Source organism: Cololabis saira, chromosome 3 (assembly GCF_033807715.1).
Source record: "Cololabis saira isolate AMF1-May2022 chromosome 3, fColSai1.1, whole genome shotgun sequence".
Lineage (NCBI taxonomy): Eukaryota > Metazoa > Chordata > Actinopteri > Beloniformes > Belonidae > Cololabis > Cololabis saira.
The window spans coordinates 366,546-507,500 of NC_084589.1; the positions used below are offsets into that span (position 1 = coordinate 366,546).

Consider the following 140,955-nt stretch of genomic DNA (forward strand, 5'->3'; position numbering starts at 1 on the left):
TGTTACACAGATACACCACCTGCCACCATAGCAGGCAGGTGGAAGCAGCAACGGGATGACCGGGGGTGGGTTGGGGGGGACCACAGGCCAGCACGCAGCTCCCAAAGCTCCGGCCTGCAAACATGCTCAAAAGAGAAAAAAGGGGGCCAGCACAAGAAACTACAGGAACGATGTGAAGGAAGTACATGAAGCACATGTTGCATAGGCTTCATGCTGGTGAGAGCGCGCGGCGCGAGGCCTCTTCAGTCAGCAGAACCTGATCTGTGCGCGGTGCCGCCCTGAGACTTCCCCACGCCTGCTGCTAATCTGCTGCCTGACCTCTGCAGCCGTCTCTGCGGCCACAAACTAAATCCCTGAAAAATGAAGCGGAAGGAAGGCTACAATCTTTTTCACGCCATCTCCAATTTGGCAGCTTTTTTTAAAATCAGAGCCTTTTTTATTGTATCGAATGTCCTTTTAATCTGTCCGGCTTCTTGTTCGGTTGGTGCAGTTTAAAAGCTCAGGGAAAGCTTGTGCTGTGATAGATCATTTGTAGAGGCATGTACTTGGAACGCATGTTTAGTATAAAGGAGGGTCTGGAAAACACACAAAATTGACTAAAGACGAGTTCTCACAAAAGTCTGATTTGATTTGTGCTTTTTTACTGTCTACTTTCCTGGTTAAATGATTCATGATAGACTCTGTGAGTCTCTGTAGGTTTTTTTGTGTTTGTTTTTGTTTCTTGTGCCTTCAAAAAACGAACAGCATCCAAGTGCTGCAATGAGCCACACAGAGCTTACTGTAATGACAGAGTGGACGTCTTTTTTCTTTCCACATAACACCGCAGCGCATAAAACACAACATATCATTTTTTTGATCTTTGTGACAAACCACAAATCAAAGGATAAAGCAAAATGACTCTGTACTTGTCTTACTGGCTACGAATCCCGTCACGTTTCAGACAACAGCACTGACATTAAATGTTTCTGAAAAGCCTCAAATTAATGATAAAGGAAAGAGCACAGTTTGAAAAACGTTAGCTGTAAATGACAGACACAAAGTCAGAGCCTGCGGATGCTGGCTGTGTTTGTTGTCTTTGGCTCTCACACATATTCCCCCCCCCCTTCAGATTACTTCCCACTTGGATCTCAAATGCATTCTTGAAACAGGCCAGATTTATGATGAACTAAAGGAAATACAACTTAAAAAAAAAAATAAAATAAAAATGAATCTTTCCATTATCGATGCTCACTTCTTCCTGCTCAGGGTGACGGGGATCTGCTGGCCAATCCCAGCTCTCCTCCTGTGAAAGACGGACCTGGACAGGTCACCAGGCCATCGCAGGGGGATACATTCACTCTTTTCAGACCTATTAACTAACGATAAACTCATTACCTGGACAAAACCTGCGTTAAGCACAGGAATAAAATACAAATTCCTCCTGGGACTCAAACCAGAAACCTTCCTTGCCTGGACATTTAGCAGATGACACCAGCCATGACTCTCTATACCAAACCATTCAAAAGTTATGGCAGAAAGTAGGAACTATCAGATATCGACCAATCAGATGAAGGGGCTGGGCTAATTTGCACTAATTATGTTCAAGGGCTCAAAACCCAGTCCGATGACACCACCCACGAGTCTTTATATCAAACCATTCAAAAGTTCAGATATCGACCAATCAGATGAAGGGTGGGGCGCGCTTTTTGGCATCTATCGCCACCACGGTAATGCTTTTGACTGAGAAACGTAATGCGCATCGTCGCAGGATGGAGACGCATATTTTGATGTATAACACACCTGGGTGCACATTACGGTTCGGGCGAAGAAGCGGCCGAAGAAATGGCATGAATTGCGACAAAATTACACAATTAATTCAAAATGGCCGACTTCCTGTTTGGTTTCGGCCATGGCGCCAAGAGACTTTTCTTTAAGTTGTGACATGATACAGGTGTGTACCAATTTTCGTGCATGTACGTCAAACCGTATTGTGGGGCTTGAGGCAAAAAGTTTTCTAGGGGGCGCTGTTGAGCCATTAGACCATGCACATTAATACAAACCATTAAATATCAAATGTATCGCCAGGCCTGGCTTGGTGCAAAATTTGGTGACTTTTGGGGCACGTTTAGGGGGGCAAAAAGGCCTTCATTTCGTTGGAAAAATTTAAAAAAAAAATAAATTCCTACAGATACAATAGGGCCTTCGCACTGTAAGTGCTCGGGCCCTAACTATTATGTTCAGGGTTTATTCCCTCTGTCCTCTGATGACCCTGAAAGGGGCTCCATGGGAAATGAATCAATAATTGGATGAAATAATGATTAAATAAGATTAACAAAGCAAAGGCCCAATATAGCAATAAAGCATGTTATTTAAGAGGTGGCAGCTTTAGATATAAATCTGGTAAAGATTTAAGGGTTAACCAGTAAACCTTGGACTGACCTTCTTTAATGAGATTAAGATGATGGTCTAGAATTGAATGAGACGGAATTGGACTGTATTTAATAGCTGAACGGAACTGGATCTAATTGGACACAAAGTGAGCAAAGTCTTCCATCTCTCTAAAGAGCCCTAAAAGGACTAGAAGAAACAGAAAAGAAGTGAATTAAACTCCTTCACACTCTGTGTCTGCATGTCTGAACACATGATTGTACTTGGCGTGTGGTTTGTTTGTGTCCCGATGAAACATAAACGTTCCAGCGGTACCACATGACTAATTATAACAACAATAAAACAACATGAAGAAAGAGCTTGAAACAGACAGATCTTAAAAACCAGAGTGATCAAGACAGCATGCCGGCCAGTCAAGCACACCTAATCTGTGTCTACAAAGCCTTGCTGTGAACTGTTTTGTTTGAGGTCTGGCATTGTCCTGCAGAAATAACCACAGCGCTCATGAGGGAAAAAAAGGCTTAACTTTGATATTATCATGTGTCTCTTTGACACATGTGCACCTCACCCATGCACTGAGCAGTGGTGCTTCTGACCCCACAGATGCTGGCCAAGGCATACTTTCTTTACACCTCTACAGGAGATCTTCAGACCTCTACAGGAGATCCTTCAGACCTCTACAGGAGATCCTTCAGACCTCTACAGGAGACCCTTCAGACCTCTACAGGAGATCCTTCAGACCTCTACAGATCCTTCAGACCTCTACAGGAGATCCGTCAGACCTACAGGAGACCCTTCAGACCTCTACAGGAGATCCTTCAGACCTCTACAGGAGACCCTTCAGACCTCTACAGGAGATCCTTCAGACCTCTACAGATCCTTCAGACCTCTACAGGAGATCCTTCAGACCTCTACAGATCCTTCAGACCTCTACAGGAGACCCTTCAGACCTCTACAGGAGATCCCTCAGACCTACAGGAGATCCCTCAGACCTACAGGAGATCCTTCAGACCTCTACAGGAGATCCTTCAGACCTCTACAGGATCCATCACCCTTTTTATTCCCACCGCTCGTTTATTAAAACGTCTTTTAAAAGCAAAACATTACCTGGGTGCCATAATTCAGAGTGATATAACAATTCATAGAAAAGGTATAAGTCTATTTTGGAGTTTGTTGAGTCCTTTGGAGACATCTCTTCATCAGATATTCCTAATAAACATGTCTCTCCAGTTATAATGGGAACTCAGTTGTCTGCAGCACATTTTTGTCCATGTAGAGACATTTGTTTTTCTTTCTTCGCATCCATAGTTATATTAATCCATTTTCACATCACCTCTTGAATGCTTCGTTAGACAGAAGACAAGGCATTACCTGCATTAGTCACCTTTTTCCAGTTTCTTCTCCAGTCCCTGTCACACTCCTGGCCTACTATCAGAGGAAGATAACATCTCCATGTTGTTTGTTTTAAGTTGATTCGTTGATTTGTTTTATGTGATTTGTTTAAGCGTAGAAAATTTCTTTCACTGTCTCTCTGTCAGCATTTGGTATGTGTGCGACATTATAACATGTGGCAGGTAATGATACTAACTAAAGCTGCAAGCAGCGATGAACGGGCCCTCGCACCCTTGTGCACGTTCAGGCTGCAGTGGAAGCTTGTATGACTTGCATGTAGATTCTTCAGGCCTGGACATTTAGCGGATGACACCACCCACGACTCTCTATATCAAACCATTCAAAAGTTATTGCAGAAAATCAGAACTATCACATATCGACCAATCAGAAAAAGGGACGGGGCTAATTTGCACCAATGAAGGTCAAGTACTCAAAACCGAGTCAGATGACACCACCCATGACTCTTTATATCACACCATTCAAAAGTTATGGAAGAAAGTAGGAACTATCAAATATGGACCAACCAGATGAAGGGGGGGCACACTTTTTGGTGTCTATCGTCGCCACGGTAACGCGTTTTTACTGAGAAAAGTAATGCGCGTCTTCGCAGGATGGAGACGCACATTTTTTATGTATAACACACCTGGGTGCACGTTACGGTTCGGGCCAAATTAACGGCCGAAGAAATGTCATAAAATGCGCCAAAATTACACGATTAAATCAAAATGGCCGACTTCCTGTTTGGTTTCGGCCATGGCACCAAGAGACTTTTCTTTAAGTTGCGACATGATACAGGTGTGTACCGATTTTCGTGCATATACGTCAAACCGTATTGTGGGGCTTGAGGCACAAAGTTTTCCGGGGGGCGCTGTTGAGCCATTAGGCCACGCCCATTAATGCAAACCATTAAATATCAAATTTTTTCGCCAGGCCTTGCTTGCGTGCAAAATTTGGTGACTTTTGGGGCACGTTTAGGGGGAAAAAAGGCCCTCCTTTCGTCAGAAGGATAAAGAAAAAAAATTCCTACAGATACAATGGGGCCTTCGCACTGTCAGTGCTCGGGCCCTAATAATATGTATTTGAGGTTGAGGATGACACGACCTGATTGTGTTCACCAGCATTCATAAACGTACACACATATTTACAATAAAATCTGAGTTTCATAGGTTTTTATGTACAAATCTACGGACAGATTTACAAAAGTCTCACGAATGAGGCCAAATGTCTTTCTTCTTTTTTCATCTTTATATTTTAAGCAAGCTGAAACCTAGACTCATCTGACCGTAGAGAACATGTTCATCGTGTGTCTGAGCATCTGAGATGAGCTCACGGTCAGAGAACTTGGCTTTTTACCACGTCTGTTTAGCAATACACTCTTAGGCCTAAGAATGCACATTACAAAATATCCCTCTTTGGAAAACCTGATTACCATCTGTGTTTCTGGGAAATTGAAACTAAGTTTAAACTTGTCAAACGTCTGCTAAGACCCTTCAGACTGAGTTCAAGATAAATTATATCGAGGCATCTTGCAGTAAGTCTCCTTTATAGTTCTGAGGAATTACAATCATTTGAATCAGGCGCCTACTCTCTGTCTCCCTCAAATGTGCACTGATGCAGTGTTAACTTCTAATGGAACAATTAGGCCTATCAACACAAGAAAAGTCCATAAAACTCCCTAGGAAGGACCCACTCAACAAGTAAATTCAACTCTATCTGTAACAATGACTGTGTTTCTGTAGGAAGACAAAGATGCAGCTGATGCTCTGATAGGAAGAGCATATAAAGCTATGCATGTACAATGAAGATTACCATACAGTACAAAGCTCACTATTGGTCAAAATGACCTAATTCTCCTGTCCTTCTTTCCTCCTACTCTCTCCTTCCTTCCTTCCTTCCTTCCTTCCTTCCTTCCTTCCTTCCTTCCTTCCTTCCTTCCTTCCTTCCTTCCTTCCTTCCTTCCTTCCTTCCTTCCTTCCTGCCTTCCTGCCTTCCTTCCTCCTGCTCTCTCCTTCCTTCTTTCCTTGTTTTCTCCCTTCCTTACTTCCTTCTTTCCTCCTTCCTTCCTTCCTTCCTTCCTTCCTTCCTTCCTTCCTTCCTTCCTTCCTTCCTTCCTTCCTTCCTTCCTTCCTTCCTTCCTTCCTTCCTTCCTTCTTTTCTCCCTTCCTTTTCTCCCATCCTCCCTTATTTTCTCCCTTCCTTCCTTCCTTCCTTCCTTCCTTCCTTCCTTCCTTCCTTCCTTCCTTCCTTCCTTCCTTCCTTCCTTCCTTCCTTCCTTCCTTCCTTCCTTCCTTCCTTCCATCCTTCCTTCCTTCCTTCCTTCCTTCCTTCTTTCCTTGTTTTCTCCCTTCCTTCCTTCCTTCCTTCCTTCCTTCCTTCCTTCCTTCCTTCCTTCCTTCCTTCCTTCCTTCCTTCCTTCCTTCCTTCCTTCCTTCCTTCTTTCCTTCCTTCCTTCCTTCCTTTCTTCCTTCCTTCCTCCTGCTCTCTCCTTCCTTCCTTCCTTCCTTCCTTCCTTCCTTCCTTCCTTCCTTCCTTCCTTCCTTCCTTCCTGCCTTCCTTCCTCCTGCTCTCTCCTTCCTTCTTTCCTTGTTTTCTCCCTTCCTTACTTCCTTCTTTCCTCCTGCTCTCTCCTTCCTTCCTTCCTTCCTTCCTTCCTTCCTTCCTTCCTTCCTTCCTTCCTTCCTTCCTTCCTTTCTTCCTTCCTTCCTTCCTTCCTTCCTTCCTTCCTTCTTTTCTCCCTTCCTTTTCTCCCATCCTCCCTTATTTTCTCCCTTCCTTCCATCCTTCCTTCCTTCCTTCCTTCCTTCCTTCCTTCCTTCCTTCCTTCCTTCCTTCCTTCTTTCCTTCCTTTCTTCCTTTCTTCCTTCCTTCCTCCTGCTCTCTCCTTCCTTCCTTCCTTCCTTCCTTCCTTCCTTCCTTCCTTCCTTCCTTCCTTCCTTCCTTCCTTCCTTCCTTCCTTCCTTCCTTCTTCCTTCCTTCTTTTTTCCCTTCCTTCCTTCTTTCCTCCTGCTCTCTCCTTCCTTCTTCCCTTCCTCTTTTCTCCCTTCCTCTTTTCTCCCTTCCTTCCTTCTTTCCTTGTTTTCTCCCTTCCTTCCTTCCTTCCTTCCTTCCTTCCTTCCTTCCTTCCTTCCTTCCTTCCTTCCTTCCTTCCTTCCTTCCTTCCTTCCTTCCTTCCTTCCTTCCTTCCTTCCTTCCTTCCTTCCTTTTCTCCCATCCTCCCTTCCTTCTTTTTTCCCTTCCTTCCTTCTTTCCTTCTTTTCATTCTTCTTTCCTCCCTTCTTTCCTCCCTTCTTCTCTTCCTCCTTCCTTGACCCGAAGACAGCACAAGGGTTAAGTGAAAAGAAAGATTACTCAATTTTTACGAGGACTTTAATGAGGTTTAATCAAGTAAAAATGATTATCGTGATCTGTGTTATCTCCATCTGAAAAAAAGGAAAAGCTGTAAGCATTAAAACGCTTGGAGATCATCTACTTACTTCGCTGACTCCACCTTCGGTTCGCAACACATTTTCCAGTACTGTGTGTTTCATCATGAACAGATGATCCACCCAAAACAAACATTTTCCCCAGCTTAGGAAATACATGTTCCCTTTCCTGTCGGGAGAGCCTTTCCGCCACAGGAAAATTGCAGCCCTACCACAGAAAGACTGCACGACATGAACAGAGTTGCTGTGATAAAGTGAATTAGATACTGAAACTTTCAGTATCAGTACTTACTTTCCTTTGAGTCAACTTCATTTTTCATGGTTTAAACTAATTTAAAATATTTGAAAACACGGATAAAAAAAAGGGACAAAAAAATCAGATCAGATAGATTTAAGCAATCATTTAAACTAATTTATGATAAAGCTCTTTCATGTTAAATCATTAACTCAGTTATATATCTTGTTGACGCCTGTTTTTGCCTGAAGTTAGTTGTCTTATAAGTCAGTTCATAAGGTTGTTAACATTGTTTATAAATGACGTAGCTTTGCCAACTTTGAAGGGCGTTCTAACTGAATTCCAATATGAGAAAAGACTAGTATTATGATATGCACTTGGACAGTTATTATTTAGGTCCTCTCCATCCAGAAGGATAGACTGGTCTTTTTTCATTTTTTCTCCTGGATGGATTCATCTTAAGTTATATTAACATTTCAATCAGCTTTGAAGCCTGAGACAACCGTAAATATACTTAATGACCATGTGATGGCGCAACAGGAAGGAATCATACCACAAAAAGGATGGAGGAAGTTAGAGAACAAGCTCCAGCAGAGCAACGACCTGTCTTCTTGATCCTGTTCTTACCGACATCCTGCAGAGCATTTTACCTTCCATCAAACCTGCAATAATCCACATGATCAACTCCTCTCTTAAATCTGGTGTCTTTCCCTCTGCCTTCAAAAAAAGCTCGGGTCACCCCACTGCTGATAAAAACCACACTCAACCCTGCCCATGTTGAAAACTACCGAAAAAAACGGTCTCACTGCTCCGATTCACGTCTAAACTTCTAGAATGAGTCAGGTCTTCAGTCAGGTCTCACAGTTCCTTCACGACAACTGCCTGTACGATCAGTCTGGCTTTAGGCCACTCAACCAAAACTGCTCTTCTGTCCGTTACTGAGTCACTAAGGGTTGCCAGATCTGCTGGTCTGTCCCTTCTATAATACATCCACGGTCTGTCCTCAGTCCTCATAGTGCTGAGTCACTACAGGTTGCCAGGTCTGCTGGTCTGTCCTCAGTCCTCATACTGCTGAGTCACTATGGGCTGCCAGATCTGCTGGTCTGTCCTCAGTCCTCATACTGCTTGACCTGTCTGCTGCCTTCCACACGGTCAACCACCACATCCTCTTCTCCTCATTGTCAACGCTTGGCATTTCAGGATCTGTCCTCCTGTTGTTCATGTCTTACTCACAGGAAGATCCTTCAGAGTATCATGGCAAGGACGAATGTCCAGATCACATGAGCTGGCAACAGGGGTGCCACAGAGATCGGTGCTTGGCCCTCTTCTCTTTTCACTATACACTATACACTATGTGGACCCCAGGAAGATTAGTAGCTGCTGTGCAGCTGCTAATGGGGATCCAATCAAATAAACAAATAAACAAATAAACACCTCTTCACTAGGTGAAATCATCAGCTCCCATGGCTTCTTCTACCACTGCTATGCCGATGGCACACAGCCGTCGTGACTTCCCCGTCACTCCATTTCTCCGCGGTGCAATACCCCCCCAGAGCGCTAGTTGATACTTTGTTTAGCTTCCGGCTTTTCCGGTCAGAGTGAATCAAAGAGATAAGGACAATTATTGTGCAAAAAACCAAAACAACCCAAAAAAATAAAAAATAAATCACACACACACAAAGTAAAGAGAGTCTGAAAGTTCACCACTGCTTCAAGAACAGGAACCGGAAATGCATTGCTACCAAGCAAACCAAATCAGCTTTCTCGGTCTCCGTTGGGTCGTTACATTTTTTGGGAGGTGCAGGTCAGGCTATGCCGTAGGCTACGGAGAGACTCCCGCTTAGCCGCGTACCCTACGGCGTAGGTTTAACGCAGAACCATAATTCAGCCAATTACTACGGCTGTGGACGTGTACCAAGGCTCTGGTGCAGGACAAGGACGAAGACACTCTGGCACAAGACAAGGGGAACACAGACTATTTAAACACATGGAGGGAAATAGGGGACAGGTGGAAACACTTAGGGACATCAGAATGAGACACATGAGGAAGGACAAGGGACCTGAAACCAGAGGGGAATTACTTTTCAAAATAAAACAGGAAATGACAGGACAAAACAAACCCAAGACAAGACAACCTCATCCTGGTGTGACAGAAACAAGGTTTCCGATGCTCAGTTCTGAAAGTACCACCAGATCAAGAAGAAACCAAATATCTTTCCAAAATGTTGTTTATTGATTTCAATGACAGATGAAAACAATGTCTACATTGACGGGACATGCTGAACACATGGATTTGCATAGAGTGAAATGTTTTGCATCAGTGGTGACCACGCCTCTTCACTGTCCATGGAAAATTAATTTGATACATGAAGTATGATCGATCTATTTTGCTCAGTGAACGGCTGTCAGTCTTGTGTTTGTCTGCTTTCCCTGACTTTGGCATTTAAAGGTTTTTCAAAGCTAAAGTTAACTGTAAAGTATGTCAAAACAAGATGAAGGGAAAAGGCCAGCACTGACTGGTATCTTTATTATGTTTCCTGATTTCAACAGATATATGTGGATGGTACCTTATAAAGTTGTTTAAAAAAAAAAACTCATCCCATTAATACACTAAGAAAAATAAAGCGCAGGTGGTCCCTCTGGTTCAGATGACTAGGAGCCTCCATCGTGTTTGCAACGAAGCGTGACAGTTAAGTAAGAAGCTTACTGAAGATCAAACACTTGCTTTAACCTGAAAAGACAAACCAAAGCTCAATTAGCCCTCTGTACATAACCATCAGCTGACTTCAGTCACAGCACAAAGCCTTTCTACCAGAGGAAGACTGGATTAAGACAATCCTTCTCTTCTCTTCTCTTCTTTTCTCTTTTCTTCTCTTCTCTTGCAGGACGTATTTTTTGGCCGTTGGAGAGAGCATGCAGAACATGGCGATTAAAAAAACTGTTGTGTGTTTCTGAAGAGGTAAAATCACATGATAGTTTCTTGCATCCTATCTTTCACATCCGGTGACCTGTTGAAGGTTGTGAAAGTTTAGGACATTTCCAAGTTGGTTTAGGATTTTAGCTTAAGACCCACATTTAAGACTGTCCAAACACTCAAGAGGCAGGTGCTCATATTTGTAGCCCAACTCAAACCGAGGAGGTATCCCCCATCTTTGTCAGGTAAGTCAGTGACTGCACTGGGGGCTTATTCATCCATGGATGAAGGGTCAGACACGGGTGCAGAGGTAACAGGCTGCCCTCTGTTGTCATTTGTTAAGTGTGAAGGGGAGTGTAGGTGTGGGTGTGAGGGTCTTATGGCGCTTTTCCACTAGTACCTAATCAGCCCGACTCGACTCGCCTTGCCCTCGTTTCTTTTCAATACCCAGATGAGAAGTAGGAGGTTGGAGTGAAACTGCTATGACGTACTTGATTGTGTGATCTGAACGAAGAAGACTAAAGATTAACACTAAAAATATAGAACCTGGAGGAGATGATAGATGTGCTGCTGGATCTGTGGCTTGTATTCGATATCAAGTTAAAAAATGAGAGTGAGAGAAGCTTCAAGCAGCAACGCTTTTTTGTTTGTTTGTTTGTCTCGGTGCTGTTAAAAAGATCGTTGGGAGCCGTGAGCAGCTATGAAGTGACAGAGCTCCTGGTGGATCTGTTCGTTCCTTATCACCCGTCTAGATCCCTTTTTAATTCTCTCCTCAGAACCAGGTTTATGAACATCTGCACCTCAGAGTTGGATCACCAAACAGACTTCTGCTGCCATTGCTGGTTGAAAAAAAATAACAAGAATCCGTCAGAGTCTCTCTTTCGTTGATGTCACATCCTGACTCAGACGTCTGACTCCAACCCCCTGACCAATCGGTGGCCTGTAGTGTGATGATGTCAGATACAGCCAACTCAGCAGCTTAGAACCTCAGCGGAGTAGTTACAGAAAAAGTAGCTAGAAAGCAAGCAGTTGCCGAAAGCAAATTCTGCCGACTTGTTGTGCAGTCCTTAATAAATGAATTGAATTGAATTGAATTACTCGTTACGTTAGACCCCTAGTGGAAAAGAACCAAACCGAGGCGAGTCGAGCTGAGTAGGTACTAGTGGAAAAGGGTCATTAAACAAAGGTTTTGGTTTCAACTGATGAGCAATTGATGCTCCCAGGCTATTTTACAACGATTGTTTAAGGAAGGCATGGAAATAGTTGTCAAGGGCACCATGTGGAGGAGGTTTTGCAACCAAGGTACTGAAGGTACTAAGAAGCAAATCAAGATGGTTCACTGATGAGGGCTATCAGACGAACGCACCACCATGAGGAAAAGCATTTGTTCTAAAAGCTTTGTTTTGGCTCCCTCTGTGTGTTATTGTCCAATCAGCATACAGCCATGGCACCATTGGTCCAGCCCCTTCTGGGGAGATTTCAGCCAGGTCCAAAATTGCACAAACCCTTTCCCATAGACTCTTATGTATTATCAGTATTTTTCATGACTCAGGTGCTTCATTGCAGTCTCTAAAGGTCCAGCAGGACTCGCCAGTCGTCTCAGGGAGCTTTCAGACCTGTGGCTCATTTCGTTTTTCGTTTGTGGCGTTTGTGTTCACAAGGCAACCATCTGTAGCGGTTCAAAGCTGTTAACAAATGACCATGCGAGAACCAACTGTTCTCTCATTGGTCAGAAATGAACGCGGAAGGAGTTTCCTCTTCCGTACCCCGGGAAAAACAACAATGGTTATCAAGCCCCTTCCACATAGAGGGCGCAAAGCGCAGACCTCCGCCGGCGATCCCATTCATTGTGTATGTGCTACCGCGGCGCCCTCTTGCGCGCCACCTGTTAGGGTTTGGCACACCCTTCCTCCACCAGAGGGCGCCAAAGCCTGGTCAGGCTTGGCCAGAGCACCACAGCTGATCCCAATCATCGTCCCCAGACCTGACACCACTCAGTCTCGTCACCCAGTCTGCTCTTAAGCTTGCCTCCCTCAAGCTGTGGTGTCGGATGATTCTCTCCAGCTCAGAGCCCCGTACTCTGCCCGTTTCCCTGGTCTTCCATAGTTTCCTGTTCGTGGACCTTCCCTTCCTGGGTCCTTTGGATTACTTTTTCCAGCCGCTAGTTTCCCTCCGGTCTGCGCCCTTTGTTGGATTTTCCAGCCTTGAGTTTCCCTCCAGTCTGCGCCTTTTGTTGGATTTTCCATCCGTGAGTTTCCCTCCGGTCTGCGCCCTTTGCTGGATTTTCCAGCCGTGAGTTTCCCTCCGGTCTACGCTTTTAGTTGGACTTTCCAATTTTTCAGTCTGTGATTTTGTGTTTGTCTTCCTTCCCTCTTGTGGAGCGCCTTTTGTTAAATAAACTTTGTTATACCTGAACCTTGCTCGTATTGTCCTGCATTTGGGTCCGCCCTCCTTCCCACGAGCCTAACACCGCCGAGCTCGGTGGCGCGCAAGAGGGCGCCTGCCGCGGCGTTGCACCGCGCCTGCCTGCCCAATTGAACATTTTTTAATTTCACCGTGCCGCGCTGTGACGACATCTCGGCACATCCAATAGGAGAGAAAGGAGAAGAGAGAGAAGGGAGAAGAGAGAAAGTTGTGTCCAATAGGAGAGAAGGTGGTGGAGGCTTAGCCGACTCTGTGCCGACTCTGCGCCCTACCCAGCGGTGGGCGCGGTGCAAACCGCGCTCTATGTGAAAGCAGCTTATGAGTGAGTTGTGTGGGTTGCTGTGTGGATTATGTTCTCACTGCAAACGAACTGCTCCAGGTCTGGAATGGAAGCGAGCCGAGACCACTCCAAAAGTGAGTCAATCTCAATTTCACTCAGCTGATTGAAGGACTTCTCTAGGCTGATAAATGGATATGAATAATACACCGTAGTCCGTCCCCGTTGCTGACATCCAGACACAGATAAAGGTAGGTCTGAGGTGGGTCCGGTTTTTATTGTTATTTATCATGAAATATTATCAAACTTTTATGAAAATGAATTACTGTAATGTATTTAAACATATAAGTCACACTGTACAACATAAGGATTAGTTGATCATTTTCCCTGATGAAGAACAGGTGGGTTAGAAAGAGCAAGGAATCTAGAGTTGCACAGTGTGAGCAAATTGGTTGGTGCCTTTCAAGTAAAGAGAAACCCACAGCGGCCACAGAAATAACTTAAAACTGACCAAAGTAATAATGTATACTAATTAACTGAACAATTAATAACAATGTGTCTTCTCCTTCTCCTTTGACAAATTCCAGTGAGGCTTTCTTATGAACCCCCCCATTAAAAATTATTGTGATGTGGTTGTTTGGCGCTGTTGCTAGATGGCTTCACTGCAGACGAGGTGTCTCCCCTTGTATTTAAATGATCCACGACTGTTTCATCCTCGTTTTGGTGAGGCTGCTGAGCTGCATGTGAAAATGCTTCAGTGTTCTTTGTGTAGCAGGGTAAGCGTCTTTCCCCTATAGCTCTGCTCTTCACATAACAGCATTCACTTTAGTAACATCGGGTATAAAAGGGAGGAACCCTTACCCTGGATTCACACTGAAAGCGTCACAGGCGTCATAGGCGTCCAGTTGCCATTCAATGTCTATGAAAGCGCTGCGAGAGATGTCGGAGGCTACGGAGGCGTTGGAGGCCACGGAGGTGTTGGAGGCCACGGAGGTGTTGGAGGCGTCCAGAGCGTTAATTTGAAGTTGAAAAATCTCAACTTTATGTAAATGAGCAGCAGCGACGCCGAGGCAGTGTCCAATCACAGACCGGGATTCCTGAAGCAAGAAGCCTCAATGCAGATTGTACTTTCATGTTCACACAAACGTACACTCATTCACATGCACACATGAGCAGAGCTATGCACTAACAAACTTATTTTATCAGGAATTAATATATTTAATCCAGCAAACTGACATTTTTGCTGATTTGACTGCCGTTTTTACCTGAACTGCTCATGTGAAACACGTAACTGATGGGTGAGGAGCTGGATGGTCCGAACGGTTTTATTTGCTACATCGATACAACGCAAAATATCTATATGTGGTCAGACTGCAGCTTCACCGGGACCAACGATGATGGTTGATGTTGATCCAGGACCAACCTGGTTAAGGAGCATCAAACTCTCTCTTATCTACGTGGAAATAACACAGAAATATAAAGAAGCTTCCCAAAGTGTGATCCATGGTGAAATAGGAAACTGAAGATGTGCCGCTATACATAGATATGTGTAGGCTATATGCAATTTTTTCCCTCCAGTTCTGCAGTGCAGCTTGAAAGCCCCGCCCACTGCAGGCGTCGACAGACTTTGGCAAGCAGTAATGCAGGAGTCCTGAGCCTCCACAGGCGATTTTTGACACTTTCAGTGTGAATCCAGGGTTAGAGTTGCGTCGCAGTGGCAATTGGCGCATACTTTTATCTGGTCATCTGGCTGTAGGTCGTGCAGACACTCCACACCCCTCTGTATTCGGTCGTGCAGATGTTGGCCGGCATAAGGCCTGTGTTGGCTCCCTGTCCTGCTCTGGGTGTCTGAGCCACACCAGCGCTGAGACGCTGCGGCCCGAGCGTCCAGCCCCCAGGAGCCACACCAGCGCTGCGTTCAAGCAGGGACTCAGCAAGCTTTTTTGTTTAGTAGTTAGTACGCGGTTGTGAGTGCACAACTGTTTCTTTGGGTTTATGATTGTAACAAGTATGATTTAAAGTGTTTGTTTTGTATTTCAGTTCTGGGATTTATTGTATTTTATTTTAAGTTTACTACTTATCTTTTAGTGGGATTTTATAACTTAATGAATGACTGGGAATGTTTCATCATCATCATGTAGGCAGAGATATATGGACGCGGATGTGGATTTTCCCACTAAACCAGTTGTGTGGAATGGGCCGCTGTAAGATATAACTCAGAGCTGGGTGAACATTACTCCCCCTGTGGTAAACAACTGTGTCTCAATCCATCTATACCTACTAACCCCTGCTCAGGATGCCAGATTTCTAGGTAAAAGGCAAGGATACGCCCTGGACAGGTTGCCAGTCCATTGCAGGACCACATATAGATAGCCACCCTTTTCACACCTATGCACAATTGAGATTCATCAATCAACCACATACAGGACATACATACATACTAGTGCTGTCAGGCGATTAAAAAAAAAAATCTAACTAATTACAGGATTTATAATTAATCACATTTTAATCTCATATCTGCTAAAGGTCCCCAAATAAATAATTTGAATTCTAGGACATTGCAAAATTGCAGTGCATGACTGATCAATTGAACGCACTAAGAAGAGAAGATTTGAAATCCACATTTTTGAAGTCTGTTTCATAAATGAAATTCAAAAGAAAAAGCTCAAGCCCATCAACAAACCAATTAGGCCAGGTGCATTATTCAAAAATGCAATACAAATACAGTTAAATAAATAAAATTCAGACATAAAATACAGCTGAGTCTCAAATAGGCACTTAAGCAGACTCTCAATTCAAAATTAAAACTAAAGCTGACTCAATACAGCGATTCAAGTACTAGTATCTGTAACGTTTACAATGGAACTTGTCCGGACATGTTTAGTGTTTAAATGATAATTCAGGTTGGATCAGCTCTGGTGATAGGAACATTATTTTTTACAAAATGTACAAATCACCGCGTTCTTGTTGATAGTCCCGTCTTCTTTCTTTTTATACATAAACTTGCCGTTCAAAGGCCCAGCAAAGATTTGCTGAGTCTCCCCTGAGTCGTCCATGTCTGTCACCTGCTTTGTTAGTTTGACTAGCAGCAGGAGGGAAGTGACCTGCCACTGCCAAGTGAACTACGGGTCCCTCAATGGGACACATATAAGATGCTCGCGCATTTTGACACACATAATTAATTGCATTAATTTTCATATAGCAATAGCAGTTCAATAACATGAACATACATGATTGAGCTGTGGGATGACAATGGGAGATTGTCCCAACTCCACACGGTGAGGCCCCTGCTGGGAGTCAAACCAGGAACCTTCTTGTTGTGAGGCAACAGTGCAAACCACTAAGGCACCATACTGCCCCACATGTGTCTCAACTGATATGTTACGCTCAACAAGCTATTGTTTCAGCAGCTGTTGATTCATTCATTTTCCATGCCTTCCTTAATCCTATTCATGGTTTCCAGTTCATCGCCGGGTCACACAGAAACATACAACCTACAAACTCATTCCTGCGTGGGTGACTCAGAATCACAGATTAACCTAACATGGTGGTTTTTGCACTGTTGAAGAAAAAACTGTCTCATTGTATCATTTATGTATGTGTAAGGGATTCTGTATGATTTATAACCCAATACCAGGGAACCAACTTCCAGTGTGGGTTCAGGAGGCTGACCCCACCTCCACCATTAAAACCAAACTAAAACCTTTCTGTTTAGTAAACCTCTAGTTAGTGTTAGTAAACCTCTAGTTAGTGTTAGTAAACATATAGTTAGTGTTCAGTAAACCTCTAGTTAGTGTTAGTAAACCTCTAGTCGAGGCCGGTTCTAGGGGGGGGGCAGGGGTGGGCTGTGCCCACCCAAACGTGCGTCCTGCCCACCCAATCAAAGTTATGGGGATCATTTATTTTTTTATAATTTTTTTTTTTTTTATATATACATATATATAAAAATATCACAGAATATCTGTACCGTTTCTGATTCGGTGGGCACTGCGCATCATTTTTAGACACAACAATGAACGCATACCGCAAAAGTTGTGTCTCGGAGACGTGAGACGTGTTCAGAACAGCAGACACACTGAAGGCTGATTTATGGTTCCGCGTTACACCAACGCAGAGCCCCCGGCGTAGGGTACGCGGCGACGCGCACCGTTCGTTGCGCGTCACAGCGTAACCTACGCCGTAAGGCTGATTTACGGTCCGCCTCACACCAACGCAGAGCGGTGCGCGTCGCCGCGTACCCCGAGACGCCTCTCTCCATCCCGGCGAGGGCGGAGAGCGCCGGTGCGGTTGGCGGTGCTGCGGTGCCGTGCAGGCTCTGGAGCCGCCAGCCTGCCGCGGGACCTTTTAAAGCGACACTACGTAACTTTTCCACCTTAATATCATATTTCCAGAGTCATTGTGATGGTACATCAACTTCCAACAGGTTTAATGAACATCTGTCATGGTCTGAGGGAGTCTGTATCACCTTCACTGGCACTATGTAACTTTGAGGAGCATGGTAGGAACCCTGCCACACTAAAAAACTACAAATCGTTGCGACTTTGACTGCTTTACGGCATACGTCACTTCCCCCTCCTTCCCGATTCGCAGTCGAGACGAAAATGGGCGGGGCTTGGAGCGCAGCTCCGCAGAAGCTGGTAACCCGTTGCTGCGTTGCAGCTGCAGCAGCTCCACATAACAGACGTGGGGAAAAGATCCTAATGGTTTAACTTTTCAACGGTTTCCTGCTCGGAGGCAGAACCACGCAGGCCAAGTATCTGATATAACAAAGTAAAAGAGTGAAAGAGTCGTCGGCTCGCTTTGGATCGCGGCTGTAACGACCAAACACCGGCTTCCACACAGTAAAGCCTGAATTATGGTTCTGCGTTAAATCGACGCACACCTACGGCGTAGGGTACGTGGCGACGCGCAACGTACGGTGCGTGTCGCCGCGGAGCCTCTTCACCATAATATAGCAGTCAAAAAAAAGAAAAGAGAAGTAAGAGGGATACAAAACATGTACTGTATGTTGTATTATACAAATTTATTGAAACACATGGCTCTTCAGTAGCGATTTCCCTGGCTTCCTTGTTTAAGGTATCCCGGTAAATTCGAGTTCCTTTCCAGCAGTTTAACATCTTTTTTTTTGCGTTCCGTCTGTTCACTTGGTGAAACAGAAAAGCGTTCCGTCTCCTCTCATCAAAACAAATGCACGGGACAGGGGTTTTCCGGCAGTACGCGCTGGTGCTCATGGGAAACGTAGTGTTCTTTCTGGTAAAGCACTACCGCTTTTGTCCAGAAGATGCCGCCAAACTCAGAAAAGCTGAAAGTTACGTTGTGCTGCTTTAAATAGACGCAGAGCCTAAAATACATAAAATAAATGCAGCCTCAACAGGGCACAAGCCAGTGTCCTGTTTGTGCCTCGCACAACAGGTGTTGTGCCAAAAAGTGATTTCCTGCCAGAATCTGATTTCTCCCCTGAAAATGGGTCTTTTTTACCTGCCAAAAATGGATTGAAGGCCAAATACAATTAATAAAAGGTTGTTTCTACCTAAATATGATTTGATCTCATTCTTGAGCTTCATAATCATAATAGACTAGACTCAACTAGAGCTCACAGGATTGCTTTTAACTCTTTTAAAGGACCATTACAACACAAAATAGGAATTTTCACCTGCCAAAAATGGATTGAAGGCAAAATACAGTTAATGAAAAGTTGTTTCTGCCTAAATATGACTTGGTCTCATTCTTGAGCTTCATAATCTGAAAATCTGACGTTTTAGCGCTATCGCTCAACGGGCTGCTGTGTGCGCTCCCGCGGCCAGAAATCAGAAGAAATCAGATTATGGCAGGCAATCACTTTTTGGCACAATACCTTGGCACAACACTGGTGTTCTGCCATTTTTTGCTGCTTTGCCAAAAAAATTCTACCTAATGGTTTTCTACCTTTGTAGAGCTACAATTTTACTTTGTTTTACTCCCTAAACCACTTCCTTTCCCCCCAAGTGATCCTTGTCTCTTGCCAGGCCGTCATTGTAAATAAGAATGTTCTTAATGACCTGCCTGGTTAAATAAAGGGGAATGACTGAATGAATAGAAAATAAAGCAATAGAATTGGGGTTTTTTTCTCTTTATTGTATTCACAAAGTGTAATGCAATTCATGTCATGGGTAGTGTATTTTGAAGGATCAAATACTCAACATCCCATATTATCAATGTTACATCGTGCAAGAAATGATTGGCGGGGCAATCAAACTTTGAAAATTGACTGTGCGCATGTGCAGAACCACAAAGTAGCATTTCTCTGCAGGTACCAAGGATTGGCAGAACACCGGTCCCAAGCCCGAGTAAATGCAGAGGGAAGTGTCAGGAAGAGCAATTGGGTTAGCATACTGTGGAGAAGATAGATGAACTAATACGATGATAGCATAGTTTTCAATGCATTTCAGGGGTTTGACCCCCCAAAATGTTTTCGCCCGCGCCGCGTTGCAGCACAGGCAGCATCGCCCACCCTACATTTCAGTCTGCCCACCTTAGTGGGCCTCGCTAAATCCGGCCCTGCCTCTAGTTAGTGTTAGTAAACCTCTAGTTAGTGTCAGTAAACCTCTAGTTAGTGTTAGTAAACCTCTAGTTAGTGTTAATAAACCTCTAGTTAGTGTTAGTAAACCTCTAGTTAGTGTTAATAAACCTCTAGTTAGTGTTAGTAAACCTCTAGTTAGTGTTAGTAAACCTCTAGTTAGTGTTCAGTAAACCTCTAGTTAGTGTTAGTAAACCTCTAGTTAGTGGTAAGGTTTTTCTCCCACTAGGGGAGTTTTTACCTGCCATTGTTTATGTAATAATTTATGTTCTGGTCTCTGGAAAGATCCTAGAGACAACTTGTGTCTTAATAGAAGCTATATAAATAAAATTTGATTTAACTGCAATTAATTCTCTCTTTACCTGCTCTTTAAGTCACATTCAGTGAATACTGAATGTGCATAATGTGATACTAATCTTGATACTTAATGTGATACTAATCTTTTGAGTACACTGTAAAAAAAAAACAGTCTTTGTACACAGCCCTTCCTCTGTGAAGTGGAAGAAAACAGAGCAAGCAGCCTCCTCCTCAGAGCCAGCAAACATTTCTCCAGCCAATCACTGACAGATGGTGGGTTTGTGCTCATGCACATTTGGTGGGCAAGGGGAAGACCGGCTGGGGAGAATTCATGATGGGATGAGTTTTGTAGGGAGTGCTGGAAGGGGAGGGGGGGAGAGCTAACCCTCTATGTGTTTCTGCAGCTCAGTTGCCTTTGAACTAAAAAACACTAACAGCAAATAATGACCGACCGCCAATGACAACACCCAGGATAACACTGTTCAGAAAGGATTGATTTCACCTTTCCTGTATGTATTTCATATCTTATTCCACACAGCAAGTAGCACCGTTATGGTACCACATAACCTCAGATCTACTAGCAGCTGTCTAGCACCAGATCTGGACTTATGAAGATGATACCGCGAGCTACCTAGGACTAGTTTTAAAATGATGACTTTGCTTACAGTTTTTGGCAGATCCATAACATGAGGTAAACTCACAACACTAGTGCCAATTAACTTTAGCTAACTAATTTACTTATCCAAGGCAAAGGCTGTGTTGGTGCGTAACGATTGCAGTTCAATAACTCTTGGTAACATTAGAAAAGCATTGTTGCTTTGATTTACCTCAGAACAAATGCATACATCCTTGTTGATCTTGTGGATATTAGGCATCCATTGCACATCATCTAGGAATACCTGGAATCAATATTTTTTTATGGAGCTGAAAGGTACAGATGTGTAAGCTCTGATACCCAATATAGAGCTACGCTGCAGGGGGACACCAACATGATCCACTGAGCGGTGTCCATCACCCCTCCTTCTCTGCTCTTCTTCTCTTTCCTTTCTCAGTTATTAATTATAAGTATTTCATAACCATCATTGTTGTCCATTTTTTTGTAGTTTGTTGTGCTGGTCTGCCCCCTTCCATTTCTCTTTTGTGCATGTTTGCAGGCCAGAGCTTCAGGAGCTGCATGCTGCCCTGCAGTCCCCCCTCTGATCATCCCACTGCTGCTTCCACCTGTCTGTGTGGATATCTGCTATATGCTTGCTGACATCCTGGCCTGCATCATCATCATCATCATCATCATCATCATCATCATCATCATCATCACCATCGCCACAACTATATTAATATAGAACTTTTCTAAGCAATGTTACAAAATGCTAAACAAAATAGATAATTAATTTCAATTCAGCCTTAAAGGCAATCAAAACTATAATTCAACTCCATACTAGTCCTATTGATATAAAGTTTTTCAATCCCTCCCTACTGATCCAGCACCAGGCGACTGTCAAAAGGAAACTCCCTTTAACAGGAAAAACCTCCGGCAGAACCAGACTCAGGAAGGGCGGCCGTCCGCCTTGGCAGGTTGGGGGTTAAGAGGACGGGAAAGAGGATTCATCAATCAAGTTAGAATAAAACGCTCCAATTTATACAATAAATATGACATATTCACCAGAGAATACCAAAGGATTTCCTTAAAAGTAAAGTTTTAAGTAAAGATTTAAAAAATATCAAGTGGTGTTGTGTGTCCGAGTGCAGCAGGCAAAGACTTCTAGGAGGTGGGGGGTTTTACGGGCGTCTACTGCTTTGAATTTGATTCTTTAGGGAACTGTGTGCGTTTTCACACTATTTGACAATAGTCATTATACAATTGCAATAGTGCCTGTGATCCAAGTGGTTCATAGAAGTCTCAATGATCAAGAATTTTCTACAATGATCTGATCTGACGTTTACAAGGCCAACAGTTTTTGACATGGGCACAGAGGAACCGGAGCTTATAGAAAACAAGAAACAAACCTCCTTGTATCAGCTTTGTGGTTGATAATGTCTGAATGTGGAGATTACCTGGTGAACAGACAGCTGAGGCCAGTAGAGGGAGATCAATTGGATGCAGTCATTGACTACGTTTACATGCAGTCAAAATTGGGGTTAAGGTCAATATTCTGGTTACTGAAACATTGGGAATAATCTGTTTCCATGCGTGAGCAAACAGGGTTATCCCTGTTTACATGGTAATTAATCATTTGAGATATCTGGATCAAACCAACGACGCACGTAGAACGTCATGACGTAATTCCTGTCATTTCTGCTTCTTCTTCCTGTATCCAAATCCTAAACAACAACAATAACAGCAGCACGGAGGATAATCACCAGCCCAGTAGAAGTGGTTTTGTTTCTTAAAACTTAAACTTAAACTTTATTTATTTATATAGCACCAAATCATACAATATAAATGCAACACATGGTGCTTTACATGCAAAAATAACAATAAAGAGTAAAATAACAATAAAAAACACAATTTAAAACATTCCATACGACCCCACCCCCCACCCCCCACGCGTACACACACACTCACTCACACTCATATACATGTGCACACACTCACACGCCCACACACACACACACACACAGTAAGTGGACTGGTGACATGGCTTAGCACTAACGATCCAGGTGAGGAAAACACTACCTATGGGTGGCCGTCCACACCGAGAGGCTCCACCGACCATGACCACAAGGAGCATCGCCACAGAGACCCACCCAACCCGGACAGACCGGGACAGACCCCACACAGAAGGTGGAGCCCCCCCCCCCAGCCACAGAGACCCCCCCAACCCGGACAGACCGGGGCAGACCCCACACAGAAGGTGGAGTCCCACCCCCAGCTACCCAGGCCTGAGGGACCCCCATGACGACACCCCCATGGGCGGAGCAGGCACACCTCCCAGTGTGGAGGACCCCCCTGAGGAAACACTGGAGCTAAAAACTAAAAGATTAAAAGAAAGTAAGAAATGCCTAAAAGTGTAAAAGTGTAAAAGTGTTTCTTGTCCCTGTGGTTCTCCTTTTCCAGCGGAGCTTGATCTGGTCTGGCGTTCGTACAAATCCTGCTTTGCGCATCTTTTCGCTCACCTTTTTGTAAATCTTCTATCCCGGTACTTTCTACCGTCTACAAATACAGAAATGTTCATATCCTTCATTACATTTATGAAGTGATTAGTCTCCTCCTGGTCTTGTGTTTCTCCGTGTTTATAAGAACTTCCTGGACTCAAAAGACCAGGATTCCTTGTGAAAAGAACATGTGCAGAAAACAAATTCATGTTCTGTTTGATGGGGAAATCCCGTTAGGCGTTTACATGACCCAATATTCAGTTAGAAAAGGAATAACCCAGGGGTCATTTTCGGGTTTTTAAAAAACCTGAATATGAGCAAAAGGGGTTATTGGTGTTTACATGGCCGTTAGAAAAGAGTTATTGACTGCATGTAAACATACTGTAGTCATTGTCATCAAATCTATCCAAAGATCATCATTTTAAGAGGCGCTGCCAATTTGACATCTAAGAGAAGAGCTAAAACAACAAATAGCAGAGTCACTGTTACTGCTGTTATTCCTGTGTTTTACCAAATTATTATGAATTATAGTATTTTAATTGTAATCAAGTTTTTGACATTTATTCCCTGGCCCCTCAATGCAGAAAACACAATTTCTTTCATGTTTTTTTTTTTTATTATTATTCTTGAGTGTTTATTCCAGACAAATACTTTCAAACAGAGGAAAAGGCAAAAGTATTGTTAATGTTGTAGAAAGTATTGGCAGAAGATTGTATTAATCACAGTCCAGAAGCAGTACAGTATGTGCACACAAAGTCCAGAACAAGAATGCCAGAGGAGTAATGTTCCCCCAGGGATTACTTCAATTCCGGGGGATTTCTCTGGTTAAATCATCCGCGTGAATTTAAAGTAACTTCTATGAGCACATCTGCAGGATTGTGTCTCTGGCTCTGAGGATGGGTTAGTTGGGATTAATTAATAAATAACAAAATCAGGAGTCAGACTTTGAAACGTGACTGAATACGTCACATACACGTCTGTTTACATGGACCATGAGACGAGCTGTAACTTTACCCAACTTGATCATCACATCACCTACATTTCAAACTGGTAAATGTTTATTTACTGCAGAGAACACGTTGTATTTCTGCTGGATGTAAAACATCTGCTTTCATTTTAAAATGTTACGGTTTAACTGCTTACAGCTACTGTAGCGTAGCCACACGTGACCTGTACAACTGCAATAACACCATGTTTTATTCTCTATAACTGTTTTTTTGTTATTTTGTTGATGCATACAATTAAATAGAACAATTATGGACGCAATTGTATAGCAAAAACATTTAAATCCCCCGTCCCCTCACCCACCCTGTAGCCATCCAACAAGACAACAATAACACAACAACAGGACAAAACAACCCAGATGAGAAAGCAAAAAAAAAGTATAAATGTTCAGTCAATGTTCAGTTCTTTCAGTTTTTAAAACGGCATGTGTCCATATTTTTAATGTCCTGGGTCCAGCACCATCAACACAACCTTTTCTTTGTAATGTAAATTTAGTCATCATTAATCAGGACCCTGGGAGAGCATGGGATTGTCTTTCCAGTGACATTGGATATATATATACTGACTTTTTGCCAGAATAATAATACAGGCCAAAACATATGAAGGAATGATCCTGTGGTGTTACTTGAACAAAAACTGCAAAGAGGAGAATTGATTTTTTTCATTGCATGTTGTTTTTTTGGCGTTAAATAAGTTCTATGCAGAAAGTTAAAATGAATAAACTGGTCATTAGGATTTATTGAGGTAAGTTTTAAGTTTGTTAAAAATGTGTTTCCAGGGTAATTTATCACAGATTAGATCGGTCTGTCAACGTGACTGAAGAGTAAGGTTTTTATATGTCGACTTGAGAAGTAATTCATACAGTGATGAAGCTAAGCCGGTGGATTTATTGGTCTTGACCAATAAAACCAAGTGAAAGGCAGTGAGTCCAGTTTTCTGTCCGGGGGTTCTCCATACGCTTTCATCCTGGATCTCAGTCTCAGATAAAAGAAGAAAGAAGTACCAGGTAGATTATACTGCTGTTTGATGTCGAGAAATGTATGCAGACCTTCATCTGCATAAAGATCTTTAAAAGTATGGACTCCTCTGCAGAGGTGGTAGTAACGAGTTACATTTACTCTGTTACATTTACTTGAGTAAGTTTTGGGAAATGTTGTACTTTTAGGAGTAGTTTTGGATCACTATGCTTTTTACTTTTACTTGAGTAGATTTGTGAAGAAGAAACTGTTCCTCTTACTCCGCTACATTAGGCTACGTTGAGCTGTTACTTTTCTTTTATCCCTTTTATCCACGTACGCGTCAATCTCATGACATCACTGGGTGATTCTTTGGGGAAAATGTTTGTTTTTGCATGTTTTGTCACATTTACACAGACTCAAACACACACAGAGTTTCTATGAGTTCATGCAGCCCCGCCCCTTCCTATACGCAGAGTACGCACATTGCGTAAGGCCCCCGACGGCCAGGGGCCCCCAATTGCCTGAGCGAATTTGCGGAGTTTAGGCAAAGAACGTACTATAGGATCCTCCCACTATCTGAGTACTACAGACAGACCCCTCGCCACAGCTGCTGCTACGGTATTTGCGCAGTGGTGCGTTGTGAATCCAAAAACGTAACTTGATGTTCAATCTCATGCGTGCACGGTGCAGCAGCCAGCAGCTGTTTGTTTACGTTTACGAGCCGGCGACCGAGCCGGCGCTAAAAAGAAAACCTAGTTCAGAGTTACAGTAGTAACAGTAACACCAACACTGCAGACTGCAAAATGAAAAGGATATATCCTTCAGGGTGCGAAAAAAAGAAAAAGCAGCAACGGAATGATGAGCTGCGTCAACAACAGTCAGGAACCAGCCAACGTGACTTCCATGCAACTTTCAGTGTTGCAGACTAGTAACGTCAATGTCGTGTTTTTGTTTTTAAAGAGGAATTCCACCATTTTTTTATATTTTACTATGTCATCATGTAATTAAGATACGGTAGATATTGGCTTAGAGAATGATGTTGTGTGGTGGTGTGGAACTTTGGAAGTTGAATTGTGGAAATAATAAAACAGTGACATACCTCCAATCTGTGGGGGGACACCATGGAGGTATGAATGAAAATGGGTGGAATTCCCCATTGTTGTGGTGAACTTGCCACAGTGTTGTACACAAGAAAATCATGCACAATCTACAGCATGATTTTTTGTCGTTTTGCTGTAACTTTGTTAGTTTAACTGTTTTTAAGGTGAGAGAAACCCTGCAAAAACACTGGCCAAAATCAGTCCAAATCGGCCCAAATCGTGCCCAAATTGGCCCAAATCGCCGCGGCCGCCGGCAAAGCCGACGGCCACAGGATGGGCAGCCACGATTCCTGCTTAGGGCCCCCTGGGAGCCAGGATCGGCACTGAGTTCATGGGCTTGTTCTAGTTCTGCCTGGTTAAAAAAGAAAAGGCTTGAAATTTTGTGCTACTTGTGCTTAATTCATTTATTGTTATTATTTTATTTATTCTATTATTTATTAAAGTACTTGAATTTACTTTAAAATTATTTTAATTTAAGCAATTTTTTTTTAATTTTAATTTATTTTATTATTTTATTGATTTAATTTGCCTGAAGATGATTATTTTGTACTTTTGTCTGTTTGAATGGTTGTAAAAAATAAATCAGACGTTACTCAACAGTTACTCAGTACTTGAGTAGTTTTTTCACCAAGTACTTTTTTACTTTTACTCAAGTCATTATTTGGATGACTACTTTTTACTTCTACTTGAGTCATATTATTCTGAAGTAACAGTACTTTTACTTGAGTACAATCTTTGGCTCCTCTACCCACCTCTGCTCCTCTGTCTGTCCAAGGAGGGAAGATAAATGGACGAGAGTCAGAAAGCAGAGAATGGTTGTGAAAAATTGGAGATTCCAAGCGCCATTTTTGTGTTGTTTTTGTGATCTTCTGCTTCGTGCCAACTCAGTAAGAGTTGTGTTTTATTCTTATTTTCTCCATCCAGCTCCAAGCCTCGCACTATTATCACAAGTAAGATTTTAATGTTTTCACTACCTCCAAGAAACAGCTTTCTTCAAGGTAGTGTTTTTAAAAGAACATAATTTAAGGTTATATTCAACATTCATCTTCCCATCACACAACCGTGCATCAACTGTACCCTTGTGCTGTCTTCAGGTCAAGGAAGGAAGGAAGGGAGGAAGGGGGGAAAGAAGGAAGGAAGGAAGGAAGGAAGGAAGGAAGGAAGGAAGGAAGGAAGGAAGGAAGGAAGGAAGGAAGGAAGGAAGGAAGGGAGAAAAGAGGAAGAGAAGAAGGAAGGAGAGAGCAGGAAGAAGGAAGGAAGGAAGGAAGGAAGAAAAGATGGATGGAAGGAAGGAAGGAAAGAAGGAAGGAGAGAGCAGGAGGAAAGAAGGAAGGAAACAAGGAAAGAAGGAAGGAAGGAAGGAAGGAGAGAGCAGGAGGAATGAAGGAAGGAAGGGAAAAAAGAAGGAAGGAAGGAAGGAAGGAAGGAAGGAAGGAAGGAAGGAAGGAAGGAAGGGAGAAAAGAGGAAGAGAAGAAGGAAGGAGAGAGCAGGAAGAAGGAAGGAAGGAAGGAAGGAAGAAAAGATGGATGGAAGGAAGGAAGGAAAGAAGGAAGGAGAGAGCAGGAGGAAAGAAGGAAGGAAGGAAGGAAACAAGGAAAGAAGGAAGGAAGGAAGGAAGGAGAGAGCAGGAGGAATGAAGGAAGGAAGGGAAAAAAGAAGGAAGGAAGGAAGGAAGGAAGGGAGAAAAGAAGGAAGATAGGAAGAAAGGAAGGAAGGAAGGAAAATGGAAGAGAGAGAAGAGGAAGGGAGAAGGAAGGAGAGAGCAGGAGGAAAGAAGGAAGGAAGGGAGAAAAGAAGGAAGGAAGGAAGGAAGGAAGGAAGGAAGGAAGGAAGGAAGGAAGGAAGGAAGGAAGGAAGGAAGGAAGGAAGGAAGGAAGGAAGGAAGGAAGGAAGGAAAGATGGAAGAGAAGAAGGAAGGAGAGAGCAGGAAGAAGGAAGGAAGGGAGAAAAGAAGGAAGGAAGGAAGGAAGGAAGGGAGAAAAGAGGAAGAGAAGAAGGAAGGAGAGAGCAGGAAGAAGGAAGGAAGGAAGGAAGGAAGGAAGAAAAGATGTATGGAAGGAAGGAAGGAAAGAAGGAAAGAAGGAAGGAGAGAGCAGGAGGAAAGAAGGAAGGAAGGAAACAAGGAAAGAAGGAAGGAAGGAAGGAAGGAAGGAAGGAAGGAAGGAAGGAAGGAAGGAAGGAAGGAAGGAAGGAAGGAAGGAAGGAGAGAGCAGGAGGAATGAAGGAAGGAAGGGAAAAAAGAAGGAAGGAAGGAAGGGAGAAAAGAAGGAAGATAGGAAGAAAGGAAGGAAGGAAGGAAAATGGAAGAGAGAAAAGAGGAAGGGAGAAGGAAGGAGAGAGCAGGAGGAAAGAAGGAAGGAAGGGAGAAAAGAAGGAAGGAAGGAGGAAGGAAGGAAGGAAGGAAGGAAGGAAGAAAGGAAGGAAGGAGGAAGGAGAGAGCAGGAGGAAAGAAGGAAGGAGAATGAGGTCACTTTGACCCAAAGACAGTACCAGGGTTAAACAGATACTTGATGCTCATCTTCTGTCCCTTCCTTGTTTCCCTTTTACCTCCGTTTTATTCCATCTCACCTTGTTCTCCGTCACTGCTCTCCTCACATCTCTGTTTACTCCTGTTGTCAGGTCTGTCCCCATGGCAACCGGGCTTACCAACGTCTGGGCTCGTGAACATATCTGGAGGGGACGAGTGGAAAGTAAAAGGAGTATGAGAGAGTGAGAGGGGAGACGGAGAGAGAAAAAGGGAGAGAGAGAAACTGAAAAGAGAGCGATGCGAAGGAGAGAGAGCCCAAAAAGAGAAAAAAGAAAGAAAAAAAGAAAGAAAAAAAAGAGCCAATCCAAAACACTCTCCAGACATAGCAGAGAAAAATAACATCTTTCTGGAAAAGTGAGTCCAGCTTTCCAGCTTTAATTACTTTTTAAGATACACATGGGGAACAAAAGATTCCAGGATGAAAAAGACAAGGAGAGAGAGACCAGTGAACTTCACGCTGCACATTCTTTCTCCCTCTTTGTGACAAAAAACACTTCACAAGGAGAGAGAAAAAAAAAGACAATGTTAATACCGGTAAAACAAAAACAGGCATTTCTTTTCAAGATTCTCCTTCACCAGTTAAATTAAAGAGTTAAACAACATCTAGCACGTTGAATGTGACTGATCTGTCCTCCCACCGTCCAGGACACGGTACCGTCATGTCCGAGTTACAGTCCACATTTGCCTTTTCTGTATGTGCATCCCATTTCCTTGTACACAGTGTTTCAGCGACACCTGTTTCTGCTCGCTTTTCTTTCCTTTATTTTGCTGTGTGTGTTTTTAAGCCGCACTGTTTTGACATTTCTGTCCTGACACTTGTTTTTCTTGGTTAACCTGTTGGTTTCCCTTTTACAACCGTCCCACTTTGTATTTACTCTGTATTTCAGGTGCTACTAGTAGCAACTAGCTGTTAAGGTTGGGTTGTGTTCTGAACTCAAATGCAACACTCAGGAGAAAGGAACGAATTAATGCCCTGCTAGGCGTTTTTAATTGTTCAGGAAAAGTAATTATAATCCAGGCTTGTGTAGGTCTGTGGCCAAACAACAATCCAGCCCAGAGGAGGTGGTGAGAGGTAGCGCTGCAGCTCTGGAGAGAGGCAGAAAATAAACAGAATAACGGACAAAAAATGCTGAAAACTACTCCAAAATACCTGAATGGCGCATCTACGCCTCTCCTGATACCTGCCAGGTGATTCTATGGGATGATCTGGTGGAGTGGAAGGAAGGCAGGTTACTTGAAGACTCTGGTGTTGGTTGGTAAATGGATACAGGTGTGCAGGGCCCAAACTCAGCCAGATCACCACCAGGAAGGAAACTGAGGTGATCCAGAGTGTCTACGTTTACATGCAGTCAAAATTCGGGTTATTGCTAATATTCCGGTTACTGAAACATTCGGAATATTCTGTTTACATGGTGATTAATCATTCAGGATATCTGGATCAAACCAGCGACGCACGGAGAACGTCATGACGCAATTCCTGTCATTTCTGCTTCTTCTTCCTGTATCCAAATCCAAAACAAATGCTGCTTCACACAACTTTTCTCTCACCTTCTTGTAAATCTTCTATCCCGGTACTTTCTACCATCTACAAATGCAGAAATGTTCATATCCTTCATTACATTTATGAAGTGATTAGTCTCCTCCTGGTCTTGGTTTCTCCGTGTTTATAAGAACTTCCTGGACTCAAAAGACCAGGATTCCTTGTGAACAGAGCATGTGCAGAAAACAAATTCATGTTCCGTTTGATGGGGATATTCTGTTTGGCGTTTACATGACCCAATATTCAGGTTTAAAAGGAGTAACCCAGGGGTCATATTCGAGCAAATTCCGGTTATTCAAAGGGGTTATTGGTGTTTACATGGCCGTGCAAAACCGGGTTATTGCCAATATTCGGGTTTTAAAAGGGTTATTGATGCTGGAAACGTAGTCAGTGTCTAAGGCCACGTTTCCACATAGCCGGGTATTTACAAAAACGGATATTTCCCCCTCTACGTTTAGAAAAATACCATCATTTACACAAACCTGCATAAATATCTGTTAAGGTGCTATGAGCAGCCAAACCTACAGGGGGCAGTGTAACGAGAAGATAAAGTCATGCTAGCTAATCAGAATCCTGGAAAAAAACATCAACAAATGACACGAGTAACTTCCAGTTACTTCCAAGACTGACTTTAGAATATAAAACAGGTAAAATACAAGAAAATATTGACGGTTACAAACTAATTGTAAACACAGGTGTCACTCATGACGCTGGTGACGTTTCTGTCTCATAATGTGACGTTCTGAAGCCTAAATATCCGTTTCTCTCTGTTTACAAGCAAACGTGAAGATGGAGTTTTAGCAAATCTACACTTTGGCCGGAGTTTTCAGAAATTATTGTTTTTGGAGACTTTGAGCTTCGTTTTCGTGTAAACGAACGGCCAAAACGCATGAAAACACCACCGTTTTTGCTACGTGGAAACAGGGCTTTAGTGACAGAACGGTGATGGCGCAATGGATAATGCGCAGACTGTGGAGGTGGCGGGTTTGAAACCGTTCTTAAAGGAGCTTGAGGCAGGATTGAGGCAGGATTTATGAAAAAAATTCGTAAACGTTTTAAGTTTTCTAGTAATAATGTCAGATGAAGCGTTCCAAACCAAAAAGAATGAGCCCTCTAGTGTATCTCTCCTTTGCCTTGAACAGGCTGTGTGCTGCAAAATGTGCTGCAATTCGGTCCCGAATTTCCCGCGCTGGGCTGCGGCTGTGACGTCACATGACGCTGCATGCACGTTCTCCCCGTTCTCCCGTGCCGGCTTCGCTGTTGGCTGCAGTACCCCCGACGGCCGTCGTGGTGAAGGGTGGTGCTAGGGAGTCTTGTTTCTTAAAAGGAGCCTCATGCTCCTTTAACAAAGTTATCAGCACCTGCTGTCCCATGGGTTTTGTTTCTTACTAGACTGTAGACTTGTAATCAAGACCGCCTAAACCGAGACCAGGTAACTACCAAGACCAGAGAGTAACAAGACCAAGACCAAGACTAGTTCAGCTCCAGACCGAGACCAAAACAAATCTAGTAATGTCCTGATCCTGCGTGATTGTAGAACATCATCCTGGTTGTAGTTTCCATATGAGCTTGTATTCAACTGCAGCTCAATAACACAGAGAAGTGGATGATGATGTTGAACTCACTATAAATGTTTCCATCCATCAGCTGAGATCAGATATGTGTGGCGACTGCACTACCGCTATTCCTACACTATTGGAGGATTGACTCCAGTGCTTTTAAGGATTAACACGACTACTAACTAGTCCCAAAGTATCTACCAGAATAACCAGCTCCAACACCCCCCTCCACCTCAGAAAAGGAAGGAATGGTAAATGTTACTGATTTAAATTGGACTGAATTTGGAGATGAAACCTGAATTTTAAATATTAAAGATACACACAATTATGGACTTGAAATTGCATTATTTACCATTATAGTAATCAGATTACACCGTACATCAGCATCACTGAAATGGCATAGACCTAATGCTTAGGCAAGGCAAGTTTATTTGTACAGCACAATTCAACACAAGGTAATTCAAAGTGCTTTACATAAACATTAAAAGCAGCAAGACACAATTAAACAGTAAATAACAAATAAAATAATAAGAAAAGAGGTAAAATAATAAAAAGCACCAGTTGTTAAAAAGTAAGGGCAGTAGAGTACAGCAGGTACATCTCATTCTTACAATGGCAAGAATTATGTTTCTATACGGTCAAAATGTACAAAGACCGGGTCAAATACAGTATTACAAAAGTAATCTGTAACAATTCTTACAGTGAATTAAACCAATTTGACAATTCTATGCCACAATGCTTAATCAATCACAACGATATGCAAATGTTATTTAAAGGCCATGCCATATATTTATTGAAACAAGGCCGTTATAAACAGAAAACTGTAATTAAATACAGACACACATGCGGAGGCATCAAAACACTCAATCAAATGCAAAATACACATAATTTACAAAACTGTACATTAACAAGAGGAAGAGCTGGCGACCACAAGATTCTGTCACCTTGGTGTGCAACGTCTGAGTGATGTCTTGGGGGGGGGGTGCCTCAATACAGTACGTATTAGATAAGAGTACATGAGGATACTGTTGCTGTTGGGATGCTCTAGAGCGGGGGTCGTGCGGCTCTTTAGCGCCTCCCTAGTGGCTCCCTGGAGCGTTTTCAAAAATGTCTGACCTTTTTTTTTCTTTTTTTCTTCTTTTTTTTCTTTTATTCCTTTTTTCCTTTTTTCCTTCTTTTTTTCTCTTTTTTTCCCTTTTTTCTTCTTTTTTTTCGTCTTTTTTTCCTTTTTTTCTTCTTTTTTTCTTCTTTTTTTCTCTTTTTTTCTTCCTTTTTAATCTCGACATTTCGACTTTTTTCTCAAAATTTTGACTACAGTATTTCCTTGACATTTCGACTTTTTTCTCGACATTTCAACTTTTTTTCTCAATATTTCGACTTTTTTCACAAAGTTTTGACTTTTTTCTCGACATTTCGACTTTTTTGTCAAGATTGTACTTCAACATTAATATTGACATTTCGACTTTTTTCTCGACATTTCAACTTTTTTCTCGATATTTCAACTTTTTTCTCAAAGTGCATAGTAAAAAAAAAAATCCCCCCTCAGCATGTGTTGCCTTCATTCTAAGGCTGATACAAGACTACATGTTTTGCGTCTCCAGACATATTTGTTTTTTGTGTTTTTGGTCCAATACGGCTCTTTCAACATTTTGGGTTGCAGACCGCTGCTCTAAAGAGACTCCTCACATTATTGATTACTGCTGAAAGCTTCAAGGGCAAATAAAGGGCCTACGTTCTTATAACAGTAGACTAGTGATGAACAAAACACTTATTTTAATTACTCAGACCCAAAAAAAGGCACGTTAAATATGTCACACCTGCTGTTGTGCTCAGTAATAGTCCATTATCTTAAATCCAAACTGTTACCGTTGGACAAATATGAAGGTTTTGTTGGAGTTAATGTGTTTAATGCTGTTAAAAAGTTCTCCAAAGCTTTCAGATTGTTTTTTCTCCACACCTATCAAATCTTTGCTCCCACTCACTGAACATACAACAGAACCTATCTGATCATGGCCCAAGTATGTGACAAAACAAGGCCCCGTTTGTCATCCCTCTCTGTGACTTACGGCCTTGGAGGATTATGGTGGGAGTCTCAAGCGGCATACTTTGGACATTTCAGCAGATTCTAATGAACTTCAGATCAGGCGGGATTATATGACTGCAGCACTGTTCACAGGGCGGCGTTCTAATACGTTTCTCCCAAAGTAAAAGGCTAATGTTTCATCACAGTTTCCCTATCGGCCATAAGTTTACGCAGCATGTGAGGAACTGAGGAATTTCGGCGCTCATGCCATCCTTTAGTATAACTACTTATTCTCTGGACCGTGCAGATGCTATGAGAATGTACAACATTGTAAAGTTAGAGGAATGCCTGCAGGAAACAAAGCTCATACTGTGTGGCCGGGAAATATCTTCTCTATCTGCCCCTCTGTGTTTAGGAGATATTCTACACTGCAAAAACTCAAAATCTTAAGAATATTTGTCTTATTTCTAGTTAAAATGTCTAATTTTTAGTCAAATAAATCTCATTACACTTTAAAAAAAGACTCAAAAACTCAAAAAACTACAATTTTCACCAGTTTTAAGTCGATTTTCACTTAAAATAAGTAGATCAATCTGCCAGTGGAACAAGATTTTTTTGCTTGTAATGTGAAGATAAATCTTGTCCTACTGGCAGATTTTTCTACTTATTTCAAGTGAAAATTTACTTGAAACAGGTGAAAATTGTTGTTTTTGAGTATCCTCATGTACTCTTAGGTCGTTTCCGAATTCGGACACTACCACACTATATGCTACATACTGCAAAGTATGCACTGAATACTGCCTACTGAATGAACGATTCAGTACGCTGCTCCAGCAGACCGTTCACACAGCAGTGTGCTACAGTGTATCCCAGAATGCATCTCGCACCAAAACGTCAGCGAAAGATGAGATTTAAAAGCAGACTAGAGTGCTTCTCAATCCTGGTCCTCAAACCCTGGTCACTGTCCTGCATGTTTTAGATGTTTCCCTGCACCAACACACCTGATTCTAATTAAAGGTCCTCATTAGCTTGTCACCAAGGTCTGCACAGTTCTGTTGATGACACACGTACTTTTATCACGGTGCGCTGAAGCAGGGTAGCATCTAAAACATGCAGGAGGACCAGGATTGAGAAACACTGGACTAGAAGCTGTTGTAATTCCAGCTGTAGCACTGTTAATATGCCACATTATTACGTTTTAACATCTTTTAACATTCAGGCGTAAAAGTAAGGCATAGAAATTTGATCCGATGTTTGGGGGATCAGAAGAGCCGCCGGTCCGGCCGCATCAGCAGCTCACGGCCGGAGAACAGACGCGATCGCCGGGTCAACCCACGGCCTCGTCCCGGGGAGAAACCTGCAGCTCTGTGGAGAATTGTCGCCGGCTGAAATAAATCATTTAGGAAAATAAATGTTGGTTTAATAGATGAAATCTAACAGTCGTAGCTCTCACGTTAGTTTGTCTGAATATAAAGTGAAGCTTCATGTTTTACTAGATAGATATATATAGACAGAACAAAGCTGTATATCTTATAGCTCAATGGGTTGATTAGTGACTTTCGTACAGCGAACGGGGGTTTGATTCCAGTCGGGCTATATTTTGCAAATTTCCCCGATGTGGGACTAATAAAGGATTATCTTATTTTAAATGTTGAAATAGCAGTAAAACCAAATTCATTGATGAAATGACATAAGGGATGGAAATGGATTTTAATAAATGTATTGAAATGAACATATCAGTCTATTGAAGTTCATTTTATTGTATTATTAACAAGTTCTCCTCTCTGTCGAGTCGCTCTCTCTCCATCTTCTCCTCCTTGTCCAAACCCTCTCTCTGCATCTATTTATTTCAGCTCCCGGACAAATTCTCTGTCAAAACACAGCAATGAAAAGTAGTTATTTCATGAAAATACAACGAACTACCGATATATAACGTTGTCATAACACATAGTTCACTTTTATTTACGTAGGAAGCACGCTAAGATAACTAACAAAAACCTAACATACTATTAAAAACCCACAATTTTTAATCGTTGTCCTTACACTAAATGGAATTAAAAAGGTTATATATTAAAGTTACTTACCGTACATTTATATTCCTCCTTCTCCCTCTCCACGGTGCAGTTAGTCCTTTCTGCCTTCACATCACATCACTGTCCGGTTGCAGCTGTTTTCTCAATAAAGCTTTGAGAAAAAAAAGAAAAAAGCGCTGCCCGGCCGAGGCCGCATTGCATTCTGGGATATAGTGAGCGAGGTAGGCTGTCTGAAGCATGCTGCGGATTTTTTTCCAGATCAGTACAACATCCGGGTATTTTTCGCACACTGCAGATTTCCTTCTGTTCACATACAGCATACTACTTAAGGGCTGAGTATGGTTCTGCGTCACACACACGCAGAGCACACGGCGCACCCGTGACGCCGTCACGAACTGTTCAGACTTCTCCGTCTCTCCATTTGGTCGCGGTGCAGTACCCCCCGCGGCCACTAGTTAGCGATCTTTTTCTGAATGGTTTATCCGACTTTTTCCGGTCACAGTAAATCAAAGAGATAAGGACAACTATTGTGCAAAAAACAAAAAACAAAAAAATCACATATAAACGAAGAAAAGAGCCCTGGAAGTTCACTACTGATTCAAACCGGAAACCGGAAATGCTTTGCTTTCAAACGAACCAATCACAGCCCTCTCTGTCTGCGTGTGGTCGGCGTCTCCTCGACGCGTAGTTACAACATTTTCGGGAGGTGCACGTCACTGACGGCGCATGTGACGGCGTGTCCTCTGCGTGTACACAAACCACACGCCGTAGGCACGGCGTCGTTTTGACGCAGAACCATAATTCAGCCTTTACTACACTTTGGCCAAATCAGTGTATACTTGTAGTACAGTATGCGAATTCGGAAACGGCCTTAGCTAATACGTATTCACTGCAAAAACTCAAAATTATTTCTAGTTAAAATGTCTCATTTTTACTCAAACAAATTGTCATCAACAAGTGTCATTACCAGAAAAATAACTTATTTGAGAATTTTCACCTCTTTCAAGTAAATTTTCACTTGAAATAAGTAGAAAAATCTGCCAGTGGAACAAGATTTATCTTCTCGTTACAAGCAAAAAAATCTTGTTCCACTGGCAGATTTTTCTACTTATTTCAAGTGAAAATTTACTTGAAAGAGGTGAAAATTCTCAAATAAGTTATTTTTCTGGTGATGACTTGTTTTAAGTGTAATGAGATTTTTTGACAAAAATAAGACATTTTAACTAAGACAAATATTCCTGGTAACATTTTGAGTTTTTGCAGTGTAAAGGGTTGCACAGCCCTAAAGAATGGACCAGAGCGATAGAGAAGAGTGCACATATTTACAGTGTGTGCACACATACTTAGTCATTTACTGGACATCTACTCGGCTTATTAAATAGTCTGCCTTTGTGTTCAATGCACACTGAGCATGTTGTTCTATAGCACTTTTATTCCATGTAAAGGTTATAGGGCAGGAGCGGTGGTGTTGGTGTAGCTGGGGAGGTCAGACTGAGGGAGCAGAGGTCGGCCCGCCCCATAAAGCCTCTGATTGTACAGTGAAACCGCAGTCCGGAGCGTCAGTGATGCAGGAATTGGAGGAAAAGGAGAAAGGTCAGCAGCCCAGACGAGGGTCAGCGACCGGGCTTTGGGCTGCGGCCGCGCGGCTCGCAGAAACACTTTCCACTCGTCTCCGTTTCAAAAGAAGCAGAGACAAGTGTTTGCCCCTTTCCTCTTCAGATTCTACAAACTATAGAGGGAATGACATCAAAGATGCGACTTCACAGCGGGTTTCGCCCATAGACGTATTTGTTTTGTTACTAAATATGTTTATGTAAAATATACTTTGTTGATGAGAAAATATGTTTTTGTATTTTTCTTATTTTTGTGAGGGGGGATATATATTGTTTTTCGGCACTACCTTGTTCTCTATAGCTGATATAACATGAATTACTGTGGGATCAATAAAGTTCTTATTTTTGCCATCTGACAAAATTAAATATATTATATTTGGTGCCTAACTGTTTCCCAAGTATATTAGTGCGTGTGTGAATGAATAAATGAGACGTAAAACGTAAATGTCTTTGTAGAAAGGCGCTTTATGAAAATAAGTCCATTTACTTGTATTAGTTTACAGCGCAGTCTTGAACATCCAATATGGTGTTGACGGTGTTGACGGTGTTGACGTATCACAGCAGCTCCATGGAGCGTCTACGACTATATGTCTATGGTTTCGCCCCCTGAGTGTCAGAAAGACTGAGTGTCAGAAAGACTGAGTGGCAGCGTAAACTTTCAGTTTGAGCAACTGGAAAACATCTAAAATGGGAAAGAGCTGTTGTGTGATCGACTGTACTCATAGATTTAGCAAGAAATCAGAGTTATCGTTTTACAGACTGCCGAAAAATAAGCTTAAGAGAGACAGATGGATCGCTGCAATTCACAGAAACAACTGGATTCCAGACACCGAAACGTGGATTTGTGGTTCCCATTTTGTATCAGGTAATGTTGGATTTTTGGGTAGCTAACGTTAAACGGTCAAATCATAAAGTTCAGTGTCCTCATCACTTTAATTTCACCAACAAATCCTGCCTTGAAGTCGGACCAAGTGTCAAGACTTTGTTATGCCATCAAGCTTTGCTTTGTGTATTTCCCCGGCGTAGAAATTAAGTACATAGAAATATCAGGAAACTGGATTCATGTCCAAATATTAATGTCCATGGACAGCTGGTTCTTGGTAACTGTACCAAATATTAATGTCCATGGACCACTGGTTCTTGGTAACTGTACCAAATATTAATGTCCATGGACCACTGGTTCTTGGTAACTGTACCAAATATTAATGTCCATGGACCACTGGTTCTTGGGGTAACTGTACCAAATATTAATGTCCATGGACCACTGGTTCTTGGTAACTGTACCAAATATTAATGTCCATGGACCACTGGTTCTTGGTAACTGTACCAAATATTAATGTCCATGGACCACTGGTTCTTGGGGTAACTGTACAAAATATTAATGTCCATGGACCACTGGTTCTTGGTAACTGTACCAAATATTAATGTCCATGGACCACTGGTTCTTGGTAACTGTACCAAATATTAATGTCCATGGACCACTGGTTCTTGGTAACTGTACCAAATATTAATGTCCATGGACCACTGGTTCTTGGGGTATCTGTACCAAATATTAATGTCCATGGACCACTGGTTCTTGGTAACTGTACCAAATATTAATGTCCTTGGACCACTGGTTCTTGGTAACTCTACCAAATATTAATGTCCATGGACCACTGGTTCTTGGGGTATCTGTACCAAATATTAATGTCCATGGACCACTGGTTCTTGGTAACTGTACCAAATATTAATGTCCATGGACCACTGGTTCTTGGTAACTGTACCAAATATTAATGTCCATGGACCACTGGTTCTTGGTAACTGTACCAAATATTAATGTCCATGGACCACTGGTTCTTGGGGTAACTGTACCAAATATTAATGTCCATGGACCACTGGTTCTTGGGGTAACTGTACCAAATATTAATGTCCATGGACCACTGGTTCTTGGTAACTGTACCAAATATTAATGTCCATGGACCACTGGTTCTTGGTAACTGTACCAAATATTAATGTCCATGGACCACTGGTTCTTGAGGTAACTGTACAGGTCACTGTCAAGTCCAACTGACTTTAATTTAAGCTGATAATCAGCTGTTATCCCGTCTTCTCCACTAGTTGCAGCTGTTTTTACCACTCAGTGTGAGTAAGGGGGCTGGTCCAGTGGGGAAGTGACGTCAATGTAGACCCTCTATACATAATATTTGTAAATAGAAATATTTTATATAGTTTCCACAACCATGAAAAGATCCATCCATCTTCTCCCGCTGCTTCATGCTGCTCAGTGTGTCGGGGGGTCGGCAGGTCTGCAGCCACAGAAATGAGATGAAAGGATTTCAGAATAAATGTTAGATATTCAGGGATGTATTTGGCTTTAATATAACAGTTTTAATCCCTAAAATGCCAATACAGTAAAAGACTGTTCAATCAGGTTCATGGCTTTCATTTCAAAAATGCACCAACACTGACATCTGCAGGTTGCTGGTCATTAATGCATCTGAGAGCAGCCTAGTCCAGGTCCAGGTCCAGGTCCAGATCCAGTCCAGCTCCAGGTCCAGATGTAGATCCAGTCCTGGTCCTCCATGGGCTCCACGCTACTCTGCACGTGTTAGATAAAACTGAACACAAGATGGCATTATAAACCTTGTAAAAATAACAACTAGAAGTGGTAGAACATGTGAGCCGGTCCTGCAGGGGTCTGTCTCTGAAGTAATGCATCTGTGATCGCCACCAAGACTTTGTCAGTTATATTGTACTATCAGATCTTATTTTAGAGATAGGAAACTGAATAAGCTTTTGCTTGACTATGAAAATCTTCTTGACTGCAGCAGGTTTTCAGTAAGTATTAGTATCAACGGCCACATCCATCCAGATATCCAGTTTACTCTGCCCTCTCCGTGCATTTATGCAAGGCAAGTATATTTGTATAGCACAATTCAACACAAGGTAATTCAAAGTGCTTTACATCAACATTAAAAGCGGCAAGACGCAATTAAACAGTAAATAAAAAATAAAACGAAATCAAATGATAAGAAAAGAGGTAAAATAATAAAAAGCACAAGTTGTTAAAAAGTAAGGGCAGTAGAGTCCAGCAGGTTCATCTCATTCTTACAATGGCAAGAATTACATTTCTATACGGTCAAAACGTACAAAGACCGGGTCAAATACAGTATTACAAAAGTAATCTGTAACAATTTGTAAAGTGAATTAAACCAATTTGACAATTGTACATCACAATGCCTGCATTCAGGGTGAAGGGTGATACCATGTGTTGTTATTAATCTGAGATCATATTAACAGCAGCTATGTTTGTGGTGACGTCCTACCTGTTTATTATTACTCTGCCAGAAAATAAGAGCCATCTCTTCAGAACTTACAGTCATGAATCTGGACAATGAAGCAAATATGTTGGTTGGTCACAGAAAAACAGTGACGTTACAAAAAAGTGTGAAGAGTGACCACAACGAGTTCTGTTATCCCTCAAACAGAGTCAAAATATAAGTAGAAGAGTGGATGTACGGAAACTCAAATCCAAACTGACATGAGGTGAGTTTCGTTGACGTTTTTTTGCAAAACAAAAGCGAAACTTTGAATTTGGGACAAAGCTACTGCTAAAAAGGCTTGGCGTTTCCATTGAATGGTGTTTTTCTTTTTATGAGTGCAACTCTCCCATTAAACCAATTTGACAATTCTATGCCACAATGCCTGTTTCCAGGTCTTATTCCATACCTCTCGCACCTTATTCACAACACATTAAACAGTAAACAAGTTTAAGAATATAAAAAATGCTTGGTACATGTACAGTATTTACAGGACTACGTGTGGACGCACTTTTCCATTCAGTCAGAAGAGAAAGTGCGTCCAAACCTTCGACCTGTAGTGTGCATCTGCAGGATTATTGAGCAGAAGTACCACCACAGTAGTAATTGTAGTATTATTGTAAAGTAATGATAATGTAATACTATATATTATAATTACTTCTATTATTACATACATACATACATACATAGTAGCACAACTAAATGCTGGGCGTTTGTTTTGGTTTGTTTTATTTTTGTTTGCTTTGATTTGTTTTGTTTTTGACTATATTTATACAATTGAGTATTATATCACTATATTGAATTGTTATTAAAGTAGAGGAGTTCGGTTATGTGTGTTTTATAAGTAAGCTTATTGAAACTCTTGTTATATGTAAGAATGCACAGGACTGTTTCAGAAAATTAGAATATTGTGATAAAGTCCTTTATTTTCTGTAATGCAAAAATGTCATACATTCTGGATTCATTACAAATCAACTGAAATATTGCAAGCCTTTTATTATTCTAATATTGCTGATCATGGCTTACAGTTTAAGAAAACTCCAATCTCCTATCTCAAAAAATTTGAATATTCTGTGAATCTTAATCTTAAACTGTAAACCATAATCAGCAATATTAAAATAATAAAAGGCTTGCAATATTTCAGTTGATTTCTAATGAATCCAGAATGTATGACATTTTTGTTTTTTTAATTGCATTACAAAAAATAAAGAACTTTATCACAATATTCTAATTTTCTGAGACAGTCCTGTATGTAAGATTCAGGGGTAGGACTCAATAAGTGTTTACTTCATTCCTACTCCGTTGTGAACATGTTGGTGGATCTTGCCTTCTGTCTGCAAACATATACATATGTATATATATTTGAACTTTATTTGTTTTACTTTTTTGTATTCCTTTTTTTAACAAGCATGTTCGAAATAAATCTTTAAATCAAATAATAGGCCACAGTCAGTCAAAGAGGGAGAAAAAGATACATAACTGGTAAGATACACTGACATGACTTTTACGTTAGGTATGGAACATAAACCACCTGGCAGATTGAACCATGAAAGGATACGCTAAAAGGTTTCCTTGGAAACGAAGGAAACATCAATCATCTGGGGAATGACAAGGATGAAATCAATAGTAGTGAGCAGGAAGTTTCAAAAAGTGATTCCAGGAGGGCCAAACCCTGCACCTATGACAGGAAGTACTGTAGTCAGCAGAGGGGAAGATTTATGTCCTCTGGTTCAAGGGAAGAACAGGAATATTCTCACAGCAGAGTGATGTGAGCAGTGTTGACCCAATGCTGAACGTACTTATGGTGGGTTGACTCTGATTAGCTAACTCAGTGGGTGAATCCTCTGTGGGAAACACAAACCCTGCCAGGGCTGTTCTCAAAGCCGAGTTGATGCATGGGCTGTAAGTTCAATTACATTCAATTCAATTTTATTTGTATAGCGTCTAATACAACAGATGTTGTCTCTAGGATCTTTCCAGAGACCCAGAACATAAACCCCTGAGCAATTATTACATAAACAATGGCAGGTAAAAACTCCCATAGTGGGAGAAAAGCCTTAAGCCAAACAGTGGCAAGAAAAACTCCCCTTTAGGAGGGAAGAAACCTGGACCAGGACCTGGATCATAAGGGGGGACCCTCCTGCCGAAGGCCAGACTGGGGGGGCCGGGGACAGCACACAGCAGCACACAGCAGGCAGGTGGAAGCAGCAGCGGGACCTGAGGGGTCTGGAAGGTTCATATGGGGGCAGTTGTTGTCTAACTGACTTTTAAGGTGGACTATAAAGATGCTGTTACAATAATCAAGCTACTGGGGTCCTGGATAGCTCAGTGGGTTGAGTCCTCGTGTGGGCGGCGCAGGTTTGAGTCTCAGCCTGTCGCTCTATACTGCAATGCAACCCCCCCCCCCCCCCCCATCCTATCTACCTACTTTCTCAATCAAGGTCCCTAGTGCCTTAAAAACAATAACCATGCTACTAAAGATGAATGCCTTTATGTCACAATGTTCATTTGAAAAGGTTCCTGTTTTTCAACTTAAACCAGCTTTGATTTAGTTAAAGTTGAGTGCAAAATATTGGTGCATACATGAAAATGTTAATGTACAAAGTACAAAGTAATTTGTACTATATTTTTACTATGTATAACTGGATAAGAATCGATAAGAAAACCGATAAAGAACACAATCGATAAGCAATATCGATAAGTGGTAAATTCTTAACAATCCCCATCTCTATGCATAATGGTAACTTATTTGGTTGTTATTTATAGTTTGTGCCAGTGGGAGCATGTAGATGTTAAACAGAAGAGGTGCCAGGGTGGAACCTTGGGGAACTCCATGTAGTTCTTTGCAGGCGGACCCTCCACATATCACATATCAGACTGAGACACCGAACATGACCCTGGCGTGGAGGGACAGTAGGGGGTCGGGCTGGGCACCGTAACCCCGACTGCTCTGGTGGGGGCCGGGCTCAGTGGCGCACCATTGGCTGATCTGTTGGGGGGTAGGAAGTACTGAAAGTGACAAACCACTGGAGACATCAGGTGGTTCACTTAGTCAATAAGTCATTTACACTCACTTAATGGCAACTCTGTTCTCTATAACTGTCGTCACACCGTGGTGAGGTTGTCTTGTCTTGGGTTTGTTTTGTCCTGTAATTTCCCTCCATGTGGTCAAATAGTCTGTGTTCCCCTTGTCTTGTGCCAGAGTGTCTTCTTCCTTGTCCTGCACCAGAGCCTTGGTCCATGTCCACAGCCTAATCTCCATAGTAATCGCCATAGTAACCGTTTGTTCCTTGTGACGATGATTTTTTTATTTTTTTTTTTATTTTTGCTTGGCTAAATTTCATAGCCCTTCGTTTTCCTTGTTCAAGAGTTCTTTTTTTTTTGTTTGTTTAATAATTCTTACCGTAGCTCAGATTCATAGCACTTTGTTTATTCCTCGTTAAAGAGTGATTTTTTTTTTGTTTAAAGGAGCTTGAGGCTCCTTTTAAGAAATGAGACTCTCTAGCGCCACCCTTCACCACGACGGTCGTCGGGGGTACTGCAGCCAACAGTGAAGCCGGCACGGGAGAACGGGGAGAACGTGCATGCAGCGTCATGTGACGTCACATCCGCAGGACAGCGCGGGAAATTCGGGGCCGAATTGTAGCACATTTTGCAGCACACAGCCTGTTCAAGGCAAAAGAGAGATACACTAGAGGAATCATTCTTTTGGGTTTGGAACGCTTCATCTGACATTATTACTAGAAAACTTAAAATGTATACGGATTTTTTTCATAAATCTTGCCACAATCCGGCCTCAAGCTCCTTTAATTTATATCCTAGCTTGGATTCATACGGTGCGTCCTAAATGCCATACTACACAGTATATACTAAAAAGTACACTTAAGTTCGGCACACTTTTGAGTAAATATCAGTAGTGTGCATTAATTCGGACGTACTACTTCCTGCCGTTGGGAGGAAGTGACGTGTCACAGCACCAGTAGCAGCTGTTACCATGGTAACAGCAGCAGTAGCAGCACCGCTCCGCTCTTTCCGGTTTATTCTGGCCCAAACAAGATGAAATTATATCATACTATTATATACGAATATTATAATATTAATATTATATAATAATATTATTATACTTATGACATATACGTATCACTTAGCAACCAAACGCCGCTGCATTGCATTGTGGGAAGTTTCTGCTTGGCTAGTGTCCATCAATCCACACTAATACATTTCTCCAGAATGAGTATGGATAGTACATACTATCGAGTACGTACCAATGTTTCGGACGCACAAAAAAATCTAACATACTGTTTTTGCTACTCATTAGGGTGAAAGGATGGAGTTTTGGATGCAGCCATAGTTCTTGTTTTTTTTCCTCTTTAAGAGTGATTTGTGTTTGTAGCCAAATTATTCTATATACGCAGGTTTTTCCTCCATACGGAGCATTTTGTGTTTATTTGTTTTTTTTTATTAGTTATTTTTCCCTCCTCTTGGAGTGTTTATTGTTCATTGTTCTCTCTATAGTCAGAGTATAGTGTCTAGTTTTTTTTTTTTACCTTGTCAGCACACATATTAATGATTGATACCATGTAGGTAAAAACCAAAGGCATATATATGTGCATTATTGCTATATTTAATATATATACATATATACGCCTACATACGCATACACATACATACATAAATATACACATACAAACCCAGTGAGTTTTTTTTTTTTGGGGGGGTGGGGGGTGAAATCTACTGCCAATCCAGGAAGCAGGAACACACAGAGGCATGTGTGTGTGTGTGCGTATTTTGTGTGGCTGTGTATGTGTGTGTATGTGTGTGTATACGTGTGTGACTGAGTGGCTATATATGTGTGAATGTGTGTGTGTGTATGAGTGTGTATATGTATGTGTGGCTAAATGTAACTGTGTGTGTGTATGCATATATGTGTGGCTATGTGTGTGTGTGTGTGTGTATGTGTGCATGCATGAATGTATGAATATGTATACGTGTACGTGAGTGTGTGTATATGTCTATGTGGCTATGTGTATGTATGTGGGTATGTGTGTGTGTGTGTGTATGTGTGTGTGTATGTATGTGTGTGTGTGTGTGTGTGTGTGTGTGTGTGTGTGTGTGTATGTGTGTGTAATAAACCAAACAAAGCTCGACCTGAAGTGTATCTATTGTGGGGGAGGGGGGGGAGCAACCCCGCCACCCGCGAGACCAGGGGCCGACCAGGAAGAATCCGGAACACAGGCCACCAGCAACCGCACAGAGGGGAGAGGTAGGAAGGAGCCCCCGTTCACGCACCGTTTCCCCCTCCCCGGGGGGGCCAGCACCACCAGAAGGCACCCCAGGCTGCACGGCGAGCCCCGCCAGGCCCGGGCGTCGCGACCCACCTGTCCCAGGCCGGCGAGGGAGCGCGGGTGATGTTGGACCCCCTCCCGCCCCTGGTGTTGAGTGCATGTGATTAATGCTATAAAAACAGGGAGGGGGAGGACCAAGTATCGATTTGAAATTAGAATATTCTGGGAATCTTAATCTTAAACTGTAAACCATAATCAGCAATATTAAAATAATAAAAGGTTTTTTTAATTGCATTACAGAAAATAAAGAACTTTATCACAATATTCTAATTTTCGGAGACAGTCCTGTATATATTGTGTGTTGCCTAAAAAATAACACATAATGCGAAAGAGGGGTGTGTGTTTTTTTTCCAATCCCTGTACAGTTCTCAGGCTCACATGGTTCAGATGGAAGCGGCTGTGGGATAAAAGAAAAAAAGAAAATCTAATGAATACTACAGCGTTCCTTTCAGATGATCATTTATCGATGGTTCCTAAATGAGAGCCTGCAGGATCCGAAGTAAATATTCAATATAGTATCCAACACTTTATTCCCGGAGGTCTGAGCCCGTGCTGTATTTCAGCTCCGAGAGAGAAACATTAGGAGTGGATCTGTGTGAAAGATCGTCTCAGATTTCACTGCAAACGTGTTCCTTCTCAGAAACAAATGGATTTGTAGTTAAAAAGCCGCTGTCGCATCCAGTGGAGGAGGAGGGCGTTCCCGGGGGGAGAGAGCCTCCGCAGGCTCGGGACGCACTCAAGTTTACTCTCAGGCACGGCTGGATTTCTATAGGAACTTCGCGAAGAAACGTTTAAAGCAAACAATTAAATAAAATAATCAAATTAAAAGCAGAAGAGAGGAGGTTTCCAGCGCGTGTGTGATGAAGTTCAGGACCGGCGGGTGCAGATCTCTGCGGGACTGACTGCAGGACGCATGAGCTCCGGCCAGGGAATGAGCTGCAGGGACACCCAGCATGGTAGGATTATCACATACCAACATTTACCTGCAGGGACACCCAGCATGGTAGATTATCAGATACTTCCATTTACCTGCAGGGACACCCAGCATGGTAGGATTACCAGATTATACCAACATTTACCTGCAGGGACACCCAGCATGGTAGGATTATCAGATTATACCAACATTTACCTGCAGCAGGGACACCCAGCATGGTAGGATTATCAGATACTTTCATTTACCTGCAGCAGGAACACCCAGCATGGTAGGATTATCAGATACTTTCATTTACCTGCAGGAACACCCAGCATGGTAGGATTATCAGATTATACCAACATTTACCTGCAGGGACACCCAGCAGGATTATCACATACAAACATTTACCTGCAGCAGGGGACGCCGAGCATGGTAGGATTATCAGATTATACCAACATTTACTGCAGGAACACCCAGCATGGTAGGATTATCAGATTATACCAACATTTACCTGCAGCAGGGACACCCTGCATGGTAGAGATTATCAGATACCAACATTTACCTGCAGCAGTTATTTGAGTCTCACAGCCTTTACCACACTACTTTGTACAGAAGAGTATTAGGGCAATCCAGGAGAAAAAATATTTGAGAGGGGAAGATTTTTTTTTATTGTGCACTTTGAGAAAAAAGTTGAAATGTTGAGAAAAAAGTTGAAATGTTGAGAAAAAAGTCGAAATGTTGAGAAAAAAGTTGAAATGTTGAGAAAAAAGTTGAAATGTTGAGAAAAAAGTTGAAATGTTGAGAAAAAAGTTGAAATGTTGAGAAAAAGGCGAAATCTCGACTTTATTCACTAAATTTTGACTTTTTTCTCGAAATTGTATTTCAACATTAATCTCGACATTTCGACTTTTATCTCAACATTTCGACTTTTTTCTAGAAGTGCACAGTAAAAAAATCTTCCTCCTCTAAAATATTTTTTCTCCTGCATGGCCCTGATACTCTTCCGTACTTTCTTGACTTAAATGACTCCTTACAGGAGCCATTGACAATGAATAGGATGGAACTCACACATGATCGATAGCAGCAGTGAACACTCCCCTCTTTCTTTCTTTTTCTCTTTTTTTCCCCTTTTCACTTTTCTTCTATTACTCCTCAAGGTGCTTTATATCCTGTAAACCTATGGGTGGGTGGGTGGCAGGGGGTGGGAATGGTGGACTCACTGTCAATCTTTCAGCTGAACAATGCACTTTTGCGGATGAATGTGCAAATTGAAGTCATGCATATGTTCTGTACTTTGCATCTCTGTGGGATAAATGTTAAAAACCAATAAAACATATTTACAAAAAAAAAAAAAAGAATTTGAATCTCCGAAAAGAATAGGCTGAGCAAAATGTTGACGATGAACGTTGCATTTGGATCTTCAGAATTCAGCTGTTGTTCAGACGCTGTTTCAGCGGTGTGTCATTTGTTCTCATAATAATGCCGAAATATCAAGATTTACTTCACATGAGCATATTCCCACCTGTGCAACTACTTTTAAAGCAAACCTCTGAAATTATAGTTGGATTTATGTAAATGCATGAACTTTCTGAGCAGCTCTGGGGCAAAATGTTCACAAAGCGATGACCTGCAAGTTTCCTGCTGATCATACTCATATTCCAACATCAGTACTTCAAATGGGCACCAGTGAATACATTGAAAGAAAATACGAGAGTTTCCACAATGATAACTTTACACTTTTCTGCCCCAATTGATCAGTGATCGATGCATTTTGTTTTAAAACGTTTCAGTAAAAATACAAAAGATCAAGTTCTGCTTTTCAAAGCAGATTATCTTATATATAATATCTAAAATTATGTTTCTTAGTACTAACTAGCTACTGTTTTGCACATGCATTTTTTTTTACGTTTTATTTATTTATTTTAAATAATGACATGCACCTCACATGCAACTTACAGTATATTGCAGTGATCTTTCTCTACCTGTGACAGAAGAGAAATGTCCAACGCTGGCTGCCTTCAGGTCTTTGGGCTCGTTCTCACGAGCGGCTGGCCGGCGGCGGCCAAGTTTAATGGAAGAGTTGGCTTATGGGGAATATAATCAACTAACCAACATGTCCACAGTACCCCAACTAAAATAAAGTCACCATAAATAGCCTAAAACAATTCACAAAAAAGAAAGAAGATGAGCAGGGGAACAGTAACACGTATCCTGGACACGCAGTCAGCTATCAGTGATGTCATGAAGTAAAGTCAAAGCAAATAGAAAGTGGAAATGCACCGCATGACCAGAAGTGAAAGGAAATACCTTCTACTGTTAAACGAGTAAAATAAATAAATAAATAAAAAGTCATTGTCTTACTGAAGAGAGTTTGGTTTACATGTCAAAGCGGTGTTTCATCTGCGTTTCAAGGAGCCTTGAAAGTTTCACATTTCAAATTGGTTCCATATGCAGAGCAGACTCGTGGGTTTCAAGTGCCACATGGAAACCGCGAGGGGAAACTCTGCCCATTCTTCTCTTCTCTTCTCTTCTCTTCTCTTCTCTTCTCTTCTCTTCTCTTCTCTTCTCTTCTCTTCTCTTCTCTTCTCTTCTCTTCTCTTCTCTTCTCTTCTCTTCTCTTCTCTTCTCTTCTCTTCTCTTCTCTTCTAAATCGTTCACTAAGTCAACATCTGCTGTTTATACACACTCAGCTGAGCTAAAGTGACAGATTTTCTCAAATATGGTCATTTTAGAGGAAACTAGAGGAAACTCTGTCCGATCTGCAGGGTCTGTACCTACTTTTAAGAGCAAGCTAAAGACTCAGCCCTTTAAGGAGCACTTCTGCTTCTAGTGAAGCCTGAATTATGGTTCCGTGTTAAATCGACGCAGAGCCCACGCTGTAGGGAATGGTGTAGGGTATGCGGCGAAGCGCGCGTACAGTGCCGCGTACCCTACGCCGTAGGCTCTGCGTTGGTGTAACGCGGAACCATAAATCAGCCTTAAAATGCATGCACTTACATCAAGATGGTGTCTTCTTAGACTTAGCTTTCTTTAAAAAAACATATATATTCTAGTACTGGCGTGACAACACCTGTGTCCAACTGGACTTTCAGCCAGAGGTGTATAATCCAGGTGCCATAAAGTAAAAACCCTGCTGTGTTTCTGGATCAGCCTGTACATTTAGAACAGGTGTTTTCACTAACAACCATCTACCTGCAGAGGAGCTGGTTTAGTGATGTGTTGGAACAACTGCTGGACAGGATTTTTACTTTATGGCACCTGGATTATCCACCTCTGCAGCAGTCTGACCAGCACTTATCCAGCTGGACCCTCCTATGTGATTTTGTGCTTATGTTGTTCTCTCATATGTAAGTCGCTTTGGATAAAAGCGTCTGCTAAATGACAGTAGTCATCATCCTTCGACTGTCGTCGAGATCCTAGATGTCACTTCTTTCCATCGGGTCCTGTCGGCCATTGCTGCTCTCAGTTCTTGGAGTGTAAGTCCTGTGTCCCTGGAGATTGTGTCAGGATAAGTATGAGGCTGGTTCCTCTGGATGATTGGGGGAGCCGCCATAGCAGGATGTAGGATATTACTTGATCCGTAGCACGGTAGCAATGACCTGCAAAGATTGCTCTAAAGTGTGCTACAGTTGTTGTTATTGGTGGCAGTTCACCATAGGTCTGCTCCTTGGTTGGATGAGTTTTCCAGGAGATGTTTTTGACACACATGAGGAGTCTTGTCTAGCTACTTCTGCCTCCTATTTGGCCCCATCTGCCTCTTTGTTTAAAAAATTAAATTTATTATCCATCTATGATATTAACATACTTCAATCATGTGCTTTCATTTACAAATGCACTTATCTTGCAAATATGCTTCCAAGTACTTTCAAAGATTTTTTTAAGACCAATTCGCAAATTCATAACTATAATACCAGACAATTTGAGGATCTCCATTCTTCATTCAGTCGTACCAATTGCACTCAGTTCTCCATCAAAGACAGAGGTTCCTCACTCTGGAACTCTCATATACTTATCGCAAAATCTTCACTGTCTATTAATAGTTTTAAACAGAGATTGAAGACCAGCCTTATTGATCAAGCGTCTAGAAGTGCTTCCACTTAACGTGGACTCACTTCTGCACGTGCACACCGAGAAATTGTCTGTTTATATCCATCTTTTTTGAATGCTGTTTTTTTTTGTTTGTTTTTTTGTTCTTGCTATTAGTTCAATACAATCTATTTTTCCTGGTGAGAACTTTGAATAAGCCCATTTAGGGCTTCCTTTCTCACCTGCACATATTTTCATGTTTTTTTTATGTTTATTTAAACTTTTGTACCGTTTTTATGTTGTGCAAATAAACAAATCAAAAATCAAATCAAATTGTTTATGTACCGTTGATTCGGTCTTGTAGTTCCTTCTTCATAGTCCATGTCTCAGCACCAGATAATAGGATGCTTTCAACACAGGCCCTGAAGAAAGAGACCTTTGTGGAGGTTGAAATTCCACGACTATTGTATAGTATAGTATAGTATAGTATAGTATAGTATAGTATAGTATAGTATAGCATAGTATAGCATAGTAAACTTCTGACCTATCCACTGCTGAACTTGTACAAGCCACACTGGGGGTGTCCTATGTAGTGGATCTCAGGTTTTTCTACCGGGGTGTCTCGGTTCACAGGGCCCTATATTTTTACACCACGTATTAGCTTGAAGACATTACAAAACCCAAAGAATGTGAAGGCTTAGATTTACCTAACTTCCAGTATTACTTCCTAGCGAATAAACTACAGTATATTTTAAAATGGTCGAAAAATCATTCTTTAGATAGTCAATGGCTGGACTCGGAACAAGTGTTTTGCAATGATCTGGAAATCTCAGATTTACCATTTATTAGTCAAAGCATTAAACATCATAAAGCCTGGTGGGAATTCCTTAAAGTAGCTAAAGTTTCACTTTTTCCATGTGACCGCAAACCCATATGGAACAACCCAGATATCCTGAAAAATGACAAAAAGATGGTAAACTTTGTTCAATGGAGAGACCACGGAATACGGTATCTGCAGCATGTAATCATAGGTGGACAGTTTGTACCCTTTTGTGCACTCACGGGGCCCTATATTTGCCGTCTTTGCTGGGCACACAGAAACCCTCCGTGTCCGTGAGACGGTGAGCTGCTGCACGTAAAACACCCGGGACTGCTGGTGATTGTGTTCTCAGTGGTGGTTTCCTGCTGCTGCAGTCCACCTCTATGTCTGAGGGGGAGACAGAAAATAAGTAGGTAGGCATACTAAATGAATGTGACTATACACATTTACTCCATAATCTTTGAAAATGGGAGGCGTGACTTGTTTGTAAATGGCAACTGTGCAAGCTCTGAGAACCTTTTGTCTTCGTCATCTCGGACCAACTGGGTTGCACTGAACTGAATTTATATGTTGGGTGCGTAGATGCTCCCATGTAAGATTACTTTAAATATTAAAAGTTCCAATGGAAATGTACCTACTTTATTTAAAATTAAATGAACAGAGCAAGTTTAAACTAAAGGTAATATATGGTATATATATGGAGGTATTTGACTGTAAGACCTTACTTGAGCTACAATTCATATACAAATAAATCTCCTGCCACAGACGCACGTTTTAGTTACATTTAGATGGACAGAACTGAATCTCTGTCTCCACTACTACGCCTAAAGAGACCAAACAGATCGAATGTTTCTGCAGAATAGCAAATAGGATTGATTTATTTTGAAAGGAAGTTGTGAGGAGTTCAGTCATTCAGTAACTCCACTGGTCCCTTACATCCTAAAACTTAGGTTGTTTGACTGTTGAGGTGCTTTGGTGTGTCCCACCAGAAGTAGACATTTTGGTAGATTCAAGATTTACTGAAGAGATTATATCTCTTGACTGGGTTGAGGACTCTTCGTTGTCCCACTGGTGGAGATAGAGGAGGTGTCTGGAGCAAACGGAGGACTGGGGAGCTGTTTAGGCAGTTTGATGCCCAATCCCACATTAGCATTTGTAAATGGATTGAGGATAAAAGACTTTAAGAAGGCCTGTTATGAAAGATTTGGTGTTGTTCTTCATGACCATCATAAACCGTATCGATACATTGTTGTTACTGTATTTCCAACCAGAACTGCATCAAAGCTAACATTTTAACCTTTAACCTGGTTCACACTGTCAGATGTTAGGTTTGGATTTGCATTTCCAAAAGATATGGGGTATGTAAACCAAAAACCCTCCACAACACGTCCATAGTATCTACCAGTTACAGTAAAAACTTCCTCTTTTCATGGGGTGGTAAAGTCCCATGCAAAGGTTAAAGAGATAATAGTGGTTAATTGTACATTGTTAATGTATGTTAACCAAGACAAACAGGACTCTGCTGAACGAGAGAGTGTATCACGTGATGCTCGATGAGCAGGCCCGTCGGCAGTGTTGTGCATGAACGCGTTCAAATGAATGCGTTCATTTAACACGTTCATTTCTGTGAGAACGTTGAACTGAACGCAACATATTTGCAAATAAAGAACTTGAACCTGAACTTGTTCATTCTGCAGATCATGAACTGGAATTTGAACTGTTCAGATTATGTGAGTTTCAGCTTCACTGTTTACGTCCAATTATTATGGAATACATTTCACCAGTGGGCGGTGCACATTTAAAATACTCGACAAGACGACGACTTCACACTACATTACCCACAATGCAGTGCACACTAGCATAGAAACGGGCACCAGCTCCATGGTAACGGCGGCCCGAGCCGGTGCATCTTTACATGACCAGTGAAGAGAGAGACGTTGCAGACGCAGCGTCAGCGAGACGTCAGATGATGATCCTTATCATTATCTGCAGGAATTTTACACATCGTCTCCCAAAGAGTCCGACGGTAAAAATCTAACCTTTCTGTGCAAATGATGTCCACCTGCGCTGAGAAAACAAGTCCTAACATCTGCCTCGTCAGCTTCACATTTGAAACGTCATGGGGAGTTAAAGCATCCGTCCAGTGTGAGAAAATATCTGCAAGTCCTTGACAATCAAAAAAAGTTCCCAGAAAGACCAAGAAGACCCCACAGCCCCAAACGACCCCAGTCACTGCTGCTCCTTCAGGGGGAGGATTTACCTGCAACAGGTAGAAACACTGATAATGGACTACATTGTTGGAGATTTACAGTCTCTGAGTAAAGTTGAAAAGCCACTAGGACAATAATGATTGTTTACAGTGAACAGTTTTAGGATAGGGGGGCGTTTCATTCGTACTTCTCACCTAAAAATATTGAAATGAACTGAATTTGAACTAGTTCAAAGGAAAATGGTGAACTATGAACGTGGACTATTCATTTTTAAACTATGTGAAATGAACTTTGAACTAGTTCATGAGAAGTAGGAACTTGCACAACACTTCCCGTCGGAGAGGGCTGATTCTGCTCAAACAGCCAAAGCTTAGAAATGATGATGGTAGCTGGACAACACGTTCAACTCGATAGGAATGTCAGCGGCCAAACCTGAGAAAGACCTCACAACAGCATGTCTGTTGTCTTGGCTGATCAAAGTGGAATGCAGTCATTATGAATGGTTTTGATGGATCTTGGCCTCTCTTCACAGTAACTTATGAGAAACAGTGTCCGTAGGATGTCATGCATCACCTTCCAATAACTTTACACTGATCTAAACAGCTCAATTTATATCCAGAAGTCCTAGATGCATTCCATGCAACATTATAGTTACATTTAAATAAAATGCTGCTAAGAAAAACTCTTAAGGTTTAAGACGTATTCTAAGCAGGTAGGTACTGAAAAGGTCTGACCACATTTTTTCATGTTGTAACAGCTTCTCAAAGATGTTCTGTTGCAGTGCTGAATGTTGATGTCATGTCGACCATGATGAAGTGACAAACATTGATCAACAGAATGAAGTGTATCATTGCAGTTGTGAGTAGTAAATACTGTAGGGAGGATTGGACAAAGTACCAACACCATATCAGAAAATAGTCAGAAAGGGCTGTGTAAGCTCAGGGAAATCAGGAGGAGACATTTCTATTTTCAAACACGATTGTGGTTTTCCATAAATACAATAGGAGAAAAAGTGATTATTTTGTTGCTCGTTCCTTGTTCAGTGTATACCGCGTTGCGGCTGTTAGTTTCAGCTGGTAAAAAGAGGTCATGATTCAGATTCTTAACCCATGTGCTGTCTTCAGGTCAAGGAAGGAGGAAGAGAAGAAGGGAGGAAAGAAGGAAGGAAGGAAGAAGGAAAAGAAGGAAAGAAAGAAGGGAGGAAGGAAGGAAGGGAGAAAAGAAGGAAGGAAGGAAGGAAGGAAGGAAGGAGAGAGCAGGAGGAAAGAAGGAAGGAAGGAAGGAAGGAAGGAAGGAAGGAAGGAAGGAAGGAAGGAAGGAAGGAAGGAAGGAAGGAAGGGAGGGAGGGAGGGAGAAAACAAGGAAAGAAGGAAGGAAGGGAGAAAAGAAGGAAGGAAGGAAGAGGAAGGGAAGAAGGGAGGAGAGAGCAGAAGGAAAGAAGGAAGGAAGGGAGAAAACAAGGAAAAAAGGAAGGAAGGGAGAAAAGAGGAAGGGAAGAAGGAAGGGAGGAAGGAAGGAAGGAAGGAAGGAAGGAAGGAAGGAAGGAAGGAAGGAAGGAAGGAAGGAAGGAATTAAGGAAGGAAGGAAGGAAGGAAGGAAGGAAGGAAGGAAGGAAGGAAGGAAGGAAGGAAGGAAGGAAGGAAGGAAGGAAGGAAGGAAGGAAGGAAGGAAGGAAGGAAGGAAGAAAAGAGGAATGGAAGAACGAAGGAGAGAGCAGGAGAAAAGAAGGAAGGAAGGGAGAAAAGAAGGAAGGAAGGAAGGAAGGAAGGAAGGAAGGAAGGAAGGAAGGAAGGAAGGAGGGAGGGAGGGAGGGAGGGAGGGAGGGAAGGAAGGAAGGAAGGAAGGAAGGAAGGAAGGAAGGAAGGAAGGAAGGAAGGAAGGAAGGAAGGAAGGAAGGAAGGAAGGAAGGAAGGAAGGAAGGAAGGAAGGAAGGAAGGAAGGAAGGAAGGAAGGAAGAGAAAGGGAAGAAGGAACAGGAGAATTAGGTCATTTTGACCCGAAGACAGTGCAAGGGTTAACACAGTCAAACACTCTTTAATTATTGTATTTGCATTTTGTATTTTTTTGGATATTTAGAAAGCTTACAGTGAATTTGAATAAAGGAAAAAAGTGTGCCACTACTGAAACTTAAGTTGGCATGTTTGCATGCACACCGTTTAGTGTTTATAGGCCACATTCCACTGGTCTGGGCTTTATTTGGCATGTTTGTAGACTCATGCTGTATTACTACCTCTGGTATTTATTTGTCTGTGTGCACAGAGTAAGCTTTTGCTTTATTGTAACACAGGCTTTTGTAGAGAAATGTAATTGAAGACAGAACAATGAAAGGGAATTCAGAGTAGCCAAAGTGACTACAGAGGCACTAATGCTGCCACATAGCCATCTAATACGCTGAGTGGACGCGGCTCCTGTGTAATGCAGCACCCCTTCTGTCAAGCGTACATGAAAAAAAAAGAAACTATGGTCGGGATTTAACAGCATTACAGACGGAAAGCTGTAATAAATAAAGAAACACAGCAGTGTTTATAGTCTATCTTGACAGTCAGCATTTCCGCACTAATAGCTCTTTGTTTGGTTGTTTCTACACCGCTGCAGCTCCTATCCACAAGTAGATGGATCCTTTTTAAAAAAAAAACTACAGCAAACAAACAAACTCGCTGGTGCTGCCGCGCTAGCTCACCAGTTCATCACACTCTCTGGCAGCAGCAAGTAGAAATGAAACAACCATATTGATAAGCAGAATGCTGTAAATATTGCACCTGTCAGAGTTCTGTTTCCAGGCATTTATGATACGCCTCTACCTGCAAAGTCAAAGAAAGGTAGATCAAGGTACAGTGAGGTGAAGATAGATACACCCATTTCCAATTCTAAAGCTTTACATATTAAAACATAGTAAAAGAACATGTTTTTCCTATAATATAACGCAAATGCATTATTTATTTAAACAAAAACTAATAAAACTGCAGATAAAGGATGTTAATAATGAATTGACTGTTGATTATGGTAATAAATAAATGGTTAAACAAGTGAGATGTAAGAACCTGTGCCTGATGGACTAACATTGCATACCGTAATAGAAGTGAAATGTGGGGCTTTTGGCAGTAAAGATATGGACATAATGTTAGTATATGAAACTGAGATACTGTGAATAATCTTTATTATAATAATATTGATAATAATAATAATATTGTTTATTATATGGACCTTTCTAGCACTCAGGGACACCGTAAAGACAGAAACAAACAAAATCAAATGCTGTATTTTTAGTCAGGGAAAGACAGAAGTCTCAAACAGATGAGTTGTGAGCGTGGCTTTAAAGAGTGGAAGTAAAATGATATTTCTGAGCTCAGTAATGAGTTCCAGAGCCGGGGAGCAGAGCAACTGAAAGCTCTGCATCCCATGGTGGTGAGATGGGCGGTGGGGACAGTCAAATGGATGGAGGAGGAAGAACGGAGGGAACGAGAGGGAGTAGCAACACGTGAAGCAGGTCAGACAGGTTATGGGGGGGGCGAGGTTATGGGTGACCTTGAATGGTAACAGGAGGATTTTAAAGAACTTGACTGGAAGCCAGTGGAACTGCTGCAGGACAGGGGTGATGTGATGGGTAGAGGGGTTCTGGTGATGGTAGAGGGGTAGAGGGGTTCTGGTGATGGGTAGAGGGGTTCTGGTGATGGGTAGAGGGGTAGAAGGGTTCTGGTGATGGGTAGAGGGGTTCTGGTGATGGATAGTGGTTTTCTGGTGATGGTAGAAGGGTTCTGGTGATGGTAGAAGGGTTCTGGTGATGGTAGAAGGGTTCTGGTGATGGGTAGAGGGGTTCTGGTGATGGTAGAGGGGTCTGGTGATGGTAGAGGGGTTCTGGTGCTGGCTAGAGGGGTTCTGGTGCTGGCTAGAGGGGTTCTGGTGATGGGTAGAGGGGTCTGGTGATGGTAGAGGGGTTCTGGTGCTGGCTAGAGGGGTTCTGGTGCTGGCTAGAGGGGTTCTGGTGATGGATAGTGGTTTTCTGGTGATGGTAGAAGGGTTCTGGTGATGGTAGAAGGGTTCTGGTGATGGTAGAAGGGTTCTGGTGATGGGTAGAGGGGTTCTGGTGATGGTAGAGGGGTCTGGTGATGGTAGAGGGGTTCTGGTGCTGGCTAGAGGGGTTCTGGTGCTGGCTAGAGGGGTTCTGGTGATGGGTAGAGGGGTCTGGTGATGGTAGAGGGGTTCTGGTGCTGGCTAGAGGGGTTCTGGTGCTGGCTAGAGGGGTTCTGGTGCTGGCTAGAGGGGTTCTGGTGATGGTAGAGGGGTTCTGGTGATGGGTTGAAGAGAGATTTGTGAGTGAGGCCAAACAGCAGTGAGTTGCAGTAATCCAGGCGAGAAGTGACAAGGCTGTGAACGAGGATAGCAGTGGCACGGGGGGTGAGGGAGGGTGGAGGCGGTTAATGTTAGAGGTAGAAGTACGCAGACCAGGTAATGTTATTGATGTGGGACTGGAAGGATAAAGTACTGTCGAGGATGACACCCAGACCCTTAAGCTGCTGGGAGGGGGAAAAGAGCGATCATCAATAAGAAAAAACTGTCAGTCTTGGGTAGTGTTGATTTTGTACCAATGAGGAGAATCTCTGTTTCATCACTGTTAAGTTTGAGGAAATTTGAAGAAAACCAAGACTTTATTTCTGCCATGCGGAAGTGGAGGTAAGTGAGGGAGGAGGGTGGGAAGTTGGAAGTGGGTTTACTGGTGAGGAAGAGCTGGGTGTCGTCCACGTAGAAGTTGAAATTGTATTGTGTATTATATTTGTGGAAGATATTGCTAAGGGGAAGGAGGTAGACGATGAAAAGGAGAAGCCCCTGGAACAGAACCCTGGGGCACACTTGTGGCACTAGTACCTACTCAGCCCGACTCGACTCGCCTCCACTCGGTTTGGCGCTATTCCACTAGGGGTCTAACGTGCCGAGTAGATACTTTTCTGTAACTACTCTGCCGAGGTTCTAAGCTGCTGAGTCGGCTGTATCTGACGTCATCACACTACAGGCCACTGATTGGTCGGGGGGTTGGAGTCAGACGTCTGAGTCAGGATGTGACATAATTTCAAGAGCGACTCGTGGATTCTTGTTAATTTTTTTCGAAGAACAATGGCAGGACGGAAATCTGTTCCGTGGTCAAATTCCAATTCCAATTCTTAAACCTGGTGGCTGATGAAAACATCCAGAGAAAGCTGGATGGGGCCACGAGGAATGAAAACATACACCAGGAGCTTTCTCAGTCCATGTCTGCTCAAGGCTACAAACGTCACAGCAGCTTCACTCCAACCCGCCTACTTCTGATCTGGGTATTGAAAAGAAAACGAGGGCAAGTGGAGTCGAGTCGGGCTGAGTAGGTACTAATGTAAAAGCGCCATTGGAGTGACAGGGGAAGGCTGGGATGTGAAAGATTTAGCCTGAACGAAATGGGTGTGGCCTGAGAGATAAGTTCAAACCAGTCTAGTGGAGTATGATACCAATGGAGGACAGTGTATTGAGGAGAGTGGTGTGAAAAATGGGGTGGAAGGCCGGACTCCGGTCAAGAACAATGAGGATGGGGAGTAGTCCAGAATCAGCTGGCATGAGGAGGTCGTCCGTTATTTCAGGAGTGCAGTTTCTGTCCCATGGAGGGAGTGAAAACCAGACTGGGACTGTTCACACAGGTAGTTGTGGGATACGTGGAAGTGGAGTTGAATAGCAACTGAGTTTTCAATGATCTTAGAGATGAATGGTAGATTGAAATCACTAAAGTTCAGAATCGTGGTGATTGCAGCAGTTTTTAAAGATGCAGTAGAGAGTGATGATTGAATGATGGCAGAGATGAGGGGAATCAGAGAAGGAAGACATGCTTTAACCAGCACTGTGGGGAGAGGTCCAGTTGACAGGTAGGTGAGTTGGAGTTATGGGTATCTGAAATGTCAGAGGGGGTAGGGAGCTGGACGGAGGAGAAACAATGACTAGGAGAAGGAAGTTCAGATGAGATGTTGCTGGAGGATTCTGAGCAGAGATGCTGGTGAATCTTGAGAATGTGTTTGTTGAAGGAAGCCACAGGAAGCAGTTGAGTAGGGGTGAGGCGGTAGAGTCTGGGGGTTGGATGATCTGGTTAAACAGTAAAATCAGTGACTTGTTGTTACCTTCATTGGAACAGATTACACCTGAGTAATAGCTGGATCGAATCCGAGCAATACAGTCCTTGTGTTGTAAATTAATATGTTTTTTGCATATTTCCTGGTGAACAGTTACACTGGTTTTCCTCTGGACCCTGTTATAGTTGGTAGTCACGACAGGCTTCTTACTGAATGCAGAGAAGTGAAATACTTTGATGACCAATGGTATAAAAGCACTCCTGTGGTTTTCTGTGGTGGTCTTTGGTAGTCTCAGTCTAAAGCTGAATGTGCTCCATGATGACACTAGAGTAGCATGCAGATGGCAAGAAACAATCTTGATGATTTTGAGAAGTTTCCTCAGCATTCTCCTCTCTAAAACCTCTGAGTCTCAGGCCACGTTTACACGTAGCCGGGTATTTACAAAAACGGATATTTTCCCCTCTCCGTTTTCAAAAATATCCTCGTTTACACGGACTTGCATGAAAACGCTGGTAACGTCATGCTAGCCAATCAGAATCCTGGAAAAAACATCAACAAATGACACGTGTAACTTCCAGTTAAGGCTGATTTATGGCATCGGACGCGCTCTGTCCACACTGAACGTGTTATCGGCCCCACGTTCTACCACGTTCTTTTGATTGACAGCTGAGACTGATTTATGGTTCCGCGTTACACCAACGCAGACCTTATGGCGTAGGGTACGCGGCGCACTCACCGAACGGTGCGCGTCGCCGCGTACCCTACGCCGTAGGCTACGCCGTCGATTTTACGCGGAACCATAAATCTGCCTTTATTCACCCGCCCAAGACTCGCCTTTTATTCGCCCCACCAACCGCCCGTGTGCTCCCTTTGCCAGCTCCCTGGCGATCTCCCTCCAGCAGCTGCCACTTTATTGAGGTTCTTGTATTGAAATTACTTTCAACCGGCTTTCAAAGCGAGCGACAGGAAGAAAATAGAAGCAGGGCGTGCGACAAAAGTCCAGCTCAAAACGACGCCGCGTCGCTCGCAACCAGTGTAGACAGTGCAAATAAAAAATAAAGCAATGGAACTGTTTTTGACGCTGACGCTCGCTCGCGTCGCATGCAGTGTGGACATGGTGACGGAACGAGAGTCTGAGAGAATTTAAAACAGGTAAAATAAAAGAAAATATTGACGGTGGCCAAACAAATTGTAAACACAGGTCGCACTCATGACGCTGCTGGTGACGTTTCTGTCGCATAATGTGACGTAAATCTCCGTTTTCCTCCGTTTTCCTCCGTTTCCTCTGTTTAGACGCGAACGTGAAAACAGAGTTTTTGAAAATCTCCACTTTGGCCGGAGTTTTCAGAAATGATCGTTTTTGGGGGCTTTGACCTCCGAACGGCCAAAACGCATGAAAACGCCTCCGTTTTTGCCCCGTGTAAACGGGGCCTCAAGCTGTACTCCCAGGACAGAGCTAGCCTTTCTAATACGCGTGTTTACTCTGGTCATGTTGGTTCTATTCATATGATGTTACCATCGCAGATGATTTAGAAATCATGCTCTTTTTCATTGACGTAGCAGACATATAATCAGTAGTTTGCTTGATGTTTTGTCATACTAGATCATTTTGGACTGACTCAACATGTGACGGGAAAAACACACAACAAAGGACATTCTCTTGACTTGACGTAATCATGTCCAAAGGTCTGAACATCTGTAAGGTTTTGGTGACAGATGTTGCTCTGTCGGACCATTCTTGTGTTTTTTTTTAGAGTTGTATTAATGTCAGCAGAAGTGTCCAGGCAGAGATAATCAAGAAATGGTACATAGGTGTAATGAAATGTTTATCCAGATCTACTCCTCCTCACTCCTCCTCCACCCACCTTCAGTTCATGAGCTTGTGGATAAATGCCCTGTTAAAATGATTAGTGTTATTGATACTATTGCTCCCACCTTTTAAGAGAAAGAGAAAGCAGCAGTCTCACTGAAGGTGATCACTGCTAAAAAGAAACCTCCCTGGAGGAATGTTGCACAGGTCAGAGCTGAAACAAGAGAGCATTGAAAAGGTGAACGGTGGAAAGGTGGTGGAAAACTAAATTACTAATTACTAACAATAGTTCATTATGACTTTTATGAAGAGGGACTGAGCATATAGAGCTGAGGAATGCAAGGAAATCATATTTTTCTGATAAAACCCTGAGTCAGTGGAGCCTGAACGTCTATCCACCTGTGTCTCTGATGAGTTTGACTCTTTCTTTACTGACATCATTCAGAAAATCAGGCCTGCCTGCTCTTACACCAGGCAGGGGATATGTGCTGCCTCTGTCAGCTTAGAGGAACCAGGACACAATTCTGTCCAGTCACCCATAAGAATCTGGATGATGTCATACACCAGGAGACCCGAGTCCTCACTGAGACCAGAGAGTGGACAAGAGAGTGGATAAGTCTAGTTCTTAGATCTTTACTGGCTTCCTGTCTGTCCCAGAATACATATTAAAATCCTGCTGGTTTATAAATCTCTGAATGTTCTCAGACCAAAACACATCTCTGATCTCCTGGTCCATGATGAACCAACCAGAACCCTCAGTTCCTCAGGGCCACGCCTACTTCCTGTACCCGGAGTTAGAACCAAACACGATGAGGCAGCTTTCAGTTTTTATGCTCCTCACCTGTGGAACAAACTCCCAGAATGCATCATGGCAGCTGAAACTCTCAACAGCTTTAAGTCCTTTTTATTTACTGCTGCATTTCAGTAATCTCCCACAATGCACTGCAACCTTTATTTCTTGCATTTATTTGTTTCATGTTTTCACTTTGAACCATCTTGTACATGAAATGTGATATATAAATAAACTTGCCTTTCCTTTAAATGTCGGTCATGGTTGGTGCAGCTGGATTGCAGCTGATTTTGCTCAGGGTCCTTTTTTATGAACATGTCTCTGATCATGTCCAAAATACTTTCTTTTGTTTGTATAATAGAGTCCAAGTAGTCCTCTGAGATCCTTAGCAAGCACTCAGCTGAGTTTGAACCAAACAGGGTAAAAATGCAAAAAAAAAAAAAAAAAAAAAATGCACATGGCTTCTAAGCTGCACACATATGGAATAAACTTCCTGATAATAAAAGTTAAACTCAAGACTGCTGTTTAGCCATGCCTTTGTTTAGTCGGGTTTCACTGCACCGTTTTTACTTGTCTGTCCTAAGCTCTGTTTTATTCCCTTTTCTGTCCAATGTATATTTTTTGTGATTTTTAGTATGTATTTTATTTGCATTCTTTTTTTCCCCCATTTTTCTTTCGTCTCAGTGTCTTTGTAAAACTCTTTGAGTTGCCTTTGTGTATGAAATGGGCTACACAAACTGCTGCATCTGAACAGTTCAGATTCCAGTTCGTGATCTGCAGAATGAACAAGTTCACGTTCAAGTTCTTCATTTGCAAATATGTTGCGTTCAGTTCAACGTTCTCACAGAAATGAACACGTTCATTTGAACTCGTTCATGCACAACACTGCATGGTTGGCAGTCGTATGAGGTTTGGAATGATATGCTTTGTCTCTTTAGAGAAAAGGAAATATATATATATATATATATATATATATATATATATATATATATATATATATATATATATATATATATATATATATATATATATATATATATACACACAGATATAATGTGAACTTTTGTTGGATTACGACTATTTTTGTAAAAGAACGGCTTAAGCTTCTCCTAATTAAGTTTAATTTCCAAAATTTTTGGTTGCTGTTTCTGCACACGTTATTTTTCTGTTCTGTTCTCGTAGAGCACATGGTTCTTGGTGACGACGTCATCTTGAGTCATTTACTAACTGAAAAATAGTCATTATTCTGAACAGCTGCATTTACTGACACCCCCCAACAGCTCTGCTCGTCTTTTAACTTTTAAATGTTCTTATTCGGTCAGGGATTCGGTCAGATAAATGCCATGTTTCTTACCTGTTAACAGTCGGTTCTAGTGTGTAATCAATACCAAATTCATTGACAGCTGTGCCATTGAACACAATATAAAATTAAAGCTGCAAACAGCGATGAACGGGCCCTCACACTCTTGTGCACGTTCAGGCTGCAGTGGAAGCTTGTATTAATGATGTAGATTCTTCAGGCCTGGACATTTAGCGGATGAAACCACCCACGACTCTCTATATCAAACCATTCAATAGTTATGGCAGAAAGTAGGAACTATCAAATATGGACCAATCAGATGAAGGGGGGGCGCGCTTTTTGGCGTCGCAGGATGGAGACGCACATTTTGATGTATAGCACACCTGGGTGCACGTTACGGTTCAGGCATTAACTGCCGAAGGCAGATTAATTCAAAATGTCCGACTTCCTGTTCAGTTTCGGCCATGGCGCCAAGAGACTTTTCTTTAAGTTGTGACATGATACAGGTGTGTACTGATTTTCGTGCATGTACATCAAACCGTATTGTGGGGCTTGAGGCACAAAGTTTTTCTAGGGGGCGCTGTTGAGCCATTAGGCCACGCTCATTAATGCAAACCATTAAATATCAAAATGTATTGCCAGGCCTGGCTTGGTGCAAAATGTGGTGACTTTTGGGACACGTCTTTTCGTCGAAAAAAGAAAGAAAGAAAGAAAAAGAAAAAGAAGGAAAATTCCTGCAGACACAATAGGGCCTTCACACTGTAAGTGCTCGGGCCCTAATTATAATGTGAATATTTTGAACTATGAAGCAGTTGGAACCTCTAAATATGATATTTTCTTCATTCTCAGTAGCATCAGTATGTGCCCAGTCAAGAATGGGAAACATGCAATCATGATTAGCTTGCTCTGCTCAGCCAGCAATGACACAACTTTTTAGTAACTTAGTAAAATCACTGCTTCATCTTGAGCTAATTTCTTTTTGGGTGGGTGCAGTTTTTCCACGGTCTGATCACCGAATAGTTTTCTCAGCGACTCAGTCTCACATGTTGCCCTCTGTTATCTCTTGGCTTCCACTTCTCTCAGCAAACATTCATTCTCATGCACCACCTTCCTCTAAGGAGAAAGGAATGTGTGCTGGGGAACAGATTTGACTACGTTTGCAGTCCCCTTGTAGCCATATGGAGGGGAGGATTCATGGGCTGAGAAAATAATGACTTTCAGAGCTGCCATCTGACATCTGGACCGCATTATATGGACAGAGATGAAGAGTATAAAACACTTCATTCTGTACACCTTTGTTTTCATAGAGATCAAGGCTTTGAAATAATGCTTTCCCACTACACGGATACGTGGAGACTCAGACGTTAATGCTGCATGATGAATGCACCGGCATCTCCGCAGGGCTTAATGATGTAAGAATTAGGAGGGAACGAGTAATCAGGGACTGTTAAGACTTTCCTGGCCCGTAAGGCTTTTGAAACACATTCTTTAGACACGTTGTTTAGAAGCAACGTCCCTCAAAGACGGATTGAAGTGATTTGCAGAATTCTCGTTCTACAAGGCAAAGCATCAGTAAACACTGACTACGTTTACATACAGTCAAAATTCGGGTTATTGCTAATATTCCGGTTACTGAAACATTCAGAATATTCCGTTTACATGCGTGAGCAAACAGGGTTATCCCTGTTTACATGGTAATTAATCATTCAGGATATCTGGATCAAACCAGCGATGCACGGAGAACATCATGACGCAATTCCCGTCATTTCTGCTTCTTCTTCCTGTATCCAAATTCAAAACAAATGCTGCTTTGCGCAACTTTTCTCTCACCTTCTTGTAAATCTTCTATCCCAGTACTTTCTACCGTCTACAAATGCAGAAATGTTCATATCCTTCATTACATTTATGAAGTGATTAGTCTCCTCCTGGTCTTGGTTTCTCCGTGTTTATAAGAACTTCCTGGACTCAAAAGACCAGGATTCCTTGTGAACAGAACATGCGCAAAAAACAAATTCATGTTCCGTTTGATGGGGATATTCTGTTTGGCGTTTACATGACCCAATATTTGCGTTTTAAAAGGAGTAACCCAGGGGTCATATTCGGGTTTTTAAAAACTTGAATATGAGCAAATTCGGGTTATTCAAAAGGGTTATTGGTGTTTACATGGCCGTGCAAATTTGGGTTTTAAAAGGGTTATTGACTGCATGCAAAACGCAGTCATTGGAATTGAGGAATCTGAAAACATTTCAATGCATGAAAGGCAAGACTGCTCGTTCTGGACATCCTTGATCACCAAACCCTCAACTTAAGAGCATTCATCAATAGAGGATATAGACATGGGCAAGAGGTTGGTATGGAAAGCCGTTGTCAAGATGAAGCCTTCCTTCAAATTAACGTTTCTAAAACAAAAGAGGTTTGCATTGATTTCAGACGTAAATCCCCAGTTCCTCATTGTAGTTATTCTTCACAACCAGCCAGTTGAACTAGTGGCCAGTTACAAATATCTCGGCACTATAATTGATATTATGCTCAATTTTGATGTGAATTGTGATACGCTTTTGTCTGAGGAAGCTCGCTAAATTCCATGTAGAAAAAACCCTGATGAAAATGTTTTAGTGTTTTTATTTAATCTTTTATCTAATTCTGTATCATTTGTTCGTACGGAAATCTTGCCAACAAGGAAAAAAACTCCCTGGGGAGAATTGTGTTGCTTCTAAAGTTGCTGGAGTGAAGTTCAGCAGTCTGCATGAAATGTTTAATTCTCATGTGCTTAAGAAAGAAAAGTCCATTCGCAGGGACGATACTCACCCTCTTAACCAAGAATATAAGCTTCTTCCCTCTGCCCTTCGCATAACTGTTCCTCCAGCTGCAAAAAATAGATATACATTCTCCTTAGTGCCTCTCTCCATTAAGGCTTTGAACGCCTTAATGGAGAAGAGGCGGGAATTGTGGCTCTGTGGTTTAGAACCTGGTCCATGCTGCCATCTGTGATGTTGAAGTTTATTTAAAATGATTTATGCTGATTGGTAGTCTCCCTTTTTATTGTTTCTCCCTCCTTGTGTTCTGTGCACTATGAACTTGGTGCATCTGATGTAGTTTTTCTCTGCTCCATCATGTATGTTTTTATGTCTGAACATGGCTATATGATGAATGTGCTGAATATTTATATCTGCTGCAAAACCTAGTCACCCTTCAAGGGACATATTAATAAAGTGAAGTGAAGTGAAGCTCTGCAATATGGATTTACATTCACACATGCCACTTCAAGGTTTACCGTGCAAAATAGAAACCGTGGTTTAACCTTGTCCACCGCAGCATCAAGGTCCCTGCACTCTGAGGCTTCTAGACGAACCATCACACACTGGAAACCTGCACAGTTGTCAGATTCATCAGTATTCCAGGTCCTTTTTGAGTAGGGCTGGGGATCCATTCAATATGTTAAGAATCAATTCGATTCCGATTCTTCCGATTCAGGCCAGCATGCAGCTCCTGAAGCTCCGGCCTGCAAACATGCACAAAAGAGAAAAAAGGGGGGCCAGCACAAGAAACTACAGGACATCACCTCCCAGAATGCTGATAGAACTGCTTTGAGAAACATCGTGGGGCAGAATTATCAAACAGATCCAGGGCAGCAAACAGAGACGGATGAAATCGGTTTTATTTTTTTCAACATTCCATTTAATTTTTTTCCATTTTCGGTTTATTTCTGTTTTGAATTTTTCAGAATTTGGTTTTTAGCATTTTATGCAAATGTAACCCCAAGACAGTAATATAAAGTAATGAAATATAGACAATTTATGCAATTATAACTGAAAACGTATACATATTTAAAGGCAAAAACATGGTACCAGTTATTCTCGTGTCCAACAAAACATTACATTTTTGGGCATAAACAAAAAAATACCAAAAGTTGTAATGTAATGATGTAAAAAAAAAAAAATCGAGCTTTAGACATACCAATCGATTTTTAGGAATTACTGTAATGTAAGAATCAATTTAGAATCAGAAAATTATTTTTTTCAACACAGGTCTATTTTTGAGAGGAATGAGACTAAAGACCTAAACAACCGACTAGAGTGTTAGTATTAGCAACAAAAACAAAAGCCCAGCTCTGTGGTGGTGTAAGATTGCATGGAGCCTTCCTTGACAAAGGTCATTTACACTTCTGTGAAGGCAGCACTAATGCAAAAAAACAAAGCCCCTGATATTTTAAAGTGACATTTGCTGCCCTCTACGTGACATCTTTCCCAGGGACGTCCATGCAGTGTTCAACAAGATAAATGCACGACCTCATTCTGCACTCATCACAACGGCCGTGGAGGAAAAGGGTACGGGGCTGGCCTACCTACAGTCCACAGCTGACCCCGAGAGAGAATGTGTGCAGAATTCTGAAATGGAAAATGTGACTTTGATGACCCTGAGCGGTTTCTCACCTTAAGATGGGTTTACAGGGAAAATGGGACAAAATGAGAACTGAAAGGCTTCGTTGCTTCATTGCTATCCTCATTGTTACTGCCTCCACGCTAGCTGGGATGGTGACATTATAAAATAGTATCATCTCTACCGCTCCGACATCTTTTGAAATGTTTTACAGCTTTGAAATGCAAAAATGGATGCATGGTTTTTTTTGACAAATATTTTTATTGACTTTTTCAATTACAGTACAAAGACACAAAACAGAACAAAACAGAACAAGGCACTTTAATATGTATTAAGGTGCCTTGATATTCCAAATGTAGATTTGCAGGCCCTCGCACCCATGTGCACGTTCAGGCTGCAGTGGAAGCTTGTATGACTGGCATGTAGTTTCTTCAGGCCTGGACATTTAGTGGATGACACCAGCCACGAATCTCTATATCAAACCATTCAAAAGTTATGGCAGAAAATAGAGACTATCGAATATCAACCAATCAGAAGAAGGGGCGGGGCTAATTTGCACCAATTTTGTTCAAGGACTCAAAACCAAGTCCAATGACACCACCCACAAGTCTTTATGTGAAACCATTCAAAAGTTATGGCAGAAAGTAGGAACTATCAAATATGGACCAATCAGATGAAGGGGGGGGCGCGCTTTTTGGCGTGCTATCGTCGCCACGGTAACGCTTTTGACTGAGAAAAGTAATGCACGTCGTCGCAGGATGGAGATGCACATTTTACGGTTCGGGCCACATTAACTACCGAAGAAATGGCATAAATTTCGCCAAAATTACACGATTAATTCAAAATGGCTGACTTCCTGTTCGGTTTCAGCCATGGCGCCAGGAGACTTTTCCTTAAGTTGTGACATGTTACAGGTGTGTACCGATTTTCGTGCATGTACGTCAAACCGTATTGTGGGGCTTGAGGCACGAAGTTTTCTAGGGGGCGCTGTTGAGCCATTAGGCCACGCCCATTAATGCAAACCATTAAATATCAAATTTATCACCAGGCCTGGCTTGTGTGCAAAATTTCGTGACTTTTGGGGCACATTTAGGGGGAAAAAAGGCCGTCATTTCGTCGGAAAAAGAAAGAAAGAAAGTGTCACGGCTCAGACAGATCAGAGAACCCAAAAGCACAACACCAGGCAGAATCAGAGTCCGTGAGGCTTTAATACTGGTCAAAGACAGGCAGGGGTCAAACCGGGCAGACAGGCAGATCAGGCAAACAAGTCCTGATCAGGCAGATCAGGCAAAAATCAAAAACCGGGAGTCATGCAGGGTTACCGGCAGGCAGGCAGGCAGGAACAGGACAGAAATCAGGAAGGCTGGAAAGCGAGGCAAAAGCACACGACAATCTGGCAAACTAGAATGTGGAAATGGGCCGGTATATGAGGGGAACTGCTGATGAGGGAAACCAGGTGTGGAGCTGGGTGGGGAAGCACAGGTGTAGGGAATGAGTGGATCTCTGGCTGATTAGGGTGGCAGGATCTGGAAAGACAGGGGAGTGAGTTAAAATAAAAAACTACACTGGGAAACCATGACAGAAAGAAAGAAAGAAAGAAAGAAAGAAAGAAAGAAAGAAAGAAAGAAAGAAAGAAAGAAAGAAAGAAAGAAAGAAAGAAAGAAAGATTCATTGTACACGTTCATAACTGTGAGAACGTTGAACTGAACACAACATATTTGCAAATAAAGAACTTGAACATGAACTCAGATCTGCAGATAATGAACTGGAATTTGAACTGCTTTGATTTGGTTTTATATGAATGATTCTTCATTTTCCTGTTTGCCATTTCTACATTCGGCATGTCTGTTGACTTAGTTCTGACCCCGTTTCATTTTGTTCTCTCACGCTGGAATGTGTGCAGACTTAAACTTGACCTCCCTTTAGTGATCCTGCAGCTCTGAATAATTAAAGGCGCTGGGAGTAACCAGTTGCTTTTCTTGGCTACGAGGGATTTTAAAGGAGCATCAGCAGAGTGTTTGTTTATCAAAATACAACCGCTAAGTCCAGAGCCCAAGAGGTCAACATTTCTTTTTTTAGAAACAGAAATCTCAGGAATGTGGTTAAAATATGCTGCATTCATCTTAGTTTGGAGTCCAGTGCAGCTTCTGGTAGGACTATAGTGTGGGCTGACTATGCATAACTCTTTAATCACTGATGAATACTGCCACAACCGTAGCCTACAGAGGAGTATTAGAGCCAGGCAGGAGGAAAAATATTTGAGAGGGGAAGATTTTTTTTTTATTGTGCACTTCGAGAAAAAAGTAGAAATGTCGAGAAAAAAGTCGGAATGTCGAGATTAATGTTGAAATACAATTTCAAGAATGAAGTCGAAATTTGGCCTTTTTTCCCAACATTTCAAATTTATTCATGAAATTTTGACTTTTTTCTCAACATTTTCGACTTTTTTCTCGAAATTGTACTTCAATATTAATCTCGACATTTCGACTTTTTTCATTTTCTTATTCTTATTCATTTTTTCTCAACATTTCGACTTTATTCATGAAATTTCGACTTTTTTCTCGACATTTCGACTTTTTTCTCGAAATTGTACTTCAACATTAATCTCGACATTTCGACTTTTTTCTCGAAATTGTACTTCAACATTAATCTCGACATTTCGACTTTTTTCTCAACATTTCGACTTTTTTCTCGAAGTGCACAATAACAAAAAATCTTCCCCTCTTAAATATTATTTAGATTTTTCTCCTGCCTGGCCCTAATACTCTTCCGTAGTAGCCCATGTGTGTATGCACGCAAATTAGGAAACCTTGCAGGTGTATGAAGTACACAAACGCAACCACAATTTGACAACTTAATTCCCACTTCACGCAGGAGGATGCATGGGTCATGGTTTTCCTTGATATCGCCGTCGTCTGAATTAAACATTAGCCCCTTAACTAAAACCACATTGCTTGTAACTTTAATGACAACGATGACACATCGGTTCCACTCACGTTCCTCTTCCCCTGCAGCATCTTTTTCATAAGCTCATTGGGTTTTAGGCGCTCTCAGGTCGAGTGATGGAAATCAGTAACGGCAGCAGGAGCTGGTGCACGTGTTTTACAGAGAGTGAGAGGAAAGACAGTAGTCTTCATCTCTTCATTAGTCCGCTTGATCATTCTGGAGGATAACTGGTATAAAAGAAAACAGTGTTGCTTTTTTTTTTTTATTATTCGGAATCACACAAGCATTACAGCAGCATAACATAAGCATAGCCACATTATATCACTACTGCCATCCATTTTTCTTTTTTTTTCTTTTTCTTGTAAACAGAAAAAAGAATAAAAACATAAACATGGGGTGTTTTCATTAAGATAAACAGAACAAAAAAAAAAACTTTATGTAAAGACAAATGGGTACGGTAAATTAAATACATCTCAAACAAAAGCAGGGCGTCTCAGAGAAATATAACTTTTCCAATCTTCCCAGATTGCTTCAGATTTGGCCTCATAGAGAACGTTATCCTCTCCATTACAAAGATATCATAAATGATGTCGTACCAATCGTCTAATGAAGGAGAATCTGGTTTAAGCCAATTCTTGGTAATAGCTTTTCACACAGCTACACTTACCAAACCAAACAGGTATCTTGATTCCACAACCACAGATACAAAGGGCCTGATTTACTAAAGGTTTGCGTGTGTAAAAACGTGTGCAAACTTGACAGCACCCGCAAACCAAAGTGCCAGCTGATCTACTAACAGCGTGCAAAGAGGACTGCGCCTCTCAAATGAGCAAAATAGCACACGCTGTTCATTTAGTACTTTTGCCCTGATGAATAATCAATATGGGGCGTACCCGCCAGAAATCGCTAAATACTGGCAGGGGAAGATGCAAATAGGTTAATTTACCACACGCAATGAGATTTACCAAGCCTGAAAGTTTTTGCGGGGATTGTGATTGCGTCTGTATTTAATACGTTCGAAAGGAAGGTGCTAATCTCCACATGCAAAAGGAGAAATATTTTATTTGAATGTTAAATCGAGTATTATTCAGCAAAAGGTTGCCACAGGAGGCACATTCATTTTTTTATTTGTGATAATAAATAAATCACGTGTTTTCATGGAGAAAAAAGTGTTTCTCATTGTGCGCCTATACTTGTTCTGCAGTCATACCCCGGTGTTGTGCAGTATTCAGCACCCCTGCCGTGAAAAGCACCCCCTCGTCTGACAAAAATGATATTCTCATTCCGTGTCACGTTCTGTTTAGCGTCCAGTTTTGTGTTAATGATTCATGTTTAAATACGCTCATGGATTCCACAATAGTCATACTTTCCCACAATCACAGTCACAGATAACAAAAATCGGGTAAATGGTTATTGATGTCATTAATTAATAGCCTGCTTACTGTGTTGTCTTCCATAATATTTGTAAATATATATAATATAAACTCCTAAGTATGTGTTTGTGTGAGTGTGTATATATAAATATATTGAAGTGTCAGTGTGTTGTTTTTTTTCTTGGTCTACTTATCATTGAATATACGAGGGGGTGCTTTTCACGGCAGGGGTGCTGAATACGGCACAACAATTTGCCTCTTCCACTAATATCTCTAACTCCAACTCGTCAAATTTCATTTTGCGCTCGCAAGCCGTAAGACACGCAACACCTCATTTAAATACTGCGGTTTTGCACCTGTTATCAATTGCGCACGCAATCTTAGTTGATCACCCGCAAAACACACAACAACAGCACGTGCAAACTTTTTCAGTGCACACGCAATTTAGTACTCTTTATTTAGGATCTTAGTAAATCGGGCCCAAAGTGCGCAAACCCAAACAGAAGTTGGTCCCAGTTAAAAGCAACATCTGACCCAAAAATCATCACTAACTCTGAATGGATTTGCTGATTTTAATGGTGTAGAAACACTTTTCAGCACATCTTTCTGCTGACATCGCTCACAACCCTGCGTCTCTTGTTTGGCTTACCCTCTACAAGCTTTACTGGAATTTTCAAGTTCAATTACTTATGTCTCTATTTGAAAATGCATTTTCCAATCAATGTGATCAAGTCAAAGCAATGGTTGAAAAACTGTCGTTCAGGGTGAACTGAAGGAAAGTGTTATTTAAAAAAAAAATCTTTGGACAAGCTCAATGAACTGGAGTGCATTTTTCATTCCTATTTCATTCACATGGAAATAACTCATTATCCATCGTATCACTTGTCAATCAATCTTTATAAGTATAGAACTGTCACATGACCAGAACTGACCAGGGTGCTTCACTATTAGAATCAAATAAATGAGATATCTACAGTTTTCTACCAACAGATGTTTTCAGCACAAGAGCACTTTGGTGCAGCAGGGATGCCAACGTGTCAGTTAAGTCTACATAAATACATTTTAATTTGGACACGTAGAACCTTTGCGGCGATTATGCCTGGAATTCACTCTGCTCATTCAACCCTTTAAAACAAACAGCTAAATAGTTGCACTGATTTGGTTCACAATTTCCTCTGATGTGTAATCTTCCCTTATTCGCCAAGCATGCATCATGTGATTATCACCTAAGATAACACACATTAACACACCTAAATGGTAGACAGCACCAGCAAACGCTGCGGACTTGCTCCTTAATATCAGCAGTGACTGTGTGCAGTCTGCATTTAAGAAATGCTAGCGTCTCCATGCGCAGCAGCAGAGCCGCGATAAGAGCAATCTGCAGTAAGAGATATTTACAGCACAGTTTTAAGCTTTGTTTTACTCGTGTTTTTACTCATGTGCACGGGTAGCTGTGTGGCGTTGGTTTGCAGTGGTGTGATTCTTTCCTGACGAGAGTAGAAACGCCAGTGTGGATGCATATCGTTTTTATTCTGGGGCGAGTTTTTATTCCGAGTTTGCTCGAGTGTGGACATAAATGGTGTTTTCATGTGGTGGACTGGCCTGACAGGGAAAAGAAAGACCGCACCAAAGACACACTGAAGAGTAGCCAATATACGTACCTGATAACACTGAATGCTCAAGTTATCCCTTACTCTCATATTATCATTGAATGTGATAGAAAGTGAATAGTTATGGGCATGCCAACATAATGGCAGGCCCATATTGCGACAGCCTTTCACTAGCATAAAAAAAAGGAAACACACTATAGTTTACACTAACTATAGGCTTTACTAAACAGAAAGGTTTTAAGTTTAGTTTTAAAGGTGGAGGTGGTGTCAGCCTCCTTAACCCAGATTGGAAGTTGGTTCCATAGTAGTGGTGCCTGATAGCACAAACGCCCGCCCTCCAAATCGACATTTAGATACTCTAGGAACTACGAGTAAACCTGCACTCCGAGAGCGGAGAGCTCTGACAGGAACATAAGGTCGTGCAAATTTTGCAGAGCTTAGCTGTTTTGGGTTTTATACGCAAGTAATAACATGTTGAATTGGATTCTGAATTTTACGGGTAGTCAATGGAGCGACGCTAACACTGGAGAGACGTGGTCTCTCCTGCTGATTCCTGTCAGCACTCGCGCTGCTGCATTCTGGATCAGCTGGAGCCTATTCAGAGAATTGCTAATCTTTGAGATATAAGAGCTCAACCTTTCTATGGCTTTGCTCAACACCAGATCACTGGTAAATAAAACATTTTCATTGAATTATTTTTTTCTTTTCGTGGGAGATGTTAATTGACATCACTAAGACTAAATTATATAATCCAGTAGGTTCATGGCTGTGCATTTAAAAACCCTGAACCTACACCAGTTGACCAAATGCACTGCCTTCACTCAAAAAACTAAGGGTCTTACCAAGAAATGTTCTTATTTCTAACCTAAAAATGCCATTACACCTGATAACACACGTCACTTAAAAGGTTAGCTGTTTTTCCCACGAGTTTCAATTGAACTTTCATTTGTGTCAAGCACATTTTAAGTTCTAGTTAAGTTTTAAGTTAAAGTCTTGATAAGATTTTGAGTTTTGGCAGTGTTCAAAATAAAATGAAAGACCTGCTGTATTGGAGCACATTAGGCACTAGCGCTACTTGATGTTTTATCCATCAACGACTACAGACTTTACTTTTTCTCCATTATGTTTGCGGTTGTTTATTGCCCTCCAAAATATAATAGGCTACAGACTGTATCTGTGACTGTGCCACTGTAAAAATACGATAATTTTTAGAATTTCAGGTGATTTCAATATTTATGTCTGCTGTAGATCAAGACCACTGGTCATTGACTTCGTAAACTTTATTGAATCCTTTAATATTGTTCAAAGTGTTAAAGATCCGACTCATGATAAAGGGCACATTTAATTGTTTTTATCGTATAATTTATCTTTGATTTTTGCTGTTTCAGTTCCTTGTTTGAGGGCAAAAATCTGCGCTTCTGCACGCTGTCGGCACATAATAAACACTCATTCTGCATCTCAGTTTTCAGCCATTTATGACTCTATAGATGACTATATGACTCTATAGATTCTGGTGATGTAAGCTTTGTAGGTTAGTAATCACGCTACTAGTGTTGAAGACCTTCTACATCATTTCAATTCTATGTGTGCGGACATCCTTGATTTTATTGCTCCTTTTAGATCAAAACGCACAAAAGCATGTTCAGAACCATGGCGTAACAACTCCAAAAAAGCTCCATGTTTCTAAAGAAGCTCCTTGTGAAGGTCTGTCTACCAGAGGGCTGTTAAGGCTGCTAAAATTGAATATTTTTCCAGTCTTGTTTCCTGTTATATCCGTAAGCCCTGAGTTATTTTTAACATTTTTAACTCCCTTGTAAATCCTTGTGATAACGCTCCAGTTATACCGCCAATCGCCCTATGTGAGAGTTCTTATATTTTTTGTTGAAAAAATATCTGCCCTTAGGTCACCTGCCTTCTCGCCTGCAGGCCCAGCTCTGATCTCACAGCTCCTCCTTTACATGCTGTTTTTGATCAGTTTGAACCTGTATCCCTCCCCTCACTGCATATAGTTCAGCATCTGCGACCCACAAACTCCCTCAGACAGCATCCCTTCTCCTATTTATAAAGAGGTATTCAGTACGGTGGGCCCTGCTGTACTTTTATTTATTAATTCCTGTCTTAGTCCTGGATGTGTCCCAGCTGTCATGGTTAGGTTGTCTTAGGACCCAAGTGCAGGAGACAGAGGGAGGCTGGAGGCAGTAGTTCTCAAAAACAAGGGGTTTATTCCAAAAAGGCAAAACAAGGCGCTGCAAAGCAGGATGAACAAAAAACCAGGATCAAGAAAAAGGTACGAGGAGACATGGAGGAAGACACAGTACGGACCGACAGAGCACAAAGGAATGACAAGACAAGATATACTGAGGGGATAACGAGACATGACGAGACACAGGTGCAGACACAATCAGGGCAGATGGGACACAGGTGGGGCAAGACAGAAACTGAAGGCAAACTGGAGGCTGGGGGAATGTCAACCTTGACAGAACCCCCCCCTCAAGGGACAGATCCCAGATGTCCCATTCGGCCTACCACCCAGGGCGGGCGGAGGGGGCCTGGAGGAGGGCCCAGGCCAACACACGGCCAACGTTCCGGGGGCCATCCTGGGGACTGTGCAGACCTGCGAGACAGCTCCGGGGGTCGCCCACGAAGCCGGGCAGACCGGCGAGAACGCTCGGGGGGACGTCCACGAGGCCGACCAGACCGGCGAGAACGCTCCGGGGGCCGCCCACGAGGCCTAGGCCTGGGTCTTGACGTGGGTCTCGGCGTGGGGCTTGGCGCGGGTCTCGGCGTGGGGCTTGGCAGTCTTGGCGTGGGGCTCAGCGTGGGGCTTGGCGGTCTTGGCGTGGGGCTCGGCGTGGGTCTTGGCGTGGGGCTTGGCGGTCTTGGCGTGGGGCTTGGCGGTCTTGGCGTGGGGCTTGGCGGTCTCGGCGTGGGGCTTGGCGGTCTCGGCGTGGGGCTTGGCGGTCTTGGCGGGGGGCGTGACAGGGATTCCTGGCGGGACTCGGGAACCTGACGGGACTCGGGAACCTGACGGGACTCGGGAACCTGACGGGGCTGCGGGACCGCCCCAGGAACAGAGGGCTGCGGGACCGCCTCAGGAACAGAGGGCTGCGGGACCGCCTCAGGAACAGAGGGCTGCGGGACCGCCTCAGGAACAGAGGGCTGCGGGACCGCCTCAGGAACAGAGGGCTGCGGGACCGTCTCAGGAACAGAGGGCTGCGGGGCCGCCTCAGGAACAGAGGGCTGCGGGGCCGCCTCAGGAACAGAGGGCTGCGGGGCCGCCTCAGGAACAGAGGGCTGCGGGGCCGCCTCAGGAACAGAGGGCTGCGGGGCCGCCTCAGGAACAGGACACGGCTCAGGAACGGGACACGGCTCAGGAACGGGACATGGCTCAGGAACGGGACATGGCTCAGGAACGGGACATGGCTGCGGGGGTGCCCGGGTCCGAGGCGCTGGCTGCGGGGGAGCCCGGGTCCGAGGCGCCGGCTGCGGGGGTACCCGGGTCCTGGGCGCCGGCTGCGGGGGTACCCGGGTCCGTGGCGCTGGCCCCCCCTCGAGGGGCGCTGGCCCCCCCTCGAGGGGCGCCGGCCCCCCCTCAAGGGACAGATCCCAGATGTCCCCAGAGTCCACATCCAGGGCGGGCTGGGGGGGGACACGGGTCCTCGGAGCTGGCTGGGGGGGGACACGAGTCCTCGGAGCCGGCTGGGGGGGGACACGAGTCCTCGGAGCCGGCTGGGGGGACACACGAGTCCTCGGAGCCGGCTGAGGGGGGTCCGAAACCATCACCGGAGGAGGGGCTGATGCGTCCGGGACCACCACAGGAACGTGGGGAGGTGCATCCGAGACCACCGCAGGAACATGGGGAGGTGCGTCTGGGACCACCACAGGAACAGGGACAGGTGCAGGAGCTGGAGCCGGAACAGGCTGGGGCTGGCGCTGGCGCTGACGCCGTCGCCGTTGCATCTGCAGGCTCCTGGGTCCACCCAGAGCCAGGCGTGTTCCCCAAAAGGGGTCCCAACACTCACGCACGTTTTTAGCCGCTTCACGGCAAAGGAAGTCCCACATGGTGAGGTACTCTCCCGCTGGGTCCACCTGGTCGGTCCGTTCTGTCATGGTTTGGTCTTTCTTAGGACCCAAGTGCAGGAGACAGAGGGAGGCTGGAGGCAGTAGTTCTCAAAAACAAGGGGTTTATTCCAAAAAGGCAAAACAAGGCGCTGCAAAGCAGGATGAACAAAAAACCAGGATCAAGAAAAAGGTACGAGGAGACATGGAGGAAGACACAGTACGGACCGACAGAGCACAAAGGAATGACAAGACAAGATATACTGAGGGGATAACGAGACATGACGAGACACAGGTGCAGACACAATCAGGGCAGATGGGACACAGGGGGGGCAAGACAGAAACTGAAGGCAAACTGGAGGCTGGGGGAATGTCAACCTTGACACCAGCTGCTCCCAAACATACTGTTGTGGAGCCTCTTGTCAAATAGAAACATTGGATCCCTCTGTGCTATCTAACTTCAGGCCTATCTCTAAACTACCCTTTTTGTCTAAAGTTTTATAAAAAAAGTGGTTTTTATTCAGATCCAATTATTCCTAGTGGTCAATGACATCTATGAAAAGTTCCAGTCTGGCTTTAAGCATAGCACAGAGACAGCACTGCTGAGAGTTTTTAATGCCATAATGGTAACTATTGACTCAGAGTTTTATTGTGCAGTTAGGTGAATTCACCTCATTTTCAGCCCCTCTCACCTCTGGGGTCCCTCAAGGCTCCATCCTTGGACCAGTTATTTTACAGTTATATTACGTTTTTGATTGACAAAACCTGTTCAAAATAACTCCTACGTTTCTCACAGTCGTACTGGAGGCCATCGCAGCACCATATAATCCCTTCCCAAGATGCTTTGGACCAAGAATAATATTCTCTAATTCTGATGATTTTACTGTTAAAGAAGCTCATAAAGTCTTCACTGCTGAGAGCTGCAGGAATGCACGGCTCAACAGAGTTGTGACTCTTTGTCAGCCTGGCTACAGTGCTGAACAGAAAACGTGGGTTACTTTTGTTATCCTCTATCAACGATGAATAATAAGCTGTTCTGGCTTTGCAAATGGCTTTTTTATATTCTATTAGAATATCTTTCAATTCACGATAAGAGTCTACAGACTTACAAGAGTGCCACTTCCTTTCCATTTCACGCACCTTTGTTTTAAAATGTGGATATCTGAATTATACCAGGGAGTTAAACTCCTATGGTTGGAAACCTTCCTTCCCAAAGGACCAAGTGCATCTAAAGTTGAGTGCAGCTGAGTGTTTTTTCACATTTAAGATTAGATCATTGTTCCCATACGATGCCACAAAACGGTCCACCAGTTCTCTGTACTCAGTCTCTTGTCCATCACTGATAGTAATCTACAGTAATCTGAGTATTTCTGCAGATGGCAGGACGGACTTGTACTGGAAGTCTGAGGTTTACAGCACAAAGGGGAATGATGGGAGTACAGTCCCCTGTGCTGCTCACCACCTGGTCAGATACAACATTCAGTCCAACAAAAAGTGGTCTTTTTGTCATAAGAACACAAGTACAAACAAGTATGTGAAGGATCCTTGTGTTCGTTTGTCTGGTGCACCATAAGAAAACTAGTGCAATAGAATCAAAGTTAATACAAGCTTTTATTATATCATGCTCATGCACAATGTTTTCCGGCCGAAGGTACACTTCTCTCAAACCACATAGGCAGGAGAGAAATGCACACGGTGGTCATCGATCCGGTCCTATTTATACTAAAAAGGGAGGTGTTCTTTGTACGTGAACCCCATCTGCCAAACATATCAGAACTTCAGTGTCCCTGTTCATTGTTTCCTCCTTAGGATGTCAACCCAGATAACGGATAAGACCCATCAGTGTTAACATATCTGTTTCATTGTCTTCACTTAACGAAGAGTAAATATCAGAACTATCTTAACAGCCTAGTCATACAAACTGCAACTAGAGAAAACAGCTGAACTAAAGCTGAACTCCTGAATAGGAGATAACAAATAGAGAAAACCCACCAGTGTAGAATCTTGTAGAAAAACCCTTCAAACTCTTAAACAATTTCATGAAATCCTAACATATGCATGTCGAGACACAGCTCAGGTCCTGTCACCACCATGCGTGGACTTCCAAGACAGTGCTGATCTCAGGCGTTAGCTCAGTGAGAGAAAGTCATTAGAACCAAAGAAGAAAACCACCAAACCGTATGAAAAATAAATCTAATGAATGTATGAGCCAACCACTTAGGGTCCACCTTAGAAGGTCAATACATCAATTGATAGAAAACACTAAATAAACCAACGTTATAGCTTTAGTGAATGTATGCATTTTGGAAGTGTGCACACGTTGTGCACCTGTTCACATGGCTATTGTGTGGCTCCAGTGTTGTGCATGAACGAGTTCAAATGAACACGTTCATTTCTGTGAGAACGTTGAATTGAACGCAACATATTTGCAAATAAAGAATTTGAACGTGAACTTGTTAATTCTGCAGATCATGAACTGGAATTTGAACTGTTAAGATTATGGGAGTTTCAGCTACACTGTTTAGGTCCAACTATTATGGAATACATTTCACCATCGGGCGCCCCACATTTAAAACTCTCCACGAGACGACGACTTCACACTACATTACCCACAATGCAGTGCACACTAGCATAGCAACGGGCACCAGCTCCATGGCAACGGTGGCCCGAGCCCGGTGCATCTTTACACGACCAGTGAAGAGAGAGACGTCAGAATTTCAAACGTCATGTGGAGTTAAAGCATCCGTCCAGTGTGAGAAAACATCTGCAAGTCCTTGACAATCAAACAAAGTGATCAGGAAAGACCAAGAAGACCCAACAGCCCCAAACGACGCCAGTCCCAATTACTGCTGCTCCTTCAGGGGAAGGATTTACCTGCAACAGGGAGACAAACTGATAATGGACTACATTGTTGGAGATTTACAGCCTCTGAGAGAAGTTGAAATGCCACTAGGACAATACATGATAGTATACAGCAGGGTCTCCAAGCCTGGTTTTGCATGTTTTAGATGTTTCCTTGCATCATGACAACTGATTCTAATTAATAGTCCTCATTAACTTGTTATCAAGGTCCGCACAACTCTGTTGATGGCGCAGCTCCTTGTATCACGGTGTGCTGAAGCAGGGCAGCATCTAAAACATGCAGGACAGTAGATAGACTGTAGGTAGGTAGACAGTAGGGGCGGCAGTAGCTCAGGTGGTAGAGCGGGTCGTCCAATGATCGGAAGGTCAGCGGTTCAAATCCCGCTCTGTCCCATTTGCTGTCGTAGTGTCCTTGGGCAAGTCACCTTACCCACCTTGCTCCGTATGAATGTTTGGTGGTGGTCGGAGGGGCCGTTTGGCGCGATATGGCAGCCGCGCTTCCGTCAGTCTGCCCCAGGGCTACCACCACCGGTGAGGATGTGTATGAATGAATAATGATCTCTGTAAAGCTCTGGGTGCCTTGAAGGGCGCTATATAAATCCAAGTCATTATTATAAGTAGATCTCAAGGACCAGAGTTGAAGACCACTGGTATACAGTGAACAGTTATAGGATAGGGGGGCGTTTCATTCGTACTTCCCCCCTAAAAATATTGAAATTAACTGAATTTGAACTAGTTCAAAGTGAAAATGGTGAACATGAACTGTTCATTTTTAAACTATGTGAACTGAACTTTAAACTAGTTCATGAGAAGTTTGAACTTGCACAACACTGTGTGGCTCATACTAGTTTTCCCAGTACCATGAAGCTGTACTTCAAACAATATTTACATACATTAATACTGTATTGTAAAGTTACCTTTAAAAGAATCTGTAATATGTATTTGATTGTGCTTCTGTCTGTTGTGCGGAGCTGGCTGAAGTGGTGTAACGAAAGATCAGTAAATGTAAATGAGCTTAAGGCAGGTGGCGGCACTGATGAGAACTGTGCCTTGTCTTCATCAATATATCTTTTTCAGTTACGTCTCATTTTAAACACAGAGTCAGTGCTTCATTTCGACTCACTCATCATTATCTGCACTAAAAGCCTAATGGAAATGCTTAGTTGCCATAAAATGATGTTGTGACATGTACATTAATACATAACAAAATCTGCTCAGAAATGCCCTAAAGTACAGATTTAATGTGAGCAGAGTCGGTTGCCAGAAAAGCATCTGCAGCACGCTAGATTAGTTGTGAGGCTGTTAATGCAAAGTGGAGTCAGGACGCTGCTGGCCCGGCTTCAAAGACCGGGCTGTGGTATCATCCAACATCACCGCCGGCACATTTGGACCCATTCTTTACACTTGCTTCTATTCTAGCCTCATTTTCAAAAAAAGACCTCCTGAAATTACACAAGAGATGCTATTCAATTTTTATTTATTTTTATTTTTTCCCCAAAGGAGTACAGTAAGTAGTTACCAATGCCTAAGGATAAAGACATCAACAGTCATTTTAGAGAAACAGTTGATGCTGCACATCAGTTTAGGACCAAACTAAGACAAAACAAAATTTGGAAATTACGAGAATAAAGTCAGAATAATATGAGAATAAAGTCGTAAAATTACAAGAACAAAGTCATAATGTTGCGAGAATAAAGTGGTAATTTATGAGAACTCTAACAGGAAGAGCACATACGTCTTTTGTGAAGAGGAGCTGTCTGGTATAGTATAGTACAGTATAGTATAGTATAGTATAGTATAGTATAGTATAGTATAGTGTAGTATAGTATAGTATAGTATAGTATAATATACTATAGTATAGTATAGTATAGTATAGTATAGTATAGTATAATATAATATACTATAGTATAGTATAGTATAATATAATATACTATAGTATAGTATAGTATAGTATAGTATAGTATAGTATAATATACTATAGTATAGTATAGTATAGTATAGTATATTATAGTATAGTATAATATACTATTGTATAGTATATTATAGTATAGTATAATATACTATAGTATAGTATAGTATAGTATAGTATAGTATAATATAGTATAGTATAGTATAGTATAGTATAGTATAATATACTATAGTATAGTATAGTATAGTATAATATACTATTGTATAGTATAGTATAGTATAGTATAGTATAGTATAGTATAATATACTATAGTATAGTATAGTATAGTATAGTATAATATACTATAGTATAGTATAGTATAGTATAGTATAGTATAGTATAGTATAGTATAGTATAGTATAGTATAGTAGTGGTCAGGGCTAGCGGTGGTTCCATCTGCTTCCATTCAAAGAGGTTTTGTTGTTTCTCAGGAAACAATGAGGATGATCATAAAGATTTTCTTCTTCCACAAAAGACACAATTTCTTCCAAGTCTGTGTGGTTCCTTCTTCCAAATAGACGCAGTCGTTTGCACAATCGTTTTAAAGTCCTTATACTGATAATAATTCAAAGCTGATGTGCCAGAAGATTAAGTATTTCCTTATTTGTGAAGCCGATACCAAAATATAACTTCACAAGATGCTCAATATTCCTCATTTTAACACAGAGAGAAGATGCTCTTCCTGTTAGAGTTCTCATGATATTACCACTTTATTCTCATAATATTACCATTTTATTCTCATGATATTACCACTTTATTTTCATGATATTACCACTTTATTCTCATAATATTACCACTTTATTTTCATAATATTACCACTTTATTCTCATGATATTACCACTTTATTTTCATAATATTACCACTTTATTCTCATGATATTACCACTTTATTTTCATAATATTACCACTTTATTCTCATGATATTACCACTTTATTCTCATGATATTACCACTTTATTGTTGTAATATTACGACTTTATTCTCGCAACATTATGACGTTATTCTCGTAATATTACGATTTAATCTCATAATATTACGACTTTATTGTCCTAATATTACGACTTTATTCTCCTAATGTTACTACTTTATTGTCGTAATATTATGACTTTATTCTCGCAACATTATGACTTTATTCTCGTAATATTACGACTTTATTCTCGTAATATTACGACTTTATTCTCGTAAAATTACGACTTTATTCTCATAATATTACGACTTTATTGTCGTAATATTACGACTTTATTCTCATAAAATTACGATTTATTCTCATAATATTACAACTTTATTGTCGTAATTTCCAAATGTATTCTTAGTTTGGCCCTAATACTCCGTCGTAGTTCTGGGAGGGTTATAAAATGCCTTGCTAAAAATTAGAAGACCATTGTTCTACAGTCCAAAAGATTATTGATAAGTAGGAAGTCGAGACAGTTGCTAATCTTTCCAGGAGTGGACGTCCCAGCAAGTTAACCTCACGGTCAAACTATACGACGCTAAACGTAGTTGCAAAAGAAACCAAGTAGCGTGTTAGATGTTACAATTGACAACAACATAATTTAGAAAGGAGGGGTTGATGGAAGAAAACCACAGCGCACGAGTTCTGGGACGCTATCCTTTAGAGTGAGACTACAATGGGGATATTTGGCTGAAATGAACAATGCTGTGTTTGGAGCTGGAGGCTCTGGAAGCAGCTGGAGGCTGCAGCATGTGCTCTGCAATTACAGCTTGGCTCATGCAGTGGAGCCTTTATTCTAACAAACCAGCAAGTCCAAGATTCTCCCGCTCAGGAGAGAAAATGCTGTAGTGTTCTGTTCTTCTCCGCCTATAAAATATAATGTAGATACAGTGATTCATGTGTGAAGAATATACAGAGGAGGGTTATTTTAAAATCATCCTGTAGGCATTATACTATTATAAACCTACGCCAAAACTTCCAGACTCAGAGACAGTTTTCTTCCCCCAAGCTGTTGCTCTGATGAACTCTCATCACTCATAGGGTCTCAGAGTAATGAATCACTGTGAAATAATAATAATAATAATTAAAGCTGCAAGCAGCAGTGAACGGGCCCTCGCGCGTGCAATTTTCACCCATAAAGATCAAGGACTCAAAACCATGTCCGATGACACCACCCATGACTCTCTATGTCAAACCATCCAAAAGTTATGGCAGAAAGTAGGAGCTATCAGATATCGACCAATCAGAAGAAGGGGCGGGGCTAATTTGCACCAATTATGTTCAAGGACTCAAAACCGAGTCAGATGACACCACCCACGACTCTCTATGTCAAACCATCCAAAAGTTATGGCAGGAAGTAGGAACTATCAAATATGGACCAACCAGATGAAGGGGGGGCGCGCTTTTTGGCATCTATGGTCGCCACGATAACGCTTTGGAATGAGAAAAGTAATGGATCGGGACGCACATTTTGATGTATAACACACCTGCACGTTACGGTTCGGGCTAATAAGCGGCTGAAAAAATGGCATAAATTGCGCCAAAATTACACGATAAATTCAAAATGGCCGACTTCCTGTTCGGTTTCGGCCATGGCGCCAAGGGACTTTTCTTTAAGTTGCGATATGATACAGGTGTGTACCGATTTTCGTGCATGTACGTCAAACCATATTGTGGGGCTTGAGGCACAAAGTTTTCTAGGGGGCGCTGTTGAGCCATTAGGCCACGCCCATTAATGCAAACATGAAATATACATTTTTTTTGCCAGGCCTGGCTTGCGTGCAAAATTTGGTGACTTTTGGGGCTCGATTAGTGGGGCAAAAAGGCCCTAATTTTGTCGGAAAAATAAAAACGAGAAGAAAAAAAAAACGAAAAAAAAAATTCCTAGGGCCTTCGCACTGTAAGTGCTCGGGCCCTAATAATAATTATAATAACCTCAATCATATGCTGTAATAATGCACATTCAATAACCATGTCTACCTCATACTGCTGCACCTTTCACTGTTTAAAATTGTATTTATATTAATAAGAGCTATTTGCCTATTTGCCTATTTACTCTACAGTGAGCAAAAATAACAGTCAAATTCCATGTCTTGTTTGACCTGACTTGACCAAATGAACATGATTCTGATTCTGATTCTGATAAGTATATGTATATATTGTTGCATAGTGTCCTTTACAAGCGTCTGTACTGCAGCACAGTGTGATGCTGAATGCGTTCTGTATCTTCTTACATCAGTCTGCTTTTGTGGCATTTCTTTCATCTTTCTTCCATCACATGCTCTTCTAGCGTTTGTGTGGAAGAAGAAAGGGGGTCTGTCTGGTTTCATCCAGGTCCTCTCCACTGAGACATTTAAGGGACACAGATGCGTCCCATCTGTTCCTCAGGATATGCTCATCGTCCATGTTGGTTTGTCTTTTTTTGACCCATCTGTTAATTTCTTCTGCTCTCTTTGCTTTACATTGATAATTAATGCAAAATCACTGAAAAGGTGTAATACTGTTTCTTATTTATTGCTGGAAACGGGAATTGAAAATGAACCACAACTGATTCTCCAAACAAAGCGTCTCACTCTTTTCTGCCTTTTTATCAATACAATAAAAAAGGATAATTCTCATCTTAATTGATTTACTACGGAAGAGTATCAGGGCCAAGCAGGAGAAAAATAAAAAGAATATTTTAGAGGAGGAAGATTTTTTTTTCATTATGCACTTCGAGAAAAAAGTCGAAATGTCGAGAAAAAAGTCGAAATGTCGAGATTAATGTTGATTTCGACTTTGTTCTTGAAATTGCATTTCAACATTAATCTCGACATTTTGACTTTTTTCTCAACATTTCAACTTTTTTCTCGAAGTGCACAATAAAAAAAATCTTCCCCTCTCAAATATTTTTTCTCCTGCATGGCCCTAATACTCTTCCGTAATTTACAGATCGAGGTGATTTACCTAATATTTGTAACAAAAGGTGAACAAAGCAGCAACAGCTCTGGCACATTTGTACGGAAGAGTATTAGGGCAATTCGTGCACGAAATGTTGAGAAAAAAGTCGAACTGTCGAGATTAATGTTGAAATACAATTTCAAGAATGAAGTCGAAATTTCGTGAAGTCGAAATTTTGAGAAAAAAATTTGACATTTCCAGAATAAAGTTGAAATACGTTTCGACTTTTTTCTCGAAATTGCATTTCAACATTATTTCTGACATTTCGACTTTTTTCTCAACATTTTGACCTTTTTCTCGAAGTGCATAATAAAAAAAAAAATCTTCCTCCTCTAAAATATTATTTTTATTTTTCTCCTGCCTGGCCCTAACACTCCCGTACATTTGGTACAGTGGAGCAGTGATGAACTTTTTTCCGGCTCGTTGCATCGGTGCTCCCTGGCGTCCTCCCTCTCTGGGGATTGGCTGGCTGCAGCTCCTGTGGCATGTTTGGGCCCAGCGCTGCATTCCAGCCCTGCAGCCCTCGGCTGGGATGGTAGGAAGACAGAGGGATATGGAGATGAAAGGAGGGAGGAAGACGAGCAGCTCTCACGCGCCCCCCCGGACAGACACCTGGCCTGCTGGAGCAGATGGGGTTATTGGGGCAGGTCGTGTGTGAGTGGTTGTCTGGGGCCTCGCTGCTTCCCCATGGGGGGCTGGAATCTGGATGGACTGAATTACATTTGAATATTAGTGACCACGTTTACATGCAGTCAAAATTGGGGTTATGGTCAATATTCCGGTTACTGAAACATTGGGAATAATCTGTTTACATGCGTGAGCAAACAGGGTTATCCCTGTTTACATGGTGATTAATCATTTGGGATATCTGGATCAAACCTGTATCCAAATCCAAAACAACAACAATAACAGCAGCACGGTGGATAATGAACATCCAGTAGAAGTGGTTTTGTTTCTCGGCCCTGTAGTTCTCCTTTTCCAGTGTCTTCCAGCGGAGCTTGATCTGGTCTGGACGTACATGGTCTACAAATCCTGCTTTGCACAACTTTTCTCACCTTTTTGTTAATCTTCTATCCCGGTACTTTCTACCGTCTACAAATGCAGAAATGTTCATATCCTTCATTACATTTATGAAGTGATTAGTCTCCTCCTGGTCTTGTGTTTCTCCATGTTTATAAGAACTTCCTGGACTCAAAAGACCAGGATTCCTTGTGAACAGAACATGCAGAAAACAAATTCCTGTTCCTTTTGATGGAAATATTCGGATTAGAAAAGGAGTAACCCTGGGGTAATTTTTGGGTTTTTAAAAACCGGATTACGAGTAGATCAGACTTGTTCCCGGTGCATGTTGGACTCCGGCAGGGCTGCCCTTTGTCACCGGTCCTGTTCATAATTTTTATGGACAGGATTTCTAGGCGCAGCCAGGGGCCGGAGGAGATCCGGTTTGGGAACCTCAGGATTTCATCTCTGCTTTTTGCGGATGACGTTGTCCTGTTGGCTTCACCTCCAAAACCGAGGCCATGGTTCTCCACCGGGAAAGGGTGGCATGCCTTCTCCGGGTGGGTGGAGAAGTCCTGCCTCAGGTGGAGGAGTTCAAGTATCTCAGGGTCTTGTTCACGAGTGAGGGAACAATGGAACGTGAGATTGACAGTGCAGCGTCCACAGTTATGTGGTCGATGTACCGGACCGTCGTGGTAAAGAGGGAGCTGAGCCGAAAGGCGAAGCTCTTTATTTACCAGTCAAAGTTCGGTCACCCGGGAGGAGCTCGGAGTCGAGCCGCTGCTCCTCCACATTGAGAGGAGTCAGCTGAGGTGGCTTGGGTATCTGTACCGGATCCTCCTGGATCCTCCCTAGGGAGGTGTTCCAGGTATGTCCCTCCTCCCTAGGGAGGTGTTCAAGGCATGTCCTTCCTCCCTAGGGAGGTGTTCCAGGCATGTCCATCCTCCCTAGGGAGGTGTTCCAGGCATGTCCCACCGGGAGGAGACCCCGAGAAGGGGTCCAGGACACGCTGGAGAGACTATGTCTCTCGGCTGGCCTGGGAACGCCTCGGACTCCCCTGGAAGAGATGGAGGAAGAGATGGAGGAAGAGCTGGAGGAAGAGCTGAAGGAAGAGCTGGAGGAAGAGCTGGAGGAAGTGTCTGGGGTGAAGGAAGTCTGGGCATCTCTGTTGAGACTGCTGCCCCCGCGACCCGGGAACGGATAAGCGGTGGATGGATGGATGGATGGATGGATGGATGGATGGATGGATGGATGGATGGATGGATGGATGGATGGATGGATTATGAGCAAATCCCGGTTATTAAAAGGGGTTATTGGTGTTTACATGGCCGTGCAAAACCGGGTTATTGCTAATATTCCTGTTACAAAAGGGTTATTGATGCATGGAAATGTAGTCAGTGTTCTTAGTTGGTCTGAACTTGTTTTCTCAATGTTTTATTGAAAAACGATGATGCTTTTGTGTATTCAAACATTATAAATGCATTTTGCATATGGTGTTTGCCAGCAGTACAGTTCAAAGTGGGCCAAACGCCGCTGACACGGCTGCTGTTAGTTTATTCTAGTTTATTTGATTTGCTGCCGGCTTTTTCTCCTTCCTTCATCTTTACGAGAAAAGCGATGTGATTCCCGAGCCAGGAATTTATTCAGGTGTTTGTGTGAATGCAAAGTCAATAATGTAAAGTGTTCAGGTGCCTCCAGGTGACTAATGTGCAGCAGAAACACTGGGGCCACGTGGGCGTATGCGCCGCTGCCGGCCCGGGAGACGTCCTGTTCTCCTCCTGGAGATTAGAGGAAACCAGATCTGCTCAATACTGCAGTTGTCTGCAATTTTAGTATTTAAAAGAAAAGAGAAAAAGACCTTGCTGTGTTTAAAGAGCTCCCAGGACGCAGTGAAACGTCTGTACCGATACATACAGTACTGGAGTTGAGGGGGGATGAGAGGGGATGAGGGGGGATGGCATCCCCCCTGTAAAACTGCCATCCCCCCTTTCCATCCCTTATGTCATTTCATCAATGAATGTGGTTTTACTGCTATTTCAACATTTAGAGTCATCACCAGAAAAATAACACCAGAAAAATAACTTATTTGACCATTTTCACCTGTTTCAAGTAAATTTTCAATTGAAATACTGCAAGTAAAAAAAAAAAAAAAAAAAAAAAAAAAAAAAAAAAATACTGTAAGTATTATTACTTATTACAAGCAAAAAAATCTTGTTCCACTGGCAGATTTTTCTACTTATTTTAAGTGAAAATCTACTTGAAACAGGTGAAAATTGTTGTTTTTTCCAGTGATGAGTCTTGTTTTAAGTGAAATGAGATTTCTTTACTAAAATTTTAACTAGAAATAAGACAAATATTCTTGTTAGGATTGTGAGTTTTTGCAGTGATCCTTTTTACTTATCCTGTGAAGGACAGAGTCATATTGATAAGTTCAGAAAAGTGTTTTTTATTGTTGTGTTTTGATGTATTTGATGTAAGCCCAGTGGATATTTAAAGCTTACAGAAGGCTGCATTTAACTGCTGCTATGTCATTCCTGCAGTATTTCTGCAGATGTTTTGGTCACTGCTATTATTTGTAATATATTATATTATTTGTAATCAACACAAATTATCTGTCCCCATATGATAAAATCCACCATCCCCCCTGATTTTCTTTTACAACTCGAGTACTGGATACATACACATTTTATGGCATTTCAAATGAATAGATTTTTCATTCATCTTGTGTACGTGATTGGTGTTTTCCCCTCCAGCGTTCAACTTTACCTTTCATGATGGTGGCTAGACGTGAATATGCCCCCGAGCAACATTAATGTTGGACTCAAGACGTTTTAGCTTAGTTGTCTTTGGATTTTGGAAGGAGAATGAAATGAACGTCTTACTGAGGACACAAGCCCATGAATCAGATGAGGGTTCTTATGCGGCGCTGAAGGCTCCGGGTGTCGGAGCTCTGGATCTGTGTACGAGGGGCAGGTGGGTCTTATCGAGTCGCCATAGGGGAAAAAAAGTGCCTGTAGTTGCACTTTTTCTATTACGGGCGGGGGGGGAAGACAAGACGTGCACTTACATGAAACGGAGGAGAAAAGAAGCAGTGAAGCAAATCTGCTGACTCAGCTGTCTGTCATAAATATGAAATGTATGTTCTGAGACTCATCGGTGCACCACTCCTCTGTTTGCTTCACGCATGTCTGTTTCAGCATATTTAAACAGTTATCACACAGTCAGAACACACAGTAATATTGAATAAATGCCAGATATTGAAAGTTGTCTTGGGAAAAGGATGAGCAGGAACACTTTCTTTACTTTGCACATTTGATAATTCTACAGCCATAAAATCAAAATAAATCCTAAATAAACATAATCGACACAACACACAGAAACACACAGAAACAAACTAGCCACACTCGCTTACGATGCTCCATAGTTGTTGTTTTTCCCGGGGTACGGAAGAGGAAACTCCTTCCGCGTTCATTTCTGATCAATGAGAGAACAGTTGGTTCATGGCATTTGTTATCAGCTTTGAACCGCTACAGACGGTTGCCTTGTGAACACAAACGCCACAAACGAAAAACGAAACAACTGTATCCATTTATCCCCTGAATCGGAACAAAACAAATGGGCCACAGGTCTGAAAGCATCCTTAGACCACGTTTCCACATAGCCAGGTATTTACAAAAACTGATATTTCCCCTCTACGTTTTGAAAAGTACCATCATTTCCAGGAACCTGCATAAATATCTGTTAAGGTGCTATGAGCAGCCAAACCTACAGGGGGCAGTGTAACGAGAAGATAAAGTCATGGTAGCCAATCAGAATCCTGGAAAAAAACATCAACAAATGACACGAGTAACTTCCAGTTACTTCCAAGATGAACGAGAGTCTTTCGTTTGGAGTGACAGAGAAGTGGAGTTACTTTTAAGTGTGACTTTAGAATATAAAAAAGGTACAATACAAGAAAATATTGACGGTGGCCAAACACATTGTAAACACAGGTCGCACTCATGACGCTGCACTGCAAAAACTCAAAATAAGACAAACATTCTTGTTAAGATTTTGAGTTTTTGCAGTGTGGTGACGTTTCTGTCACATACTGTGACGTTCTGAAGACTAAATGTCCGTTTCTCTCTGTTTACAAGCAAACGTGAAGACGGAGTTTTTGCAAATCTCCACTTTGGCCGGAGTTTTCAGAAATGATGGTTTTTGGTGACTTTGAGCTTCGTTTTCGTGTAAACGAACGGCCAAAACGCATGAAAACACCACCGTTTTTGCTCCTGGGAAACGGGGCCTTAATTGTCCTCAGTAGGGATGGAATCAGCAGAATCGAAAATGGAATTGGAATCTAAAAGTCTTATCAGTTCCCATCCCTACCCTTCAGTCGTCCTCAGGTGTCCCTGTTGTTTCCCTCGTGTGTCTGTGGGGCGGTGGGAGTAGCTGCGTCTCAGTAACAGCTCGGGTACATAGGGAAGTGATGTATGAAAAAGCTTCATCAGTCAGCGGAGGCAGCAGCTACGCTGATGGATGCTCTGAGATCTCACTGCTGCAGGTTGGAGCTTTAATCACTCGCAGACTGGATGCGTATCAAATGTTCAGTAACGTAGCGTCTGTAGCACCGATTAATACAGCATCACTGGGTGTTTTTACTGTGGATAGGCCTGTATTTGAGTTTAAACCAGGCGCGTAGCCAGTAATGGGCCTGGGTGTCACCGGCCCACCCACATTACTCACTGGCCCTCCCAGCCAACTTTGATCAAAATACATGTTTCACAACATATTCTAAAAAATGATATGAGAAAAGGTATAAATATAAACGTGATTAGTTGTTGACTTGTGTTCAGCCGTTATTTTTTTTTCTTCTGATTAAAACGGAACTTTTGAAACAAGTTGCAGGAGCCTCAGGACAAATTGATTGCTCTGCCAGATTGAGATCAATTGACAGATTGAGCTGCCTTTAGCCAGCAAGCTAGCCGGTGTTGCAGTAGACTTTATCACCACAACAACGGCTAAACGGAGTTCATTGATTAGTTATTTAAAAAAAAAAAACTTGAAGAAGACACGCCACTGCCAGGGCCTCGGACTGAGTCCACCAGCCCACTTCTTCACACTCAGCCCCAGAGGAGAGGTAGGTAGCCTAGCGCTCTCTCCCGGTCAACCTGCGTTATCCCTCCATTTATCCACAATTGATGAACCACCTTCACAGCCAAGTTTGGGTGTATTTCCAAGCACAGTCAAGAATGGAAAATTAAAATGCTTCTCATCAAAGAAGTATGGACAGTTTTCTTGGTTGGAATAGAGGGAATGTGCATGACGTCACAAATGCGACTTCACAGCGAGTTACGCCCACTGAGTGTCAGAAAGACTGAGGGTCAGAAAGACTGAGGGTCAGAAAGACTGAGTGGCAGCATAAACTTTCAGTTTGAGCAACTGGAAAACATCTAAAATGGGAAAGAGCTGTTGTGCGATCGACTGTACTCATAGATTTAGCAAGAAATCAGAGTTATCGTTTTACAGACTGCTGAAAAATAAGCTTAAGAGAGACAAATGGATCGCTGCAATTCTCAGAAACAACTGGATTCCAGGCACCGAAACGTGGATTTGTGGTTCCCGTTTTGTATCAGGTAATGTTGGATTTTTGGGTAGCTAACGTTAAACGGTCAAATCATAAAGTTCGGTGTCCTCATCACTTTAATTTCTACAACAAATCCTGCCTTGAAGTCGGACCAAGCGTCAAGACTTTTGTAAGCCTTCAAGCTTTGCTTCGTGTATTTCCCCGGCGTAGAAATTAAGTACATATAAATATCAGGAAACTGGATTCATGGCCAAATATTAATGTCCATGGACCACTGGTTCTTGGTAACTGTACCAAATATTAATGTCCATGGACCACTGGTTCTTGGTAACTGTACCAAATATTAATGTCCATGGACCACTGGTTCTTGGTAACTGTACCAAATATTAATGTCCATGGACCACTGGTTCTTGGTAACTGTACCAAATATTAATGTCCATGGACCACTGGTTCTTGGGGTAACTGTACGGGTCACTGTCAAGTCCAACTGACGCTAATTTAAGCTGATAATCAGCTGTTATCCCGTCTTCTCCACTAGTTGCAGCTGTTTTTGCCACTCAGTGTGAGTAAGGGGGGCTGGTTCAATGGGGAAGTGACGTCAATGTAGACCCTCTATACAGTTTAAACAAGGACGCAATTTTCTGTAAAATGTGCAGACATTTCCCCAGCGGAGCTGACGGCCTTTAATCTGTCTGTTTGTCAGTTTTTATAAGTCCCCTTTTTCTGGGACAATATGACCCACCCATTTTTGTCCTGGCCCACCCAAAAAAATATTTCTGCCTACGCCACTGGGTTAAAGCATATCTCTCCCCCCAGGCTCGTTGACCGTTGACATACCGGCTGTTCTCAGCGCCGGCGGCCGGCTCCCTCCAGTCCGGGCCAGAATAATGGGCTCCTTTCACCAAACGTCCTGAGTCTCAGGACTTCTCAAGGCCTTGAAACATTCCTATAGCTAAATGGATGAACAGAGAGGATGATTGAGAGACTTTGAAAAAGCTTTTTGAGAAGGCTTTACTCGCAGGTGCCTCTGTGCGGTTGTTCATGCTGAACCCGGGTTATCAAGGCAAGGCAAGTTTATTTTTATAGCACAATTCATCACAAGGTAATTCAAAGTGCTTTACATCAACAGTAAGAGCGGCAAGACACAATAAAACAGTAGATAACAAATAAAATGAAATGAAATGATAGAATTGCGTTTCTATACGGTCAAAACGTACAAAGACCGGGTCAAATACAGTATTACAAAAGTAATCTGTAACAATTCGTACGGTGAATTAAACCAATTTGACAATTCTATGCCACACACTGCAAAAACTCAAAATCTTAACAAGAATATTTGTCTTATTTCTAGTTAAAATTTCTCATTTTTAGTCAAACAAATCTCATTACACTGACACAGTGGTAATGACACAAGAGTCATTACCAGAAAAATAACTTGTTATTTGACCATTTTCACCAGTTTCAAGTAAATTTTCACTTGAAATAAGTAGAAAAATCTGCCAGTGCAACAAGATTTTGTCGCTTGTAATGAGAAGATAAATCTTGTTCCACTGGCAGATTTTTCTACTTATTTCAAGTGAAAATCTACTTGAAACAGGTGGAAATTGTTGTTTTTTCCAGTGATGAGTCTTGTTTTAAGTGTAATGAGATTTTTTGACTAAAAATGAGACATTTTAACTAGAAATAAGACAAATATTCTTGGTAAGATTTTGAGTTTTTGCAGTGCAATGCCTGTTTCCAGGTCTTATCTCACACAACTGACGAGAATTACGTTTCTATACGGTCAAAACGTACAAAGACCGGGTCAAATACAGTATTACAAAAGTAATCTGTGCCGTTTTGTAAATCCAACCAATTTGACAATTCTACGTCACAATGCCTGCATTTAGGGTTTATCCATAACTTTGCGCGGTTTTCAAAAATCATCAGTATTTAATTTAATAGTACGCTTAAATAACAAATAAATGAAATAAAATGATAAGAAAAGAGGTAAAATAATAAAAAGCACAGGTTGTTAAGAAAGAAGGGCAGTAGAGTACAGCAGGTAAGTATTTAATTTAAGAGTACGCTTCAGTAAACGGTAATCTTTTTAGGCCTGATTTATTCGTTATTGGGCTCTAGGTGATCCGTGGCTTTTCTGCAACCGTTAATATTTCCACTGCTAGGCCACCCTGTCTGCAGAAAAGCTGCGAGCAGATTTCCCTGTAGCTTTTCTCTGGCTTCCGCAGCCCAGAATGAGGACAGATGAGCCGTGTTGAGGCCCTGATGTTGTTCCGTGTGAAATGGGATTTTCCCCTCCTGCTATGCACCGCTTGCTGAAAGCAGCACTGAATGATGGCCACGCCACAATCATATTGGTCTCAGCTGGATAGTCCCGTTGAGCTGCCGGCTCCTGGAAGAAGCCTGACACGAGCATTAGACTCCGCTGCTCACAAGTGTGTTCAGATGGATTCGGCTCTGACTGCTTTAATCAAAATATTAGACGGCTCCCTTCATTCTTGAAAATAAAGACCTCACATCATTGTTATGATTTCACAGGACAAAAAGCTCTGCCAGTCTGGTCTCCAGCAGGAGGGTCCCCCTTATGATCCAGGTCCTGGTCCAGGTTTCTTCCCCCCTTATGATCCAGGTCCTGGTCCAGGTTTCTTCCCCCCTTATGATCCAGGTCCTGGTCCAGGTTTCTACTCCCTTATGATCCAGGTCCTGGTCCAGGTTTCTACTCCCTTATGATCCAGGTCCTGGTCCAGGTTTCTACTCCCTTATGATCCAGGTCCTGGTCCAGGTTTCTTCCCTCATAAAGGGGAATTTTTTCTTGCCACTGTTTGGCTTAAGGTTTTTCTCCCACTTTTTTCCAATATATTGCATTTTTCAGTGCATTTTTAGCCTAGTTATTTTTGTGGTAGAAGTATCCTATTGGTCCTATCGGTATCGGCAAGTACACAAATTAAAATGCTCGTACTCGGTGTGAAATAAATGGTATTGGGGCATCCCTAGTAATAATTGCTCGGGGTTCATGTTCTGGTCTCTGGAAAGATCCTAGAGACAACTTCTGTTGTAATAGACGCTATAGAAATAAAATTGAATTGAATTGAAATTGAAAAGATGTACAAAAAGAGTTTTTCCGCCTCCTTCCTTTGAATGATCTGACTCCCATTGACTTCCATTTTTCCACACGCCAGGAGAGGAGAGATATTAGCATCGTCGTCGTTGAACCCCTCAGGAATTTTAAGTGCTTGGCTCTGTACTTTTATGGAGGAAATACTTTGAAATCTATGATGCCACAACATTATAATCATGCATCTGCTGGTCTCCCTCTAACTCGCATTCCTTTATTTTTCTCTCCTCTTGCAGGCCTGGCGAGTGAGGTCGAAACTCTGCTATGGTCAAAAATGGATTCTCCTTTTCTCCCCCGTCTTCCTCCTTATCCTCATCGTCTCTGTCATGGTGATCCCCCTGCCTCCGCCTCTGCCATGTCCTGACGCCAAGTGGCGGCTGTCGCGGGCCCTGAGCTCCATGAGGGAGTTGGGACTTAGGCCCGGGATTGCAGACCCCCCTCCAGCCCCCGCCCTCCAGCAGCGTTCCTCGCGGAGGAGCAAGAATCCAGTGGCACAGAAACAGAGTGTTGCCAGCGATGACAATCACAGGAACAAAGCAAAACTCTATGCAGACATCCAGAGAAGTAGATACAGAAACAGAGGCAGTGCTTCCAAGAGGAAAGACCCGACGGACGGCGTCCAGTCAACCAGACGAAGTCAACAACCTCCACTCTCAGAGTTTACAGTCAACAACGCTGAGATCAGGCATCGAATTAGGCCAAGCAGCCGCAGTTCTGTGGGGAAGCGCACTGCAGAGGCATATACTTATCTTGAGAGGAGGCCGACCACAGTAGCACTTAACTCTTCCCGAGCAGATAGCGCGATGAGCGTGGGAGACAGACGGGCAGACACGTGGACGTACGAGAGCCCCCGCAGGAATGCAGACAGGCAAACACATGACAGCCATGCGAGCGTGAAGCCACAGCAACATCGAGCTTCGGAAAAAAAACACAGACAGGCAGCAAAGCACTCTTTGGGGAAATCTGACAATGGGGTGAAGGAGCAACTTCCTGTGAAAAGGCCGTCCAGGGATCACAAAGCATCCCATCATCCTACAGAAGAGGTGAAGACGATGTCCAGGTCAGAGGACCACAGAGAGGCCTCCTCCGAGCTGGGCGCCGCTGCAAGGGACCAAGGGGACTGGTGTCAGAGCTTCGGAGAGGAGGACTGGTCGGACGGTCAGGGGAGGGTCAGATCCAGCAGAGATCTGCAGCCCCTGCCCTGGCTGAGCCAGGATGACCTGAAGAAGATGGAGCTCCTCTCCGAGGGCCAGGTTGTTAGTAAAGCCCGGGTACCGGCGCACGGACAGGTTCTCCAAGTGGTGCTAGATCCTCCCGCTCACCACCAGGTACACCCTTGGTCTCCTTAGAAATCTGATTGGGCGGCACGTTTCAGCTCCTTCAACCCCCGGGCTGGGAACTGTCCTTCCCCCATCACAAAACAGAAATGATCAGGAGCTGTTGATAAAAGCTGCTTCAACGATATATTTTGGTTTTCCTACAAAAAACACAGTTTAACTCTCACCAGAACGATCTGTTCCGATATGTAATGGGTGTGTATGTGCCAATGTTTGTTAAATTACTAGGGGTGTAACGATACACTAATCTCACGATACGATACGATACACGATATTGAGGTCACGATAACGTTATGATATTATAGCAGTATTTTTTTATTAATCTTGAATGAGGAACATATGACTGGAAAAAATTGTCTTTTATTTGAAAGAGACAAAATACAAAAAAATGCTGTGCGTTTGCCCTGTTGTTACAGTTTCAATTCAATTCAATTTTATTTGTATAGCGTCTTATACAACAGATGTTGTCTCTAGAAGCTTTCCAGAGACCCAGAACATAAACCCCCGAGCAATTATTACATAGACAATGGCAGGTAAAAACTCCCCTAGTGGGAGAAAAGCCATAAGCCAAACAGTGGCAAGGAAAAACTCCCCTTTAGGAGGGAAGAAACCTGGACCAGGACCTGGATCATAAGGGGGGACCCTCCTGCCGAAGGCCAGACTGGGGTGGTCGGGGACGTCAGCAGCACACAGCAGACATCCACAGAGGCATATGGAAGCAGCAGCGGGATGACCGGGTGGGGGGCACAGGCTCCTGAAGCTCCGACCTGCAAACATGCACAAAAGAGAAAAAAGGGGGCCAGCACAAGAAACTACAGGAAACTACGATGGACAAAAATGATGGCTATGAGATACTTAGAATAAATAAAAATGGAAAAGGAGAAGAGAGGAAGGGAAGAGGAGAGGAGAAGAAGGGTGAGAGGCACCGCCCAGCGGATCATGTCGGTGCCCCCCTGCAGCATAAGCCTATAGCAGCATATCTACCGCGAAGCTATATTTGAGACTAACTATTATAGTTTTGTTCTATAGCTGCAACTATGACTACTGACTCTAACACACTAAAGTTTACACTACCTAGAGATTTACCAACACCAGCTAGAGGTTTACTAAACATTAACTGGCTTTACTAAACAGAAAGGTTTTAAGTTTAGTTTTAAAGGTGGAGGTGGTGTCAGCCTCCTTAACCCAGATTGGAAGTTGGTTTCAAAGTAATGGTGCCTGATAGGAGAACGCCCGCCCTCCAAATCTACATTTAGATACTCTAGGAACTACGAGTAAACCTGCACTCTGAGAACGGAGAGCTCTGACAGGAACATAAGGCACTATCAGGTCTTGCAAATACTGCAGAGCTAAGCCGTTTTGGGCTTTATACGCAAGAAATACAATTTTAAATTGGATTCTGAATTTTACGGGTAACCAATGGAGCGACGCTAACACTGGAGAGACGTGGTCTCTCCTGCTAATTCCTGTCAGTACTCGTGCTGCTGCATTTTGGATCAGCTGGAGCCTATTCAGCAAATTACTAGGACATCCTGCTAACAACACATTACAGTAATCTAGTCTAGAAGATACAAACGCATGAACTAGTTTTTCTGCATCACTCTGCGAGAGGATTTTCCTAATCTTGGCAATATTACGGAGATGGAAAAAGGCTATTTTACAAACCTGATTGACATAATGGTTTAAACGACAAATCCTGATCGAAAATAACACCAAGATTTCTCACAGTTGCACTGGAAGCCATCGCAACACCATCTAATCCCTTCCTAAGATGCTCTGGACCAAGAATGATAACCTCTGTTTTATCTGATCCGATTCAATCCGATATTGATTTGGGTTAATGTTATTAAAACTGTTTTTTGAGCTGTTGCATGAATGATATTACTGTGTAATTATGCAACATATTAATACTAGTATTATATTGAGATTCAACAGCAAGTATTGCAGCTAATGATGCTGTAAGGACCAATCAGCTCCCAGAATGCTGATAGAACTGCTTTCAGAAACATTGTGGGGCAGAATCACCGAACAGATCCAGGGCAGAAAACAGAGACGGATGAAATCAGTTTTAATTTTTCCCAGATTCCGATTAAATTTTTTTTTTTCCATTTTCGGTCTTTTTTGTTTTAAAATTTTTGAGAATTTGGTTTTTAGCATTCTATGCAAATGTGACCCCAAGACAGTATATAAAGTAATGAAATATAGACAATTCATGCAATTATAACTGAAAACTTCAATGTTTTCATATCTTTAAACATATTAAAAGGGAAAGAAATGGCACCAGTTTTTCTTGTGTCCAACAAAACATCCTTTTTTGGGCATAAACACAAAAATTCCCCCCCAAAAAACGATCTTTAGACATATGAATCGATTTTTAGGAATTAATATGAGAATCGATTTAGAATCGGAAAATCAATTTTTTTCAACACAGGCCTAGCCAGTTCTTTAAGTTTTGCAGCCCGCCCCCCCAGCGTCTTTTCTGATTCGGTATTGTACAAATGTAATATAATGTTACAGAAGCCGCCACCCAGGAGCAACTCCCGGCAGCGCAGCGCTGGACGCGGCGGCCCTGCGTCCTCCCACGGCGAGCGTTGCCAGCAGGGCCGCTGCGCGCTGATCAAGCGGCCCGAAGACTGGTACGAGGTGTTCGCCTTCCACCTGGACCGGGTCCTGGGACTGAACCGAAGTCTCCCCGTGGTTCTGAGGACGTTTCACAGCGACATCCTGCCCTACCGGTACACCAGCGGCCCCCCGAGACCCGCCGTGTGGTGGGACCCCGACATCCAGCACGTAGCCGACGCAGACAACGACCAGAACTCGGTGCCGCTCAGCTGGGTCCAGTATCAGCAGATGCTCCAGGCCCGGTGTGGCAGGGAGACGGATCTGCTCTCACAGCCCTGCAGGGGAATCCAGCACTCAGAGTGGGGGAGACTCGCGCTGCTTGACTTCTTATTACAAGTAAGTGGAATCTCGTTGTCGCTCGAATGTGGATCCTGTTGATATGTTGAAAGCTTGTATACACAGTAATCTCTGGCTGTAACACGGTTCACCTTTCACGTCTGCTTCACAGATTTGCATTGTGCATCGTGTTCTGCATTCTGATTCGCTAAACAGTCTCCCCACTTCTTCACTTCCTGTGTCAAAAACATTGGTCGCTTAGCAACAATGCTGAGAACGGCCAATGATCTTCAGCAGCAGCTCAGGAACGGGACCCTTTGATGAATCGTTCATTACAGTTCTCACACCGTGTCATAACTGCATGCGATGCGAGCGAGTGTCAGCGACAAAATCAATTCCATTGCTTTATTTTCTATTGGACTGTCCTAACTGGACTCAGCGACGCAGCGCGCCGTTTTGAGCTGAACATTTGTCGGACGTCCTGCTTCTATTTTCTTCCTGTCGCTCGTGTTGAAAGCCGATTGAAAGCGCTGTAGGAAACGGTCATGGATGAGGAACGGCTGATCCAGTTAGTTGAAATGAGAAGTTATCTCTATGATCCTCCTCATTTCACTACAAAAACCTCAATAAAGTGGCAGCTGGCAGCTTTTTATTTCACCGTGCTGCGCTGGGACGACATCTCGGCACGTCCAATAGGAGAGGAGGAGGTGGAGGCTGCACCGACTCTTCTCCTTGCGCTGCGGTCGCACATACACATGAATGGAGTTGTATCGGTTGCTGTGTGGACTATGTTCTCACTACAAATAAAAAAAATTAACCGCTCCAGGTCTGGAATGGAAGCGAGCCGAGACCACCTCTACTAGGAGATCTCAGCTCGCTTGTTTTGTCCCGCATCCAAGCATGATTGCTGTATTCACATATACCAAACGTTCTGATCTTTAGGGGGAAACCCTCCCTGTTCTGGAACAACTTCTCCAAACTGGACAGGTGTGAAAGCACCCTTAGGCTTGTGTCTTTTTCATTTACCTTAATGTGATAGACAGTCTCTGCTTAGCGAGAGACTGACCAATGGGAGTCGCGCTCGCTTCGCCTCGTCTGTTGACCTCGCTGAGCTGCGCAGATTCCAGCCAGTCAGCGCGTTGCGAGGTGCTGCCACTAACCCTAACCCTAACCCTAACCCACTTTAGGAGCGCATGGGCGGGTAGTGCAGTGAGTAAAAGGCAAGTTTCAGCTGTCAATCAAAATAACGTGGGCGGCCCATAATGGTTTCAGTGTGGACAGAGAGCGTCCAATGCCACGAAGTGCGACGCGATAGTCGGACGCTCGCATGCAGTTAGGACACGGTGTTACATGGTGGCATGTCGGTTTATAAGAATCTTTTTGCCCAGAAGAAAAAAGAGTGACAACAACGACCCATAACTATGTTCTTCTCTGGAAAAAACACACCTGCACCGCGGCTTTAGAAGAAAAAGACGCTACAGAGCGAGTCAGGATGCAGCAGTCAGAGCAGTGAAATACGCGCCAGTCACAATCTGTCCTACTGTACTTATTGTATTTTTTCCATAATCATTTTTCATTTTCCACACTCCAGAAGAGAGAATACCACACGTGCACACAAGCTGGGCCATCATTTAATTATGGTCATGGGAGAAATAAATGCTTTCCATGTAGGAAGATGTGGGTGTCTGCTGGGATTTCTTCATGAGACGGGCTTCGGCTGTTTCCAATGGACAGCTGTTCTCAGTCAAATGCTCTGCAGACTCAAAATTCATCATCTGATGCCTGAAATTTCTTCTTTTTTTTCTTCTTGTCTGCATATATATTAATGGTTAATACCATGTTGGTAAGAACCTAAAGCATATATACACGTTCAAAAACCAGACAGCGTCGTAGCGTCTGCAGCTGTTCACGTGTGTTGGTAATGGAGTACGACTGAGGATTAAGTCAATGTTTTCATTCTTAAGAACTCAAATGTAGCACAGAACGCTGACAGATGCGCCCACAGACGCATGCGGCCACAGTTGGCGACGGGATTTACACGACGGGGAGTCCCTTAAAGGGTGTGGCAAACATCTGCAGTGGTGGATACTTTATCTGATACTTCATTTAGAAACACGGATGTGTGCATTCTTTGATAAAAGTAATAGAACATGTGTCTTAAATTGGTATTTGATAGAGTGAACGAAGACAATTCCGGCCATAGAGGTCGAATATATCCAAGCATTCATTTGATCTGTTTGCACAGATGTACAGCTTGTCTCTCAAACTTGATTCTCCTTGGCTTTACAGCAGTGACATTTGGATGTAAACTCACCGTGGCTGAGTTTGTTCAAAGGTATTGATATTGTCCCAGCTGGTGCTCCGTCATATGGACACATCCATATTTATGGTTCACTTCCTAACTGCAGAGCTGGAAGATCAGCTGAATCTGACGCCGTTCAGCTGAAGGACAAACACCCACATCGACAGAAGACGGTCGTAGCTCACTAATTAGTTTTGCATCCTTTAGTTGTGCAAATAAACCAGCATTTCCACACTACCACACGTGTCTCCATCTAAAACTTCACAGAGCAGACGCAGCTTACAGTCAGCCTCAGACTACAACCTGCCAATGTCAGTAGAGGAAAAGTTTTAATTAATTTCAAAAATACGTAGTTGAGTTGTCACAGTAAGCGTCTGACTCTGAATAGCACGTTCAACACTGTCAGGCGCACGGGAACAAACATGGACCATCATTGACATGCTTTGGAGGAGATGAACCCTCACCCTCTCAGCCCCCAGTGTTGTACAAGTTCATACTTCTCATGAACTAGTTGAAAGTTCAGTTCACATAGTTTAAAAATGAACAGTTCACGTTCATAGTTCACCATTTTCATTTTGAACTAGTTCAAATTCAGTTCATTTCAATATTTTTAGGTGAGAAGTACAAATGAAACACCCCCTTATCCTAAAACTGTTCACAGTAAACAATCATGTATTGTCCTAGTGACTTTCCAACTTTACTCAGAGACTGTAAATCTCCAACAATGTAGTTTATTATCAGTGTTTCTACCTGTTGCAGGTAAATCAACCCCCTGAAGGTGCAGCAGTGAGACTGGGGTCGTTTGGGGCTGTTTCTGGTCTTTCCTGATCACTTTGTTTGATTGTCAAGGACTTGCAGATATTTTCTCACACTGGACGGATGCTTTAACTCAAGTCAGTTGCTCTTAGACTTCCCAAAATCCAGGCTCAAAACAAAAGGTGACCGAGCTTTTGCGATGGCTGCCCCTAAGCTGTGGAATAGCTTGCCACTAAATATTAGATCTGCTCTGACCCTAGAGGTTTTTAAGTCTTCTTTGAAAACGTATTTCTTTTCTTTGGCTTTTGGTGTACGGTGAATAGTGGCCTACATCTGTGAGTAGGGATTGTGCACTTTGTGTGTCTGTTCTTTGCCGTCTATTTTCTATTTTTATTACTATTTTATTGATCATCCTAGAACGTTGGTGATTTTATTGTTTCTACACTTTGTACTGTATTTTCTTTTGGTATTATTTCATTTTAAATGGACACTGTACAGCACTTTGGTCGACCTTGGTCGTTTTTAAATGTGCTATATAAATAAAATTGACATTGACATTTCAAATGTGAAGTTGACGAGGCAGACGCTCAGACTTGTTTTCTCTGTGCAGGTGGACATAATTTGCACAGAAAGGTTAGATTTCTACCGTCAGACTCTTTGGGAGACGATGTGTAAAATTCCGGCAGATAATAATAAGGGTCATCATCTGATGTCTCGCTGACGCTGCGTCTGCAACGTCTCTCTCTTCACTGGTCATTTAAAGATGCACCGGGCTCGGGCCGCCGTTGCCATGGAGCTGGTGCCCGTTGCTATGCTAGTGTCTGCACTGCATTGTGGGTAATGTAGTGTGAAGTCATCTTCTCGTTGAGTATTTTAAATGTGCCCCCGCTGGTGAAATGAGAAGGATTATTCCATAATAATTGGACTTAAACAGTGAAGCTGAAACTCACGTAATCTGAACAGTTCAAATTCCCCCTGAGAACAAATAATAAATGAGGTGATTGATGATGGACTCCAAGCCTGGGAGAGGAAGCCTGCCCAAGGCTCAGGAAATGACCTGACAGTTTATAGATAGTTATATAATATAATATAAACTAAACTAAAATCACATGGAATCTTGTTCAACTCTTCATTTTATTTCGTTACATGAAAATGTGGTATGAGATCATGTCATTTAACCCTTGTTCTGTCTTTGGGTCAAAATGACCTAATTCTCCTGTTCTTCTTTGCTCCTGCTCTCTCCTTCCTTCTCCCTTCCTCTTTTCTCCCTTCCTTCCTTCTTTACTCGTTTCCTTCCTTCTTTTCTCCCTTCCTTCCTTCTTTCCTCCCTTCCTTCCTTCTTTTTTCCCTTCCTTCCTTGTTTCCTCCCTTCTTTCCTTCCTTCCTTCTTTTCTCCCTTCCTTCTTTCTTTCTTTCCTTCCTTCCTTCCTTCCTTCCTTCCTTCCTTCCTTCCTTCCTTCCTTCCTTCCTTCCTTCCTTCCTTCCTTCCTTCCTTCCTTCCTTCTTTTCTTCATTCCTTCTTTCCTCCCTTCTTCCCTTCCTCCTTCCTTGACCCGAAGACAGCACAAGAGATAAGAATGATTATGACCTACTGACCTTATTACGTGAGGATAAACTGCTGTGGTGCAACTGTGTGATATTATTAGAGGAGCTCAACAGTCTGATCAAGCAGAAGTAAAACATAAAACATGCTTATTTTCCTAAATAACTAGAATATAATCATTCTTCTCGGTATACAACAAATGAAGTGTTTTAAAACGGCCGTTTTAGCCCAGAGGTTTCCTTCACGCTGGGTGTAATCATGTACGCTCCGTCTCCATCCGTGACGGCCCCACCCTCTCTGGTGCAGTCCGTTTAGTCGGGTCCACACGGAGATGAAATGTCTATCTAACGGCCACCCACGGCGTGCGTGGGGCTGAATATGAATATACCCATGAGGCAGCGCTCATCCTCTTGCTGCCAGAAGTCAATCCCTGTAACGAGGCCAAGCTCTAATAGCTCTATTGATCTGCTGAGAGCAGATGAGTGCACCTATGAACATGTGTTCCTATATGCATTTTTACACCTCCCGTAACGCTGAGTGCAGGAACCAGACATGAAGAGGAAGAGCAGCGTGAAGGACACACCCTGACGCACTAACAAGCATGTGGATGTGGCAGTGAGGGACAAGAGGGCTGTAAGGTGACGTACAGTGAAGGTGACACACAGTGAAGGGTCCACCGTTCCAGACGGCCTTAGTGCTGGAGATGACAAAGCCGGCTGGTTCTGATCACCAGGGGCCTCATTTATAAAGCTTGCTTGCGCACAAAACAGGGCTTGAAAGATGCGCAAGCCACCTTCTACGCAAAGGTTGGGATTTAAAATTAAAAAACTAACCGAAAAATCTGCGTATCTCTACGCCAACCCTGACCCTCCCGTAGGAACTTAGATAAGATCTGGGGAACTGGCGACGCAGGCGGTGAGGTGGTGAAATGAAGCCAGATTCATGTCATACTCTTAATGTCATCACATATCAGACTTATGATATAATAGCGCTGATCGTGTCCATCTGTGTTTGAAGCTCAGCGTCAGTCAGGACTCTGGTGCTGCTGCAGCCGCGGTGCAGGGCGCCGGGTCCGGGAACCTCCTCACACCCACCACGACAACTGTAGAGTGACTGAGGACAGAACAAATGAGGGGCTCCGTAGAGCGTTTAGGGCAGGGGTCGGCAACCCAAAATGTTGAAAGAGCCATATTGGACCAAAAACACAAAAAAACAAATATGTCTGGAGCTGCAAAAAATGAAAAGTCTAATGCTGAAGTACAATCTCGAGAAAAGTCAAAATGTTGAGAAAAAAGTCAAAATGTCGAGAAAAAAAGTCAAAATTTCGAGAAAAAAAGTCAAAATTTTGAGAAAAAAAAGTCAAAATTTTGAGAAAAAAAGTCAAGATTTTGAGAAAAAAAGTCAAAATTACGAGAAAAAAGTCAAAAGATCGAGATTAAAAAGGAAATGTATTTAAAAAAAATAAAAAAAGGGAAAAAAAAGAAGAAAAAAAAGGAGAAAAAAAAGGTCAAACATTTTTGAAAAAGCTCCAGGAGCCACTAGGCCCCTGCTCCTTCAGGGGGTTGATTTACAAAAATCTGGCGACGAGAGGGAATGAGTGGAGTTGAGCGACTCAGAGGTGCAAAAACAAAAGAAATCTCTTCCCTGTAAAATGTCCCTCCGTACGTGTGTGTGTGTGTGTGTGTGTGTGTGTGTGTGTGTGTGTGTGTGTGTGTGTGTGTGTGTGTGTGTGTGTGCGTGCGTGCGTGCGTGCGTGCGTGCGTGCGTGCGTGCGTGCGTGCGTGCGTGCGTGCGTGCGTGCGTGCATGTGTGTGTGTGTAAACCTCTTTGCATCTTGTTCCTGAAGTGTGCTGACTTCTTGTCCTGTTTCTGCAGGTAAACGACCGCCTGGACAGGTGCTGCTGTGGGTTTACACCTGACCCTGCAGACCTGTGTGTGGAGAATCTGCTGCACGCCAAGTGTGGCAACAGCAAGGATCTCCTACTCGTTCACATCCTGGTATGTTTGATTGCCACATTTATTTGTATTTTATCTTCAGTGCATCAGGACTCATCAAGCTGGGAAAGTTGTTTTATTAAACTGTGGCGTTTGACCACAAAGCAGTGTTTTCATCTTTTTTTCCGAGTTTTGAATCAGGGTTCGGCTGGAGATGCAGTGGAGTAAGTTTGTATCGCAGAACAAAAGACAACCTTCCCCCTAACACTGTTATTCTATAAAAAAGCCAAATACGAGACATTGCTCTTCAACGAGACATGCATGTCTTCTAAGTGTGTCGGTGCGTCCAAAATGCCATACTAAACAGTATATACCGGTAATCAAAAAGTAGACTTAAGTTGGGCACACTTTTGAGTAAATATCAGTAGTATGCATTAATTCTGACGTACTACTCAGAGACACACGGCCGTTGGGAGGGGGAGTTGTTACCATGGTAACCTGTCACAGCAGCAGTAGCAGCACCGCTCCGCCTAATCACACCTAATTCCTCACATTTGAATTGTAGCATGATGGTGGTGGAAGCTGCAGCTGCAGCTTTGCTTGGTACCGGTAACGTTATCCTCCATTTTTGTTGGTTGCTAAGTATCTGCGCAGCACTTAGCAACCAAACACAGCTGCATTGCATTGTGGGAAGTTTCTGCTTAGCTAGTGTCCATCAATCCACACTAATACATTTCTCCAGAATGAGTATGGATAGTACATACTATTGAGTACTAATGTTTTGGACGCACTAAAAAATCTCACATACTGTTTTTGCTACTCATTAGGGTGGAAGGATGGAATGCTAACTAGCAGCTAACTAGCAGCTAACTAGCAGCTAACTAGCAAATCTTCTGACTTCACCACAGAAGTGCATCTTCCATGAGCGCCAGTTAAACAAAGTAAATAAAGTTGAACAACGAGGTTCAGAATACACTCCAAGGATGTAAGTTAGTTAGTTAGTTACGGCTGCTGCCGCAGAGCTGTCAGTCACTCTAACTGGATTTGATGGAGGAGACATTTCCACTTTATTCACATAATTGTATTTCAACTTTATTCTCGAAATGTCTACTTTATTCTGGAAATTGTATTTCAACATTATTCTCAACATTTCGACTTTTGTCTTTAAATTGTATTTCAACACTAATCTTGACATTTCGACTTTTTTCTCAACATTTCAACTTTTTTAAATAATAAAAAAAATAATAAAAAAAATCTTCCCCTCTCAAGTATTTTTTCTCCTGCAAGACCCTTATACTCTTCCGTACTATCAAAAGTACCGTAGACGGTTTTTATATCTGATTATGTGTTCCCTGCTAGGAAAGGCTCATTGCAGAAGCTCAGATATGTCGTGTGCTACGTACTGTAAACCAGTATAGTGGAGAAATCCACTTTATAAATTGATTTTAAGTAGCTTTGACTGTCGCAGCAACAAACCTTTATTGCGCATTGCAATGCAGTGAAAATGCAGTGAAATGAGCAGGTTTTAGAGCGTAGTGCAGTACGGATGTGTCTTTTTGGTGGCTGTCGGATTCTTCATATGCCTCACGGCATCCTGCGTGCTCTGATTTCATACAACTCAAGGGAAAAGACAAGAATCAAGACTAGGAATTCATTTCTGGGTGTGAGGTGAACTGGTGGAGAACTGACTCAGTGTTAATGGGTGATGGATGTTGGAGATTACTAGTGTTTATTTCTTCTTCATTATTTATCAAAGTTCTGCTGAACCAGAGTTGACGTTGTAATAATGGAGCATTAAACGGAGAGGGATAACAGGAACAGCTGGGGGCCTGTGAAACGACACGTCTCACTGAGGGACCAGGAGAGATCTGAGAAGAACGGCTGATTTTTTTTTTTTTTCTTTTTCCAGTTCTTAGTTAGTTTCCTTTATTTAACCAGGTAAAAGCTCATTGAGATTAAAATCTCTTTTCCAAGAGTGACCTGACCAAGAGGGCAGCAGAAACAGTGTTACAACAGCGAAAAAACAACAACAAACAGCAGTCACACACTATAGTCAGGGACACAAACAACATACAACATAAACTCAGGAACACGACAGGTCCGTATAATGTCAAACTTTTCAGTACTATTCAATTAAAAACAATCACATTGTCCAAGAGAACTTCTTTCTCGATCCTTTAAAATGGAAGTAAATTCCCCCAGAGTGATCAGTTCAGGTTCAGATCATTCTGAAGGTTATTCCATGACCAGGGAGCAGCAGATCTGAAGGCTTTTTTTCCCAAGTCCAGTGTCGGCTCAAGGAACTAACATGCGGAGGAAATCCTGTGAGCGTAGGTTGTAAGGATTAGCGTCTCTACACATGTATTTAATTCAATTAAATTCAATTTTATTTGTATAGCGTCTAATACAACAAAAGTTGTCTCTAGGTGCTTTCCAGAGACCCAGAACATGAACCCCGAGCAATTATTACATAAACAATGGCAGGTAAAAACTCCCCTAGTGGGAGAAAAGCCTTAAGCCAAACAGGGGCAAGAAAAACCCTTTAAGAGGGAAGAAACCTGGACCAGGACCTGGATCATAAGGGGGGACCCTCCTGCCGAAGGCCAGACTGGGGGTCGGGGACGGCAACAGCACACGGCAGGTGGAAGCATGCAGCTCCTGAAGCTCCGGCCTGCAAACATGCACAAAATAGAAAAAGGGGGCCAGCTCTCCCAATCTACATTTGGATACTCTAGGAACTACGAGTAAACCTGCACTCCGAGAACGGAGAGCTCTGCCAGGAACATAAGGCACTATCAGTTCTTGTAAGTAATGCGGAGCTAAGCCGTTTTGGGCTTTATACGCAAGTAATTAAATTTTAAATTGGAGCAACGCTAACACTGGAGAGACGTGATCTCTCCTGCTGAATCCTGTCAGTACTCGCTGCTGCATTTTGGATCAGCTGTAGCCTATTCAGCTACTTGGACATCCTGCTAATAACACATTACAGTAATCTAGTCTAGAAGATACAAACGCATGAACTAGTTTTTCTGCATCACTCTGCGAGAGGATTTTCCTAATCTTTGAGATATTACGGAGATGGAAAAATGCTATTTTACATGCTATTGACAAATCCTGATCGAAAACAACAATAAGGTTTCTCACAGTTGCACTGGAAGCCATCGCAACACCATCTAATCCCTTCCTAAGATGCTCTGGACCAAGAATGATAACCTCTAGTTTTTCTGCATCACTCTGCGAGAGGATTTTCCTAATCTTAATCCTAATATGGAGAACCATGGAGAAAGTCTGCGGGCAGATAAAGATGGACAATTTGCAGTTTCACACAAAGTGCAGTGGTGAACAAGATTGCCACATCCTGTAATAAAGGCACGTAAGGCACAATGATATACACTGTCCAGCTTTTTCAAATAAGTGACAGGCGTGTTCATAAACAACAAGTCTCCATAATCCAGTAAAGGAACAAAAGTGGTTGATATCAAATATTTCCTAACTTGCAAGGAAAAACAAGACTTGTTTCTAAAGAAGAAACCCAATTTCATCTTAAGTTTGGGTACAAGTTTTTCTATGTGTGGTTTAAAAGAGAAGTTCTTATCAATTACAATTCCTAAGTACTTATTTGTTGTGACCATTTCAAGTTCAATTCCATGAGCAGTTAATACTTTAGGAAAGCTCAATGGTAACGGTTTGCCATTTGAAAATAACATCCCTTTTGATTTACCTGCATTCAGTAGCAGTGTAAGCTGAGTCAGATGGGACTGAACAACATCAAAAGCAGACAAGAATTCAAAGTTTTGCACTACAGAAGAGGATGAACAATATATGACCGTATCATCTGCATAGAAATGGAATGCAGCATTGGATACATTGTCACATAGATTGTTTACATAAATGGAAAACAGCAACCTTGTTCTGTTGAACGGGACGTCTCATCGCCCAACACAATTTTGGCTTCACATCTGATCTGGAACATCTCAAGATCGCCAGATAGGAGATAGAAGATCCTCTTTCTTACAATGAGCCCAACGGGCGGGCAGATTTGTTGTTATAGAAGTTCAGCAAGTCCCATTTTACTGCACAAAATGCAATCAACACGAGCAGCGGTGCAGAGAAAATTGTGGGCTTTGTTTATTTGAGAAGGGGAGTTTGTGCAAAACATTCTCCATACGAGGTAATACGAGGTGCTGTTACTGCTGCTTACTGTATTTATGTCTCCTTAAATGCATCACGTTTGTAAATGCTTAGTGATTTGTGCCTACACAGACTGGCCTGTGAATTTGAGAAAATTAGCGTTTAAAAAGGAGCTTAAAGTATGTTTAATTTACTTTACCTTGGTTATCGTTACAGGCTCGTCGCCTCAGTCCTTGGTATATGTTCATTTATAAAGCCTTCCTTCTTATTTATCTTCTCTTTTTAAAGCGACACTACGTAACTTTTCCACCTTAATATCATATTTCCAGAGTCATTGTGATGGTACATCAACTTCCAACAGGTTTAATGAACCTCTGTCATGGTCTGAGGGGTCTGTATCACCTTCACTGGCACTATGTAACTTTGAGGAGCATGGTAGGAACCCTGCCACACTAAAAAACTACAAATCTTTACGGCTTTGACTGCTTTACGGCATACGTCACTTCCCCCTCCTTCCCGATTCGCAGTCGAGACGAAAATGGGCGGGGCGGGGAGCACAGCTCTGCAGGAGCTGGTAACCCGTTGCTGCGTTGTGGCTGCAGCAGCTCCACACAACAGATGTGGGGAAAAGATCCTAATGGTTTATTTCTGCTCGGTGGCAGAACCACGGAGGCCGGCCAAGTATCTGATATAACAGAGTAAAAGAGTGAAAGAGTCTCGCTTGGATTGCGGCTGTAACGACCAAACACCTTCCACACAGTAAAGCCTGAATTATGGTTCTGCGTTAAATCGACGCAGACCTACGGCGTAGGGTACGTGGCGACGCGCAACGTACGGTGCGTGTCGCCGCGTACCCTACGCCGTAGGCTCTGCGTCGATTTAACGCAGACCATAAACAGCCTTAAACCACAAACACACACACAGACGGGTCGGATCAAAACACGGGTTTTATTCCCCACTTTGCCAGCTAAACGCAGTTGCTGGCCAGCTCTCTGCGGTGCAATTAACCCCAATCTTCAGATAAAACTAGTTTGTTGAGGAAAAAATATTAACTCTTATTTGTAGCTGCAGAGGAAAAAAATTATCTCACGAGGATAACAAAAATATTGCTCCTTTCTAAAGAGTGGCGCTCCGACGAGGAGCTCCACTCTTAGTAGGGATTTCATATGGATCCAGACCGTTAATAATCATTATTTTCTCCATATACCGCTCCCTGGCTTCCTTGTTTAAGGTATCCCGGTAAATTCCAGTTCCTTTCCAGCAGTTTAACATCTTTTAGTTTTCATTCCGTCTGTTCACTTGGTGAAACAGAAAAGTCCGTCCCGTCTTCTCTTAAAACAAATGCAGCGACGGGACAGGATCTTTCCGGCAGTACGCGCTGGTGCTCATGGGAAACGTAGTGTTCTTTCTGGTAAAGCACTACCGCTGTTGTCCAAAAGATGCCGCCAAACTCAGAAAAGCTGAAAGTTACGTTGTGCTGCTTTAACATGGAAACAAGGAGGTTACAATCTCCGCAAAAATGGACATTTTAGGATTTGGTTGTTCCAAAAATAAGAACAGAATTTGGGAAGAAAAGCTTTTAGGTTTTCAGCACCAGATGCTTGGAATAAACTTCAATCCGAACTGCATTTACCAAACCTCATGAGTGACTGAATTTAAAGCTCTGATGAAAACATTGGAGTTCAGACTGTCTGTATGCAAGTGTTTTAATTAATTATGTCTTTATGTAATTCATTTATTTGTTTGTTTGTTTTTTATCTTTTAATTCTGTAACTATGTTGCTGATATCTTGGCCAGGTCTCCTTTGTAAAAGAGACCCCCGATCTCAATGGGACTAACCTGGTTAAATAAAGGCTAAATAAAATAAAAATCAGAAGCAGTTATTGAGCAGGGGTCAGAGGTCGGAGCCGGGAGGCTGGAACTGTAACAGCCTGGAATCGGACCCTGTTTGGGGAAGGCGGTGAAAAAGAAGCAGAAAAGAATGAAAAGCTTGAGATGGACGGAGCTGCAATAGTTGCATCATTTATGCTTGCACTCATGTAAGGATTTGGCCGACTGACGCATGAAGACGTGAGGACGGCCGAGGGTCAGCTCTCGTCTGGAGCACAGCCTGCTGCCATGGAGCCAACACCACCTACCCAGCACTCACAGGAAATACCATCATGTTTGCCTGTTACAATCTGTTTAAAGAAATAACAATATTGTTAAAGTGATGTTATAGTTAGAGATCATTAGGACTTAATGTGGTGAGAGTAGGCCCAAGCTGCATGTACTGTTCTCCCTGTGCGCTGAGTACTTCTTGTACGTTATCACAGTTTAACAGTCAGCCAAACTCAGGTATGACACTACACTTGAGCCAGGATTAGAGCGTCTTGCTCCCTTTATTTCCTTCCTTATATGGTGAAATACCACGAGTGAAACTGCAACAGAAAATAATACAAAGCTCAGTTTCATTTACAGTATATAAACAGTGTTGAATATATCTTTAAAATATAAGAACTGCACACCAAAAATAGCTATTAACATTATCATCTTGCATTACTTGATTGATTGATTGGTTGGTTGGTTGGTTGATTGATTGATTGATTGATTGATTGATTGATTGATTGATTGATTGATTGATTGATTGATTGATTGATTGATTGATTGATACCTTTATTGTTGCCTTAATTTGTTGCCAAACAGCTCATGACATTCAAAAAGAGGAAGACACACAGAAAAAAAACAGATCCAACAATGCAACAATACATATAAACACACTGCTGGTCCAACAAACAGGAAGTGCTGCTAGTTGTTGTAAACTTAATGTCACATATTCCTTAATCATGCATATACTTAAACACTTTATGAACTTACAGCCATTACTTTCTGGAGCATGAGGAGAGACGAGAACATTCAGAGTGTGTCAGTCCACACAACGTAGCCTCCGATCACACTTCAAAATAAAAGTTGAGCTTCAAAATAAAGGTCCAGTTCTCTTTAGAACTACAACAACTGAGTGTGTCGCTGCGTCCAAAATCGCATACTTTCACCCTAATGAGTATGCAAAATGAGTATGTGAGATTTTTTAGTGCGTCCGAAACATTAGTACGTACTCAATAGTATGTACTATCCATGCTCATTCTGGAGAAATGTATTAGTGTGGATTGATGGACACTAGCTAAGCAGAAACTTCCCACAATGCAATGCAGCAGTGTTTGGTTGCTAAGTGATACGTATATGTCATAAGTATAATATTAAGTATAATTATATTATTATATAATATTAATATTATAATATTTGTATATATTAAAGGAGCATGAGGCTCCTTTTAAGGAATGAGACTCTCTAGCGCCACCCTTCACCACGACGGCCGTTGGGGGTACTGCAGCCAACAGTGAAGCCGGCACGGGAGAACGGGGAGAACGTGCATGCAGCGTCATGTGACGTCACATCTGCAGGACAGCGCGGGAAATTCGGAGTCCGAATTGCAGCACATTTTGCAGCACACAGCCTGTTCAAGGCAACGGAGAGATACACTAGAGGAAACATTCTTTTTGGTTTGGAACGCTTCATCTGACATTATTACTAGAAAACTTAAAACGTATACGAATTTTTTTCATAAATCCTGCCTCAATCCTGCCTCAAGCTCCTTTAATATTATATAATGTCATCTTGTTTCATCCAGAATAAACAGGAAATAGCGGAGCGGTGCTGCTACTGCTGTTGTGACACGTCACTTCCTGCCAACGGCAGGAAGTGACGTGACGTGACGTGTGCGCTCTTAATAGTACGTCCAAATTAATGCATACTATTGATATTTACTCAAAAGTGTGCCGAACTTAAGTGTACTTTTTAGTATATACTTTTTAGTATGGCATTTCGGACGCACCGTGTGTCTTTTCCCTACCACAATATCACTGTAACACAAACAATTCAAACATGTCAAATATATTAAACTATGAAAACAACTCTGAGGGCAGAACACTGTGATCACGACATTAACAAACTGCAGTCCTGTCATTTGATCCAAGAAAATATTGGCAACAAAAAAATCCCCCGTTTCTACAAGCAACATGTTGAGAGGACGAGTGGTCCAGACTGTTGAGCGCTGCTGCTGAATGCTCCGCATAGTTCTGCAGTTCATCAGTAGGTTTGTTTGTCTGCTGTTGGCTGAGCAGCCCAGAGTTCATGACGGGGTTATCGGGCCGTTCCTGCCAAACTAAACACCAAGAAGCAGCGTTTAGCTGTTGATGTCTGCAGCAAACCTCCTGAACTTTCCTCTTTTCATTTTCACTTCTTTTAAATTGCTCTGCAATTAAAAGGTGTGGTTTAAACCAGCCTCAAATTCTGCCTTTTAATCAGCTTTCTACATATTTCAGGCTGTAATCAAATACACTTGTAAAAGATGCTGAATTAGTCAAAAAGATTCTACTTAAATTAAGTTAATTTCACGCTTTATATTAATGTTAAACTCAAAGTTTCTTGGTTTTCCTCATTGTTGTTCGGCATTCTTCAAAAGGAGCAGAAATGTTATTACAATTGAAAAGCACCTATGAATACAAAATGATTAATAAATATAAAACAAAGGTATAATAGTACTTATGGACATGTACTGTATATGTATATGTGTGTATGTATGTATATATGCGTATGTATGTATATATATATATATATATATATATATACATATACATATATATATATATATATATATATATATATATATATATATATATATATATATATATATATATGTATATATATATGTATATATATATATATATATATATATATATATGTGTGTGTACATATATTCAGTATGCGTGTGTGTGTGTATGTATGTATGTATGTATATGTGTAGGTATGTGTATGTGTATGTATTATTGTATTATTGCTTATATATATATATATATATATATATATATATATATATATATATATATATATATATATATATATATATATATATATATATATATATATATATATATATATATATATATATATATACCGAAAACATATTTTTCTTTGTATAACACTGATGATTTACACCTGTACTTTGGGTTATTTGTGTTGTGGAAATTGAATGGACCAATAAACTAAACTAAACTAAAATGTACCTTCATGCTAATATTTGTTGAATAACGTTATATCTTTATTTGTTTGTGTGTTGTTTGTGTGTTTAGGTGAGGAGGGCCGACCCCTCCAGACTGGTGTTCATAGACAACGCGGGCCGACCCCAGCAGACTCCAGACAACCTGAACTTCAGGCTGGTGCAGGGCATCCACCAGTGAGTGGAGGAACAGCCAGAATACACACACAGGACCTGCAAGTCATTACCTTTGACACATTCTTGAAAGTCACGTTGGCCCACAGTTGACAGAAACAACATAAAGAAATGTTTCCAAAGAAAACAAAATGAATCTAACGAACCATTTCCCTGCTGAGCAGCTTTAAAATGAGCATTTCAGAAACTTTGAGTTTTTATTTGTTACAACATCTGTGTGACTGGAATAGTGTCCTTTCAATTATCCTGCTATTCAAAAGGATAAATAAATCAGTTGTAACAGGATATCCCTGCCAGTCGGTTAAGTTTATGCAGTTAAGACTGTGCTGTTCCATAACATCTCCTCAAGTAACCATAAGCTCGTAAAATCTCACATTATTACTTGTCACTATTTTAAACAAAGTTTGGAGATAAGGAAAGACAAGTCATTTTCCAGAAGTGTAAAATTACTCATTTAATTTTTTTTTGTATTTTTCTAAATAAAACTCTTCTTGGAGAGCAACATTTTAGCAAAAAAAACTATCCTGCCTGCTTCCAGTTTTGCACACCATGTTTCAATGTTGTTTTAAATTAATATAATCTAGAAATTAAAAGTGAGAACAAAAGGTGGCCAAGTTACTTCGAATCTGCTTCGATCTGTTAGGGTCCTAGCACGGTTAGGACTCTGTTAGGACCCTCTGATGTAGCAAACTAACATTCATGACCACTTATGGCACTTTTCCACTAGTACCTACTCAGCTCAACTCGGCTCATCTCAACTTGGCCTGGTTTCTTTTCCATATCAATTCAGCACCTGGATCAGAAGTAGGAGGTTGGAGTGAAGCTGCTGTGACGTATTTGAATTTGTGATCTAAACGAAGAAGACAACAACACTAAAGATGTAGAACCTGGAGGAGATGATAGATGTGCTGCTGGATCTGTGGCTTGTGTTCAAGTTAAAAAATTAGAGAAGCTTCAAGCAGCGACGCTTTTTAATTTTTGTTAGTTTGTCTCTGCTGCTGAAAAGTCAGCTGGATCCATGAGCAGCTATGAAGAGACAGAGCTCCTGGTGGATCTGTTCGTTCCTTATCTCCGTCTAGATCCCTTTTTAATTCTCTCCTCAGCACCAGGTTTATGAACATCTGCACCTCAGAGTTGGATCATGAAACAGACTTTTGCTGCCGTTGCCTGTTGAATAAAATGAACAAGAATCCGTCAGAGTCTCTTTCTCTGATTTCCTCCTCCTGACTCAGACGTCTGACTCCAACCCCCCGACCAATCGGTGGTCTGTAGTGTGATGATGTCAGATACAGCCGACTCAGCAGCTTAGAACCTCGGCAGAATAGATACAGAAAGGTATCTACTCGGCACGTTAGACCCCTAGTGGAGAAGAACCAAACCGAGTGGAGCCGAGCCGCGCTGAGTCAACACAGTCTCACTCCCGACTCGTCAAAAACCAATGCCTGGTCAGGAACCTTGAGCGACACCTACTGACGCAAAAGGTACCCGTCTGCATCTCTTTCAGACGCAAGTAGACTCCAATAGGGTCCAATGTAATCCCGTCTGCGGCTATATGTGACGCCAACCCAGTCTCACATAAAAACGTTCCCTGCCTACGTTGTTCCAAAGTGCAAAAACGTAGAGGGCTAACAATAATAGCCTACAATGAATTGTATATCTGTTACATTTTTCCGACTATTCGTTTTGCGTCCAAGTCACTGACTTTCAAGATTCTGGCCGTCACACCAAAAACATGGCAGACATTTCTCATTTTTTTGTGAAACAAATCAATATTTTGAGTTAGTTTCTGCATAAAACTGCGTTTTGATTACCTTTCTAGCGAGAAATATATATTTTACTTTCATAAAAACTGCGTTTTGATTACCTTTCTAGCGAGAAATATATATTTTACTTTCATAATATTCACTCAGTGAATGTACATAATCACACGCTTCCTCGTTGTTGGGAAGTTGTTTCAGATCTAGTCTTCAGAATAACGTGAAATCGCAACGTTTCAATAATGTGAAACCAGTGTCCTTGTTTGATAACATTTGCACACAAATCTTAAACTTGTAAGGTTCTAATGAATTGACCAGGAAGATGAAGACCAAGAATTTCCCTGTGAGGCATTTCATGTACAAGACAATTGAAAGTGCTTCACATTAAACAATTATTTTAAAATGCATTTAAAAGTTAAAAAGAGTTTAAAAGCAGCATTGAAGAGAGACGGATGTTAGTTAAGAATAAAACAAAATGCAAGGACAGGTTGCAACATAGTACATTTAAAAACACACGACAAAGCAGAACACCTGAAGTGAGTTCACAGGTGCATCCTGTCTATGAAAGTATTACACTTTCTGTCTGCTTTTTCTTTTCTATTGAAATGCTGTCACCTTGTGAAGCTACAAAGCGAGTCAGTAATTTGTCTTGACAGGTTTCCAGAGAAAGCTGTGTCTGTGCTTCGCTCCGGCTGCCTGGAAAGTCTTCTGCTGCGCTCCCTGCACACGGACCGGGAGTTCTGGGACAGCCGTGGGGGGGCGGCCGGGCTCAGGCCCCTCATCCACGTGGTGGAGCAGAGGGGGAGCATCCTGCTCCAACACATCACAGACCGGAACCTGGGGCTCAAAAGGGACCCGTGACTCCGCTTGGCAGGCCAAACTGGAGCTCAGAATAAATGTTGCAGCTTGATAAGACGACATTTCCTCGGCACCTCAGAGCAATCAAAGATGGAACGCTCTGGAGAAAAACGGCCTCCCAAAGTCATCAAGCTTGCAGACATGAAATGATGCTGGAATATTGCATCTAACTGCAGTGACAGAGTCTTTATATGTGCAATCAAATGGTGTCAAATGTGATTTATCTTTTACATAGAGAAAATGTGCACACACACATATATATAGTTATACCAAGGTCTGTGTGAATACTGGATTCTGATTGGCTGGCAGGTGTAGGTTAAAAGTGATAATCTACACCTAGAAAACAAGTTTGGTCAAATTGCCTGATAACTTTAATATCATTGCGCCGGATCAACTGCCAGGTGGTAACCACGGCAACAGAGATTCAGAGGACGGCGCAGGACGGCGACATGAGTGATTTTGTCATTTATTATAATTTATTTGGTGAATTTAATTGCATAAGGACCTTGAAACTATTTTCAGAGTTATGGCTTGTCAAAAAACTTGTAACTTACCAGGTTCCAACGGCTGCAGACGAGAGATTAAATAGTCAGCTCAGCCGCTCAGCTGTGGCTTGTTATAAAACTAATGATTTACACTGAAAACACATTAAAGCATGAATAACTGATTTAATATTTATGTTTTTTGGTAAGTGACCGTGGTATAAACAGGATAATGCCTTCCAGGTGAACATTAACATAAATATATGGACTTGGCCCCCGCGTCGTCCATATATTTATGTTAATGGCCACCTCGTCGGGCATTATCCCTTACTTATATACAGGATATATGTAAAGTGTATATCACTGCCATCGGAATAAATCATCACAAATGTTCAAGCAATTGTACAAAAGCACAATGTAAACAGCTTTCTGCAATGCAGAGTCATCCAGACATGAGATGGTTAATGTAAAAGCTTTCTGAGGTAATTACTGAGCTTTGCAGATCAATGAGCTTAAGCTTAACTCTACACTCACATTTGCTAAACCAACGGGCAACGAACAGACAGGATCTTAACCAAAAGGAGGACGTAATCAATCAACCTGATCAGGTTGTAATCAATCAGCTGCTGCAGGAGGAAGCTGATGTTCTTCATAGCACATGGTCATCGTTTGTCATTGAGTATGTTTTGGGCTGTTTTGCATATCCTGCAGAGCTTTGGGGCTGGTAGATAGCAGCCCTGTTTGTGCAGTTTAGACCCTTCACCAGTCTGTGTGCTCTATTTCCTCTGTTTACATAGACTTTCAGTTGATATATGGCTTAAACTAATAAACTGTGGGCGCGCTGGGATAGTACTGATGAAAAAATTAAATGATGTAGCGTTTAAATGATGCGAGGTGGCCGCCGAGCCGCTCTCCAGCCCGTGGCCTGAAAAGCAAACGCTTTAAAAGCCTTTACATTAACGGGCCGTAATTGAAGATGTCATTAGTAAATCTGAGTAGTTATAATTTCCTTTCAGCTGGTCAGAGGTCTACTGATTAAATATAGTTTATAAGTAGATGACGTACAAATGAGTTAAAACTGTAAACCCTTTAAAAACTCTTTCATTACCAGGACATATACAGGGGATATTTTTTGAAAGAGAGGGAGCTACAACCTCAGGGCTCAGTTTAATTTAAAAGTTCTCAACAGACACACAAACACTGAAGAGTTTATGTATGTCGACCTGCGGAGTGAAATTGTGGAACAGCCTGAACATGGAGATAAAGAAAGTTTAAAAAAAGATACAAAGAAACATTCTATTCAAAATACAGATGTGAATAAACATGTAGATATGTACATTTATTAATATATGTAGATATATAGATTTATATTATGGATATAAATATGTTATATGTAGGTATGTATATGGATATATTGAGTTGTATTATACGTATAGTATTTGTGTATCTACCTGTATATCTCTATTAATGTATATATATATATAGATATGTCCATATATAGATTTATAGTAATTTTTATGTATATAGTAGGAGGTAAATATATAAACCAGTGTGTATATATATATATATATATATATATATATAGCATATCTACTCTTATATAGTTATTCAAGTATATTGTTATACCATTGTTGTCTATTGTTCTCTATTATATTGTAGTATTATAGTAAAGTAATGATAATGTAATACTATACATTATAATTACTTCTAATAGTACATACATACATAGTAGCACAACTAAATGATGGGTGTTTGTTTTCTTTTCTTTTGTTAGCTTTGATTTGTTTGTTGTTTGACTATATTCATATATATAATTGAGTATTATATCACTATATTGAACAGTTATTAAAGTAGGTATGGGTGTTTTAAAAGTAAGCTTATTGAAACTCTTGTTATATGTAAGAATGTGTGTAAGATTCAGGGGTAGGACTGGATAAGTGGTTACTTCATTACATATATATATATATATATATATATATATATATATATATATATATATATATATATATATATATATATATATATATATATATATATATATATACTAATCTTTTTTTATCGTGCATGTTCGAAAATAAAATCTTCAAATCAAAGATGATGTCTGAACAAATGGGAGGAAAATATGTTTTCACTCTGGCTGTAAAAACTGCTAGATTTTTGCATTCATGACAGTCTGGACTATAAGTCTTGGTTTTCTTCATAGCTTGGCCAGTCATGATGACTTATTTACTCATATTGAAATATATAATTTCACGTGTTATGTTAATTCCCTCTGACTGACGTGACCACGCAGTAAACATCACAGCCGCGAGAGGACGGTCTAGGCTTGTGAAAACTAGTGGTTAAATACAAAGTTTCTTACCGGGGGACGTGGTTGGACTCGCGAGCTTCTGTTCAGCCTCCTGGTCTGATCTTTCTGCTGGCGCGTAGCTGAGCAACAATGTGTTACGTTAACATACCGGCTCCTGCTCAGCCTGGTCTTTATCCTGCTGGGATTATTGTAACTTGCCTTTCCAGGTGAAGTGTCTGTTCTTGGCTTTTGTAAAATAAATTTCTCCCAAAAATGCGACTTATAGTCCAGTGGCACTTCTGTGTTTTTTTCTTCTTCAAGACGCATTTTTTGACTGATGTAACTAAAACTCCAGAGCGATTTATACTCCAGAGGACATGCGGCGAGGGATGACATAGATAGATAGATAAATGTTGATGTCTATGTGGAAGCGTGGTCTATGTGGAAGCGTGATCTGACGGGGTATTTTCATCTGTCAAATCATCCTACCTGCATTTATCTATGTGGAAGCGTGGTTTGATGGCTTATTTTCTTCCGCCAAAGCGTCGTACACATAGATCTATGTGGAAGCACATTCTCACTTCCTTCTATTAAATCGTCTATTTGCATGAAAAAGCCTTTGAAAAAAAAGGAACTGAGATAAAAGAAACGGGGATCGTACTGTAGTATTTTTTGCCGAGGTAGGACACGTCGGCAGAACACCGGCATGACATATGTCTCATTCATCCTGACGCTCAGCAGAAACAGGCTGCAGGAAGCCGCCACGCATGCTCAGCAGGCTCATTTATGCACATACAGTTATGGAGTACTTTACTTTGCCCATTCATGGTAGAAAGTGGGCGTGTAGAGGGCGGGATATGAGGCAAATTCACGTGCGCAACCTTCCAGCTGGACTGTGATTTATAAAGAGAACATTGCGTGCAAGTGTGCATGCACACGGTTTTATAAATCAGGATTTTTTTGTGCGCACGCCATTTTCGGCTTTTGAGCGCACGTACACTTTTAGTATGAATCCTACACACTCTTTTATAAATGAGGCCCCAGTTCCTTTGTTTTCGTCACATTAATCTCCAAGAAGCTCTAATCACATCGGTTATGGAGAGAAGACACATGACACATGTGAAGACACATGTACAGTTACACATGTGTAACTGTAAGCTTAACTTAGACCTCATCCTTACACCAATGGACTCAAAAACTTAAAGCCGTGAACTGTATGGAAAGCATAACCGCACGTTTACGACTCCGGAGGGACTTGTATTTAGAGAAGTGTTTTGCTTTATTTCATTTGGTCTACTTGGTCATTGTATATGTTTGACACACTGTGTGAAATTCTCTGTCAAGGAACTTGTTTTAATAAATGTTCAATAAAAAAAAAAGCTTTTAGTGGAAAACCCTGGTCATGTCCAGTGCAGGTGGACATCTGCCCTCATGAACCTCGACCTGACCGACTGGACCAAGACTTCACTTTATACTTCAGAACAAATTGAAGTTATCTTAGTTTTTGCTATTGGTTTGTTTCAGAGACACTCCTCCCTGCACGTCCACCTGGATCAGACTCACTCCAGCTTAATCCAACCAGTGTCCTTCCTGTTTTTATCCTTAAATCCAGGAGGAGAATGTATTTGTGGACATGCAGTGTATATTTGCTCAGCAGATTCTGTATAAATGATCAAGCAAAACAGCATAAAGCCTGCAGGAGAGTCGGCGTGTGGGGACAAGGCCAGAGGTGGAGACTCCTCACCTTCAGTCGGTTCTCCTGCTGCATCATGGGTGACCCCTGCAGGCCTGGGTCCTCCCATACATTATGGTACGTAAGAAAAGCCGTGCTGAAGATGCACAATGTCATTGTTTTAGATTTGTATATACAGCAGTGATACCATGGAAGTTTACCACAGGATACAAGGCAAGTTTATTTGTACAGCACAATTCAACACAAGGTAATTCAAAGTACTTTACATCAACATTAAAAGCGGCAAGACATAATTAGACAGTAAATAACAAATAAAATGAAATACAATAATAAGAAAAGAGGTAAAATATTAAAAAGCACAACTTCTTAAAAGGGTAAGGGCAGTAGAGTACAGCAGTTACATCTCATTCTTACAATGGCAAGAATTACGTTTCTATACGGTCAAAATGTACAAAGATCGGGTCAAATGATCGCAATAGGGCGATGTGTAATCTGCATCGGCACTTTACAAATTCTTGCACTTAAGCACTTAGCACTTTAACTTTACGGTCACCTACTGGTTTATCAATTGTAACTTGTTTTATTGCTTAATGATTTTTATCTATTTCTGTCATACCTTTTAATGTTGTGTTTTTGTTGGTATGAATGTCATATCTTGTCTACTTTGTCTGCTGATGTCCGATTCTGTGTCTGGTGTTAATTTACCGCGGGGACAAATGGTGGAAATTAGTCTCTGGCTACAACCATACATTACACCTGTGTCCATTAATATGTACGGTCCCTGTCTAACAAATAAAATGAATTTAATTGAATTGAATTGAAAATACAGTATTACAAAAGTAATCTGTAACAATTTGTGCAGTGAATCAAACCAATTTGACAATTCTACGTCACAATGCCTGCATTCAGGGCTTTGCACCGTTTTCAAAAATCATAAGTATTTAATTCAAGAGTACGCTTCAGTAAACAGTAATGTTTTTATCCTGATTTAAAGGATCTACAGTTGGAGCAGACCTCAGGTCTACAGGAAGTTTGTTCCACCGGTGAGGAGCAGAATAACTGAACGCTGCCTCACCTTGCTTGTTATGGTTCTGGAACCACAACAAACCAGATCCAGATGAAGCTCAGGGGTCTGGGAGCTTCATAGGAACTAACAGATCCAGATGAACCTCAGGGGTCTGGGAGCTTCATAGGAACTAACAGATCCAGATGAAGCTCAGGGGTCTGGGAGCTTCATAGGAACTAACAGATCCAGATGAACCTCAGGTACAATTAGGTTATCAAACTTTGTCTGCTGCCACTTTAGCAGATTGGCCCATTTTCATTCACTCTATACTCAAGGGACAAGAAAGAGACTCAAACGATGCATTTACTGTTGGACTGGCGGTGAGCAGAGTATACACAGGCTCCTGTGTATTTAACACCTCTGTTAGGTGGAGTGTTTGATCATCCGCAGTATTTCAATCCCCCTGCAGCTGTGTCATGTTCAACACCATGTTTTCCTTGGTGGCTCCATCATCACTCACTAACGTCGCCTCCAACGTCTCGTTTCAGAGGAGGAATGTGGTATGAATGGTCCTCCTGTTTCCTCCACAGCAGGCAGAGCATTTGAATGTTTCTGCAGCAAGGAGCAGATAGACTGCCTGAGCTGGATATGTTTTAAGGAGATAAGCCTTTAATCGAGGGATTAAAAATGGCTGTCAGCAAACGCTGCTGGACCAGAGCCTGCAAGCGTTTTGATAAAAGTAGACAATATATATATATATATATATATATGTATATATATATATATATATATATATATATAAAAATGTGAGCATATTTCTTTTAAAGTACCCGTTCTCACACATTGTTCAAATGCACCGCATTACACTGCAGTATTCAAAGGGGAAAGATGAAGAAAGGGGAATGAAAATTGGATAAAAATTAAGCGCCATTAGGGAGGAAACAGAGGGGAGGCTTTATTCTCTGAGTGACACATTTAAAGCCGATCTGTAACATTCTTGTGATATTTGGGTCTTTTATCACTTGAAGTTTCCTCATTTGAACCTTTTCTCCTCTCAGTTAAAATTCTAGTCGTATTTCATTTCACAGCTAGATAATATTTTCTACAGATCCCTCTGTCATTGCTGGATAAGTGACCTGGATGATAAAAGCTTCAGATGTGTGATCCCCTCCATCTCTCTTTATCTATAGTCAGAGATCTGTCATTCAACTCAAAGTACGCTGGGGTTTGTAATTTCAGACGTGTAAGGTCTGATTATAAATATACTCAACGCATCTTTAACATAACGTATAGCCGACATCCGTACAGCATTTGTCAGAGGCAGCAGCTCAAATGCAGCAGGCTGGTGTTTGGACAGGAAACCACCAACATAAGGGCTTTAAATGAGACACAACTACAGGCAGTACTCGAGTTGTAAAAAGAATCAGGGGGGATGGTGGATTTGATCATATGGGGACAGATAATTTGTGCTGATTACAAATAATATAATATATTACAAATAATAGCAGTGACCAAAACAGCTGCAGAAATACTGCAGGAATGACATAGCAGCAGTTAAATGCAGCCTTCTGTAAGCTTTAAATATCCACTGGGCTTACATCAAATACATCAAAACACAACAATAAAAAACACTTTTCTGAACTTATCAATATGACTCTGTCCTTCACAGGATAAGTAACATGGATCACTGCAAAAACTCACAATCTTAACAAGAATATTTGTCTTATTTCTAGTTAAAATGTCTCATTTTAGTAAAAAAAATCTCATTACACAAGACTCGTCCCTGGAAAAAAACAACAATTTTCACCTGTTTCAAGTAGATTTTCACTTGAAATAAGTAGAAAAATCTGCCAGTGGAACAAGATTTTTTTGGTTGTAATAATGTAGTTTGGATGATTTACTATATATAATACAGAGCGTCATTGTACTTCGACCAGATTCTAGACACGGCAGAGGCTGAGTGAATTTTAGTGAAAACACCAGACCTCACAGAGCCCCCTTTAGAAGTACAACTTGAAGCATCATTTATTATATGACATTATCAGTCTCTCACGTTCCCGTGGAGGAATGTCGGCCCACCCTCTTATCATGGTGGAGGGATGCCACAATTACGTGAGCTATGTAATGGTGCTTTTCCACTAGAACCTACTCAGCCCGACTTGACTCAGTTTGGTTCTTCTCCACTAGGGGTCTAACGTGCAGAGAAGATACTTTTCTGTATCTATTCTGCCGAGGTTCTAAGCGGCTGAGTCGGCTGTATCTGACATCATCACACTACAGACCACCGATTGGTCGGGGGGTTGGAGTCAGACGTCTGAGTCAGGAGGAGGAAATCAGATAAAGAGACTGACGGATTCTTGTTCATTTTATTCAACCAGCAATAACAGCAAAAGTCTGTTTGATGATCCAACTCTGAGGTGCAGATGTTCATAAACCTGGTGCTGAGGAGAGAATTAAAAAGATCTAGACAGAGATAAGGAACAACCAGATTTACCAGGATCTCTGTCTCTTCATAGCTGCTCACGGCTCCAGCTGACTTTTCAGCAGCACAGAGACAAACAAACAAAAAAAAGCGTTGCCGCTTGAAGCTTCTCTCAGTCACAGACACAAGCACAACACAATTCACACAAGTTCCACACACAGACACACACGCAGACACACGGTGCAGACATGGCTGAGCACAGAGGATCCAGGTGAGGAAACGGTATCAGGGAGCCGTCCACGCTAGGAAGTCTCATAGGCCGCTGCTACAAGGGGGGGGGGGGGGCCCACAGAGACCATCCCTCCACAGAGACCATCCTTCCACAGAGACCATCCCTCCACCGACAGACACCATCCTTCCACAGAGACCATCCTTCCACAGAGACCATCCCTCCACCCACAGAGACCATCCTTCCACAGAGACCATCCCTCCACCCACAGAGACCATCCTTCCACAGAGACCATCCCTCCACCCACAGAGACCATCCTTCCACAGAGACCATCCCTCCACCCACAAAGACCATCCTTCCACAGAGACCATCCCTCCACAGAGACCACCCTTCCACAGAGACCATCCCTCCACCCACAAAGACCATCCTTCCACAGACACCATCCTTCCACAGAGACCATCCTTCCACAGAGACCATCCCTCCACCCACAGACACCATCCTTCCACAGAGACCATCCCTCCACCCACAGAGACCATCCCTCCACAGAGACCATCCCTCCACCCACAGACACCATCCTTCCACAGAGACCATCCCTCCACCCACAGAGACCATCCCTCCACAGAGACCATCCCTCCACCCACAGACACCATCCTTCCACAGAGACCATCCCTCCACCCACAGAGACCATCCCTCCACAGAGACCATCCTTCCACAGAGACCATCCCTCCACCCACAGACACCATCCCTCCACAGAGACCATCCTTCCACAGAGACCATCCCTCCACCCACAGAGACCATCCCTCCACCCACAGACACCATCCTTCCACAGAGACCATCCTTCCACAGAGACCATCCTTCCACAGAGACCATCCCTCCACCCACAGAGACCATCCTTCCACAGAGACCATCCACCCACAGAGACCATCCCTCCACAGAGACCATCCTTCCACAGAGACCATCCCTCCACCCACAGACACCATCCTTCCACAGAGACCATCCTTCCACAGAGACCATCCCTCCACCCACAGAGACCATCCTTCCACAGAGACCATCCACCCACAGAGACCATCCCTCCACAGAGACCATCCTTCCACAGAGACCATCCCTCCACCCACAGAGACCATCCTTCCACAGAGACCATCCCTCCACCCACAAAGACCATCCTTCCACAGAGACCATCCCTCCACAGAGACCATCCTTCCACAGAGACCATCCCTCCACCCACAAAGACCATCCTTCCACAGACACCATCCTTCCACAGAGACCATCCTTCCACAGAGACCATCCCTCCACCCACAGACACCATCCTTCCACAGAGACCATCCCTCCACCCACAGAGACCATCCCTCCACAGAGACCATCCCTCCACCCACAGACACCATCCTTCCACAGAGACCATCCCTCCACCCACAGAGACCATCCCTCCACAGAGACCATCCCTCCACCCACAGACACCATCCTTCCACAGAGACCATCCCTACACCCACAGAGACCATCCCTCCACAGAGACCATCCTTCCACAGAGACCATCCCTCCACCCACAGAGACCATCCCTCCACAGAGACCATCCTTCAACAGAGACCATCCCTCCACCCACAGACACCATCCCTCCACAGAGACCATCCTTCCACAGAGACCATCCCTCCACCCACAGAGACCATCCCTCCACAGAGACCATCCTTCCACAGAGACCATCCCTCCACCCACAGAGACCATCCCTCCACAGAGACCATCCCTCCACAGAGACCATCCCTCCACCCACAGACACCATCCTTCCACAGAGACCATCCCTCCACCCACAGAGACCATCCCTCCACCCACAGAGACCATCCTTCCACAGAGACCATCCCTCCACCCACAGAGACCATCCCTCCACAGAGACCATCCCTCCACAGAGACCATCCCTCCACCCACAGACACCATCCTTCCACAGAGACCATCCCTCCACCCACAGACACCATCCTTCCACAGAGACCATCCCTCCACCCACAGAGACCATCCCTCCACCCACAGACACCATCCTTCCACAGAGACCATCCTTCCACAGAGACCATCCTTCCACAGAGACCATCCCTCCACCCACAGACACCATCCTTCCACAGAGACCATCCTTCCACAGAGACCATCCCTCCACCCACAGACACCATCCTTCCACAGAGACCATCCCTCCACCCACAGAGACCATCCTTCCACAGAGACCATCCACCCACAGAGACCATCCCTCCACAGAGACCATCCTTCCACAGAGACCATCCCTCCACCCACAGACACCATCCTTCCACAGAGACCATCCTTCCACAGAGACCATCCCTCCACCCACAGACACCATCCTTCCACAGAGACCATCCTTCCACAGAGACCATCCCTCCACCCACAGAGACCATCCTTCCACAGAGACCATCCCTCCACCCACAAAGACCATCCTTCCACAGAGACCATCCCTCCACAGAGACCATCCTTCCACAGAGACCATCCCTCCACCCACAAAGACCATCCTTCCACAGACACCATCCTTCCACAGAGACCATCCTTCCACAGAGACCATCCCTCCACCCACAGACACCATCCTTCCACAGAGACCATCCCTCCACCCACAGAGACCATCCTTCCACAGAGACCATCCACCCACAGAGACCATCCCTCCACAGAGACCATCCTTCCACAGAGACCATCCCTCCACAGAGACCATCCCTCCACAGACACCATCCCTCCACAGAGACCATCCCTCCACAGACACCGTCCCTCCACAGACACCGTCCCTCCACCCACAAAGACCATCCTTCCACAGAGACCATCCCTCCACAGAGACCATCCCTCCACAGAGACCATCCCTCCACAGAGACCATCCCTCCACAGACACCATCCTTCCACAGAGACCATCCCTCCACAGAGACCATCCCTCCACAGACACCATCCCTCCACAGAGACCATCCCTCCACAGACACCGTCCCTCCACAGACACCGTCCCTCCACAGACACCGTCCCTCCACAGAGACCATCCCTCCACAGACACCGTCCCTCCACAGAGACCATCCTTCCACAGAGACCATCCCTCCACAGACACCGTCTCTCCACAGACACCGTCCCTCCACAGACACCGTCCCTCCACAGAGACCATCCCTCCACAGAGACCATCCCTCCACAGACACCGTCCCTCCACAGAGACCATCCCACCACAGAGACCATCCTTCCACAGAGACCATCCCCCCACAGAGACCATCCCGGCCCGGACGGATAGAGGAGTCCACACCACAGCGGTGAAGCCGTGGTGCAGAGCTCCACAACCATCCAGGCCAGAACCACCCCCAGGACGACCCCCTGCAGGCCAGAGTCACTCCCAGCATGGAGGAAACACTGGAGCTAAAAGCTACAAGAAAGTAGGATAAAATACACTAATAGAGTTTAAAAAGTATAACATAATATAAAACCATAAAAGTATGTCTAGAAAGCAAGACATTAAAAACTAAAGGAATAAGACAGTAAAATGTATAAAATAGATCATAAATAACAACTAAAACATTTAGAATAAAACATTGAGATAAGACAATGAAAATAAAATATGATAAAACAGGATAAACTAAAGATTAATATAAAACAGAGCAGTAAGATCCAATAAAAATAAGGGTGAGCATAAAAAATGTAAAATAGTTAAATGAGTCAGTTAAAAGCCTGATTAAAGAGATGGGTCTTGAGCCTCTTTTAAAAAACATCAACAGTCTCTGCGGCCCTGAATCCCAAATCCTGTCTTGAAGTCGGACCAAGCGTCAAGACTTTTGTAAGCCTTCAAGCTTTGCTTCGTGTATTTCCCCAGCATAGAAATTAAGTAGATATAAATATCAGGGAACTGGATTTGTGTCCAAATATTAATGTCCATGAACCACTGGTTCTTGGTAACTGTACCAAATATTAATGTCCATGGACCACTGGTTCTTGGTAACTGTACCAAATATTAATGTCCATGGACCACTGGTTCTTGGTAACTGTACCAAATATTAATGTCCATGGACCACTGGTTCTTGGGGTAACTTTACCAAATATTAATGTCCATGGACCACTGGTTCTTGGGGTAACTGTACCAAATATTAATGTCCATGGACCACTGGTTCTTGGGGTAACTGTACCAAATATTAATGTCCATGGACCACTGGTTCTTGGTAACTGTACCAAATATTAATGTCCATGGACCACTGGTTCTTGGTAACTGTACCAAATATTAATGTCCATGGACCACTGGTTCTTGGTAACTGTACCAAATATTAATGTCCATGGACCACTGGTTCTTGGGGTAACTGTACCAAATATTAATGTCCATGGACCACTGGTTCTTGGTAACTGTACCAAATATTAATGTCCATGGACCACTGGTTCTTGGTAACTGTACCATATATTAATGTCCATGGACCACTGGTTCTTGGTAACTGTACCAAATATTAATGTCCATGGACCACTGGTTCTTGGTAACTGTACCAAATATTAATGTCCATGGACCACTGGTTCTTGGTAACTGTACCAAATATTAATGTCCATGGACCACTGGTTCTTGGTAACTGTACCAAATATTAATGTCCATGGACCACTGGTTTTTGGGGTAACTGTACCAAATATTAATGTCCATGGACCCATGGTTGTTGGTAACTGTACCAAATATTAATGTCCATGGACCACTGGTTCTTGGTAACTGTACCAAATATTAATGTCCATGGACCACTGGTTCTTGGTAACTGTACCAAATATTAATGTCCATGGACCACTGGTTCTTGGTAACTGTACCAAATATTAATGTCCATGGACCACTGGTTCTTGGGGTAACTGTACGGGTCACTGTCAAGTCCAACTGACTTTAATTTAAGCCGATAATTGGCTGTTATCCCGTCTTCTCCACTAGTTTCAGCTTTTTTTGCTGATATTTTTACCACTCAGTGTGAGTAAGGGGGCTGGTCCAGTGGGGAAGTGACGTCAATGCAGACCCTCTATACGGAATTATATTTTATATATTTCAGCGTGATCACAGTATTCATAAGAAAAGGTATTTATGTAGGAATTCATGAAGGTGAAAGGGATTTAGGGGATTAAATAGCATTTTTAGAGGTGCTAACTGCTGGATGGTAAATGATTAGTTTAAATGTTTACTCATAGTTCATAGAAATGCACAGAAGGTGCCGGGTTCTTTGCTCACTGCTAACGTGCCGTTATTGGCAAAGGATTGATCACAGTAAGTGAGCTGAAGGGGGACGACTGTACTTAGCGGGATAAATAATAGATAACATTAAACATTTAACAGTTAGAAGAACAGAAAGTAAAGCTGGATGGAGATTGTGTTCTTGTTTTCCTCCTACCTCTGCTCACTCTACTCACAGTCCTCAGCCTTGTGGGAATAGGAACTGTGTGTGAAGGAGCTGCACACTCACAGCCAGATACAGTTATTGTCTGGAAAAAAAAACACTTGAAGAAAAAAATTCTCCACCTGAGAGCTTTAGGCCTTTATAAACTGCCGCACTTTCACATTTGCAGCTCAAGCCATAAGAAGAGTGGTTTTAATGGCCTCCTACACGTCTGAGTGTGAACCAAACGCTTATGAATTTCGATTTAAAAACACATTACACCCTTGAAAGTATAATTGTATATTCTTTGTCGTGTCGTACAGCAGCTGCCGCCCCTGGGCGAGACGCTGAAGTGTGAGTTATGTGCTGTAACACCCGTACAAGCACGCTGTTTGTGCCTCCGACTTGACGATACTGCTGTGGAGATTCAGGGGAAGGTGCTGCAGCTTCTCTCCCTGCTGCCGCTGCAGTTCAGCTGTGCACAGTTGACAACGTATTAGCCCCCTGCCTGACACGTATTAACCACATATGGGTCAGCAGGCCAGAGACGGCCCCGGACCCACAGAGGCTGCTTAACACAGCTTGCATTACATCTTTACATCTGTAGTCATTTTGTATGCCATCTATTATTTATTGACATATATATGACTCTATGAGTTGATTTTAGGGCATCCTACCTAGGGATGAGAATCGAGAACGGGTTCTTGTTCAGAACTGGTTCCCAATGTTGGATTTCCTTGGAATCGTTTGCAAAATTTGCAAACAATTCCCATATCGATCCCAGGGGGCACGAATGACGTCATCACGCACGTTGCGTAGCTTACATATTCTGCGTAGCTTACGTATTCTGCGTAGTTAAGATACTTTTTATTTACACGGAAAGATTATTTTTTGTTTAAAATAGTTATTCTACTAATTTTATTTATTTTTATTGAATTTATCTGTTGCAAATAAAACCTGTCTTACAATTCATTGCATTTTTCATTGCATTTTTAGCCTAGTTATTTTTGTGGTAGAAGTATCGTATCGGTACTCGATATCGGCAAATACACAAATTAAAATACTCGTACTCGATGTGAAAAAAATGGTACTGGGCATCCCTACTTTCAACGTCACTGAATGTCACTTGAGCTATTCTCAGTATGGAAACTATTGACCCATTGAGTTTTAAAGAGCGCTAAAACCGGCCTTTTCGTCCGTCCTCGGACCACTGCATTTCCAATTAAGCAAATAAGACAGTGACAATAACAGAAATGCACGTTGTTCTGTTGGTCTGCAGGCATGCCCACACACAAGGCTGATAATGCTGCCTCACAGCGAGTATTAACAAATATGCTTTGGTTTCAAAACATCCCACAATTAAATCCTACAGAATAATGCAAATAAGGGCATTGCTGCTGAAAGAACCGCCACAAGGGGTTCTGCCTCCAGCTTAACTCCAGCATGATGTGATCATCCAGCACACAGCTGACGCAGAAGCAAGTTTTATTACTTTGCTTCTTTTTTTCTCAACAGCAACATACAAAAATGGTGGGAAGTCTGCTGCCAAAACACAAAACCTCATATCTGAAAAATGCACTCTCCTGTGAGAACAAAAAAAAAGCTGTTAATGGGTCACTATTTCATCAAAAACAAATGTTGCCACGACTGCTTGGTTTCACGTTTGTTAATATGTCATTAGTTCCTGCGATCAGATAATTTGTAGGTGAAAAGATCATTTTGAGTAGCTTAAATGATGACAGTTAGCTCTAGTTTTGTTCTGGGGAAGGTAAACTGCAAGATGACATGGTGTCGACCCTGGCTGTCCGGCCAGATGTCTGAGTCCTGGCCAAGTTACTACTACTACTACTACTACTACTGTCATTTAGCAGACGCTTTTATCCAATGCGACTTACATCTGAGACATTCACAGCATGGAGCAATAAGTTTAAGGCCTCTGCTCAGGGGCCCAAGGTGGTTCATCTTGGTTGCCATTCTGGGGCTTGAACCTGGCCCACCTCTGTAGCCACTAGACTACCACCCCCAAGTTTACCTGAACAAGTGGTGATCCTGTAATGATCCTGTAATGATCCTGTGGTGATCCTGCAATGATCCTGTAATGATCCTGTAATGATCCTGTAATGATCCTGTGGTGATCCTGTAATGATCCTGTGGTGATCCTGTAGTGATCCTATAATGATCATGTGGTGATCCTGTAGTGATCCTATAATGATCATGTGGTGATCCTGTAGTGATCCTATAATGATCCTGTAATGATCCTGTGGAGATCCTGTGATGATCCTGTAATGATCCTGTAATGATCCTGTGGTGATCCTGTGGTGATCCTGTAGTGATCCTGTAGTGATCCTGTAGTGATCCTGTAATGATCCTGTAATGATCCTGTGGTGATCCTGTAGTGATCCTATAATGATCATGGGGTGATCCTGTAGTGATCCTATAATGATCCTGTAATGATCCTGTGGAGATCCTGTGATGATCCTGTAATGATCCTGTGGGGATCCTGTGGTGATCCTGTAGTGATCCTGTAATGATCCTGTGGAGATCCTGTGGTGATCCTGTGGTGATCCTGTAGTGATCCTGTAGTGATCCTGTAATGATCCTGTAATGATCCTGTGGAGATCCTGTGGTGATTCTGTAATGATCCTGTGGTGATCCTGTAGTGATCCTGTAATGATCCTGTGGAGATCCTGTGGTGATTCTGTAGTGATCCTATAATGATCCTGCAATGATCCTGTGGAGATCCTGTGGTGATCCTGTAGTGATCCTATAATTATCCTGCAATGATCCTGTGGTGATCCTGGGGTGATCCTGTAGTGATCATGTAATGATCCTGTAATGATCCTGTGGAGATCCTGTGGTGATCCTGTGGTGATCCTGTAGTGATCCTGTAGTGATCCTGTAATGATCCTGTAATGATCCTGTGGAGATCCTGTGGTGATTCTGTAATGATCCTGTGGTGATCCTGTAGTGATCCTGTAATGTTCCTGTGGAGATCCTGTGGTGATTCTGTAGTGATCCTATAATGATCCTATAATGATCCTGCAATGATCCTGTGGAGATCCTGTGGTGATCCTGTAGTGATCCTATAATGATCCTGCAATGATACTGTGGTGATCCTGTGGTGATCCTGTAATGATCCTGTAATGATCCTGTGGTGATCCTGTGATGATCCTGTGGTGATCCTGTGATGATCCTGTAGTGATCCTATAATGATCCTATAATGATCCTGCAATGATCCTGTGGTGATCCTGTGTTGATCTTGTGGTGATCCTGTGTTGATCTTGTGGTGATCATGTGATAATCTTGTGGTGATCCTGTAATGATCCTGTGGTGATCCTGTAGTGATCCTGTGGTGATCCTGTGTTGATCTTGTGGTGATCCTGTGATAATGTTGTGGTGATCCTGTAATGGCCCTGTGGTGATCCTGTGGTGATCCTGTGTTGATCTTGTGGTGATCCTGTGATAATCTTGTGGTGATCCTGTAATGATCCTGTGATAATGTTGTGGTGATCCTGTAATGGCCCTGTGGTGATCCTGTGGTGATCCTGTGTTGATCTTGTGGTGATCCTGTGATAATCTTGTGGTGATCCTGTAATGATCCTGTGGTGATCCTGTAATGATCCTGTGGTGATCCTGTGTTGATCTTGTGGTGATCCTGTGATAATCTTGTGGTGATCCTGTGGTGATCCTGTGGTGTCAGGGCCGCCGCAAGGGGTGTATGAACCGTGCAACCGCACGGGGCCTCGCACCCCAAGGGGCCTCGCGCTATGGCCCTTTTTTTTTTTTTTTTTTTTTTTTTAAATTTGAATTTTTTTTTTCCTTTTTTCCCTTATAAATATCAACAGTCACGTTCCATTACAGACCTAAATGTGTACTAGTCTGTGCATATCAATAAATATATGTGCAATGATGCGCGTGTCTGTTGTTCAATACAACTGCGTCAGACCAAGCGCAGACACAAGCTGCTCTGATCCAGACTGGGGGAGTGTGGAGCAAACTGTCACACAATGTGGAGAGAAGGAGACAGCTTCAGGAAATTTCCATCAGGGGATGAAAAAAGAAAAAAACTAAAGAAAATGGAAGAGTTTAATACCTCTCTGAAAGGCTCGTTTGATACATTTGTTACAAAAATCACCGATCCGACCGGGTCTCAAGCAGCCGTGGGGCCCCGCGTCGAGGCAAGAGATGATGATGAGGCAGGGGAAGGTACCCAGTATTTTGCTAATTGGAGAGTTAAAATTGCGCATATAGACATACGATCCAACCCGAAAAACCCAAACATTTCGCGAAAAAGGACCTCCCCGGCCATTTCGCACAGGGCCTCGCAAATCTCCCAGACGGCTCTGCCTGTGGTGATCCTGTAATGATCCTGTGGTGATCCTGTAATGATCCTGTGGTGATCCTGTGGTGATCTTGTGGTGATCCTGTGATAATCTTGTGGTGATCCTGTAATGATCCTGTGGTGATCCTGTGGTGATCTTGTGGTGATCCTGTGATAATCTTGTGGTGATCCTGTAATGATCCTGTGGTGATCCTGTGATAATCTTGTGGTGATCCTGTAATGATCCTGTAATGATCCTGTGGTGATCCTGTAATGATCCTGTGGTGATCCTGTGGTGATCTTGTGGTTATCCTGTGATAATCTTGTGGTGATCCTGTAATGATCCTGTGGTGATCTTGTAGTGATCCTGTGATAATATTGTGGTGATCCTTTGTTGATCCTGTAATGATCCTTTGTTGATCCTGTGGTGATCTTGTGATAATCTTGTGGTGATCTTGTGGTGATCCTGTGATAATCTTGTGGTGATCCTGTGATAATCCTGTGGTGATCCTTTGTTGATCCTGTGGTGATCCTGTGATAATCTTGTGGTGATCCTGTGGTGATCCTGTGATAATCTTGTGGTGATCCTTTGTTGATCCTGTGGTGATCCTGTGATAATCTTGTGGTGATCCTGTGGTGATCTTGTGGTGATCCTGTGATAATCTTGTGGTGATCCTGTGATAATCCTGTGGTGATCCTTTGTTGATCCTGTAATGATCCTGTGGTGATCTCGTGGTGATCCTGTGGTGATCCTTTGTTGATCCTGTAATGATCCTGTGGTGATCCTGTGATAATCTTGTGGTGATCTTGTGATAATCTTGTGGTGATCTTGTGGTGTTATGTTATGTTTATGTTTATGTTCATGTTCTGGATCTCTGGAAAGCGTCTAGAGACAACATCTGTTGTATTAGACGCTATATAAATAAAATTGAATTGAATTGAATTGGTGATCCTGTGGTGATCCTTTGTTGATCCTGTGGTGATCCTGTGATAATCTTGTGGTGATCCTGTGGTGATCCTGTGGTGATCCTGTGGTGATCCTTTGTTGATCCTGTAATGATCCTGTGGTGATCCTGTAATGATCCTGTGATAATGTTGTAGTGATCCTATGGTGATCCTGTGGTGATCTTGTGGTGATCCTGTGGTGATCTTGTGTCTGCAGTTTGTCAGCTACAGCCTTCTGTAGCCCCTCCTACATTGGTAAATATGTGGAGTTTAACGTGGATCTAGCGTGCCGTGTGGTCCTATTAAGGGGCGGATATACTTGCTGTTTGAGCCTTTGTGTCCGTTCGTGTTCACAACCAACTGCATTGTTGCTCGCATAGTACACGAGGAGATTGCGTCGTACCTCCGGTAACTGATTGGGGGCTGTATGCAAAGCCAGATTTAGAAAAGTAATCAAATATTTGGTAGTAGTATAACAAACCAGCTGGTGGACGTTAAACACACATTCATCATCCTGCACTATGCAATCTACAAACACCTACTGTTTCCTTCACTGTTCTCTGCTAGACATCAGTTTATTATCCTGTCTTTGCTACAGTGAGGTGTTCCAGGCAACAGAAGAAGCTGAAATTGTATTTCTTTTTTAATATTCAGTAATGTTAACGTGCTGTTACGATAGTATACGATCAGGCATCTGGCAGTAAAATGCCATTTAAACTTTGAGAATCCTCCACCAAAAGTGTAACATCTACAGCCTGAGAGGCTCTCTTCCTCCTTTCACAAAGGTTAAACATTTATGGGAGCCAGGCAGCTCATCTAATATGAATAGGTCGTAAATCCATTGTGTTTCTCAACTTTCATTACTGCCAAGAATGTTGCTATTATTATTTAGCACGTTCCAGGTTTCATCCAGAAAGATGTAGCCATAACCCCCTAATCCTGGGGAGTACAGATAAATTATTCAATGTCTTAATTGTCTCAATGTCTTATTAAACTTAGTTTTGTCAAAATGTTGTTAGCAGCTCTCGCGGCGTTAGCCACCTGAGAGAAATCATAACTTTATGAATTATTTCCTCGGCGACTACCTCCATCAAGAAAAACATGAACCCCCTCCCTTGGGGAAACACCTAGTTCCCTTCCTTGAGAGTGTGTGTGTGTGTGTGTGTGTGTGTGTGTGTGTGTGTGTGTGTGTGTGTGTGTGTGTGTGTGTGTGTGTGTGTGTGTGTGTGTGTGTGTGTACTCGTTCCCCTGGCTCAGAGAGTAAATTGCAGAGATGGGGGGAAGCAACAGTGAATGACTGGATGGGGAATGAAAAAAGAAAGGAAAAGCAGAGAAAAGGATGGCATGATGGAAAAGTGGTTCTCTCAGCCTCCGCTCATGCCGTCAGCAGATGAAGGTGAAGCATCCAGGACGCCGCCTCATTAGCCAGACTCAACATGCACTCGCTCCCTCGGGTTTGCTGCTATAACAGTAATTAGCTATGCATCTAAATAATAAGGCTCACACACACACACACACACACACACACACACAGATGCAGTGTTTTCATGGACTAAATCAAAAGTGAAGTGGTGCCCGATGCAGGGACAGTGATGTGAGAAAAGGAGAGCCCGTCCTCTTCCAGCTCTGAGGTTGGATTTGTGAAGGTTTTATTTCCTTAAAAACAATATTTACTGACGAGTTTTCCACATCCTTATGTACAAATTCCTGCACAGCGTCGGTACTAAGAGATGGTGCACGGTCACATCTGGGAGAGTACGAACACACACACATTTTCAGATGCATGAATCCGTGCACATGCTTGTTCCTGCGCACATTTACCCAACACACAGGGGTGAAAGTAGGATAAAGTTATTGTAGGAACTAATCCCCCTCCATGGGCCCAAACTCAAACACAAATTCAATTTTACAATTTTAAAATGACTATTATATAGTAAAACACAGAACATAATTTATTGCAAAACATTTATTTTCATGAAAGTAATTGCAGAACAGAATTATTGTGATTTGTTCACAATAGGTAAACAGGACTAGTTTTAGTATGCTTATAGTTTATTAGCATACTAAAACTAGTCTTGTTTACCTAATTCAGAGTACGGCTAACTGTAAAAAAGCTATTCTCAAATAGACATATAATGTTCTAGATGAGAGCTGCACAGAGCTAATAGCCTACATAAATTAAAAGGTTCATGCTAAATCCGGTTTATTTACACTGCTTTATGTGGTGGCCATCAATATGCATTGTCCCATCTAAATACATAAATTATTTTTCATAATTTCTAGTGTAATGTTATGTGTGTGTATTCTGAGACAGTAAAGTTTAACATTTTTAGGCTTAACATTATTTAGTTAGTTGGCCCTTAATTCTGTCAATAGCCTCCCCCTCTTTTTGGTTTTGCTGCTGCTTCCTCCCTCTTTTCTTCACCTCTAACTTCGGAATCAGACTCCCTTTTTCTCTTAAATATGTTGTAAATCTTTCTCTGCATTTTGATGTCGATTCTGTATATGTGTTCACGGTATATTCCTGTGTTCTGCCACCAGGAGGCCGTGTAGGCTGCTTGTTACATTACAGTGGTGTATATAACGTTACGTCGCTGTAGTGTAGTTTGCTGGTCTGAGGGACAAACTGTCAGCGTTAGATAAAGGGATACATTTGTCTTCTAGTTAACATTTGTGTTACGAGGTGAGGTTTTGGACCCAAATGCAGCACACGGAGCACGCAGTGGTAGTTTGTCTGGTTTGCTTTATTACCCTCAACCGGGACGAAGAGCAGGCAGGA

At 42.4% G+C, this 140,955-nt stretch overlaps 1 protein-coding gene across 1 annotated transcript; it reads left to right on the forward strand.

Annotated features, from left to right (window-relative positions):
* The first annotated feature begins 47,066 nt into the window (after positions 1-47,066).
* LOC133424366 (Golgi-associated kinase 1A-like) lies at positions 47,067-121,341 on the forward strand. The gene is made up of 6 exons (XM_061714915.1): positions 47,067-47,080; positions 96,918-98,009; positions 100,536-100,976; positions 107,393-107,515; positions 116,752-116,855; positions 119,266-121,341. The coding sequence occupies exons 1-6, from the start codon at positions 47,078-47,080 to the stop codon at positions 119,468-119,470; spliced, it is 1,968 nt and encodes a 655-aa protein (XP_061570899.1). The 5' UTR covers positions 47,067-47,077; the 3' UTR covers positions 119,471-121,341.
* The last annotated feature ends 19,614 nt before the right edge of the window (positions 121,342-140,955 follow it).

Bases quoted from the DNA above. Each gene is read 5' to 3' on its own strand.
- LOC133424366 (XM_061714915.1), top strand. The intron at 100,977-107,392 runs GTAAGTGGAATC...CTGTTTCTGCAG, and splicing joins TGCTTGACTTCTTATTACAA to GTAAACGACCGCCTGGACAG. The intron at 107,516-116,751 runs GTATGTTTGATT...TTGTGTGTTTAG, and splicing joins TCCTACTCGTTCACATCCTG to GTGAGGAGGGCCGACCCCTC.